At 41.4% G+C, this 126,454-nt stretch overlaps 11 protein-coding genes across 13 annotated transcripts; 7 read left to right on the forward strand and 4 right to left on the reverse strand.

The window, feature by feature from the left end:
* Window positions 1-707: 707 nt before the first annotated feature.
* On the forward strand, window positions 708-4,258 carry slc16a3a (solute carrier family 16 member 3a; the record flags this gene model as incomplete). The annotated part of the gene is made up of 5 exons (XM_083930736.1): window positions 708-930; window positions 1,114-1,257; window positions 2,585-3,201; window positions 3,312-3,492; window positions 3,855-4,258. 5 exons carry the CDS (start codon window positions 708-710, stop codon window positions 4,256-4,258), a joined length of 1,569 nt encoding a protein of 522 aa, XP_083786862.1.
* A 3,628-nt stretch (window positions 4,259-7,886) lies between these two features.
* On the forward strand, window positions 7,887-16,462 carry dus1l (dihydrouridine synthase 1-like). Its single transcript, XM_083932101.1, has 14 exons — window positions 7,887-7,932; window positions 9,031-9,320; window positions 9,465-9,573; window positions 10,177-10,227; window positions 10,364-10,476; window positions 10,582-10,664; window positions 11,298-11,401; window positions 11,504-11,651; window positions 12,234-12,330; window positions 13,336-13,424; window positions 13,631-13,800; window positions 13,882-13,919; window positions 14,171-14,246; window positions 14,471-16,462. The coding sequence occupies exons 2-14, from the start codon at window positions 9,084-9,086 to the stop codon at window positions 14,683-14,685; spliced, it is 1,530 nt and encodes a 509-aa protein (XP_083788227.1). The 5' UTR covers window positions 7,887-7,932; window positions 9,031-9,083; the 3' UTR covers window positions 14,686-16,462.
* Window positions 16,463-17,036: 574 nt separating this feature from the next.
* On the reverse strand, window positions 17,037-19,830 carry LOC310959272 (tryptase-2-like). The gene is made up of 5 exons (XM_083930563.1): window positions 19,715-19,830; window positions 18,554-18,725; window positions 18,110-18,387; window positions 17,704-17,843; window positions 17,037-17,324 (listed from the first exon to the last, which is right to left on the reverse strand). The coding sequence occupies exons 1-5, from the start codon at window positions 19,764-19,766 to the stop codon at window positions 17,136-17,138; spliced, it is 831 nt and encodes a 276-aa protein (XP_083786689.1). The 5' UTR covers window positions 19,767-19,830; the 3' UTR covers window positions 17,037-17,135.
* A 1,776-nt stretch (window positions 19,831-21,606) lies between these two features.
* Window positions 21,607-37,179, forward strand: cln3 (CLN3 lysosomal/endosomal transmembrane protein, battenin). Its single transcript, XM_083931373.1, has 15 exons — window positions 21,607-21,805; window positions 21,951-21,987; window positions 24,033-24,132; window positions 24,258-24,341; window positions 25,713-25,792; window positions 26,418-26,503; window positions 27,996-28,068; window positions 29,486-29,629; window positions 30,121-30,260; window positions 31,853-31,917; window positions 32,980-33,048; window positions 33,208-33,263; window positions 33,384-33,477; window positions 33,709-33,849; window positions 34,366-37,179. The coding sequence occupies exons 1-15, from the start codon at window positions 21,757-21,759 to the stop codon at window positions 34,480-34,482; spliced, it is 1,335 nt and encodes a 444-aa protein (XP_083787499.1). The 5' UTR covers window positions 21,607-21,756; the 3' UTR covers window positions 34,483-37,179.
* Window positions 37,180-38,432: 1,253 nt separating this feature from the next.
* Window positions 38,433-44,572, forward strand: LOC310959876 (serine/threonine-protein phosphatase 4 catalytic subunit B). The gene is made up of 9 exons (XM_083931374.1): window positions 38,433-38,567; window positions 39,166-39,443; window positions 40,168-40,219; window positions 40,308-40,358; window positions 41,098-41,199; window positions 41,358-41,531; window positions 41,723-41,849; window positions 41,963-42,152; window positions 43,805-44,572. The coding sequence occupies exons 2-9, from the start codon at window positions 39,334-39,336 to the stop codon at window positions 43,932-43,934; spliced, it is 936 nt and encodes a 311-aa protein (XP_083787500.1). The 5' UTR covers window positions 38,433-38,567; window positions 39,166-39,333; the 3' UTR covers window positions 43,935-44,572.
* A 3,767-nt stretch (window positions 44,573-48,339) lies between these two features.
* aldh3b1 (aldehyde dehydrogenase 3 family, member B1) lies at window positions 48,340-57,785 on the forward strand. 2 transcript variants are annotated; one of them, XM_083931371.1, is made up of 10 exons: window positions 48,340-48,387; window positions 49,357-49,526; window positions 49,823-49,933; window positions 51,070-51,190; window positions 51,794-51,879; window positions 53,235-53,316; window positions 53,914-54,306; window positions 55,362-55,528; window positions 55,606-55,705; window positions 57,144-57,785. In XM_083931371.1, exons 2-10 carry the CDS (start codon window positions 49,362-49,364, stop codon window positions 57,329-57,331), a joined length of 1,413 nt encoding a protein of 470 aa, XP_083787497.1. In that variant the 5' UTR covers window positions 48,340-48,387; window positions 49,357-49,361; the 3' UTR covers window positions 57,332-57,785. The 2 variants fall into 2 exon arrangements, with proteins under 2 accessions (XP_083787497.1, XP_083787498.1); XM_083931372.1 differs by lacking the exon at window positions 48,340-48,387 and adding an exon at window positions 48,893-48,933.
* Window positions 57,786-58,658: 873 nt separating this feature from the next.
* Window positions 58,659-66,160, reverse strand: clpp (caseinolytic mitochondrial matrix peptidase proteolytic subunit). Its single transcript, XM_083931375.1, has 7 exons — window positions 66,081-66,160; window positions 63,610-63,711; window positions 62,011-62,082; window positions 61,831-61,927; window positions 61,379-61,566; window positions 61,196-61,301; window positions 58,659-59,324 (listed from the first exon to the last, which is right to left on the reverse strand). The coding sequence occupies exons 1-7, from the start codon at window positions 66,090-66,092 to the stop codon at window positions 59,098-59,100; spliced, it is 804 nt and encodes a 267-aa protein (XP_083787501.1). The 5' UTR covers window positions 66,093-66,160; the 3' UTR covers window positions 58,659-59,097.
* A 9,068-nt stretch (window positions 66,161-75,228) lies between these two features.
* Window positions 75,229-93,283, forward strand: carm1 (coactivator-associated arginine methyltransferase 1; the record flags this gene model as incomplete). Of its 2 annotated transcripts, none has more annotated exons than XM_083931370.1 (16): window positions 75,229-75,373; window positions 81,013-81,138; window positions 82,637-82,743; window positions 83,164-83,268; window positions 83,647-83,757; window positions 83,868-84,045; window positions 84,746-84,836; window positions 86,090-86,171; window positions 86,266-86,351; window positions 86,438-86,527; window positions 86,612-86,749; window positions 87,570-87,659; window positions 87,775-87,887; window positions 89,144-89,221; window positions 90,576-90,644; window positions 90,748-93,283. In XM_083931370.1, 16 exons carry the CDS (start codon window positions 75,232-75,234, stop codon window positions 90,885-90,887), a joined length of 1,746 nt encoding a protein of 581 aa, XP_083787496.1. In that variant the 3' UTR covers window positions 90,888-93,283. The 2 variants fall into 2 exon arrangements, with proteins under 2 accessions (XP_083787496.1, XP_083787495.1); XM_083931369.1 differs by having other exon boundaries at window positions 75,232-75,373; window positions 89,144-89,260.
* A 1,552-nt stretch (window positions 93,284-94,835) lies between these two features.
* LOC310959750 (NACHT, LRR and PYD domains-containing protein 3-like) lies at window positions 94,836-105,377 on the reverse strand (the record flags this gene model as incomplete). Its single annotated transcript, XM_083931209.1, has 8 exons — window positions 94,836-95,440; window positions 96,243-96,289; window positions 96,522-96,695; window positions 98,241-98,414; window positions 99,996-100,157; window positions 101,520-101,693; window positions 101,957-103,826; window positions 105,140-105,377. 8 exons carry the CDS (start codon window positions 105,375-105,377, stop codon window positions 94,836-94,838), a joined length of 3,444 nt encoding a protein of 1,147 aa, XP_083787335.1.
* A 5,720-nt stretch (window positions 105,378-111,097) lies between these two features.
* Window positions 111,098-117,435, reverse strand: yipf2 (Yip1 domain family, member 2). The gene is made up of 9 exons (XM_083930651.1): window positions 117,247-117,435; window positions 117,036-117,101; window positions 116,493-116,677; window positions 116,312-116,392; window positions 116,106-116,193; window positions 114,421-114,537; window positions 114,162-114,328; window positions 113,050-113,232; window positions 111,098-112,940 (listed from the first exon to the last, which is right to left on the reverse strand). The coding sequence occupies exons 2-9, from the start codon at window positions 117,064-117,066 to the stop codon at window positions 112,851-112,853; spliced, it is 942 nt and encodes a 313-aa protein (XP_083786777.1). The 5' UTR covers window positions 117,067-117,101; window positions 117,247-117,435; the 3' UTR covers window positions 111,098-112,850.
* Window positions 117,436-117,812: 377 nt separating this feature from the next.
* timm29 (translocase of inner mitochondrial membrane 29) lies at window positions 117,813-120,847 on the forward strand. The gene is made up of 2 exons (XM_083932002.1): window positions 117,813-117,985; window positions 119,935-120,847. The coding sequence occupies exons 1-2, from the start codon at window positions 117,880-117,882 to the stop codon at window positions 120,591-120,593; spliced, it is 765 nt and encodes a 254-aa protein (XP_083788128.1). The 5' UTR covers window positions 117,813-117,879; the 3' UTR covers window positions 120,594-120,847.
* Window positions 120,848-126,454: the final 5,607 nt, after the last annotated feature.

The following is a 126,454-nucleotide window of genomic DNA, read 5'->3' on the forward strand; positions in this document are numbered from 1 at the left end:
GACAAAGCATGACTTGTTTGCTTCGACCTGGGACATGAGCTGAGGGTAGCCGTGCCTTCAGGTCTGCTGGATATCTGCCACCCCTATCACTGTACGCCGTTTATGTCCTGCGAGAATGTAAAGCTTTACAGCCATAACAACGGTTGTAACCATAGCAACAGCAAGTGAGGGGGGGCAGCACTGAAACCATTTATATACGAGACACGTTTTTCTGGTGTTGAGAAGACAGAAATGCAAATGTTCACACATGTTTGGTTCTTTGTTTCAGTTCCTGTTGGGTGTTGGTCCGACCTGAAACTCTTCCTCCCCTGCACAGCCCATCAGCGCTGGTCATGTGTGCCCGTGAAGATTTCTGAACCTGTGTGAGCCACTGCTGTTAGCAATCACTTCTCTGCGCCTACACACACATAAACTGCACCTACGCCGGGATCATGTTTCCAGGAACATCTGGAGCTTTGAGGGCACAAAAAAACAAGTGGAGCTGAAGCTTTCAGAGTTTCTGCCAAGTCCAGTTAATGATAATCGTATCACAGTTCATGTAAATAGTCACTTTAAATGCTACACACATCCAATTTGGCTGGATCTGTTCAGTCTGGGAGCAGTATTCATGTGATTATGCACCTAAAGAGATACTCTATACAACTGCTTGTTGTCATTTTTCTTCTAGCTTTTCTGTCTGCTCCAATAAAACACAGCCCTAGAGCACCATGGGAGGCGTGGCGGTGGACGAGGGTACAGCGGGGGTGAAGGCTCCAGATGGTGGTTGGGGCTGGGCGGTGCTGTCCGGCTGTTTTGTCATCACGGGTTTCTCTTACGCTTTCCCTAAAGCGGTCAGTGTCTTTTTCAAAGAGCTGATCAGGGAGTTTGGGGTGGGATACAGCGACACTGCCTGGATCTCCTCCATACTGCTGGCCATGCTCTACGGCACAGGTGGGCTGCAGCTAGTACAGTACATACAGCACAATACACATACAGCAGATGGACACAACCAGCACTTAGAGTGAAATGAAAATATCCACGAAATGCCCTATTAGCATGCAGTATCTCACACTAATAGAAGAACAAGGCCACCAGATACACACAGCCTGACTGAGCGCTTTACACTTTATCCAGGTCCTCTGTGCAGTATATTGGTGAACCGCTTCGGCTGTCGTCCGGTGATGATGGTGGGCGGCCTCTTTGCCTCTCTGGGAATGATCCTGGCCTCATTCTCCACCAGCATCATCCACATCTACCTCACTACTGGGGTCATTACAGGTCTGACTTCCCCTAACCAAGATGAATGAACACACCTACACCTGTAGGCTCACATCATTAGAGGGGTGGGCAAGGGGGTTATCAGGGGAGATAAAAGTAGTAAACGATGCATAGATGCCGCATAGAAGTGGTATACATCATCTGAAAACTGGGAACCTGAAGATTCATTTGAGATGCAGCTCATCTCACTGTATGCCAAGTTTTTCTAGTCATAAATCTGACTGTATAAGTGCTTAGAACATTATAATGGAAGTATGATGGCCACTCTTATGCTCTATTATGCCTCAATCGTTGTTGTTGCAGCAATTTTTGGATTTACATTTTTTTTTATCACTTGAGAATTTTTTTTTTTTTAAACAGTCGAAATTTCCCTCCAAAATACCACGTTAAGACAACAAGACCTTGAAGAACACCATAGAAAAATGCTGCTGTAACTTGATATAAAAACATTTGGCATTTGGATATTTCTGTAAGAATGGCAATTTTTCAGTCATTGGATTGCGAGCATTGCCCAGAAACCCCCTTGTTGTCAATATTCCGATAAAACCCATACGTCCTGTGATTGCCTTAGGTCTCTTGTTTGTGGCCTTAAAGTGTAATTTCGGCACAAACTCATCCAATGGTCTTTTTTCGGCACTTACATACATCAAATAAGCCATCAAGACAGTTTTTTTCGTGTATGAACTGTTAACGGAGAAATGTGGGAGAGTTGCTAACAACCGGACGTGGCTAACAGTGATTACCTCGGGCAGTACAGTGAAGGCATTAAAACAGTTTTTTTAACCACTAATACTGCTCATGCTACTGCTCTACAGTAGCATGAGTCCCTACACATAAAACAAAGCACCAACAACGTAATTAGGGAACCCAGAGTTTATTAAAAGAGTCTTTTAAAGACTTACCTACTGACCCCGGTACCAGCTCCTCTCATAGTAAAGTCCAAGTAGATTACCAAATGCAATCCAAAAGGAAGGAGCCCTTACAGAAAAAACACTGTCTCGACGGCTAATTTGATGCATATAAATGCTGGAAAAGACCATGGGATGATTTTGCGCCGGAATTACACTTTTAAAATGTACCTGTAAAATTGGGCCTGCTACAGCCTCTACCGTTGGGCCACGGTATTGTTACAAGAAGAATTTGAGGGTCTAGTTGCCCTTTAAGTACAGCAGTCAACCCATATCACACTGGTGTATATCAACCCATTAGAGGCAGACTGAAGTCCTGAAGTTACAAATCCCTGTTTGCTGCAAAACAACGGATCTGGTTGTGCTGGATAGTTAAATGTATGTTTGACGAAAGAAAGGCTTCTTTCCCTTTGCTGCAGGTTTGGGGTTAGCCCTGAATTTCCAACCATCTCTCATTATGCTCAACCGGTACTTCGATAAGAAGCGCCCTCTGGCCAATGGGCTATCAGCAGCAGGGAGCCCCGTGGCCCTGTGCTGCCTCTCGCCACTGGGCCAGGTCCTCCAGTACCATTACGGATGGAGGGGGGGCTTCCTCATCTTGGGGGGTCTTCTACTAAACTGTTGTGTGTGCGGGGCCCTGATGAAGCCTCTGGTGATGCTCAAGGCTAATGACCTGGAACAGGACAACGAAGAGGGAACAGAGGAGGAGGAGAAGAAGAAGAAGAAGAAGCCCAAAGCCAAACTGCTGGACTTCTCTGTGTTCAAAGACTGTGGGTTTCTCATCTACACTGTGGCGGCGTCCATCATGGTGCTGGGGCTGTTCGTGCCTCCGGTGTTTGTTGTGAGCTATGCTAAGGAACTGGGGAATGAGGACACCAAATCGGCCCTGCTGCTCACTATCCTGGGCTTCATTGACATTTTTGCACGGCCCACATGTGGTGTGATTGCCGGACTGAATTGGGTGCGGCCTCGTTGCGTCTACCTCTTCAGCTTTGCTATGCTTTTCAATGGAATCACTGACCTGATCGGATCACAAGTAGGTGAACAATTGCTTGTTAAGAACTGGAAAGAAAATCTTAGTCAGTTGGTGTCAAACCTAAACATGTCTTGCACTTCCTTCCCAATACACTTCTTATTTGTTCCCAGGCCAAGGATTATCCATCGCTGGTGGTCTTCTGCATCTTCTTCGGCATCTCCTACGGCATGGTGGGGGCCCTGCAATTTGAGGTTCTCATGACAATAGTTGGTACCCAGAAGTTCTCCAGTGCCATTGGCCTGGTCCTGCTCATGGAGGCCATTGCTGTGCTGGTGGGGCCACCTGTTGCAGGTAAATCAGCACAAAGACTAAAGTAATCTTATTTATTTTAAAGATCTTTGCTGAAATTCACTGACCCCATATCAATCAGAATACAAGGCGTCGTTAACTGTGCACTGACTGTTCACAGATCGCTGTGGTTACCGTTCATTTAGGTTATTATGGTTATAGCCATATGTTCCTCTCTCCTGTTATTCAAATAATTGTTAGACACAGTTCGGACACATACTTGTTGTTATGTGCCAAATCTTCTGTAAGTACTCTAGGCTGTGTTATGTTTTGGACAGAAGGAGCTTCTAAATGTGTATGTAAACTAGCATAATCTCCATATCTCCTATTTTATCCTCTCATCTGTTTCCCTGTTTCTCTGTCAGGCCGGCTTCTCGACGCCACCAAGAACTACATGTGGGTCTTCCTGCTGGCAGGAAGTGAGGTGGTCCTCGCAGCTGTGGTTCTGGCTACTTGTAACTTCCTGTTTATGAGAAACAAGTCCTCAGCGTCCACAGACGCGCTCGAGAACATCACAGTGACGGACGATGACAAGACGGAGACGTACGGCAAACCTGCAGAGATGACTGACGAAGAGGAGAAAGGAGCAAGTGAGGAGCAAGAGAAGCAGATGATGTTGGAGTTAAAGGAGGTGGAGGAGACAGACAGAGAGAAAGCAGAGGAGGTCAGGCCACCGAGTGTGACAGTGGACTCACAGGAAGTGGAAAAGTTCTTGAAAGAGCCGCCACAAAATGGTGACAGGTCCACCAGTCCTGAAACATGCCTGTGAGCAGGGCTGGAGGAAGTTGTATGAGGTTTTACTTATATTTACTTACTGCTCATTCCTTCTTTTTCTTTTTTTTAAATTACCTAACTCTAAAGTCTTCTAATGTGCACGCTATTGGATAGTTGTGCTTTCCTCAAGTTCAGTGTTTATTCCAGGTGATTGTGGCCGATTTGTGTCACTGCCACATGAAATAGTTATGTCAGCAATATTTCATCACTAGATTATTTTAAATGTGGTGGTGAATAGTATATCATAAAATAACTCAGTTATAGCACTGCCCTGTTATACAGTTTATATTGAACGTTTTCTTTTGATGTAGCCACCAGCAAATTAAGTTAAGGGGAGATTCTGATATTCTATGTTCATAGTGTCAACAAATCCCATGAAAGGACCATAACTACACTTACAAATGAGCTTTTAACACCATGGTCATATACATACTGTACTACTACATCGTGCATCGTCCCTGTTACATTAATTAATTTATAGAACCAACAAGCCTTTGTGAGAAATCTTTATGTTTATGAAGAGTGAACTTAAACATTGGCACTTGGTTATAACAGTTTATACTCAGCAGAGTAATTATTACATCTACAATAGGAACCAATGGGCTTGGAGCTGAGAGCCACAGACAGAAAGTATGGAGCACTGGACAAACACATAGTTGGTTTCTGTGTTTTCATTGAATTTGTTGACAATAAAAAAAAGTCATAGAATCACGTCAGGCTGCTTTTCTTAGAAAGTGTTGTGAAGAGAAAGCTCAGTTGTCTAAGCAGGAACACATTTCTGTTAATGCTTCAAGCGGTTCGTGTTTGCTGTGAAAACGCTTGAAAGGCTAGTGCTCCCCTCACTAAAGTGTCTTCCTACGTGGTCCGTGCTTCACAGTTAAAGCAGACTTGATGTTTAAGTGACAACCGTTTCTTGTCGTATCAGTGCTAAATGGTTGCTAATGGTTACTTCGTGCATTGCAGTGTTGCAGTTGTTTGAAAAGTGTTGTTGGTAGCTTTGTGATTCCTCCTCGGATTGTAAGCAGGGCGCAAATATTCTCAACATCTTTGTTATGTTTTCCATCATCGTATCCCAGGAGACACAGCCACTTTCATTCAACAGACTTTGCCTCAGAAAAACTGTATGTGGGACTGTGGCGAGCTCACATTTTGGTCAAAGAGATGCACAATAGAAAAGAGAGAACAGCTCTCAGACGGATGCATCATTAAACAGAATATCAGATCAGCTTTTCCTCGATCTCCTGTGCCCACACGCATGCATAATCTGCACTGTTTGTGTGTGTTCCAGTGAAACAGAATAACACAGAGCCCTCACAGTGAAGTTAACATGAAAAGAGTCCCCTCATTCAACAGGCAGCCATTCAGTTATCTAGTTTACTCACCGTTACTGGTGGCACTTTAACACAACAGCTGCGTGAGTGATGCATCTATCAGTTACCATGGTGATGGAGGATTTAATGTGAAGTGTCACTCAGATGAGGAAAGGGCTGCAATGTCTCCATGTTATCCTCCTGCAACAGCTGCTAGAAAAAAAGATCCATTTAAGTCTTTAATGTTTCTATATGATCATTAAATGTTGTAATTATTTCAGACGTTATAGATTATTTTATTAGCTGAATATCATCCTGTCTTTTGAAAATGTGACTCACTGTGATCTGAATGTACAGTACGTGCGTCTGTGTGATGAAGCTGACGTCAAAGAGACCTGTTCCTGGTTTATATATATATATACAGTACGCAATACGCAAGACATGCAGCTGCTTTAACAATGAATTCCATGGGGCCACACCCCTGTTAATGAATGTCACTGATATCAGTCCAAACAGACAGAAGTGTTCTTGCATTTAAGCCTTTCTTTCTTTTTCTGTTACAAAGTTCTGTATCTGTCTCTGTGTGAATAAAACTGTATGTCTCTTTGTGTATGACCTGGCTGTGTTCATTTGGCTCTTATAAATATGCAATATGAGCCCTGTATTCCTGATCTAATGTGCTTATTCAGTTCATTCGGTGATGAGAGAAAGCTACTTTTCATTCATTTGTATACTCGTATCATTATACAGAATTAAAAAGGCATTTACGGGACTGTGAATCACGCAGCTGTCAAGCAGACGATGGTTAAAGACACATATATATATATATGTATAAAACACAAAATTAAGATTTTACAGAAAAAATGTTCATTCATTTAGATTAAATTGTGATTAAATTGCTTGGAGCAAAAGGACCAATTGTATCAAGGGGTGGACTGTAATATATATAATATAATATTACAAGTAAAAGCCTCGCACTGAAGTGAAGTAAATGTATTTATGTATAATCCGGAAATTAAAGTATTAAAAGTAAAAACTATTCAACAAAATGATTAATCAGCTAATTGTTTAAACTGTAGGCTACCCTGTATAGTGTGGTGAGAAGAAATAAACTAAATAAAGATCCGTATTTAAGGGTTATTTTTTTAAAAAGGTTTTGAGAACAAATACAGAGTAACACTTTAGTATGAATCAGATTCAGACTGAACCCCGAACGGATAAAAAATGAAGTATTCATAAGGCAACGCTTTCATTGATTAGACCTCTCACATGATTCGTCTAGACACAGCAAAAGATACTTGTAAAAACAGGAAATGTACCAGTTGAAAGGTTCAACTGAGCTGGTTGGGGCCATGTCAGTGTTTTCACATAATGAACCATAGTCTGGTTGAAAGTACCTAAAAGGATCAACACATAAAATATGCATAAATGGTTATAAATGATCTTATACATTAGCTTTGCAAAATATGAGTACAAATTGTATTTTTCCATGACATATATACTGTTGGGTAGTTTAATGTATGTCAAAACATATTTTATAACCTCTTTGTTTTGTAGGCAAATATCGTAAAATCAAACTAGCTTCGGCTGTCAGGCAATATTTCCCTGGACAATCAGTGTAGAAAGTGATAATACAGTGAAAATAAAAGACTTGTAAAGTAAAGTAAAGTGCAAGTAGATTACCTCTAGCCTTCAGTACTTTAGTAAGAGTGTTTCTACATTTGACACTTGAAGCACATTTTGATCATAATACTGATATTTAGATACTGTGTGTGTGTATCACATGCCTTTCTTGAGGGTCTTTTCCACCACTGCTTACATCTCTGTTGTTGGGCGGCAGTAGCTCAGTCCATAGCTGACTTGGCTGGGAACCGGAGGGTTGCTAGTTCAAGTCCCTGTATGGACCATGTATGGAGTGTGGACTGGTGGCTGGAGAGGTGCCAGTTCATCTCCTGGGCACTGCCGATGTGCTGTTGAGCAAGGCACCGAACCCCCAACTGCTCGGGGCACCGGTCACTGGCAGCCTCCTCGCTCTAACATCTCTCCATAATTGCATGTATATAGGTCCTGTTTGTGCACGTGTGTGTATTTCGGGCCTGTGTGTGTGTGTAAAAAATGAAAAAATAATAATAGAGTGAAAATTGCAAATAAAGGAATTCTTCTTCTTCTTCTTCTTCTAAAAACCACGCCATCAGGGGGCGACACCACACCACATCAGATGGATACCAACTCTTATTGTCAAGGAGATAAAGAAGGCCGGAAACGTAGGGAAGGTTTCCCACCGGCGCTATTTCGCTGTTGCACACACATTTGTAAAGTGCTGCGCCAGGAACCCTCTACAGACCTCACAGTATCACAGGTGAAACGACTACCTAGCACACATATAGATATATATATATATTGATACGTGCAGCTAGGTGAGCCGAGCATGGTGCTGCCAGAGAAACACAACTGTGATAAATGTTATAACGTTATGTATAGTTGTGTCAAACTGCACTGGAGCAGCATGTGCTACATGACCACTGACTGCAGTTAGCTTTGAGCTAGCTCAGCTCAGGCAGAGGCTACAGTATAAACGTGGCTAATTAAGCTAACATCACACTCTTAAGTCTGTCGCTAGCTACACATGGGAACTCTGTTTTAAGTCCACAACACTTTTTAGTTTGAACAAACAAGTATGTAAACATGCTCAATGAAAGGTATGCTTCAGTGACTGTGAATACCTGGAGGAAGTCCTTGTGTTCGCTGCTGGTTCAAACTAACTTAAAGGTCCCATATCAGGCTCATTTTCAGGTTCATACTTGTATTTTGGGTTTCTGCTGGAACATATTTACATGTGTTAATGTTCAAAAACACTTTCTCATACTGCCTGTCTGAAGATGCCTGTATTCACCCTCTGTCTGAAACGCTCCCTTTTAGTTCCTGTCTCTTTAAGCAGCCTCCCAAAAAAGCACAGTCTGCTCTGATTGGTCAGTGTTTCCGGGTCTTGTGCATCTGTGCTTTCTGCGTCTCTGCACGGTCACTGAAGCTGGGAATGACTGAAACACACTGTGGCAGCACCTTCTGCCTATATATTGTATAGTTGTGACATCACAACCGTACAGACGTCCTGACGGCTCGTTTAAAGAAACAGTTTCTACGCACTTCTTTGTGGATTGAGCGTTTTACCTGCACAGTGTTTATCTGGCACCTACACCTGCTTTATAAAGAAAAAGAGACATGGATATCTCACTTTTTACAATACGGGACAATTAAATACTCTGACCGGGGTATAGCAAAATAAAGAGGCAATGCTTGAAGAGACGTGAGACTTGACAGAGTAAAAAGTTTCAAAACTTTTGACAGCAACCAAGAAGGAGATGTAGTGGAGTTACTGGGTTCTACAACAAAATCCTTCACATTTTATTTCACGAGTACCTTTTCTCAGTCTACCCGTTTGTTTACCATTGTTTTGTAGGGTCTAATCTTTAATGCATCTTTGTCAGTCCTGGTCTGGTGAAGTCAACTGTCATGGCCAAGCTCAAGGGCTTTGAGTTCTGGAGGAAGACCCTGAAAGAAGCACGCTTTGTGGTGGCACCCATGGTGGACCAGAGCGAGCTGGCCTGGCGCCTGCTGAGCCGCCGGCACGGTGCTCAGCTGTGCTACACCCCTATGCTGCATGCTCAGGTGTTTGTCCGTGACGCCAACTACAGGAGAGAAAACCTGTACAACGAACTGTGTGAAGAAGACAGACCTCTCATCACTCAGGTGAGGGTCGACACGCAGGTTGTTAGGGACTGAAACATGTTTGTTATCTGGTGCAGTCGTCACAGGCTTGACACAAGTCATGGTATTTCTTACATTAACGTTGTTCCTCATCTAAGTCACAGTTTTTCATTCCCTGTGTGTCAGTTTTGTGCCAATGATCCAGAGGTGTTCATTCAGGCGGCAATGTTGGCCCAGAACTACTGCGACGCCATCGATCTGAACCTGGGCTGTCCGCAGATGATCGCTAAGAGAGGTAAGAGCACCTTATGCCAAATTACTCCCTGAATTCGGACTGTGGTGACTCTTAGAAGTTGTATCAGAAAAGACTAAGTTTACATGCAAGAAATGTTAATATAAATTTAATATAATAATAGTTTTTTGCAGTTATCCCAAAAGAAGAAACAATATTCCTCCTAAGCTGTTAACATGGCTAATGAAAATTTATATTCCAGTTTACTTGCAGCCGTCAAAATAGTTTTCAAAGTGTTTCACCCGTGGCAGACTTGTTATCTATCACCTTCTCGAAAAGGACTGCGTTTTGATGTTTGCACATATCCAAAAACTCGTTAATATCCAATTCTTGTATCGCGTTTAAAAGTAGGTGTGTTTCTCCTTCTTTTCTTTCGGGCATGCATCGCCACCCCAGCCGGCAAAAACTGTTGACTAGTTGGTTTGTGTACAATGCACAGGGCTGACGGCAGAACTCCAGATTGAGATGCGTATTCTGAATGTGCTGCATACATGTCCAAAGAATGCTCCCAGTGTAAAACCTGAATAGTATTGGCATGATATCGGCATATCCCACATGCATCAGAATGCTACAAAGGAAAACTAAGCTGTCGTGATTGTTTTTAAGGGCACTATGGAGTTTTCCTCCAAGACGAGTGGGAGCTGTTAGAGAGAATGGGTAAGTGTGCTTTAACTTACTGTTGAACTCATGGACATTTTAAACAAAATCCTATTTATTCTACCAATGTACTGTAGACTTGAGCGCAGTTATTATTTTGTGTTTACTGTCACCGAACATTGCTCTTATTTTACAGTCAGGTTAGCCAATGAAAAGCTCTCGGTGCCCATCACATGTAAGATCCGCGTGTTCGAGGACATGGAGAAGACGGTCCACTATGCCCAGATGCTGGAGAGAGCTGGCTGTCAGGTGTGTTTAACTTAACGGTACTTTAAAAATGTTTACTAGTATGTATCTGTTTCATTTTGGGGAAGCATTAGAAAAGTGTTTTTTTAAAAATAAATATGTTCCCAGCTGCTGACAGTGCACGGCAGAACCAAAGATCAGAAAGGAGCCATGACGGGAGTCGCTAACTGGGAGCACATCAGGGCAGTGCGGTGAGTTTTAATCCTTCTCCTGGACTGTATGTAGTGACAAGCTTTTACAGTACGTTGAAACTAATATTCTGTGAAACTCCAACCCAGAAAGAGGGAGTATAGAAGCAGTGTGATCAGAGATGACCACAAAATTGATCTCAGCATAGTTTCTCTCTCTCTCTTATCACAAATGCAAATACAGACTAGACTGAATAATTATTTAAAGAGCTACTTGTTGGAAGTTTAGTACATGTTTAGGTCAAATAATGTCAAAAATGCATTTGAAAAACATTCCTGATGCTAAAGCGGGGCACCAGGCCTGTAATACACTGGGGGAAACAACTGTTTTAAGCTATTCTATAGTGCTTTATCCCCAAAGTAATTTCAGTCAAATGCATCTGACCAGGCTGGGACTGGCCCAACTATCTGGTGTGGAGATCCCAGTATTGAACTTCTCACAAGGCCGGTGATGTCACTGGGACCCTTTGTGCTCCAAGTGCTACTTGCTTTTGACTGAAATTTCTTTGGGGATAACGATGACCTGGACAAATGAGAACATTCACAGGCCCACAGTGCTTAATGTTCTGACTCACAGCGCTTAATTCACCACCATATTTTCAATACTATGTTTTGTGTTTTGTTTTTTTGCTGCAGGAAGGCAGTAAATATCCCAGTGTTTGCAAATGGAAATATTCAGTACCTGAGTGACGTGGAGCGCTGCATTCAGGAGACAGGAGTTCATGGAGTCATGAGCGCAGGTTAACGTCTACAATGGCTCATTACACACTGTTTTTACTAATTCAGTGGTGTTAGTAGATGTTATATAATATGATTTGAAACTAATTTCATATTGTTTATAGAGGGGAACCTCCACAACCCAGCCCTGTTTGAAGGGCGCAGTCCTCCAGTGTGGGAGATGGCTGAGGAATATCTGGAGGTAGTGAAGCAGCATCCCCCCTGCACTCTGTCCTTTGTACGGGCCCACCTCTTCAAGCTCTGGCACCACACGTAAGTCTCTCTCTTTGTCTGAGTGAAGTTTATAAAGAAAGAATAACACAGACGTTACCGTCAGTGTCCGATGACGTCATTGATGTGCCGGTGGATAAGATAGATCGGTACTTAGCATATAGTTTTGACTTAAGATAAGCTATTAAGTTACGAGTATGCACATTTAACCAAGTTTAGCTAACAACTATAAGAGTGAGGAGCTCAATGAGAACCTGCAGATCTGCAGGTACGCAGGCGGAGTGTCTCATACCTTCTCAAATGACCTTTTACGCCTGTTGAACAGGTGTATTGATAGAGAATTGGCACCAAGGGTAGTTGGAACAGCTCATTACTAACACAGACAGAGGAGTTGCTGCAGCCTGTTATTTAATTGCACCAAAGTGTTAAAAAGTAGCGATAAAATAACTCTAAGCATCTAAGTTTTATCAATACTACGGCCTTTAATAATTTAGCCCCTACTGTTAGCCATGTAGGGTTTGTACTGTAGTGCTGTTCTGTCTTGTCTAAACTGTTAAACTGTCTGTCTGTCTGTCTATCTGTCTCTGTCTGTGTGTCTGTTTGTCTGTGTGTGTCTGTGCACAGGCTACAAATCCACCAGGACCTGAGAGAAGAGTTGGCCAAGGTGAAGAACCTCGAGGGTTTGGCCGGTGTGAGCAAACAGCTGAGGCTGCGCTGCCAGGTAACAGCAGAGTTTAAGATGGAAACGGAGAACGGTCTGTGGTGGTCAGACAGCAATCATATTAGGGTAAAGAAGAGGAGAAAACACTCCAACAAAACAATGTAAGACAGGAAACTGGATTATTTCCATAAGCTCTTGTGCTTTCTGTAAAATAAAGAGCTTTTTGGAGTGGATGCTCCAGATGAAAAAGAAAGTACATTAAAACTATTGAAGCCTGTGAATGTTCTCATTTGTCCAGGTCATCGTTATCCCCAACGCAATTTGCAAGCAATTACCGGGATAAGGCAGGTCTATCTTGTCGAAACGCCCCTAATGTGCATGTGAGTTGCCCGAAACTCAAACCCCTGAGAGGCGCCCGGTTGCCGATTGGATGTAGCTCTCAGCGGGATGTGACGCGTGGTAGTACAGACGCCACATCAATAGGGCGAAGTAGCGTAGACACTTTTATCCCAGTTGTGTAGTAGAGCACGGTGCAGAAAATGATCTGTGCACGCGCATCTTTGCTCGGACTTGCGACCTGTGTTCCTTTGCTGCATGTTCCCTCTCTCTCTCTCTCTCGCTCTCTCCCATTTTCACACACACACACACACACACACACACACACACACACACGCACACACACATCGTACTGCAAGCAGGGAGCAAGCCTGTCTGTCAACAAACACTTTTACAGCGCCCAGTGTTTTCTGTTTGGTTTTTGTAATGGAAACACGGTAAGTGAGCGGCCATTTGAGAGGGCGTGCCCTGCAACTTTCCCAGCAGCCACATTTTACTCTTATGGAAACACGCCTATAGTCATTAAGCACATGGACGATGTTTGTGTAATCACTCTCACTGCCAGAGTGGGGAGACAGTTCCCACTGCAGCAGCACTAACTCGTGCAGAAAAGAGGGTTACTGGGATAACCAATCATGGATGTGTTGATGGACAAAATATACTGGAACACCTTCAGGATGGAGGAGGGTTTGTGTACTCAGTAGCTGTACTGTTTGTGTGTCCGTACAGGAGGAGATAGCCAAAGGAAAGGATGCAGAGAAGAAGGAGGGCGGTCTGCCATTCCCCCACTGGATCTGCCAGCCATACGTCAGACCAACGTGAGCAACCACCCTCTGTCTTTATTTTTCAGATACTGTATCAGAGTGCCTTGATACAGTTACCATGCATCCGTAGACTCCACTACAGAAGTCATCTAGGTGGTATATGAAATAACACTAACTATCCAAAAGCTACGGTTTGATTGACAGCAGTTTGATTGACAGCAGTTCTCTAACACCGTTATCTGACTGACTGTTCCTTAAAGGCCAAAGGAGCCAGTTGCCAACGATAACAACCGGGGTTCAGAGGTGAAGAAAACCGTGTGTCAGAAGAGGGCGCTGGAGGACACAGATGGAACAGCTGACACACTGTCCAAAAACAAGCAGAAGAAGAGATCCCGAAACCCCAACAAGAACTTCTGTCTCGAGCAGAAACGTAAGTCTGACCTCAACCTTCTCAGTTCCTCTGTGAAACAAGAAAGATGATTCTGAAGTCTTCTTTTCTCTCCTCCCACAGCCAAATACATCAAGTGTGAGCAGTGTGGGAACCCAAAGGTGGGTGTGTGTGTGTATATATATATGCATCAGTCAGGTGTCAGAACCCCACTAGCTCCAGGGAACATCTGTGTGTAATGTCAGTGACGAGTTGTACTGATGAACTGTGTTTAAAGAATAACTTAGTTGTAGATATCTCAAAAGCATTTTCACTGAGTTAGGTGCATGACATTTTGTACTTGTTCAACTTGTGAATGAATCAGGAAGTCATTTCCAGCCGCAGCAGCTGACATGATTATTCTGCTCTACAGGGAAATAAATGTGTATTCAGCCTGTGTCGAGCCTGCTGTAAGAAGAAGGCCTTCAAGGAGGTGGCAGACTGTCCAAGTCAGTACATACACACACACACACACACACAACACACAACACACACTAACAATTCCCAACATGTTAAGTATAAATTCTCAAAGGCACTACAAGCCGATGAGTTCTTAAATGATGAGTTGATTAGGAACAAATGTAGATGTTTTGAGCTGCTGATGTGTTTATTGAGGGCACACATTTTAGCTCTGGTGCTGTTCAATTACAAAAATCTAACTTTTGATTGACAGGCCACGGGCTGAGGTTCAAGACCAAAGCAGAGAAACGGAAAGCTGAGGAGGACGAGAAGAAGGACGAGAACAGGGAAGAGAGGAAGGACGATGAGAAGGACGAGAGGAAGGATGATGAGAAGGACGAGAGGAAGGACGGCTCGCTGACAGAGAGAAGCAGCAGCTCTCCTCTGCTGCTCCCAGATCCAAGAACAGAGCAGCAGCTGCCACTATGAGCAGGACAATCTCTACATGCACAGACCATAGTCTGTTAATACAGCTCTTAGTTAAGGTCGTTTCATCATCTGATGATCAGACAAGTTAAAGGAATACTGGTATGTCTCCCTCAAAATGAACCTTTGTACATCAATTACCCACCGAGTGTTGCTTTGAATTCATGAAGAAAAGTTTGTTTCTGTCTCATGCCTCCGCGGTGAACGGAGAAATAAAAAAAGAGGAAAGTCTTAATGCATTGAAGAAATGGGGGTCCACGTTTCACAACAGCAAAACATCCGTTTACACACACTTCCACAACTTGTGCAGTATAATCCAAGTCGGGTTTATCCAGTCTCATACAGTGGTCCGGGTTGAATACTTTATTCTGATTGGCTACATTTTCAATAAAACGTGATATAGGACCACTACTAAGTGGTAGAAACTGTTCTAAATGAATAAAGACAGATCTGAAACACTGCCCCACAAAAACCTTATGGGTTGGGAATGGTTGTTCCAGGTATTAGTCAGACCCTCAGGTGTGAAGTACTGAGCATAGGTGTGGATGACACTGCACAAGCTCAGTGAGAGTTCGTAAGTCGATGTTTTAACAGAGCTTTACTGTTAAAGTGGACCCCCTCTTCTTCATTGCATCAAGACTTTTCTCTGTTTTTGATTCTGTCATCGTTGACGCATGAGACAATAACAAGGTATTCTTCAGAGTTCAAGGAAACACTCGGTGGGTTATTGAGAGAAAAATGGTCCTTTCGAGGGTGATGTATTCCTTTAATATATCGAAACATTTTGATGACCAAATTTAACTATGGGCACAACTTTTCATCTATATCCTGCTGGTGATCAAGACAAACTGAGTGTGTGCATGTAGAGGTAGCCAATGGTTAGTCAGGGCGTACAGTAAACACAGCTGCTAAACTTCCACCAGGAGACTGAAGTGTGGATGGACACTGATCAGCAGACCAAAACCAGAAAGTAACAAAAAATATTTTTTTATTTGATGTGGATTTTGTCTTTTTTTATTTTTCCATAGTGGTGGGACAGTTTGGATGAGGTTCTGCCATCTTTTATTTTGCAGACAAAGATTTTATTACATTGTTTATTACAACGGGTTACTGAGCCACCAAAGTGAAAATGTTTTGTCCTCCTTTGATTTATGAACGTGTTTGCCTTAGTTAACCTATTTATTTTTGGGTGATTGTTTGCCTGCAGTGCATTTACTTGTATGTGCCTTTCGATGAGAAGCACCTCTGCCTATCAGACATGAGCCTGAAAACAGAGTGTGGTGCTCCGTCTGCTGAGACATCATGCTCAGTCACTACACAGTCTGTTTAAAGGTGCTACCTGCAGGGTCAACAGAAACACTGAGATACACTAAGAACCTGCGTGTCAAAGTCATGTCTCTAAGTGTTTAGCTTAGCACAAAGATGAGAAGCTAGCACTCTTAAAAGGGTCAAAAGAAACAGACATTGTTTGACTCTTTGGTTTCTTTCCTTTTGATGGGGGCGAGCCGTTTCCTGTGATTCTAGTCTTTGTGCTAAGCTAACCTAGCCTTGTTACTGAATGCTGTTTATTGATGTGACTTAAAGCCCCAGAAAACTAAATTTCTCTGTGACAGAAAATTTATAAAATCAGCTGATGGGCTTCATCCGGGCAGTGTGGGTTTTATTTGATGTTGATCCTATCGGTGCACGTTGTAGGCGACATCACAGTTTTTCAGTTAAACCAATGAGATGAGCACATTTAAGGTAACTCATCAAATGTCCTTATCAATAAATAGTTGTCTTTTAATGGCTCTTCTCGTTACCTTCTCTGATTCTATTTATGACTCTGAATTTGTCATTAGTCCTTCAACAGGTCCTTCAGATTAATCTTGCATCAACAGCTGGATCATTAACAGTGATCAACATTTTTTAAATTTATCCTCAAATAGCAGATGTGCTAATGTCCTGTATTTAATGTGTGTGGCTGATAAGGCTGACATTTAGCTATATTGATGAGATTCAATGAGATTGCGTGGCTTATCTTTATAAAGAAAAGAAATATTTACACTTCTCTTAAATTGTATTTGGTTTTTCTCTTCATATTGGATGTATTTGTCTTGTACGTTTTGTAGCATCTGTCGTCTATTTTCAATGAGGTGCAGCTTTCTAAAAGACCTTTTCCTGCTTAAGATTAAGTTCTGGAAGGAAACCTGGTGGTATTCGGGGTGGACCCTCTGTCTTGATTCAAAACAACTGTTTATAAGGTTATTTCTTCCTGTGAAGCTGAACTAATTACAATGTGTCATTGTGAAGACCAGAGGAAGTGTGTGTTAGTGTGTGTTTCATCAAGAATGATCCATCATGACACTAAAATCGATGCTTTAAAGCTTTAATGCAAAGAAGTTGAACAGACCAGAGTGCATAAGGAACTCAGGGACTGACAGAAGCTGTAAAGAGAAAGGCGGGTTGGAGGTTTACACCTCAGCGGAGGCTTCCTCGTTGCGGTGGACGTAGTCGGTGATGAATTTCAGATGCTTTGACACACTGGTGTAGACGCCAGGGCGATCTGGGAGACCACAACCGTCAGGACTCCCGTAACTCATGATGCCCACCTGCACAAAGCCATCTGCTTTACGACACACCAGCGGGCCGCCATAATCCCCCTTTAAAAACACACATATTGATTGTGTAAATGTTTGCACTATGCATTGTTCCTTTATTTGAACTTGTTAAGTAGACGCACAGCAGATCAACGTGGTCAGTAGCTGGGATATTATTAGACTTTTAAGAGTCAATGTACAAATGCTCCACTACAAGTCCTGCATTCAAAATCTTCCCTCAGTAAAAGTACAGGTATTACCAGAGAAATGTACTTTAAAGTATCAAAAGTCAAAGTGATCATTCTAAAGGAAATCAGCCCCTGTATATATTGTTTTACAGTATATTACGTTGTTAATTGCTAGTTGAGGTTAGTTTTATAAATAGTATCATGGGTCATGCCCCCTGAATCAGAGTTGAATGGATATTTATTATAAAGCTCACAGTGCAGGCGTCCTTCCCTCCAGCCAGGTCCCCGGCACACAGCATGTCTGAGGTCAGCTCAGGATACTTCTCCTTACACACACTTTGAGGGATGATTGAGATTTTCACTTGCTGAAGGGTTTCTGGATCCTTCAGTGGCTCTGCACACACACACACACACACACACACACACACACACACACACACTGGTTAGGCCTGTGTTTACAGCTGTATGTTTTTGTGTTAAATGAAATGCACTCAGAGCAGTATTACTGCCATTTCTGACCCCAGAGAGACCCCTTGGCCAAGCTGAATATATTTTTCTGTTTTTATAAAAAACTTTTTATATCTTATGGAGTACTATGGCTTTTCTTATATAAAAAAAAACACAACAGTACTCATTTGTCTCACAGGCTGCAAAACTTACCATTAGTCTTGACGTTCCCCCAGCCCATGATCCAACACTCAGAGGACGTGTCGAAGTGGTCGTCAACGCTGGGTAGACTCACCATTTTGACCTCCTTTGACCATTGAAGCTTCTTCTTCAGCTTCACCAAAATTACGTCGTGCACAAAGCCCCTGCTCAGGCGACCGTATTTAGGTTCCTGCATTAAGTTTATTATGGCCATGTAACGTTTTGACTTCTTCTGCAGTTCGTGAGTACCCACCCAAACTGATGATCGAAGTGGATTAGCTCCAGGGAATCTGGCAACACAGACACACACACATGCACGTATTTCTGCATTCATCAATCAGACTGGACAATAAAAACATGCATATATATATATATATATATATATATATATATATACAGTATATATATGGGGTTTATATAATAATCAGTGCTGTCACTATGGAAGTGTCCACTTACTTATTCCAGCAGCTGGCAGCACTCATCACCCAATCATTGCTAAGGATGGTGCCACCGCAGCGCCACTCTTTGACACCATCCGAGATGTTTAGGAAGGCCATCCATGGCCAGCCGTTCCTTGGAGCATCCTGCCCCCCGACGATGGAGCTCCTGACCTCAGCGCCGAGCAAACCTAAAACAGCAATAATTGGAACTTTCTAAAAGTTGTTAAAGGACTCCTGTGGAGTTCCTGATCTCCAGGAGTGCTGTGGAGCCTTTTTCTATAAGTGGGTCCCCTTTAGTTTGTAGGACACACAAGGACGCATGTACACTTGCAGATGTGAGACGCAGTCCAGCTAATGGCTTCACACTATTAAGAAGTTAGATGTGATGATCGATATCAGCCTCATGTCTTTACAGTAAATATAAATCTACAGCCTTAGCATGAAGATTGCAAACAGGTGGAAACAGCTAGCCTTGCTCTGTTCACCCACTAGCGCCTTTAAATCTCACCACAGGGGGTCATGTAACAGTTACTGCAGGGGCTCCGCCAAAATGTTTGATAATTTACAAAACATTTTTTTCTTTCAAAATATGTCTGAAAATATACATTTATATGAATGCAACGTATAATTAGCAAAGATACATTTATGAAAAGATAAATAAATACAAATTACATAACCGTGATGATAGGCTCACTGGCTTATAGGCACTTCAGGTAGCCATGCACAGATACAATTTAGGATACAATATGCCTTCCAAATGTATGTTTAACATTAACATAATGATGTATAAATATGTTAATAATGATCACTGTAATATTTTAGTATTGTATGCATCATAAAACGCTGTGTGTATAGGCTTTAAACCCTAGCTGTTAGGCCCAATTTAATATGCAACTCAATTTAATAGCTAAGGGGTCCTGGCCTAAAAGACATTGAAGACCCCTGCTCTAATCTCTTGGCAAGTAGGCAAATAAGCTTATTTCCCCAAACTGCTTCTGTAAAATCTACAGCAGAAACACATTAACCCTAAAAAAGAATTCATAATTTGACAGGTTTTGCCATAAAATACTCTGATTTTGATACATTGCATGCATTCATGTCAATCTATCAAGGTAGCAAATTAGCGTTGCTCAACTAAGTGAATGCAGATGCATCAGCTCAGAAAGATGTTTCTCACCTGCTATGCTGTGGATCAAAACCAGCGCAGTGACAAGTCTGCAGAAGGCCATGATTGGTGGTGGAGTGAAGTGCTGCTCTGAAGGCTGCAGTTTTATACCCACACGTTATCTGTTTCATCTCAAACCACACATTCACTCAAGTGTGAAGATACTGATATTTTGCGTGAGTATTTCTACTTTGTAAGGCTGTATATCTTTGCCCCACAACATGTCAGAGAGAGACGTCGTACTTCAATGCCGGTCAGAGTCTTATTTAATGCACAAGGTTATAAATCCAGAGGGTAGAACGGTGGTGTTAACGTTTAAACAATAGTCTTGTCTTGGAAACAGCAGAGTTCTCTTTTTTACAACTCTAAACGTCAGCCCTTGAGAGCATAAAGTGAGCAGTTTGCTTTTATGCACTCTGCATTAATGCTAAGTGTAATGCAAAGTATTTTAATTTAAAGTATAAAGTATGGACTCTAAGAACAGCCCTGACAACGTATTAACCTCTCCCACCTGTTCTGACCCCAATGAAAAGAAATTATTATTATTGTTGTTGTTGTTGTTGTTGTTGTTGTTGTTGCATTATTATTTTCGGGGTATTTTTTAATATTTTCCTTGTTTTGTAAAATTGTAACGTTTATGAGCAATATAGAAACTCAATGTATTGTTTATGATGCACTAGAAATTAAAAGATAAGGACATTATAAAGCTCTACTTATTTTTGTTGGATACATTTTAACTATAAACGTTAACAACTCAGACCATGAAACACCTGTGATGATGTATAAATAGTTATTGTAACTTTATAACACAGTGTATAAGTACACACATCCTGAGTTTGTTATGAATCATTCATTCACTCATGAAGACATGTCATCATTATATTTAATAACAACTATGTTAAATGATGTTATCAAAGGTTTATTATCAGTCACTGATTGTCCAAACTCTTTAAAATCTAACCAAATTACAATGTTTACAACTAAAATTCAGTTGCACCTATTAGTTGCAGTAAAATATCAGATGTATCTGTCACATAAGCAGAGTTAAGTTTATACGTTTCATAGAAAGATAGTTATCAGCCTTTTAATGTAATGTAATGTCTAATCTGATAGATGTTGTTAGTGTTTATTAACTCGCACTGGCCTCCTGTCATTTTGCAAAGTTGATCCTGAGGCAAAGCAAATTGAGCAGCCTGTCCCGGTCTATACACTAGTATGGATGCTTCATAAGAGGAACGGATATTTATTTAATATACACTTGTAAATGCCCTTGTCTTTGCTCACAACTACATTCTCGTTAAGATATTCAATTTATGTATATGTTACTTATAAATCTAAAATAAAGGCATAATAGATCCATGACATCCAGCTGCAGATGCTGGAAGAAGCAGAGACAGTGTAGGACCACAAAAACGCAAATAACTGACAACTAAAAACTTATTGATGTACATAATAATAATAATAATATTAGTAATAATAATAATAATGATGATGATGATGATGATGATGATGATGATGATGATGGTGATGATGATGATGATGGTGATGATGATGATGATGATGATGATGATGATGATGATAATAATAATAATAATAATGATGATGATGATGATGATGATGATGATGATGATGATGATGATGATGATGATGATGATGATGATGATGATGATGATGATAATAATAATAATAATAATAATAATAATAATGATGATGATGATGATGATGATATTAATAATAATAATAATAATAATAATAATAATAATAATTTGCAAAACCACCTACAGCTAAGTGTGTATCCTATTATCACCCCACAGGAACGTTCAGGGTCGGTTTTGTTTCCATGGGGATGCATTTGTCTGAGACGCCGCAGTTCTTGTGACGTCGTCAAAGTTTACAAACAGAACTATTGGCTCGAGCTACGAAATACAAATACAACGTTATAGCGCGTTCTTAACCGGGTTAATCCGTCGTTAGCTTGAACTGTTAGCCCTGGTTAGCACGGTTAATTGACGTTAGCCCGGTTAATTGACGTTTGCCCGGTAACATCTGTCACCATGGAGCAAACAGCCAGCGTCAACGCAGATCCTGTCCACGGCTCTGACGGTAACGGTGGGTTAGGGTTAGGGTTAGGTCTGTTGGTTGACTGGACTGGACAATGTTAATGTTTATATGTATTGTATATATATAAATGCTGTATAATATGTTGTTAATGTAGTTAAATGAGTCGCTAAACGTCTGTTATTTACAGGTCGTTACACACAGTGGCGTAACTGGGCTGGCTTCTGGTGAGTGTCCGTGTTTTTAACCTCTTCCACTCTTTCCCAAAGACAGTGTTTGTGTTTTTTAGGGGACGATGTTCATGGCAAGTAAAAAAAGCATACAGAAAAGTAAAACACATATAGAAGTTTGTAAACATGTTCTGAAAGCTAGAAACCTGAGTATTAGTTTGAGACGCAGCTCAGCATTGTGTGTACAAGGATCAGAACAGTGTGATAGGAGTTCTTGATGTCCACCCCCGTGTTCCTTTATGTCTCATAAGTTGTTGCATTGCATTGCTGATATGGTGTTAAATGTAAAAAATGGTCAAAAATCCTTCCAGGATGTCAAGGTAAGATACCCAGACCTTGGGGAAGATAATAAAATAAATCTATGCTGTGATTTTGTTTCCAAAACTTTTCACATTTGGATATTGCTGCAAGAATTATATTCTTCAGCCTTTTGATGGCCAGCGCTTCTGTTCAGACATCTGTCCTGGGACGACCATGCCTCCTCTGAATGCTCTCGGTCTCTCGTTTGTAGTTGTGAAGTTTCACAAGGCTGCGATATCTTAGAGGTCACAACAGCACACACAAGAATGGACACAAGAGTCTCAGTTTTCCATCTCATCATTTCAATTTCAGCCTCTTATCCGGGGTCGGGTCGCGGGGGCAGCAGCTTTAGCAGGGGACCCCAAACTTCCCTTTTGCCGGACCACATTAACCAGCTCTAACTGGGGGATCCCGAGGCGTTCTCAGGGCAGTGTGGAGATATGATTTCTCCACCTAGTCCTGGGTCTTCCCCGAGGCCTCCTCCCAGCTGGACGTGCCTGGAACACCTCCCTAGGGAGGCGCCCAGGATTCATCCTTACTAGATGCCCGAACCACCTCAACTGGCTCCTTTCAACGCAAAGGAGCAGCGGTTCTACTCCGAGTTCCTCACGGATGGCTGAACTTCTCCCCCTCTCTCTAAGGGAGACTCCAGCCACCCTCCTGAGAAAACCCATTTCGGCCGCTGAGTTTTCCAGTCATACTCAATTTATGCAATTCCGAGACTGTTTAGGGACCCCAGTTTTTAGAAATATTACATTATTGTAGAATGGTCCAACACAATGCATTTGTAATGCATGTGAACTGCATAGGGTTGTCATAAAGTGGACAAATCTGTGGAGTGGCCAGAGAACGCATTTCCATTTAGATATCTTAAGGTCAGAGGTCAGGGGAACCTCTTGAAAATGGCCTCTGTATGTTTTTTCTGTAAGTAAGCAAGACATGGTCATCTAGTTTAATATGATGCTAAATCACAATAGCTCTGTTACTGAGCCAGCTACTGCCTCTCAAAGACCAAAAGCTCTTCCACTCCTTGAGGACGCCGGCGAGTGGAAGAGCTTTGAATGAGCTGAAAGAGAGTGTTAAAAAAACTTAAGTTTTCAGAACAACTGCCCTGACACATTATACAATTATTAAACTACATTGAAGTGTTGTATAAAATGAGGTGATAAGTGTAAGTGTGTATTAAAACACAATGTATTATTATAGAGTTTACTACCCAGCAGTAAATAAAGTAACTCAAAGGAGGTCCACCTTTACCAGCTGCAACATTAAAGTGACAAACACATAAATACTTATATATTATTTTGTGTCGTGAGTACTTTTACTTTTGGTACTTGAAGTATATTTAATTGTAAATATTCTTATAGTTTTACAATGTTTACAATGTGGCGTTATTACTTTTACTAAAGAAGAGAAAAACATCTGAAAACGTCCCCAAATAACTGTAATCTGGTGAAAGTGCTAACTATGGCTACATGTCGAGAAGGTAACAACAGGATTCACGTTAAATTAAGTTATTAGTGTCTGTTTCTAAATGAATATGAGAGGCAGTGACTTTTGAGCACCAGCTGAAGTAGATCAATAAAACTGTCAATTATCCAACGCTGACACTGAATTCTTCTCCCGTATATTTTGACAATTTGAGTTTTATCGAGGAAATCGTTGGTGTTATCTCACAGTTATTGGTAATCTGCTTACCCAGCCTGTTTTTTTATCTCCCTCTTCTTCTGATAACCTCCCAGGCTCCTCGGATTGTGCAACAACTTTGCTTATGTGGTCATGCTGAGCGCCGCCCACGACATCCTCAAAACTCAAGAGTTAAAAAACACCACATCGGCATCTGTGAGAATGCACATCAGTATTCATATGTATTGCAGCGACCCTTGTTGTTGCTAATGGCTTGAAGCTATAATGTCTGTATAGACATAAATTATTCACATTTGACCTTTTTCCTTCTTTTTATCCAGACTTTAGACACATCTGCTGTGGATTTCCAAGCTGGGAACAGTAGCAACAGTAGCCGCTATGACTGCAATCCTGTCTCTACTGCGGTAAATTATTCACTACACAACAGGACGTAACCTGAACCCGGCTGCATGTTCACAGAACATTAAGGCTTTCCTCAGCAGTCAAGAAGGTTTTCTTAAAGAGAGAAGACTAAACGGGTCCTGATACTAATATGACAAGCTAGAAATGAAAGTACCAGAATAAAATCTCCCCACAGTGAAATAAGGGATTGTTACAAACTTGTATCGCATGTATTTTGCCACAACAATGGCGTTAGGAGCCACTGCTTTGGGTAGCCGTAAGAAATCTTCCACAGAAATGTAATAATGTGAGTTCCCTCAGCATTTCTTTTTTACCCTTTTAGGAACTTTTTAAATACTCTGCCAATTTGCCCACGTAAAAAAGTTTAAAAAAAAAACTTGTTAAATCGTTCTGGAAGCACATCCCTCATCAAGAAATTTGGAATCGGCCTCTTCCTGCCCACCACCGTACATCCATACATCCCAATAATCCATCAATTTGTGAATGTGACATCTCAGGAAGCCTGGAAGGATTTCCTTGAAATTTAGTTCAAATGTCCACCTGGATTCAAGGATGAACTGATTTAGATGTTGGGGGTCAAAGGTCACTGTGACCTCACAAAATGTATTTTTTTGTCAGAAGTCAAGGATTCCTACATTAATTATGACATTTTAAACAGATGTCTGATAAAAAGATGAAGTGATGACATTTTATAGGCAAAAGGTCAAAAGTCAACTTCACGGCGACGTCATAATGTTTCTGTCCATTATTCTACATCAAACCTCAGCAACAGAAGGGGAGACAATTGGTCAGATACTGACTTGGTGACACGCAGCTGTTGTTATTCTGTAGATATTCTGTGCTGCCAGGTTGAAGATGTGTGTGAAGCATTAACGTCTCGCCCAAAAATCAACATAAAACTTTTATATAAATGTAATTCTTTCAAAGTTTTCACTGCATACATCATGAAAGTCTGGGCAGTTTGGAAGTAAACTGCAACTTGACTGGTGGATGGAGGCATGTAACTGTGAGGTGGAAAATCTGGTTTGACAAGGCAGCATACATCGTCAGAACCTCGTTGCCATCGTTCATTTGTTTATGCTGCTTGTTGGCTCAAGCTGGCATTGGCTGACACAGATACGGCGCTACAGTGTATTTTCACTCTTTTTACCAACTGTCTGCTCTGCGCTGGAGGTTTCAGGTTTGTTTTACGGCTTTTGATTGTTTCTTGCATTAGTGATTTCCCTAATCTATCAGGTCAGTATAGTCAAGGTCGGGCATTTCTAGGGGACATAAACAGGAGAAAACCACACTTTTGAGTGGAGGGGGACTTTAATTGACAGGTCATGTTTGACATATTAACTCTAACGATGGTCTGATGCTTTTGTCCTCAGGCTGTGCTGTTAGCTGACATCCTCCCAACACTGATCATCAAGTTGTCTGCTCCCTTTGTGATCCACAAACTGCCTTATGGGTAAGACAATAATTATCCCCTGTGTACCTGAACAATAAAAATCAAGGCCATTCCATATTTAGATATACAACAGGCATCCCATTATTTCATGTTATACAAAAGCCTTTTAGTGCCTCACATAACGTTTTGTCACATCACGGTTTCAATTAGTGTCCAGGCCTTCATGTGGAACCTATTTCCTGTTTCCTGGTTAGTGTAAACTCGGCACATCTTCCATGGTGACCTGTTGTCTTGATACATTTAGCGTGACGTACATTTAATTCACCAAATCTCTGTTGTTTGTGGCGATTCTAAACTCAACACTTCCCTGGTAACACAGATGTCCTGGCTCACTGGCCACAATGCTTCCTTTCCTGGTGGTCTTTTATTTTGAAAAAGTGTACACTTTCATTGATGGTAGCTTATTAAAGTGGAGCCATTACAGTGCACATAGTTATTTACAATATACATAGACTGGTTGAGCTTATGTGGCCTGTAGACAGTGCAGTCTGATGGTAATTGGACAATTAATGCTGCAAAAATAACATTGTACAGTCACATAAAAAGTGTGATCCTTTAATGTATGTGCATTACATGACTACTGTACTGTGTTGTAAATCTACTGCCCGATTCCTGTTTTTTCTAGTTTCCGTGTGTTGTTCTGCGCCGTCATGGCAGCAACAAGTTTCCTCCTGGTGTCCTTCTCCTCGGCTGTGTGGATGAGCATTCTTGGTAAAGCTCTAATTATTTTGAGTAAATGCATTTATCGTTATTGGTGGTGGAACTGTGAAGACGCCTGATGACGATTAGATATAGCTTCACATATTTTCAGTTTCATTTCCTTCCATCTTATCTGAATGGTCGCAGCGGCTGTTTTTCCACAGAAATATGATACCACTTATCATGAAATATTTATCACCATGCTAACACTGATCAGTGACTTGACCTTCTAAAGTGGGTAGCAAAGCAGTTTCAGAGGAGGAGGTAAGGTAATCAGACTAAGCGGTCAGTCACACAAAGGAGCGTAATGTTAGGAGGCAGTGTGATATCAGGGTCCTTATCCTCCTCCTCCTCGCAGTCCAGTAAAGCTAAAAGCACAAGATCTCATTGCTCTGTGTGATCTGTAAGACATCTCTGCAGTCAGCAGAAACAGGGTCACTGAGGACACAGACCCTACAGGGCTCCCCCCAGGCCCTTGGCCAGACGGGGCCAGATTGACCCTCTCTGTTTACAGCCCTGTTGGTCATACTCTCTGTGCACAGTGTACACAAACATTTACACTGTCAGTGATGCGGCAAAATGACAATGATTGTGAAGTGGCAGAAATCTCATTTAACGGCTTACTACAGAGTAAGCTTTTCCACTAGCAAGTGGAACAAATAAATTGCAATTTTATTAAAATCACAATATATGGACTAATATATAGTCTTCAGCGTCATCTAGGCCAGCACCCCTTAGCTGAGAGAGAGACAGAGCACCCCCCCTACTATATAGTATTGTATAAAACTGAGTGGCACAATAAAAGTGTTTACGGTCCAAAACGGTACCTTTTTTGGCGCATATAATACTAAATACTAGAATCACATTTGTCCTCATGTGGAAGGCACAGTGATGTGTTTTCACAAAAAAGCCAATTAATCTTTGCTAATGAACGTTGGATTCATGTTAATTTATGTGTTAATTAAAAAAATTGGCACTAACACTAAATATATGATTACTATAGGTAGAAGTGAAACAGCCGAGTCAGTTGAGTAAATGCAAGTGTTTCAGGGAAAAAAGCATTAGTCATTTGTTCCCCATTTTGGATATTATAAGTTATTGTTGATGTGGAAAAAGCGAAGATGAAACTATTAATCTTAATATCCCTGTCAGCTAACATACACAACACTTGATCCCAGGAACCGACACACCTCAATGGACTGCAGCCATAATTAATGTTCTTTGTTACTGAAAATGGTCGATGCTATCACAGTATTTGAGAGAGAGTCATTGCATAATGCTTGCAGGTACGGCAAACCTGACCCGAGTGGATCTTGGGAAGTAATTAGAAAGGCATATTAAAAACACTGAGTTGATTACATTCGTATTAAAATAATAGAACACAACTTTATTGTCCATGAAAGTCTAAAATGGTCCGTGGCTCATCCAGCAGTCCAGGTGCAGTTTAGTGCAGTTCGTCAGTAAGTCAGTTGGTGACATGTTAAAGGCCTCTCTGTGTTTGTAGGAGTGGTGTTTGCCAGTGTGAGTGCTGGACTGGGAGAGCTGTCCTTCCTCTCTCTCACCGTCTACTTCAGCAGGTAAACACTGACTCTACGTCGCACAACTTTCTCTAATCAATACGAGCTGAGACGACATTACTTGTTGCTGTTCCTGAAGTTTTGATAGAAAATGGCTCATTATACATTACTGCATATTGTTGCATCGATAATGAATTACTAGCTGTTTGAAAAAAAAAAAACGTATTAAAAATGAGAACATGTTAAAAGACAGACATTACTTTTTTGACTTTACAACGCTGCACAACAACGCTGAGCGACGCTCAGGGAATAAACTCACACTACTCAAAGTGATCACTGACATGCACCTTATCTCACTTGCACATTAAAATACACATAGCACATTGTAATATAGTGTTTTTATCTGCGATACTGTACTTTTATTTTATTCTATTTTATTGTTGTTCATATTTTGTGTTTTATATTTGATCTTATTTTTAGTACTTCTGATTGCTCTGTACCGCTGCTACGATGACCTAATTTCCCCTCGGGGATAAATAAAGTTATCTATCTTTCTATCTATCTATCTATCTATATATACGTATATATATATATCTTTTAAATGTACTAATAACCATTGCAAAGTTTGTTTTTTTGCCTTGTTGTTTGTGCTTTGGGATGCAGTTGTATGGAAGACTGTTTCTGCTGGGGAAGAAATAAAAAAAGGAAAATGCTCGTAACGACAAATATACAGATGTTTACCTTCAGTCAAAAAAACAGGTGATACTAAGATTATGGAAAAGATGAATTACTAAATTGGCATCATCTACCTCAAGCATCCCGTCTGGGCCTTGCCGCTATTACAAAATATATGAAATGTAAAGAAAAGAAGAAGTCTCTCTCTTGCCCCAAGTGCCATTTTGGATTCCCCCTTTTGTGTGGGAATATGTCCGATCAGGCAGGCCTCATTGAAATGTCAAATGTTGACAAGGCTGAGTTCCAAACTGACCACAAAAGTCACCTTGAAAAGACAAATGAAACCAACGCCATAGATTCCTATAATTAACTTAGCATGGGTGTTTTCTTTTATATAATTCCCCTAGTGGACATGGGCTTTACTTTCAGTTGTGAACAGAAACAATTTTCTTTTTGTAAACCTTGAGGACACCTGACATCTTTGATTTCAGAATTGTGTTGGTGAATGGGTGTTTTTTGGCACTTGACTCCTTCAGTTTCCTCATATGAAGCTTAAAAGCAGAGGTTTCAAAACAGTTCCTCTTTGTAACCACAATGGCAACAAACTGAAACTTTCTCAAAGATCATTTTAATAGCTCCCTAAACCAGTGGGACAATTGTCAGCAATTATGGTCTAAGAAACGTTGTGTGTATCTCTCATGTTGTGCTTTTGTAATATAAGGGCCATTATAAACTCTGTTGTGTCTCATAAAGATATATACTGTAGATTGGATTGTAAACACTGGTTTCCCACCTGCTACAGGGATGTACTGGGATGTTGGGGCTCAGGTACTGGTGGTGCTGGCGTTGCTGGAGCCCTCCTCTACTCAGGCCTCACACAAGTGGGCCTGTCGCCCCAGATTACGCTTCTCACTATGCTGGTGATCCCATTTGCTATGGTGATCAGGTGAGTGTGGAAGTACAGAAAGAGAGTGTGTGTGTGTGTGTGTGTGTGTGTGTGTGTGTGTGTGTGTGTGTGTGTGTGTGTGTGTGTGTGTGTGTGTGTGTGTGTGTGTGTGTGTGTGTGTGTGTGTGTGTGTGTGTGTGTGTGTGTGTGTGTGTGTGTGTGTGTGTGTGTGTGTGTGTGTGTGTGTGTGTGTGTGTCTGTGTGTGTCTGTGTGTGTCTGTGCGTGCGTGCGTGCGTGCAAAAACCACAGTGGTATTCAGATTGATTCAAGTAAGTTTTATCACAGTAAATATGAAATAATGGCTACTTTTTATAAACTCTACTATTGTTTACTATATTTCTTTGTTGACTATAATTCTGGATTCCACAATCAATTCATCCTGACTGCTTTGAGTCCTCACATTAGTGTGTCTGTCCATTCCTCCTCTTGTTTTAGTCCCAGCTCAAATTAAATCATTCTTATTTTTTGCTCATTCCAACGTCATGTCCAGCTATTTCTTCCTGCTGGTTCCTCCTCCTTCGTTACCTCAGTGGAAAAGCAGCCAGGCAGAATATGCAGCCGTGGGCTCAGAGGACAGGCAGCAGCTGATTGATGGATCAGAAGAAGAGGAGCAGGACAAATCAACCCCAGGTACAAGTCACACACTCAGTCTTACTTGCACTTCACATGATATAAACGTAATTAATTCATGCAGCGATATATGGTTTAATTGCTTGGTGAGTTAAACATTAGCTGCAGTTGTGCAATACGTTCATTTGGAGGGTCCAGCTGCAGTGCATTGCTGTAATCTAATCAGATAATAATGAAAGCCCTTGTCAGAGTTGAGATCTTAATTTTGCTTATAAAGTGATAAGATTCAGTTCGATATTATATATGCACTGAGTCATTTCATTAGACAGCAGGACTTGTATAAACATGGTAAGACGTGAGGTCAGATAAGTTAGGATGAGTCTGTAGTTTTATCTTGTGTGGTTAAGGGTTGTTATGTGTCATTCAGATCTGTATGCCTGCATTAGAAGAGATAAATAAGTGTGTATGTGTATGCTGGATGTTATCCCTTCTGTGTAGCAGTGAAATCTACACTTTGTACTCAATGTGCAAATGAGAAGCTTTGGGGTTATTCAAAGTGGATTTCTTCTTCTTTTGATACTGTTTCCCTGTTTCCATTGTATATGTTGAGCTTGAGGCTGTGAACACAATGTAATCACCTTTAAGTGGACATGGCAAACGTGTTAGCAAGTAGTTTCTTATTTATACATTTAGCAGACACAGCGCAACATGATCATTTGTTAGGAGTCTTCGCAATTGTGTCACCTGATGAATCAGTCCAATAGTCTCTCTCTTAAAGCTGTTTTCTGGTCTCCACCAGCTCCTGAGATAAATATCTTTAGCTGCTAAATGCTCCAATGTGTTCACCAGCTAGTCTCTAGCTGTGTGTACAGTTTACGGTGGGTTGCCCAAATTTATTTGATGAAAAAACCCTTTTAGAGCAGTGATAGTGAATGAAAACAGTAAAGTTCTGAGTGGGAAAACTAAAACTTTGACCAAAAAGCTGCTTAAACACTGTGTAGAGCTGAGGAGTGCAGAGCTCTGTAGGTTTGTCACTACGAGCAACGCTTTTAACATTCACTACTCATGGGATCCATTGTTGATACAAAATACTTTTAAATACTACTCCGAATCCTCCTTACAAGACCAGTGTTCCCCTCTGCTCTGCCCTCTCTCAGTGACAGGATAAAGTACAACACTTGTGACGTCAGAAGAACCATAATTCACAAAGCAGATTGGTGTATACCAGCCGCTTGGCTCTCTGATGCTTATTGGAAAAAGTTACAAGAAAGTCAAATGATGCAATGAGTCCAGTGCTGGATCCCTTCTCTTGAGCAGAACTTTTGAGTTTTATTTCAACTATACAGGGTATATAGACGGTGATTGATAGAGTGAACCTGTGGTGTCTGCTTCACTGTGAATATGCGGTTTCTCCACTCATTTATGTGGTGGACAGAACACAATAGAAAAAGAGGAAACACAATATTCCAAATGTTGTATTTTCTCTGCTGCTTTGTGAAATGTTAATATTTTCTCCCTTTTACTGTCCCTTCAGGGCCACCATACATTTGTAATTTGATACACAGGCAGATTTAAAAGAGGCTGTTGATGTCCACATTCTTTGATGTGAATGAATTGTAAGTTCTGCTGTATGTTATTGAAACACTCCACAGGCCACGTACCAGAGGACAGGAGCCGCGGGCCTCTCACCTTCACAGAGAAACTTCACATCATCAGGGTAAGTGCCCTCTTCTTCGCTTTACTTAAAGATGTACTCCCTAAAATGTTCATCTATTTAATTGTCTTTTAAGTTAAAAAGAGTGAGTTAAAACGATGGTGACTGATCATATGACCCATTCATGAAATTGCTTCTACTTGCCTTTTTGTATTCCAATCGGTGTGTCTGTGGCGACATTCCCTCTCTAGATGTAAATATGCTGCCTTGTTAGTGATGCTGCTGACAGCGGTTGGTCTGTCAGATCATCACTAACGGTTATGCTGCATTCCCATGTAATCAGAAATAAGGAACTTCCAACTTCTGAGTCAGGCTTGTAGTAAGGACAGAAGTGCAACAGGAACGAGTAGCAGTTTGGGCACAAGCCGACCAGGCAGCCAACACGTTGGGGGTGGCACAAGCACTTAAAAAAATCATCTCTGCCACGCAAAGTATGTCTGTCATATCACTGTGTGGTGAATTGGCAAATTGGCGCCCCCTGCAGCTGTAGGCGCTCCTGCTTGCTATCTTTTCTGTGGCCTGTGACGTCAACTACCAAGGAGCAACAACACAGTTGCTTAGTTAGCAGTTATTCTGTGCGCAAGTTTGAAATTAACTAATGTGACTCACTGAAGGAGATATGTAACGAAAGCAATCTCAAACTACATTCTTTCAGTGTTTTCGTAAGCATGCATCTGAAGTTGCTGTCGCCTCAGATGACACTGCAGCTGCAACTCGGAGGGGGTCTCGCATGGGGAGTAATTCCATGCAGAACTGCCACTGATAGGAACGTGTGTGTGTGTGTGTATGGATTTAAGAGGGTAACATATTGGGGACGGACTGGAAGTAGAAAGGTGAATGTGTGTTAATAAAGTTTACAAAAAAACAAAAAGGAAAAAAGTAAAGGCACATAGTGTCGGTGAACAAGATGGAGGGCTCTGAAAGAAAAGGGCTCGCTTGCAATTACATCTTACTGCCAAAGAGGCCGCTAGAAACAAGGTATCTCAATTCTTATGGAGTACCACTTTAAGACTGGAGTATTTGTTTTAGTATTATTACACTGATTAACTTGATTCGTGTAAGCAGGGCCTGCTGAAGTTTGTCTTTCCCCTGGGACTGGTCTATTTCGCTGAGTACTTCATCAACCAGGGCTTGGTAAGTCCTCTGCTGCCCTGGTGCTCCACATTCATCTTACTGCATGTTGTTAAGACAAACCAACCTCCTTGTGGTGTAAGCTGTATGAAGCTTTGAGATGTAACACACAGTATATAAACCCAGCACATTTTGTGATCATATTGATTTCTCCTTTGCCAGATGGAGCTCCTGTATTTCCCCACATTTTTCCTGTCTCATGCAGAGCAGTACCGCTGGTCAGTTAACCTCACTGGAATATGTTTCTGAAGGAATTACTTTGATTTAAATGGTCTATTCATTAATGGTGTGTGTGTGTGTGTGTGTGTGCGTGTGTGCGTGTGTGCGTGCATGCTCAGGTACCAGGCGCTGTACCAGGTCGGTGTGATGATATCTCGGTCCTCCCTGTGCTGTGTGAAGATCAGGAAACTGTGGGCTCTCTCTTGGCTACAGGTGACAAATCCATACAAGTAGTATAAATCAGCACAAACAGGACAAGCTGGCATGGAGCTTTTCTTCAAATGAGTCTTACATTTGATACTAAACATATTTGCAAAATGTAGTTTGATATTTCATTAATTTCACAACACTTGAACATATGTCACACGATAAGAACATGTGACTGCCGACCCATGTTTTGTATCACAGCGTTGATGAGCAGGCTCTCCTCTCTGCCCTACACAGGTGGTGAACGCAGTGCTGCTCCTGTTGGTAGTACGTTACCAGTTCCTGCCAAGTGCCTGGCTGGTATTTGTTATCGTCCTCTATGAGGGCCTGCTGGGTGGAGCTGCGTATGTCAACACCTTCTACTTCATCAGAGAGGAGGTCAGATCAACTTCCTGTCAGTCGGGTTGTTATTCAGGGTCATAGACATAAAACATATTATGTCTATGTTCAGGGAATCCATGTGTCACTTAAAGCAGATGCAAACTGAACACTTCCTCAAAGGTAACCTGTTAGCATGATAAAGTCAGTATAATGTACATTTCTATCAGTACGACGGTCAAAGTCACACCCACCATTCGGCTGCTCTCAGTTTCTCCTTCTCCTTAAGCTAATGTCATTAAAATTCAATACTTCCTACAGATGTTGCTTCCACAAGGCTTTTAATGTGAAACATCAGCAGGAAGTGTTTAATCATTGATGTGAGTTCAAAAACAGTATTGTTGGTTTTAGATTTTAGAAAGGCCAGTGAGTTTGTGTGAGTGTGTGTGCATATAACGACGGATAAGAAAGCACTTGCATGGTGATACACTGCCATATGTTTACAGCTGAGTTAATTCTTCATTACATAGGTAGCATGTGTTCGTCCTGACATGTTTCTTTCTGTCTCTCCTGCAGACTGAGGACAGACAGAGGGAGTTTGCCATGGCTGCTGCCAGCGTAGGAGACAGCCTGGGCATAGCTGTGGCTGGACTCGCTGCTTTCCCCATCCACAGATACTTCTGTTCCCTATAACCCAGCCCACACACTGACCAGCAGCATGAAGAAGCAACACTTAGGTGCTTCTATTTGAGGGATCTTTTTTTAAACCTGACATGAGTGAGAGACCACGGGACAAAAGAAGACTTTCCTCCTACATGAGGCCATCGAGAGAGGTGGACTCACTTACTAAACGGTCCTTTTCACCAACTTCCACTGATGCACTCAAGAAATATGATCAGACTTTGTTATACCACGGCAGGAAGTCAAGGTAAAAGCTCAGTTAGATTAATAATGTGTCAAAAACTGCACTATGAGCCTGTTGCCTGCTGAGAAAAACGTGTTTATTCTGTCATAAAAGTGCAGAAAATATCCAAAGCTTGATGTGCAGACCTACTTGTTGTGCACTAACCTTAGTGACAAATGAGAATGCTCTTCCTGCAACTGCATCACAAGGAAATCCCCCCTGTGGTTCAATAGAAGAGCATTTAATATGAAGCAGGAAAAGTCTACAGCAATCAGCTTTGCTGGGCCAAATACAGAAATGCAGTATCACATATTATTTTATGACTTATACGGTTTATTTTAACTGTGTTTCTGAATGATGGGACAGCATGAAGTAACATCGACTGTATCATTGTCTTGTCTGTAGTTAGTGGACAGTGAGTGTTGAGTCTGAACTGACCAAACAACAGATGACACCTGAGTTGATTTTAAGATATCAACACTTCTTTTACTGAACTCGCTTTTGATCATTTATAGTAACTTCACTGCTTGCCTTATATAAAATGACCTAGTGCACCTTTAAAACTAGTAATGCTACAATGAAACCATTACTCTGGGTATGGTACTAAATGCCTTACAACATGTGGGATTTTAATTTAGACATTTTAGATTTTTTTTAATTGATATTTACTGCTTATTTAATCTCTGCTGTTATGACATTCTTATATTTTCAATACTGGCACACGACCAAAGAGCCCGACCACTGAGTCTTGACTGTTGCAGCACCATGACAACTTATACACAAAGTGAAGTGATGGTATCAAAGGAGATGCAATAGTTGTATAGTGCCTTCTGTATTATTAGAACCAGGTTAACTTAATGACATGTTGTTGCTTTTGTTTTGCTTCTCAGTCACTGGTACTGTCACATCAGGTCTTGTACCTTTTACAGATGACAACTGCTTTATATTTGGATTAGCATTTTATATTTAAATACTGTTACAATGCTTTTAAATACTAATTATTTTAAATGTATATGAAGTCAGTAGAGAGGCGTCATGGCAAAAGACAATCCAAACGTTTTGGGGGTATGCCTGTCAACATGTTAACATTACCTTTTTGCACATATTTTGCTCAAGTTCTGCTTTTTTTGCTCCAAATGTCTCACTTTTCTTTTTTTGTAAACTATAGTAGTAAATAGAGCTGGGTGATATATTGCCAATATATTTTATCCCAATGCAGGTAATTTCATACCCGGATAATATAGCACATTTTCTGGTCATTAAAAAACTAAATAGTCTATATGAAATAACTACAAAGTACACCCAACTGTACTCTTGTGTGAAGTAAACACTTAGATGATAGAACTTGAGTGCAAAATGAACATAATGTGCAGTTCAGCCGCTGGCTTTTCAACATTGTGATAGAAACTAAATAGAAAAATATATACAATAGACTCTTTTATATCTTTTTTGACTATATATATCATGCTATCACCCAGCCCTAGTAGTAGTTTTTTATAGTTGGGTACTTTATCCTTGTTTTCTCTTAAACAGGTGTTGAACACACGGTTGTGCAAATTCCTACTGACAGTTTAACTGCCAATATTTTCTGCTGCTACTTTTGAATTAACCTGTGCTATTTTGTGCTCAGGTGTGCAAAGTTTTGAAATGGTTTAGTATGATGTAAACTAAAAAAGTGGTCTTCATTATAAAGGGAGCCAATAAGGTTCTGTGGTTGTACTGGGATTATCATTTTAAATGACAGCATGTTTTGTTTTTTTTGCCCATGAGTCACAGTGCTGTTTATAATGTTAGTGTTTCACTCAAACACACAATATTATTTCAGGGGGTTTATTCAACGGATTGCTGTCGTCCTTTGGACTGTAACTGACTATTTTCACTAATAACTGTTATTTTCTTGCATCAACTTATCATTAGGTTCAAATGTCTGAAAATAGAGAAAAATACAATTTTGTAAATTCAAATGTGACTTGTTCTTCATAGAGTGTGGTCTTTATCTACTCTGGAAAGTGTCCTGAGATAACTTTTGTTGTGATTTGGCAGGTTTGCATCCCGGCCTGGGCCTTTCTGTGTGGAGTTTGCATGTTCTCCCCGTGTCTGCGTGGGTTTTCTCCGGGTTCTCCGGTTTCCTCCCACAATCCAAAGACATGCACGTGTTAGGTTCATTGATGACTCTGAAAATTGCCCTTAGGTGTGAATGATTGTCTGTCTCTGTTCGTCTCTATGTGCCCTGCGATAGACTGGCGTCCTGTCCAGGGTGTACCCCGCCTCACGCCCGATTTCAGCTGGGATCGGCTCCAGCATCCCCGCGACCCCGACCCCGGGATAAGCGGTTAAAGATGAATGAATGAATGAATGAAAAATTGTTTTGTTCAACCAACAGCCCAAAACCCGTTTTCTGTTGACTCATTTCTTCAGCGCACATTTACATCTATTAAACTCACAGGTGAGCTACATTATACTGTATGAATTATGTGGTTGTGCAACAACAAATAACATTTAAAGTCGTGTTTACATATAAAACTAATTTGAATTGTAAAGTGTCTGATGTATTCTTTTTGACAACAAAACGTCAATTTCCTTGAAATAAAATTCTTCAAATGACAAAACCAAAGGATACGCAAAAGTCTTAATTTTTAAAGTTTAACAGCTGGATTCAAGATGTCTCCTTCACTGAAAAGTCCTTTCTCTCATGTTTTAAGGTGCATGTATTATTGCAATTACCTGGTTAAATAAAGGTCGAATCAGAAATACTTTAATAATCCCAGGGGGAAATAGTTTATAATTAAATCATTTAATAATAATAATAACAATAATATTGGACCATTGTGGGTTTTCCTGCTGGTTATGACTTGCATAATAATATATATATTTAAATATGTGATGATCTGCTACATCATTCACACTTTGACTGGAGGAGGACTACTTTAATTTAACATTTCCTTTTTTGTTTATTATCAAGCTTTCAAATGTTTTAATTAATTCACATTTAATGAACTTGTCAGTGTTTTGTTTTTTAACTAGGCTAAATCAAACAACATTTCTATGATACAAATAAAGAGTAATACCTTAATTCAAACAGATAGATAAGATGCTATATAGAGAGAAATTGAGAGGATAAACATTAATCTAAAATTAATAAATTAATAATAATAAAATAAAAACACGCCAGGGGGGTCCACTTAAATAGAAAAAAACGTTTTTTTTTATTAAATAGTGAGCAAAGTCTCGCTGTTGATAAAGTTACTGTTTTAATATAGTGCTCCATTTCCTGTTTTCACACTCTTCTAATTTACACATACAAATGTAAAATATATATATATATGTATTTATACTATTATACAACTATTATTTATTTATATATATATATATATATATATATATATATATATATATATATATATAATACAATTATTTTATTTTTTATTTTATACGATAAAGTAAAAAATATATATATATAATATTATATATATATATTTTATTTTATTATTGTCAACAAAATGTAATTGTTTTTGTATCATCCAGCATGTTTTATTTGAGTTGATTTGAGTGGTATCCATCCATCAGGAAGAATATATATATATATATATATATAAAATTATATAATTATATTATTATTATTATTATTTATTTTTGTACTTATGTAAAATTGTCCACACAGTGAACCTCGCCTGTAACGTCACTGAGCAGTGCGCGTTCCCGACACCGGAAGCCACAGGCAAATCGTTCGTGTTTACGAGCACGGCGGCAGCAGGAGTGAACCGGCGGAGACGGTACCGGGGGAAGAAGCCGGTGACGGCGAGAGACCACTCAATCCACGGAATGAAACATATAGATGTGTGTTTTTCACAGTTTTGCTCCCGCTCGCTTCACGGTAATTACTCTTTTCTCATGTTCCGTCGAGTTAGCGCCGTTTCATGAGTCGCTTTGACGTGAGTTTGTAGCGGTTGCTAATGGTAGCTTTGCTCACGACATTAGCCGAGCAGCACCAGTGTTGACGCCGCCGAGTTAGCAGCTAACGTACAGCACTCCGTTTGTTAAGCTAAATACGTGTATTGCGTTCATTAGCACACCGAGTAACGCTATGTGTAATTGTTTGGTAACTAGATGTTAGTGTTCATCTTTGGGACAGTTTCCCAGACAAAATGGTTGTCCAACGTATCAAAGAATCAGTTGTTAGCTGACGTTGCTAACAGTGATGTAAGCTAGCATGCTAAGGGTTAGCTCACTATTAGCTACGCCCATTAGGCCTCACGCATTCCTGGACGACTAACGTCAGTGTTCTCCGGTCATTGTTCATCTGTATTCTGTATAAATAAGTAATAGTTTATCTGTGTCACTGAATATATTCATCTCATTGTTTATTTACGTAAGGAAATCATATATAAGTTGACAACCACGCAGCGAACATGAAACATGGTTCTCCGGATACCTGAATGATGTAGCTTTGTTTTGATTTTTTTTCATTACAGTTCTCTTTTCTGAACATCCTCACAACAAGAGGCTGACGAAGTGTTGAAGAGTCGAGGAGGCATTGTATTGTGACCAAAGGAGCCTGAAACCCAGTGTTTCACTGCAGGACCAGAAGTGGGGTGTCTGTCCGTGTGTGTGTGTGACTGTGGTGTGCTGCAGCTCTCCCTATGTGTGTCACGATGGGGGACATCAGTGACCTGGACCGACAGATAGAGCAGCTCAGACGCTGTGAGCTCATTAAAGAAAATGAAGTCAAGGCACTGTGTGCCAAAGCCAGGTAACAGCCTGTAATACACACACCGAAAACAACAACGAAATATGAGTTTAATCATAGTTGTTGACTCTTGCTAGGTGCATCCATTCATCACATAAAGCAAGTAATTAATCTGTGTCCTAACGACGTACTACATATTGATTTTATACATATTACATTACATATTATATATATTTACCACATACTAAGTATGAGGGGAGATCCAGATATATAAAGCCAGTGAATCAAACTGTCTGGAAGGATCCATGATGTGCCAATTCAATTTCACAATAAATAGCAAAACATTTTCCCAAAGATGAAAAACTTTTTTTCTTTATGCATAAGATAAAAAAAGAATAAATAAGTAAGGGATAGTGTAGGCGATTCATGTGTAGTTTCATTTGCAATGTCTCACTGTCTCACTCTTATGCCATTTATTATTTTGCTACCTAGAAAGAAATCAATAATTTACCATATTGATTTGAGTTGAAAGATAACTTTTTTCTGCCGCAGCTGGCATTAAATTTACAGGACTTCTTTGTGCAGATGTGATTGTGCAGATGAGGACTGCGTCCATAGCAGCAGTCTGCTATTCAGAAATATCAGACTGTAGAATACCGTAATTGTAGTATGGCATCTGTAAACAACTGTAACTCTTTTTCTGCAGGCTTGCTAGTTTGATAAAATCACTGTTTCTGGAATTTTTGCAAACAGAGAGTTGACACATGTTCTTTATATGCATTTTCAGAGAGATTCTGGTTGAAGAAAGTAATGTCCAGAGAGTAGATTCTCCTGTCACAGTAAGTAACATTTCCTTTGGCTCTTGTTTGCTGAGAGATTGAACATAGAATAAATATGGAAACAATGATTCTCCTTTTTCCTCCACAGGTGTGCGGGGATATACATGGTCAGTTCTATGACTTGAAGGAGCTGTTTAGAGTAAGTTTCTGTTTCTTCTTACACACTGCAGATTTATTTGTCAGTGTGTTGTATTTTACATTTGGCTAGGGGTGCTGGACAGAGCTGCCAACAATATCCAAGTGCAATATGCTAAATATACAATGCTGAACACTAATCCTAAAGAATAATTAGTCCTTTGTTAACATAATTCTATCAAAATGATAACATTCTTGATAACATTCCTGATAACTGCGTTTTAAATCGTTTCCCTTACTTTACACATGGTATTATAATGAGTTGATATATTATATTCAGTGTACCACCAGCAACCTCCTAAATACGCACATACAGGTCCTAAAAGTGTTTTAAAAGGCCATTTTAATGCAAACACACTAAATGCGGTTCATTTTGATACTTCGCTCGGGATTTTTCACTCCCTGTACTAGATGGCTTCCTGCAGCATCCACATCGTTTTCTACTAAGTGGAAAGGTGTTTTTAGTTTGTACATTTTTCTAATGAGATTTGTCAGTGTCCACATCTGACAGGTGTAGATAACTCTTGTGACATTGTGGTGCTTGTGGGGCTTGCTGTAGTTGTTCACTGGAGGGGGTTGTTTGGCTTATTCGTCTGTATCAGTGAGAAGCACTTGGGTCGAGCTTGATACAGGTCCAGTCCCACTGAAAGTGGTGGTGGCATCAATGCAATGTTGATATATTTGCAAAAACTTCACAGTATCCATTTGTAAAACTACTTGTTTTTAACCTTTCCATGTGATAGGTTGGTGGCGATGTCCCAGAGACAAATTATCTCTTCATGGGCGATTTTGTGGACAGAGGCTTCTACAGTGTGGAGACTTTCCTTCTTCTGCTGGCTCTTAAGGTACACGGGATCAGATCCCTTCTACTGCAGTTGCTTCTTGGTTTCTTCTATATAACAGGAGAAGCAACCATATGTGTGTTGATTCTCAATTCTTTGAGGACATGTAGAAGGCTTATGGAAGCCCCTGGTTCTAATGTCTTTGCTTTTGCTTTCCTCAGGTGCGTTACCCAGACAGGATAACCTTGATTCGAGGTAACCACGAATCCCGACAGATCACCCAGGTCTACGGCTTCTATGACGAGTGCCTCCGCAAGTACGGCTCAGTCACAGTCTGGAGATACTGCACGGAAATATTCGACTACCTGTCCCTCTCTGCTATCATTGATGGCAAGGTGAGATACCTTGTGCAATATTTTACTTATGACGAATGAAAATGTACACACACTTAATGCAGAGAATGAATGTTTCCATGGGGGTGTTGCTACTCTAATAGCTGGTTGAGTAACTTCTCAGTTTCCAACATGCCATTATTTATAATATTATATATTACAAGGTTTGACCCACTTCACTCTTTGTCCTTCAGATCTTCTGTGTGCATGGCGGCTTGTCTCCGTCCATCCAGACACTGGACCAGATCCGGACCATTGACAGAAAACAGGAAGTTCCCCATGATGGGCCGATGTGTGACCTCCTGTGGTCAGATCCTGAAGGTAAACGGCCGTCCTGTCCACTGATGTTAGCCCACATGTTTACAACCATCTCTCCCTGACCCTGCTGTCATGTTAGAAGCACATTTTTACTTGATTGATGTTCTCTCCATCAGACACTACAGGGTGGGGGGTGAGTCCCAGGGGTGCTGGCTACTTATTTGGGAGCGACGTGGTGGCTCAGTTCAACGCTGCGAACGACATCCACATGATCTGTCGAGCACACCAGCTGGTCATGGAGGGCTACAAGTGGCACTTCAATGAGACGGTGCTTACTGTGTGGTCAGCACCCAACTACTGCTACAGGTTTGTAGATATAGGAAAACACAAGTAGGATATTATATCAACATATCCTTAGACAAGGATGTCACAGTTACAAACTCTGCTCCAAAGATAGATCATGGTAGGATCAAATCTTTAGTGAAGCAGTATTTTCTCTTCCTGAGGTCTGAGGGCATGTCCAGACCAACACTAGCCCTGTGTGAAAATCCAGGCCCAACTTTTGCTGCAATGTCACCCAGCAAGGGACAAAGTCCTGATAGATAACTTTGACAAGTGAAGACAGTATTTCTGTTGCTTTCCTCGTAATCACTGTGTTGAGAGATAAAATAGTTGCAGCTATACGCACATAACCACAACCTGAAGCATTTTCTTGTCTCAGTCATGTGATTGTATGTTGGGATTAGTCCTGTCGCAGTTATTACATAATCATCTAATCGCAATAGTCTGAGCTGATCCCAATGATTTTGCATTTCTAGATTCCATAATCAAAGGAATTTAAAGCCAATGTTACATAAGTGGCAAAAAAAACCCACAAAGTGAGTTAGGTGTGTTTTTATCTGATGGTTAAAGTGTCTACCTGAACAGAGGGTTCATGGAAACCAAGAAACATGATTGGGCAGGTTCTTCTGTTTCAGCTCACGTGAGAATTATTTGTTGCTCAAGAAGCAACATGATGACAGAGGTGCTGATTTATTTACAACGGGGAATCTTCCGAACAGCTACAGAATTGTTTTGACAGCTCTGCCACTTCCATCCAGCTTTTGCAATGAGATCATTCACATTAAAATGTTTGGTTGGAAACATGGTGTCAAAGAAATAGCGTGGTTTCTTTCAGAAATGGCGCAGAGCAAGTTTAGAAAGTGTGTGTGTTCTAGTGAGAGAGTGTGTGTGTGTGTGATGTGGCCGAGCTCAGTTCTATGGGGTGTACGTGACGTGTGAGAGCTGACTTTTTATGTGTTTCAGCTTTAGGCTTTCTTCAGCATTACTGAGACCGTTGTGGGTGTGACCCCCTTTTAAACTTTTAAAGTCAAATTCTGAGTTGGCATGACTGCAAAAATAATAAATAAAAGATACACAGGGAGAATATATGCCTGGACATGAATGCAGCTTTCCCACTGTCATTAAAGGTTTCTATAATGTTGACGCAATTATAAGGCAGACTGCCAGCAGCGATGACGCTCTTGTATCCAGTTCGGTTTCGTTTGCACCTCTCACTGTGGTTATTATGGTCTGAGGTCATGAGGCTTCTTACATGGTTACCTGCTAATTGTTAGCATGCTGCCGGACATGGAAGAGGCTGATAATTAGCTGTACATATACTTGACTAGTCAGTAGCCCATGTTGCTCTTTATTTCATGTTAAATCAGTGACACTTGGATTACTTTTTATTTTAAACTATTTATTTGAATATGACAACGTGCCTCCTGCCTTTTCTATCAAGAATTCATTGACAGGCACCCAAGACAGCCAAAGACCTAAGGCAGTCAATCCCAGTTTCATGACACCCACAGCAGCGGGGTCAACTCTGCCCTTTTTCTTAGTGTAAGACCTTGTTGGTCACTAAGTAGCTTGGTGAATAGGTTTTAAGAGTACACTCTTTTAGTGATATTTAGGAGTCCTGGTCTGAAATTATGTGAATGTCCTGACTAGTTCTCTCTCTCTTTCTGGATCATCAGATGTGGCAACGTGGCGGCCATCTTGGAGCTGGACGAGCATCTACAGCGGGAGTTTATCATCTTTGAGGCCGCACCACAGGAGACAAGAGGCATCCCCTCCAAGAAGCCAGTAGCCGACTACTTCCTGTGAAGTCTTTGAGCAGACCGGTACCATTTCACACACCCCTCCCCACCCCCATCCTGCTGCTGGACGTCCTGTCAGTCTGAACTCAGAGCAGTGGTACAGGAAACCGGCTCACGGTGGAGGAGCTGGGTTTGTGCCGTACTGCCCGAGGCTGACAGAGCCGCCACTGTGAAGGTGTTAGGCGAGGTGGACACTGTGCCCATGACTGTTTGTCACTTCTCCTCAGCATTTCTTTCATTTCTATCGTCTTTGTAGATACGACTCTTTCCTCCTTGACCTAACCTTCACTACTCTGTAGTATTTTTCTATGACGAACATTGTCATCTAGTTTTAGAAGTATCTGGAAGGACGTAGATCTTTTTCTTTTTTTTTTTTTTTAAATATGCAGATGTAGGAAATTTAACATTCTTATCATTTAAGGAATTCCTTCAATGCATACGTTCTGTTTGTTTTTGATCTTTGTATAATTGTGCTGCCAGGATTAAATGCAAGATGACGTATTGTTTTTGCTCTTATGTTTCTTTTGAACTGTCCTCCGTCATGTGTGTCACTATTTAACATCCCCAGTGCTGCTGCTGCTCAGCACCACCACAGATCAACAGGAGTCACTATATCCACATTGTTTTCTCTCTTAATTCCTTTAAATCTACAAATCTCTGTAGGTCTGTCAATTTTGATATTGTGAGAATAAAGTTTTTGTATCAACGCTGATTTCTTTTCAGGTGTGCTTTAATGACACACAGCTACTAACCATGGCTTACATACCTACTGTGCCTATAGAAATAGTCACTTTTTTTGTTTTACAGCCTGAAATAATAATACATAAAAAAAAATATATATATTCCAGCTGTGATTTGCACATTTTGCCTTATTACATTTAAGTGTAATTTCTTTCCTCCAAAAAAGTGATGAGTCCCCAGATTTAATACTTTGTGGACGACCCTTTTGCTCTAATCACAGCCATCAGTCAGGTGGTCAGGGCTCTGACTAGGCCACTCTAGGACATTCACCTTCCTGTCCTTTAGCCACTGTTGTTTTTATGGAGGTGTGTTATGGGTCGTTGTGAACAGCCTGCCCATTTTCAAGTGTCCAACAGAGGGCTGCATGTTTTCCTGAATAATTTGGGTGGACTTGGCAGCATCCATTTCCCTTCAACCCTGACCAACTGCCCAGTCCCTGCTGAAGGAGACAAGACCACAACGTAATGCTGCCACCACCAGGCTTCACTGTAGGGGTGGTGTGCTGTGTTTGATTTCTGCCAAACATAGTGTTTGCCAACCTCTGCCATAAAGACATGTAACTCATTTAAGGTCACCATGGGCCTCTTGGTAGCTTCCCTGATCAATCTTTTCCTGGCTTGGTCATCCTGTTTGGAGGGGAGGCTCGATCTAGGCGAGGTCTGGATGGAGCCATATACTTAGTTAAAGCCTTTGAAATATTTTTATATCCTTCTCCTAACTTGTGCCTATTCACAACTTTTTTTAAAGAAAGCCTCTTTCCAACCATGGTGATTTCTTTGTTACCAGGCGCCACGAGGACTGGAATCCTCAAGGAACAGCTGATTTTATTCTCAAGTAAAATCAAAACCACCACAGTTGATGTCAGGTGGAGGCCACTTAACTTGGTGTGTGATCTGGAAGGTGATTGGTTATACCTGAGAATGAATATCATGTTTATTCTAAAGGGCCTCATCATTTTTCCAACACTTCTATTCTGGTTTTTCATGTTTTATCCATTTAATTTCACTTGAATGTTGTAAGGCAAAATGTGTAAATCACGCTGGAAATATATAATTATTTTTTATGTCTTATCAGTTCAGGCTGTAAAACAAAAAAGTGACTATTTCTATAGGCTCTGAACGCTCCTTCCCATCAGTAACGAAGGAGCTCAGTTCAGCATAAATCAGGTTTTCATGCATTGGTGAATGAAAACCTGTGCACATTGCTGTAAGACGTCTTCCTCGTAAGACCAACAACAGGATCCATGTTTGTGTAAAGAGCTCCTCCAGGACTCCCTCTCACTGAACTGGACTCGTGGTTGCTGTTGAAAGAGTATACAGTATATGTGATTAAAAGTCCAATCTGTTGGCAATCTTTCAGATGCAGATATGGACAGAGGACAAATACTGTAGCAGCATGTCCTCTGTGGTACATTGCGTCTTTAGTAAAATGATGTGTGGATTTATTCAAATATTACCAGGAGGGTGGAGAAACAAGCTCATGACAAAGAGCTTTCTGGTTTGATTGCTGGAGTTGCTATAAAAAAAAAAGTGGGGAAAGTGAAAAAGCATAAATTTCCTCTCTGTCATTATCACTGCTGATGCGCCTTTGAGCAAGGAAGCGGAGCTGCTCTGTGGCCAGCAGGTTAAACTGGTTGAGTTGGGTAGCTTGTGTAAGTAAAGGTTTGATGCAAAAGAGCACAATGCTCTCAGTCCACCTGCTCTGATTGTTTGAAGTTTTTTTTTTTTTAACCACTTAGTCAAAATGAAACGCTGTACTCAAAACCTTGTTTCCACCAAAACTATACACAGCTTTCATATGAGTATCTCTTTATCAACACTTCCATCACAGTACTATTCAGACATGGTTTGGCTTCATGAGGCCATTCATCTTCAACCGCTTATCCCGGGGTCGGGGTCGCGGGGGGTGCTGGAGCCGGTCCCAGCTGACATCGGGCGTGAGGCGGGGTCCACCCTGGACAGGACGGCAGTCTATCGCAGGGCACATAGAGACGAACAGAGACAGACAATCATTCACACCTACGGGTGATTTTATAATCTTCAATGAACCGAACACGTGCATGTCTTTGGATTGTGGGAGGAAACCGGAGAACCCGGAGAAAACCCACGCAGACACAGGGAGAACATGCAAACTCCACACAGAAAGGCCCAGGCCGGGATGCGAACCTGGAACCTTCTAGCTGTGAGGCGACAGTGCTAACCACTACATGCAAATGTGTGATAACGTAGGTTGTCTAGGGTTTTTGTTTTTTCCCCAAAATAGGTTGTAATGATTGCATCAGCACAACACACGCTGCACATGAGTCTGTAGATGAGCTCCAGTTTGCTTCCAGAGACTGTAAACTCAGAGTTGATACATTAGACTTCTGAGAACACAGCTGTTTCTGACTGATCTCACACCGATTAGTCAAAATAGAAACAACACTGCTGCGGTGTGAACCACTGAACACTTCAATATGACCTGATTTACAGCAGTGGAGAGCAACTAAGTACATTTACTTAAATACTTAAGGTATTTTAAGGTATATGTACTTTACCTGGCCAATTCCGTTTCATACTCCTTGACACTTCTAGAGGAAATGTTGTACTTTTTACTCCACTACATTCATAGTTTTTGCTTCTAGTTACTTTGCATATTCTGCTCATTAAAGCAAAATATTAACAACAGAAAGAATATAGAAACGCAGAGGCTGTCTGCAAAAAGGGCCAAGGTGGACTCTTCTTCCTGAGGAGGCTGAGGTCCTTTGACATCTGCCGGACGATGCTGAGGATGTTTTGTGAGTCTGTTGTGACCAGTGCGATCTTCTTGGCTGTCACATGCTGGGGCAGTGGGCTGAATGTCGCGGACACCAACAGGCTGAACAAACTGATCAGGAGGGCCGGTGATGTCGTGGGGGAGGAGCTGGACCCCATGACGATCTGATTTACCTGAAATGAAGTTGTGGGCAACGGGCTGTGTTTTATTTTATTGATTCACTCCGTTGTTTCCCTTTAGTATCATTATCATCATCATCATCATCATTATTATTATTATTATTATTATTATTATTTAATTTGACCCATTTATCAATTTATTATATGTATTCATTTTATTTTATTATTTATTATACTTATTTATTCAGAATTATTTATTTTTTATTGATAAACTACCTGACTTTGGTGCAAGCTGAGTGTGTGTGTGTTTGTGTGTGTGTGTGTGTGTATTTGTGTGTATGAGTCGGGGTTTATGAATCATAGGTAATGTCCAGTTCAAAATGCGGTTGTTATTATTATTGTTTTTTATTTAATCTTGTGTACAAACATAAGGAAACGACAATAATAATCTAATGACATAATATTCTGAAATGGACCATTTTGCTAAACGAGTATTTACTTTTTGAACTTTAAGCACATTTTTGATGACTTTTGTTCTTTTACACTATAACATTTTATAAAATGTAAATATCAACGCAAGTGTGGTATAATTAGTACTTCCACTACTGCTGTTATGGGATCAGACTGGGTCTCACACACACACACACACACACACACACACACACACACACACACACACACACACACACACACACACACACACACACACACACACACACCAAGTCTGCAGGCGAGTTTTTCAAGATCAACCAAAACCTGCCTCTCGTTCCCGACACCTCCACCCGGAAATACTAAAGTCTTGCTCTCTCATCTTTCTCACAGAGGCTTCGGGGCACAAACTAACAGGTAACACTGACACCGCAGTCTTTCTTTTTTCACTTATATTATCACTAAACACTAATGTTAGATATTTAACTGCGAGTCCTCGCGGTGTTGGTAGAAAGTTCTCTAAACTCCAGAGAAAGGGAACTTCTTTATCCTCAGATTAATCCGCTTATTAACCAACTCACGTGCGGTGAGTTTGTTCTCTGTATTTCCGGACACACACACACACACACACGCATATTTACCGTAACCGTGCGGCTGTATTCTTCTTCTTAACATGGGTCAACCTTAAAACCGTATACAGAGTCTACGAGGTCAACGGCGCCGGTGTTTGCACGCGCTCTATGTTCACAGTCGTTTGTTTGGCGCGTGTCATTGTCCCAGTTTGACAGTGTGCGAGCCTCCATCAGGAAATATCACTGTTTATAGGTATTTGCTTCCCCGTAACCGTGCATCAGAGGAGACATAGACTTAAAGACAGCTGATGAAACAGGAAGAGCTTCTGGTCAATTCGGCTTACTGATATTCTGCACCCGGTTCCTCTCCGCTGAGAAATACGGACTTCAGGTGCGTCACTAAACCCCATCAGTGTGTGCTGGGTTGACTCTGCGTGGCGGTAATATTCACGGAGTCCCTTCATTTCTTGAGTAGCCTACATAGATGCATATAGACGTGCAGCCCATGCCTCCTGTGTTTTCTGTTTGTTAAAGTAATACGAATGAGCCGCTCACCACTCTGCAATGTCTGCAGCAGTTGATCCACCAATTCTCCTGGAAATCACCTTAATATATGCAACTATACATTTGTCTCTTCCACTAATTTAAACTGATGTCAGAAACACTTATTTCGTGCTTAGTTAGTAATTGAAGCAGTTCAACTCTGACCTGTGTGACAACATCTCTGCGATTTTTATCAAGTACAATATAAAGCATGTGCCAGTTTGTTTTGCTCATGGCACAGGTGAGAATCCTTTTTCTTTGTGTGTTCCAGGTGAAATGATGGACACCCAGAGCCAGGTCGTGGACAGGTTGCGCTCAACGTTTCGTTCAGGCGTCACGATACCAGAACAGTTCCGTCGGACTCAGCTGACCCAGCTGCTGTCCCTGATCACAGATAACGAGGAAGAGATTCTGAATGCTCTGCACAAAGACCTTGCCAAGGTACAGCGCTGTACTCATGTGCCATGACATGATACACAGACATGACACAATCCATGCGTTACGTTATTTTTACTCCTACTTCTAGAACTGTTCTCCTTATTCAATTGAGCCAATTTCATGTGATAGAAATGACTGATGGGAGTGAGAAATGGTGTTAAGTTCACACACAAATATGAAATTCTTTCTAATTGGTTATTGAATTAGTACGTTTGATGCACACATGATGCTCGGTGTCTGATCAAGCAGAGTGTATCATCACGTTTGTCAGCTGCACTAACCTCCCTCTCTTGTTGTAGCCAAAGTTCGAGGCCATCCTATCCGAGGTCGATATTGTGATCAATGAGCTGCACTACACCATCTCTAACTTCTCCAGCTGGATGAAGCCAGAGTACGTCAGCAAAAACCTGGTAGGTTCAACTGTTGAGCGAGCCTCCTTTAAATGTCAAAATGATAACAAGCTCTTTGTTTTCACCGTCTTTCTTGAACGACACACATTTTAATAACGGTCAGATCTTGAAGTGCTCATACAATTGTCTGAATGTCACTTAGATTATTAAAACTGCAACTATTCGGTTTTTCTCACTTGGAGAAAGAAGTGCAGCAACACCACTCCAGTGTATCAACGATTACACAACGATCGAAACCCACTCGAGTCCCTTTAATCCCTCTGGGGTCCTGTTTTGTAATGGAGACACGCCCAGTGAAAGGACATTTGAGAGGGCGTGCCCTGAAACTCACCCAGCGGTCACATTGTGCCTCAATGGAAACGCGCCTTATGATGTGTTAAAACATTTTTATACATACATTATAGGTGTTCAACAATTATTTGTATAATTGTTTACAATTAGTTATTATTTAGTGCAGACATATACATATGACTTGCATAAGTCTTTATGTTATCAAGTGTGTAAGTGTGACCAACATTATTTACAAAGAGTTACTAAACACTGATTTCACAGTGTACTGACACACCTCTGCATCACTGCAGTCAGCTGTGAAGTGACATCACTGGAGGGTTGTTGAACAGGTGCTGCACTTTCACAAAGGACAGATTACATTGTATTTCATTTAGCTGCCGTTTTTATCCAAAGCAACTTCCAATAAGTGCATTCACAAGGGTAAAACCTCAGAACAGCTAGAATAAGAGAGTTAGCTTCAAATAAGCCAAACTACTACAGAGCGCTACATATAAGTGGAGGATGTGAATAAGCTTGCGTTTTTAGCCTGCAGCAGAAGATGTATAGACTCTCTGCTGTCCGCAAGTCAATGGGGAGCTCGTTCCACCATTTGGGAGACAGGATAGCAAAGAGTAATGACTTGAGTGAGTGAGTGAGGGCAGCAGCAAGCCAAATGGCCGATGCAGAGCGGAGTGGGCGAGCTGGGTTGTGAGGTTTAATTATGTCCTGGATGAGAAAAAAAAGACTTGACTTTTAATATTTTTTACAGGATTAGCAGTCCTCCTTCACCTCATGTCTAAAAAGCTTTGAATGAGCGCAGGAAAACCTTTTCCGTGTAATATTTATACATCAAAATGTTTTTTCAGGCCACAAAGCTGGATGACTGTTTTGTCCGGAGGGAGCCGTTGGGAGTGGTGTTGATCATCGGGCCGTGGAACTACCCCCTGCAGCTCATCCTCCTACCTCTGGTTGCAGCCATCACTGCAGGTACCTTCCACACACGTCACCAGAACACACACAGCGTGGACTCAAAGGAGCAGTGTATAGGACTATGGAATATAATATTCAGAACTATGTTTTGATTCATGTATACTCACCTGAAACTGAGAGTTGTCTCAGTTTAAATGGGCCCTTAATGTGTACGTGGGGAGTGGGTCCTCTTCTGTGTTCCTCCACCATATTTCTACACTAGCCCAGACAAAACCAAACACTCCTTTTTAAAGCTGCACCACTCAATGTATTTTCAACAGGAGGTCCAGTTGGGTAAATTTCACTAGCTCGGTGCTCAAAGCAGAATTAAATGATTATCTGGGATGGAATGTGAAGCTGGTACAGGTTGACCTGCTTGTCATGGGTATCGGATGTCTCCATCTTGACAAGACTTCTTGAAGATTGGGTTCTCGTAAGGACATTACAACAAAACAACAGCATGCCTATCCTTGATGCCAGTGAGGGCTGGTGCATTCCTTTCCGAATCAAGCATGCTTTATTTAAGCGTGAGATTATGGGGCTGAGGAGCCTCTGAAACATGTGTGAAACCTTGATCACTGCTGTCATTACTGATCGGATGATGTGGATGTATCCAACCAGGAAACTGTGCGGTCATCAAGCCTTCAGAGGTCAGCGCCGCCACAGAACGTCTACTAGCAGAGCTCATCCCCAAATACATGTCTCAGGTAAACAACTTTGAGTTTTTTGTTTCTTGTTAAAGTCCCCTCTGAAGCAGAAGTCTGAATGCATTCGTCCTGTGACGTCTTTCCCCCAGTGAAATGGAATGTTTGAGCGGTGTTCAAGAGCAATTTAAATCAGATCCTTCACATTTGATTGGATCATAATAACAATAATAACTTGGGGTCACTCCATACTTGGTCCAGGACTTGAACTTGCCACCCTCCTGTTCCCACCTAGCGAGAGACCAGCGAGTCTCACTTGATTGGATAAAATTTTGTAAGTGCAGGATGAGCCATCAAACATTTGAACAGAAAACATAATAATACTCTTATTTAAATTATTCTTTTGACACATATCTGGCATATAAAGAGACGTTTCATTTCACTGACTCTTTAAATCCACAAGTTCAATCACAGTGTAAAGTTCTTGGTCGTATTTGTGAATGCTACTCTGGAAGTCCAGACGGTCCGCGTGCAAATTTCGTTTTGCTCTGCAGCTGCCTCTGGGCACGCACCGTCGGAGCTCATTAACTATGTCAGAAAATCTCAACTCACCAATCAAAATGTACAATCTGTTTATGGGCGGGCGTAACCAATGAGGACAGTGAGTAGCATCAAAGTCGTGATAATAAAAAACAAAGATGGCTGCGGATGATCGGTCGTAGTGCCATCCAATTGCATGTGGTGGTATGTTGAAATGTCTTCAATGGTGCAGCCCCTTGAATTGGGAAAGCAGATTGAGGGTCCGGATTTTCAGGCTAATGTATGTGAATGTGTTTTATACCTAGAAACTATCAAGGAGCGACTGGAGTCCACATCTCCTTCGTAATGTGTATGTAGTGTCGTTGGGGTTGGAACCAAGTGAGGCTAGACACAAAGATAAACAATCTCTTCATGAAACAACTAAATTCAATTCAAATGTATTTTTATAGCATCATATCATACAAAGGCAGTTCAGAGTGATTCCCAGGAAATTAAAACGGCTAAAATCATATCAATAGACATTCATGCATACAAACACACAACTACACAGCACATACATCCGCACAAACAAGCATAGAGTAATAGGGTGTGTTACAAACCTGCAGGCTACATGAAATTAGACTTAACGACTTCATAGAGCAGTGGGAGAAGTCTTTTTATTATGTAAAATGTTAATTACGTGTCATTCATTTACCTGACACCGGCTGGTCTTGGGGCCAATAATGCTGATATGTGAGAGCTGCTGTGTGTTTATAGCTATTGTGTCAAAGGAAGGAACAATATGTCTGTTATAACTGTACTCTGTAATGTATGGTGATACTGATCTATGTGATCAGCTGGAGCTTGGCACAGTGACTCCGACAGTCTTGTTGTTGCAGGACTGTTATGCAGTTGTTCGTGGTGGAGCGGAGGAGACCAAAGCACTTTTGCACAATCGCTTTGACCACATCTTCTACACAGGTAAAGCCTCCTCTTTTCTCCAATTGTGTCCTTTACACCAAAATGTGACCAACACATCAAAGACACACTCTTGCTGTGTTCTCAGTACGAGCTAGAAAAACAGCAAGTGTCAGACGTTACGTTTGTAGCTTCATGTCGCCGGCTTCCATTGTAAATGATGTGTAGCCTGTTGCACCGGTAAACAAGGCATGAGATCAAAACATCACGGTTAATAGATTTAGGTTATAGAGTTTTATATATATATATCAACTGTACATATTTAAGGTGATTACATTTCCTGATTTTAAAAACATTGTAATGTTAGTGGGATATGCTAAACGGTATTGTTTACTTGATGTAGAAAGGGCCAATATTTCATTACAAACATAAGCCATTATTAGCTACTGATACCAAGACAAGTAAGGCTGATGTGTAATAAAGTGTTTTACTTATTATGAATTCAACTTTTCATCTGTAACAGGAACTTAAAGATCCAGATGTTTGTCAGTGTGTCAACACTTTAGTCCATAGAAAGAAAAAAAGAATATCTGAGCATTAGCAGCCAGATATGATAAAATGTAGAAACAATCTTGTTGACTCTTTAGCTGTGTCTTTCAGGTTCTCAACATGTGGCTCGCACCATCCTGCAGGCAGCCGCGGTTCACTTGACCCCAGTGACCTTGGAACTGGGTGGCAAGTGTCCGTGCTTCATATACGGTCGGGTGGACATCACGGCCGCTGCTCGCCGCTTGGCATGGTCAAAGTTTTTTAATGCTGGCCAGAGCTGCGTAGCTCCGGACTATGTACTGTGCTCCCCGGCCACCCGGGACGCCCTGCTGCCTGCATTGCGCCAGATCCTGGAGGAATTTTACAGCAAGGAGCCTCAGAGATCTCCTGACATGACCCGCATCGTGTCGCCCCGACACTGGACTCGACTCATGGAGCTGCTCCGGAAGTCAAGTGGCAAGCTTGTTTTGGGAGGAGAAGGCGACCAGGAGGACAAGTACATTGGTGGGTTAAGAAGCAGGAGGGATATGAGGGGGGTGCCATCCTTATCTGACTGAGGTTTGTGACCGTTCTCAGCAGCCTGTGTGTATCGATAAATCCAAGAAGCTGTCCGTAGTGCTGAAGTAGCAGACACATTTGAAATTGCAACTTCCTGCCCTTATGTTGGTTTCATCTCAGAGCTATAATATTAAACTATAAAGCTGAATGAAAACATGGCCTGAGTGTAGTTAAAACACAGCAGTAGTAAGGGTAATATTAGTCGGGCTCAACAGATGAACAGTGCTGCGACACGTGTTGGATGTCAGGCTTTGTCCCTCCCCTTGTTCCCTTCCACTATCTGCATGTTATCGTTCTCAGAAATGCCTTCGCTATGGGTAACATCAATAACAACAACAGCTTCCGAGCTTTGGCCTAAATTTGGTTTGTGCAATAAGGCAGGCCTGCATGTGCGCCCATCGATTTAAGGATAAAGCTTAGTTTTCCAAGCATCACTCTGAGTTTGGACTAAAACAACTTGAGCACTCCTTGTTTTTGGTAATTTTCTTTTGTAGGGAATTAGCCATGTTAATGTCAGGGCTCGCCAGCCAGCATGAAAATTTTCCACCAAAACAAGTTAGTCAACGTCTCCTGTAGCGCAGCCCAAGACATTTGTGGCTGGTTTAAAGATATGTAAAGATAAACAACCAGAGTGTATGTGTGGAGCAACCACACCCTACACCCTACTGTGTAGGGTGTGGCAAAGCGAGACTGCTAATGTTAATTAGCCACACATCACATGAGCCCAAGTGACTTCAGAAACTGTAGAATACATTTTTATCCCCTTATTTTAGACATTTTTTGTATTATTTGTGACAGTGATAGTAGCACAAATAGAGAATAGCCATACAGTCTCATGTCTGATGAAGGGCTGGGGCCCGAAACGTTACATGGTGCAGTAAAAACTATCTGGAGCTGATTCTGGTGTGCAGATTCACCGTTTATTCTTGATTTTTTTTACAAGGCACAGCAGCATTTGTGATCATACAGAATGATAACACTCGATATTTTATTCTTGTCAGCTCCCACAGTGATGGTGAATGTGGATGAAGATGATGCTCTGATGAAGGAGGAGATCTTCGGTCCCATCCTGCCCATCCTCACAGTGGAGTCTCTGGAGGAAGGCATCGACCTTATCAACCGCCAAGAGAAGCCACTGGCCCTCTACGTCTTCTCTGACGAGACCTCTGTAAGAACACAAAGCTCTGCAGCCTCCCACATCACAGCTGTAGACACACTGTCTCATGTTGTCCTTTCTCTTTAAAGGTGGTAAACACAGTGCTGGAAAGGACCAGCAGTGGAGGGTTCTGCTCTAATGACGGGATCATCCACATGTGCCTGCCAAGCCTGCCCTTTGGTGGAGTAGGTAGGTATTACCCTGCTTTCCCCCCACCTTTGCTATCTACAGAATCAGGGTTATAAGTCCTCGGTATTCTGATGAACGGTGTTAAGCATGTCTCTGTGACAAAAGTCCCAGCAGACCAGAGCATCGGAGATCTGCCAAAATCAGCCGAATGGTGCTTAATACGTCATCATGCTCTGACGAAACTTTGGTTTATAGCCGATTATCTGTTCTGCGTCAACTTCTGCCACTGAGGCTGGCGTTAATCTAAACACAATGTCACCATTGCCAAGACACAGACCTGGATTAAAATGGAATAACGGGTTCCAGAGTTGCCGTATTAGACTAGAAGTGGACGGAAGACGCTTATGTGGAACTGACAGAAAGCATTTAACAGGGTTGTGTCTAGATGGTAACCCCCACTTCCTGACCCCCCTGTACAGTAACATTAACCATACAGGATTGATGCCTAGCCTCGTGGTTGCAAATCTTACCTTATAGACACAACCATTTAACAGTGTGGATCTAAGGAAAAAGCTCAAGGGGGCTTTAACAGGCTGGTTGATGTAAACTGGACATTATAAATGTGGAGTCCCACAGGGTAGTGTTTTGGATCCACTTTTCCTTTTGATTGTATATAAATCATTTGATTGCTGATGTTTCATATGCAGATGATTGTGCTTTATCAATGTCTCCAAAACACAAAGAAAGTATAGCGAGGATCTCTGTGAGGGTCTTCAGACTGAGTATTTGCAACCTGACAACAGATTATCGTCTCGTTTTCAAGTTAATGGTTCCACCTTAACTTTGTGTTTGGCCATGGTTTGCTTGATAGAAAGTTATTCCCTTTATAAACCCTATTTCAAGCTGAAGGGAAACTTAGGCCGACTTCCAAGTTTATGGTTAAAGCTGGGGAATTTTTAATTCTAAAAAATAATATTACTGCATATTTGAGTTGAGACTTTCCTCGATTGGTTTTGGTGCAGCTTTTATTGTTTCCAAGATGATCGTATGGATAACATGCCTAGCTATGAAAAGCACATTCTTACGGCCAAATATGTAACGATAAAGCAAGAATCTCTGTCCTTTGCACATCTAGAGAATAGTTCATGTGATCTACTTCACGCTTGGCACGCATTGCTGGGGACCCAAAGATGTGCTTCATGTCTAATTGAATGCAATTTTGCCCGATGGTGGTGCTATAATAATGAACTTTATGCTATATCCTGTCACTGCATTACAAAACATCTCCTGAACACTTTGTGGACATTTTAAAACGCCGTCCATACGCACGCTAAATTGTAAAATTTCAGGAAAAGGATGAGAAGAGGGTCTAGTTTATTTTTGCATGTTTTCATGTAATTATTTTGGAGAAGAAAATTCCTTTGCAGCCTGATTAAAATGTAGTAAGAGAAACCGTAACATGCATGTTTTTTTGACGGGTGTTGTCCACTCCTTCCAGGGGCCAGCGGTTGGGGCAGTTATCACGGCCGCTGGGGCTTTGAGACGTTCAGCCACCAGCGGGCCTGCATGCTGCGCGGCTGGGCTCTGGAAAGACTCAACGGGCTGCGGTACCCTCCGTACCAAGAAAACAAACTGAGCTGGCTGCGCTGGACCACCTCTGCCAAAAGCAGCTGCTCAATTATGTGATGACGATGTGCGTGAAAGTAGTTTTTAATCCTGTATGTATGAATGTGAATATGGAACTAATCATCTTTTAACGTTTTTTTTTAGGGAAGCTTGTGTTTTGTGTATATTACTGGATGCTTTGTGCAGACCTCTATAACACTGTAATCATCTGTCACTATTATAGTTTTGTCTGCAGTGCCTTTAGAATATACCCAAGCCTGTATTTTCTCACATATTGTTTTATGTATTCTGGTTTGTTATTTAAAAAACAACATGTAAACTGGCTCAGATATATTAGATGTCTGCTTATTAACTTTATCCTCTTGCACTGACATTTTTACGTGGTGTTAGCTTTATATTGTAAATGTTCTGGTTACTTGGTTTATATTCTATTTGTCTCTGCAGAGATTCAGATGTCTAGTCTGTATTTTTAATAGTTTTTTTGTGAAATACTGTAAATAAATTTGAAATTGTACTTTTCTTGTCTAACAATTTCTTTGAAAGTGGATATTCTTCAACAAAAGCATACAAACAAACCAGGACACACTGAGCATGTGCTGCTACTGGACAGTTACAATATGTAATGCTAATGAATTCAACTCTTTAGTAAGAAAGGAGGTGAAAAAAACTAAAAATACTTTAACATATGTGAGCAGGATCTCATTTGACGCAAGCTTCTAAACGTTAATGCACATGCAGGTCATCAGAAACATTTCCTCCCTCTGCTCTGACTCCTCCAAATGCCGTGACTGTGTGGGTCATATTTATCAACTACCCAATACCTGGCATGCAGGAGCACAAATGCATAAAGTATTATCAGGTGCAATGACATTACCCAGACTAAAGTTATGACAATATCTGAGCTAAGAAAACGGCATCCATTCGTTCGAACGTTGCCTGATTTAGATGCGTCCTGGATAAACCGGTGAATGGAACGAGCATGACTGTAAGCACATGAAGTGAAATTATAACAGCCACCATTCTGCTCAACAATGACCCCAGACTTAGATTTAAACCTTCATGTTTCAGGTTTAATCGTCAATTCAAACCTACCCCCGTCGCCTCAAAAAAACAGGAGCTTTTTTGGAGGGGCTGCAGTGTCAGATTTTCTAAATAAAAGCCCCCAGATGGTAACAGGACCCACAGAATCCAAAGCAATCTCATGGCTCTTTGTCATAAAGGTCGTCAGGGTCAGTCTGAAGGTGTACCTGCTGTTTTTTATTGTCACCTTTACGTACTGTGGACATCAGGGTGCAATGTTATAGTTGATGGGACAATCTTAAGATGAGTTTGATACAGTTATGGATCAATAACAAGCAGACGATGTTTGTGAATTGTGGTTAAAATTATTACATTTATTTATTACAAATATGAGTATTGAACTACAGGTCCTCTCCACTCTTCAGTGGACCTCTCTGCAGGAAGGAGGTAAAGAACAAGATGGCTCCGGTCTCAACAGGCTCCCCCTCCCTGAATATTATCAGTAGAGCATCTGATGGAGCTGTGCTTCCACTCTGTCACCCCTAACATCAGCCAATGCTACAGATCCCTTCAGAGTTAGTAACGAATGACCTTCTGGAGTCAAAAAGAAGACTGACGACTTTGCAGCCATCTTTTATTTCATTGGGAATCAATATTTCAAAAGTAATTAAAAAGGGTTTGGGATGAGTGTCCATTATGGCTTCAGAGTGTTGGTTAGGGGTGAAGGAAGAGGAGAAACACAGCATGGCGGCGCCGCCTTGTTCTTGAAGCTGTCCGGTATCAGATCCCCTGTGTTCTGTGGTGGTTCACGGCTCCGGTTTGTGTGAGGATGGGGGGTTTGTTCCAGGGAGGGCCTGCTCTAGGGCTGCAGACTCTGGCTGTGGAGGCGAACTGGCTGGTGTTGCTGGCTCTTTCTGCACCAGCTCAGGCTCGTCCTGGCCGGCCTGGGGAGGGTGTACCAGGACCCGGTCGATGAGACCGAAGTCTTGCGCCTCCATGGGGCTCATGTAGCGATCCCTCTCCATCACACCCTCTGGAAGATAAGACAAGAAAGATAAGATAATCTGTAACTGTCTGCTAGACGTTTTTCTGTTATTTTATTAGAATGTTGTATGTAAAAGGATAACTTTATTTTGAAATTCGGACCGTTTTGTGTAAACTGTAAATAATGCTAATTCAGGAGTTGACCAGTTTGGTCATGTTTTTGAATTATGGGATGAGAGACCCATCATGGCTACAGAGAAGGAACTTTAATTATTCTGCACGGTTCAAGAGAAGCACATGGTGATTTTAAGTTTATTGTAGATTCATTTGTTTCGATGTTTGTGTGAGATATTCCGTGTGCACTTGTACTGTATGTTTTGAAGATTTAAGATTGCCTTACTCACGTATATAGGCCTGTCTGATAATTGACAATTAAGAGACTTTAAAACAGCAGGACGTATGTTGAAATGTTATTTTTGTGTCTTTGTTTTATTTTATAGTTTTCACGGTGTCTGCTAAGGAGCATAGAGAAATAAAACTTAAAAAGACTCTGTATGAATCGTGGCATTTCTATCATTAGACAGACGGCTATATAATCCTTCATTAGTCCCACAGAGGAGAATTTTACATCACACAGCCAACGAGGATAGTGCAAATAACAAAGCATCAATAACAGATGCAACAAAACAAAATACAATGGCAGACTATGTACAAAGTTTTAAAAAAATGTAACAGTTTAAAACTGCCAAAAAACAAAAGGTAAAGTGACAGGAGAATCCAAGGTGGAGAGAAATGAGCATCTGTTTACCGGGTAACATTAAATCACATACGATATGTTTTTGCAGAATTATATTTAAAACAAGTTGAACAATGTGGCATTGTAATCTTGATGACTGTTTTACTCCTAAATGAGCTCAGCACTCTGAGGTGTTGTTAGACATCTGCTGAATAAATGACATGACGTGTAGAACGAACACTCAATCGTCCACTGAACAGCTGGATTTAAGTTCATGTTTTACAGAACAAAACTAAGAAAATTAGAGTAAATGGCAGCAAGTTGTGGTATTGTGTGGGAATTTAATAGTATTCAGACATATTTGCTTACAGGGAAACTTTTTGGATAGGTGCAGTACGCTTGCCGGCCACGGACCGTTTGGGAGAGATGGGCTTTTGTAAAGTACGTTTGCACATGTACGAGCAGGAGCAGGAGCACGAGGCCTACGGCGGTTCTGACGTCATTTTATGTGCGCCTGTTCGGACATAGAAATAAAAAGGACGGACCATGCGCTGACATTTAAAACAATGGCGACGAAAGGTTCGCGTTGGTGTGATGCGGAGGTGGAGTGTTTACTGCAGATTTGGTCGGATGAAAATATTCAAAAACATTTGGATAAGACGCACAAAAACTGTGAGGTCTATGGAAAGATTTGTAAACAAAGCGACGCATGGCGATGGCGTCATCAATGCGTGTGACGTGTTACGGCATGATGACGTATAGGCAGCAAGAAGCATTCGCCGAGGCCCAGGTAGTGTGAGTACAAACGGGCCTGGGCAGTGGGGGGAGAAGGAGGGGGGGGACAAGTACGGGGCTAGGTACGGATGGACAGTGTGAGTGCGCACTTAATGGTGTCCTTTGTCAAACAGGCTTTTTCTGTCTCCCCTCCTTTATATTCTTTAAACACCAGAACAGACACATTTTAAAGTTTGCATATGATTCTGTTATACTAACCCTCCTGGAAGGAGAGGAATAGGTCATGGGCCAATCGTTGACGACTTTGTGCCATGGTGCCAGTTCAGACTCCCAGCAGAGGGAGACTATCTGTGACTGGAGGTGAACCTTTCTGCGTGACCTCTTTAAAAGCTTCACCTTTCTCTGACAAACATCGTCCATCAGATTGAAGGTAAAGATCTAGAACCTACCGATGTTTTCCAGCAGCTGCCCCGTGTGTTTGGCGTAGATGATATTGATCTGTTTCTTCAGCTTCAGAATCTCCTCGGCCTGGATGGCAATGTCAGTGGCCTGACCCTGGTGGACGCATAGTGAAGTGACAATCAGCCCCATGCTTGATTTCAGTATTAAAGGACCTGGGGAGAGCAGCTTACCCTGGCACCTCCTGAAGGCTGGTGAACCATGATGCGGGCGTTGGGCAGCGAATGCCTCATTCCTGACGTTCCTGCTGCCAGCAGCAAGCTGCCCATACTGGCTGCCTGGCCGACACACCAGGTGGAAATGGGATTAAGGATGTACTGCATGGTGTCGTAGATGGCCAGGCCTGCTGTCACCACTCCGCCTGGGGACAGAAAGGAAAGAAATGGCCTTAAATTAAAAATGGAAAATGGAAAATAGAAAAGTTTAAAAGCTTAAGTGTAATGGAAAAGGAAAACAAAAACACATAAGACAACTAATGTTTAGATTTAAAAGTTATATTTTTGTTTTTGTCTTCTATAAAAACCATTGATGTCAATACGTAACACAAGTTTTTTTTTCACTGATTTTTCTATGATTTGTGACGTGCACGTTTGTGTCATGTTCCGGATGTTTCTGATGGTCTCACCAGGACTGTTGATGTACATGTGGATGGGTTTGTTGTTGCTCTCTGACTGTAGGAAGAGCAGCTGGGCGATGACCAGACTGGCTACAGAGTCATCGATCTGAGAACGAATAGGGACATAAATCACTCAGAAAAACACGTCAAAAACAAAGTTCACTGTCGATCACATCCAGAGACACTTACAGGACCCATTACACAGATGATCCTCTCTCTCAGGAGGCGAGAGTAGATGTCATACGCTCGTTCTCCTCTGCCCTGGAAACACAAATAAGAAAAAACGCAGAACGCTTTAACATTGTCAAAAAATGTTCAGTCTATTGATGGGACGAGTATGACTTTAAGTTTTAGATGGGTTTGTGTATATAAAAAGCTTTAAACATGTTTGGTTTAGCGTTTAAGTTATATATCATTATTATCTGATGCTCTGACATCTGAGGCCTTCCTACTGCAAACAGTTCCCACATTTTTGAGATGAAACATTATGAGAATTTCATATCACAATTACAGTAAACAAAATGATCAGTTATCATTATTGCAGTATTGCTAATGTGCTGGCAAAGTACTGATGCACACTAAGTTTTATATTGAAAACCACAAATGAAATGAACAGCATGTTTTGTTTGCATAAGCATTAAAATAATAGTTTTCTTTCTGCATGTTCTACAGACAGAGTGACCATCTTCGATCAAGTTTCCCACAGCACCAACTTCAGAGTTAGACTCTCTTAGAAGGCTGTCACTTCCTACTGCCATGTTTTCATTGATGCAAAAACAAACCCACGCTGTTGCGCCTGCTTCTGGGAGACTGTTGACTGTTTGTTTAGGCTGGACAGTATTTACCGTGGGTTTACTCAAAGTGCTTAAGTAATCAAACATGGGTACAATGATAATCCAAATTTTAAAGCTCCTTTATTCATCATTCAACTGTAACTGTCTCATCTCTTCTGGATTTTCCTCACGAAGGCAAATACATTTAAAAAAAAAGAAAGATAATTCTTTTGGCTTTGTGTGCCTTTATTGGGACAGGACAGCTGCAGGTTGAAAGGAAATGAGGGAGAGGAAGAGAGATAGAGATAGAGAGAGAGAGACATGCAGCAAGGGGAGGTAGGTCGGGATCAAACCAGCCTCTGTCTACGGGGCGCCTGCTCTAACCACTGATCCACAGGGCACCCCGAGGTGATGATTGACTACCAAACTGCATACAGATTAGTTACCAGCTGATTATTATAATTATTGTTGGGAAATTAACTGAAACTATTCTGCAAATCCATCTACACACTTTATATACTTTGTAAACATTCTTTAAATACGATATGTCCCTTACATAGATAATTGTATACTAATATAGTATACTGTGATATTTCAAATGGAAATGATACAATACAAAGGCATGCTGTTTGACATTGACCAAACATAATAGTTATTTAGTCTTTATGAAGCTCCTGGGACAATAGTGTTTATCAAAAATAAAGCAGTTTTTAATCTGCATACTGACAGTTTGAGTGTTTTTTTTTCCCCTCTCTGGTCTCTTCTCATGCTAAACGCACAGCCCTTCCTCCGTTTGTTCCAAGCAAACAACAACATGTAAACTCGTCTTTTCCTGACATGTTTCTACCTCTGATAGACCAGCACGATGCAAAAGCCTGAGCGTGTTTGTTTGAGTTGTGAGTGGGCTCTTCTTGTTGTACATTTATGGAACATAGCTCTACTGAGTGAGGATCTTTGTGTCTGTGAGGAGTGACGCGTAGTGCAGCATTAACAGCCTCGGACTCGGCTCACTCACTGTCTGCTCCACCACTATGGGTATTAGAGGACTCCTCCATACAGGGCTGTGGTGGACGGACCTGCTGTGTTTCAGCGTCAAGCCTCCGATCTGCAACACTCTCTGGAAGACACACATGCAGAAACACACAATGATTATAATGACACAATGATGACTGAACAACAACGTTTTATTTATCTATTATGGCATTTTTCCGGTGCAAGACAGAGAACGTAATAGTAAAAATATACTGTATAAGCATATGTATAACAATATACAAATGTAAAATAATACAAATACCTTAAATATAACATAAAAAGAGTGCATTCTTGTTTTTCAATATTTTCAGAGACTTCATAGATTTCCTATTTTAAATGTAATAAATGTAACATTCTCCTTTACTTGGATACACTACTTTAATATTAATTTAAGTTAATAATAAACACATTTTTGTACTGTTTAACATAATTGTGTACATCTGGATAAATTGGGTTTGATGCAAAACCGTGCATAAGTTAACAACTATCCTCTTATTTATTGACAGTGACTGAAACAAATACATTATTTGTGAGATAATAAGGGATGAGAAGTTGTAAAATAATATAAGCATTGCACACCAGAGCCTATATACATATTACTACAGGATACTTTTATAATGTTATAACTGACTTCTCAAGTCAAGTCAACTTTATCAATTTCTGCACTATGTGCCAGGCATACAGAGTATTCGAAAATACGTTTCTCTCCGACCCACAGTGCAATCAGCACAAAAGTAATATATATGATACATTAATTCTAAATAGAGCAAAAAATGATGCACACCATATGCAATATACTGGAAACTAGGGATCGACCAATATGGATTTTTTTAGGGACGATACCGATTTTTTAAATCAGCTTTAGCCGATGACCGATACTGACTGCCGATTTTCTTGAGCTGATATTTGGAGGTGATTCTACTTTTGCTCCCTCAATTTACATCATAAAAATTACACAATGATGATAACAAATGCTACTAGTCTCAATTTAAAAAAAGGAACATTTATTGAACTTAAAAAGCGTGTACAGCATTACAGAGCTGCCTGTGGACGCCTGTCTGTAAATAACTATATGCGATGGCAGCAGCCCGCATCGGCCGATACTGATAAACCTAAAAAAACGCAAATATCGACGATGTATCGGCCGGCCGATGTATCAGTTTATCACTACAGGAAACTAAATACATTGAAAAAGTACAATATAAAAGGATAAAGGGCAAGAAAATCGAATAAATGTATATAAATGTTAAAATGCACATTGTGTTTTTTCTTAATTCGTTTTCACGTATTTACTTTATAGCATCCATATGGAGGTTGCAATCCTAATCTTGTCGTGCTTATACAATGACAATAAAGATATTCTGACATTATTCTACTCTGAGATCATCTTTCATCTTTATTTGATCGATGTTGAAATGACAAACAAACCATTTTGTATTAAAAAACAGTACTCTCAGCCTGTCAGGATCATACTGTATATCAGGGTTTATATAACGTCACAGTCTATGCCAGTCTATGGTCAGGTTACAGTGGCTCTATGTAAACTACATTAACATTACACAAGCAGAAAAGGGAGAGACGCGGACTGACTTTGTTGTGTTTTGTATTTGGGTTAAAATCCCTCCTCTCTGTGAGTTTGTACCCATGATATGTGTCCTTAACCCTCCTGTTATCCTAAGGGTCAATTTGACCCCATTTAATGTTTAACATCTCTAAATAATGACATCTCTTTTTGTTTTTTGCTTTATATTTATGACTTTTCCTCATTTTATAGGGACGACTCATAAAAAAACTAAAATTGTCATGATTATATATTTTTTTTATTGTTCTTATCGTACATGTACTTGTCGCATCGGTGTTCCTTTGGGTCAGTTTGATCATCTGGATGATTTAATCATTATTATTTTTGTCTATTTTACAATTCAAATATTATATGAGGTCAAATTCATGCTGCTGTCCTTGATAACGGACGTTACTTTCATTCCAGATGTTACAAATAACACAAAATAGCACTTAAAATAACAGACTCACTTTAAAACACACAGACACACAAAGATCCCTCGATGCAATTTAACATCAGTAATATTTTTCATTTTGTTAAACAAAATACATAAAGTACCCGACTTAACTTGAGTCACACATTGATTATGATCATTTTTGAGATGTTTAAATTGCTGCGGTCAAATTGACCCCGAGGATAAATGGTGTTAGTCAAATTTAAGGGGCAACAGGAGGGTTAATGTGCCAGTGTGGAGCTGAGGGGCTGACAGGTTTAGAGGTGATGCCTGAAGCAACGTTACACAAGCTCACAGTTAGTTAACATTCAACACGACCCGCTGTACAACAACAGTAACAACAACGGTAACAACAACGGTGACAACAACAGTAAGTTAACCCCCACTTTGGTGTTAGTGTCCGGTCTTTATAACCCCGCTGACTGCAGGCTGTACTCACCCGTAACAGCATGTTTTCAGTAGTTTCGGATTTTCTCCCTCTGTGACTCGCAGACACACCGGAAACACTTCACACTTGACCTTTGAACCTCTTTCTTCTTCTTCTTCGCTTAATCAAAAACGTGTTTCATTAGCGCCCCTACTGGACGGGTTGACTCCCCCCGCTGATTACTACATTTGACCTTTTACACAGAAATAAGATGGAAGTTAGTTTGGAGGTTATGGACCTTGCTCAAGGGCACCTCGGTGGTAGTAATGAGGGAAGGGCAAGTGCTGCTTCTTCACTTCCCCACCCAGATTTAGCCTGCCGGTCCTGGGGATTGAACTGGCGATCCTCCGATCACAAGCTCGCCTCTTTAACCCTCTAGCCCAGGGATGTCAAACTCCAATTTACAGTGGGCCAAATTTAAAAACTGGGACAAGGTTTCGGGCCAAAGTCAATATTTACTAACAAAAAAAAAAAGACTGTAAATGTGCATGTGTTCCTTCTCTCCAGATGTGTAACGTTGAACCTTTCCAGCTTAGGTCCTTGTTCTCATCGTGGTGTTTCTTCTGTTTGATTCTTTGTTTACAGCCACGGTGGCACTGCAGACGAGACAAACAGCTCTTTACCTTCAGAAACACATCATCTGCCTCCCACCGCTGCTGAAAGCCCCTGTTCTCCATCTTTCTTTGGGTCATTTTTGGGGAGGGGTGGATTAAGTGTGTCTGCAGAGACTGGTAGCATGGATGCTCATGTTTGTTAACAGAAAAGTAGACGTGTATGTGCTTTATACTCGCAGGCCAGCTCTCACAGAACCTTCATATGACCTAGGGGGCCAAATATTATTACACCGCGGGCCAGATTTGGCCCACGGGCCTGAGTTTGACACCCCTGCTCTAGCCTCTAACCTGGCCCCACGTGTGTGTTTAATATCTATTTACCATATTTCCTGACTGACCTCTTGTATTTTTTTTTATGTTTTTTACTGATTTTTGTCATTTAAATGTACTCATTATTACAAACTATTCAGTTTTTTCTGTTATTGATATCACTTGTTTTCTATTGTATATAACTTGTATTATCTTGAATATGATGTATGCCTTTTTGATTGTGCAAGAATAACTTAAACAAATGAACATTAACAACAACTACATTCTACACAGAGTTGGCTCATTCAGTACATTACAATCTGAGCTCCTTCCAGCCTACATTACTTGAATATTTTGATTTTCTGCTACTTTACACTTCTACTCACCACATCTCAGAGGTAAACATTGTACTTTTTACTGCACCGCACTGCACTATTTGTATCCAACACAGGTTTACAAAATAAAGGGAAATGTAGAGAGATTTAAAAACTATATAAAATAATATAAGTAAGAAGAACCTGGATAGGGGGAGAAGTTCAGCATCCGTGAGGAACTCCGAGTAGAGCCGCTGCTCCTTTGCGTTGAAAGGAGCCAGTTGAGGTGGTTCAGGATCATCTGGTAAGGATGAACCCTGGGCGCCTCCCTAGGGAGGTGTTCCAGGCACGTCCAGCTGGGAGGAGGCCTCGGGGAAGACCCAGGACCAGGTGGAGAGATTAGATCTCCACACTGGCCTGGGAACGCCTCAGGATCCCCCAGTTAGAGCTGGTTAATGTGGCCCGGGAAAGGGAAGTTTGGGGTCCCCTGCTAAAGCTGCTGCCCCCGCGACCCGACCCCAGATAAGCGGATGAAGATGAGATGAGATGAGATGAGATGAGATGAGAAGAACCTGGAGCCTATTGTTATTTGATAACTTCTATAGATACTTTAACATTAATGCAGATTATTAATACAAACTGTACTCAACAAATAAGTGATTATGTATTATTATAGATACAGATAATGTTTTAATCATCCCTTGGGGAAATTCACAAGCTGCCCACCCAGAAGTATGTGTACCAAAACACAAGCCCCACCTTCATCCTTCATGCAACGTTAAACTGAACACGTACTGTACATCAATAATCAATCATTTCCGGTCAAGACAAGTCTGACGTTCCTGCCTGTTATAGGGAAGGTTTTCGTTGCCACCATACTCTACGGGGGAATTGTTGGGTCTATGTAAAACATAGAGTGTGGTCTTTACCTACTCTGTAAAGTGTCCTGAGATAACTTCTGTTATGAATTGGCACTATAAATAAAATTGAATTGAATTGAATTGAATAATACAGTAAAATCATGTATATTAGTCTTAAATGGACCATTCTGTATAATAAGTTACTTTTGATGTCTTTTTTATGCTAATACTTTTGTACCCTTACTTAAGTAAACATTGCATGCAGGATTTTTTACTTGTAACCAAGTATTTATACACCGTGATATTAGTACTTTTACTTCCACCACTGACTCTATTTAATCACGCTACCCTAGATATAAATACACAGCTTGTTACAGGGTGCTGTGCTGCTATAATCAACCTTAAATATTGTGTTACACAAGTCAAACATGGTGTGAGCCTCTTTCTTTATTTTCCTCTTTTATTGACGTTTTATATCCTTGCATTGCTATAAATGATTTAACTTATAAATGATTTAACAGTTTTATTTATTAATGTTTCCAATTATATTGTTTTAACCTTGGAGTTTTTTTTATGATTTTATAAGTTCCCTTTACTATTTACATCATAACAACAACAACAACAACAACAACAACAACAACAATAATAATAATAATAAAAATATGTTAAGTTAAGAATAAATAAATGTAAATTACATTAATAAAAAACAGCACAGACAAAACACAGTTAAAAAGATTAGAAAGTATTCTTTTGTATAAGTCGGACAGAAATGTATAATTATAATATCCTCAACTCCTACTACTGCATTTAAACACACCTGCGTGTGGACACGATTAAAAAATATATTTTTTGACTTTAAACACCAACATCCATTCATGACGCTGAATGTGTTGTTGTATTTTGTTTTGAACTGAGCGTGTTTCGTATCATGAGCTCAACTGAATATTTGTCTCAGGACTTCAAGGACAAACAGACGGTTGTGTATGTGTGTGTGTGTGTGTGTGTGTGTGTGTGTGTGTGTGTGTGTGTGTGTGTGTGTGTGTGTGTGTGTGTGTGTGTGTGTTTTCTGCCTAAAAGTTCTTGTGCAAATTCATGCCTGTATGCTCAAGGTCCCCTCTAACCTGTTATATTGACTCTTTTATTCTGACATTGACTGCTGACTCCTCACTCTAAACTAGTTGGCCCTAGCAGCTTTAGTTCACCTGGTAACGTGTGTGCCTCTTAAGCTGAGTCTTTACTGCACAGGTCTGAGTCCGTCACGTTGACCAAAACACAAATATCATAAAACTAATGGGGCAAACCTGAGTACTGGTGAACTCTCTTGTGCTGTGCCAGGGGTGTACGTTTGTGTGGTCAGAGTGTTTGGGTGCGGTCCTGCTCGGGGCTCTACCTGGAAGCACAATTGAGTCAGATCACACTCTACTGACTGCACTTTTGTAGTTGAGATTTATTAAGATTGTATGGCAAAATCAATTCAATGTGGTTACAAATTTCTGCAGACTTAAGCAAGCGCCTCAAGAGCTCAATGTATACCTCTTTCACACTAATGACCACGATCAGACCAGGGTTTTCTGACCCATGGTAAAAACTCCTTTTGTCAGTTCAAACCAAGCCAGTCAACATGGGTCGATCCCTGGTTGTGACAATTCAGATACGACCTGGGTTGCAAAGCAGAGTCTGTCCACTCCTGAACCCCTTCAAACAAAAGCAAACCCTGGTTCAACCCTGATTGAGCACTCAGTGTGTAGGAAGTATTCTTTTTTTTTTACAACAACAGTTAAAAATTAGCCCATAAGTCGCAACCAACTCATGTATCTGACCTTACAGATTATAATTTGACATAGAAAACATACAACGAATTTATAAAGTATGACGCACAGTTATTTACTACCCAACAGAATATGAAATAAATCAATTAGCTCCATCTCATCCAACTATAACTCATACATCAGTAATTCATCACTATTTAATCCAATGATATAATATCTAACATACATTTTTCTTTTCTGTATTATGGCCTACTTTTACTGTGTGTGACATAGTGTGTGTGTGTGTGTGTGTGTGTGTGTGTGTGTGTGTGTGAGTGTGTGTGTGTGTGCGTATGTGTGTGTGTGTGTGTGTGTGTGTGCGTGTGTGTGTGTGTGTGTGTGTGTGTGTGTGTGTGTGTGTGTGTGTGTGTGTGTGTGTGTGTGTGTGTGTGTGTGTGTGTGTGTGTGTGTGTGTGTGTGTGTGTGCGTGTGTGTGTGTGTGTGTGTGATGGGTGGGGCGAGTGAAGTGAGTGAATAGTCTTCTTATTCTGAAGGTTGTGACCGGAAGCTGTGTCTAAGTGGTGAAACATGACTGTAATAAGTGAGTGTGTTATTTGGACTCAGTCATCATGTCGAACAGCAGCGCCTCCAGCAGTAGTTTGGTCCTCGCTCAGAAGGCAGTGAAGCAGCTCCGTCTGGAGGCCAGTGTCCGGAGGATAAAGGTACGAACCTATACACACACAACTCGACTTTTCATGGAACTACACATCAAACCTCTCCTGTGCGACTGACATGAGCTTTAAAGTGCTGCAGCTTATTCAATCCCTGTCAGTAACACACAAACTCATTATAAACAGTTTGCTTACACAATGCTTTCTCTTATACAATACTTTGTGTTATCTAATAAAAAGTGTGCTCACATTCATTTTCACACACTTGGATTTTTTAGTTATTAAAATCATTGAGTTATTAATGTAATGTTAGTGGACTTATAGACTGTGGTAATAACATTTTAGCATGATGGAAAAACAACTGTAGAGTTTAGAAACACTAAGTTCCTGTTAAAAGTTGTATGTTGTGCAAAATGTGCCCTATTTAATTACTGACCACCTCATATGTAAGGAACACACTTTAGCATTTAGGTTCATGTATATATAAGTCATGTAAAGGCCGGGTGTAACTTCCTGCTGTACAGTGTAGAAACAGGGATATCTTTGTTGATTGTGCTGCAGTGTGACTGCTGTGATTGTACTTATTTTAGAACAGGAGTCAGACTGCTTTCTGTGTGTGTGTGTGTGTGTGTGTGTGTGTGTGTGTGTGTGTGTGTGCGTGTGCGTGTGCGTGTGTGTGTGTGTGTGTGTGTGTGTGTGTGTGTGCGTGTGTGTGTGTGTGTGTGTGTGTGTGTGTGTGTGTGTGTGTGTGTGTGTGTGTGTGTGTGTGTGTGTGTGTGTGTGTGTGTGTGTGTGTGTGTGTGTGTGTGTGTGTGTGTGTGAGCTGTCGGGGAGCTCCCAGAATAAATAACTCACAGAAGAAGTTCATCAACCACTGAGCTGAACTGTGATGTTTTCCAGATGGTAGAAACATAAAATGAAAGTTGAATTCATTAGGAGGAGGAGATATTTAAAGCAATCATTTGCAGCATTTCCACATTATGTCCGTGTGTCATATAACATGCGGTACTCTCTTTGATAATATTGACTCAACCTTACATTGTAGATGTTACTGAGATGAATAAATCAGTTCACTGAATGAACTTCATCTTCTCTGCTTGTGCTATTTATTTTACCATTTACTTTAACATCACATTAAAACAAATTAAAAACAACTGACTAAAAAGTTGAAAATGGAGAATGAGCAGGACACCGCCATCTAGTGTCTCAAGATCGTAGTCGCAACAACAAAAAATAATTCCACAAGTCGGGTTGCCATGTTGGTCAGGAGAACAGAGTCTGTTTAAGTCTGTTTGAACCCGTCCCCTCCGGAAAATCGCACCATAAAAACAAGTAGAGGAGTTTGACTGACAGTTAGCGTTAGCCGTTACGTTAGCCATTACCGTTAGCCGTTACAGCTAAGTAAACATGAAAGTTAGCTTACCGATCAGGTAGAAGGACAGAAAGTTCGTGCTATGGAGATGATACAGTACACTGTCTTTCACTTCGTCTCAATGGTGTGAACTGGCAGGTTTCAGAACGTTGCAGACGGTCTGAAACGGGCTTTAGAGTGCCACTTCTGTCCCCAACATTTCTGCCAACTAATTGGCTTAAATACTTAGTTACTAGGAGGACATATTGAGATTTGAGGCCACTGTGACCAAATCAGGCAGTGTGCTTTTTAAAATGATTTCATTGTACTGTTCCATTATTGCCATTATTGCATTAGAAGCCACTAAAATAAGTTTAGACTTCAATACAGAATTTATACTCACTTATGTATGGATAGATATTGATAGTATATCCATTCTTCTTATTGGTTGATAGGGGTTGATAGGGAGGGTCTCCGTCTATTCAGAGTTAACAGCCATGAGAAGTTATCGACAATAATTAACAACATGTTTGAGAAAGCTCAGGTCTCCTCTGTGTCATGGACAGTGGGCCTCATTTCGAAATACAAATGCAGGTGAAGACACAAACAGCAGCCTTCTGTAACAAACGCTGTGATATGTGGAACACAGGTTTCTCAGGCTGCTGCGGAGCTGAAGACCTTCTGTCTGCAGAATGCCCACAAAGACCCCCTCCTCACTGGGGTGCCCTCCAGTGATAACCCATTCAGGCCGCCCAAGTCATGTGTCCTCCTCTGACATGTGAGTGGAGCTGTTATTTTTGGATTCTTACATTTTGCTTTTTATTTTCTGCCTCTCTAATACTTTTGATATTGTTGCAGTTGCAGCTGCTGGACCAAGCGCTCCCAAGTTTTCCGTGCCAAGGGCCCCTAAAAAGCATTACTGATGGCCAGGGAGCACTTTTACAGGATGTATTTATAACATCCATTACAACTCTAATGTAAAAGTAATAAAACTCAACGTATTTCCTTACTTTTATTAATGTAACAATATTGGCATTTATATTTAAAGTCTTTAATCATGGCAAAAAGAAAAATCAGAAATACAGTTTATGTTATACACTAATATATAATTACATTCTATAATAATGAGAATAATAATAACTTAATGAATAGTAAATAAATAGATAAATAAAGTGGGGCTCCCACTCTGAAAATCACTGAGCTGAACAATGACCCTGCTGTCTTTCAGAGCACAAGACCCATCCCTTCAAGCTGAATGTGTTTGTCTTGTTTTTAGGGCTTTGAAGGAGCTCAACACACCGGAGACAGACTCCTGATCATTGCCATGTGCCCCGCTGCATCTGAAGATAAAGAATGCCATATTGTAGATTCTTATCTGATTTATTCCCATTTACGAATGTCACCCAAAGCACATATTTTGTTTTCTTTTATGAATGTTTTTCATTTATACCACCAGAGTAGAGTACTGGACTTTCCTTCATAACAGAAAGAACAGGGAGCACTCTATTGATTCTGGAGCCTCTAAATGTCTGTAATGAATAATGTTGTGCCTGCATGAAAACATGATTTATGAAGCAAAATAAACCTTTTGTATGGAAAAGAGGAAGTATGGACACGTTATGAGATGCTGCACACACTCAAGTTCATACAGTTCCATAATCTCATGTTATTCACTTATTCACGAAAGTGACCAGCTCCCCTTGATAAGTATCATGGGCATAGTCTTCATGTTTTTGGAACAGAGCATAAATAAATCTGAATTACGGTTGACATGCTACTGTGTTGTCTAACAATAAGCTGAAAAGTGAACAGCTATAAAAGCTATACAATATTCCTGTTATATTACATTGTTCTTAATGCAATAAACAGAATCCAGCAAATGTTTTACAATTAATATAATGTGTCATGTTATCATGTTGTCCCTGATACAGTATGTCACAATTACACATAGCTTTGCTTGCATCCAGATCACATTGCTACTATATGTACAGTATCTATATCTTTTAACACATTAAATTATTACCACAAGTTCCACAACCATTTTCTCCTGTTTTGGTTACCTCTTGATGTGCTCTTGGTGTTTTTCTTTTTTCAATATTGGGAAGTGATTAACAGAGCACCACTGAAGCACCACAGGGTTGTGTACTCCGTCCGTCTCATCTAAAATTGGAACATGGTTGCCTATAGAGACGAGGTGCACAGACTGTGGTGTGCCCACATCAACCTCTCTCTTAACACTAAAAAACCAAAGGAAATCATCACTGATTTCAGGCAACATAGAGGGGTAAGGAGGTGGAGAGGGTGCCTAGTTTTAAATATCTGGAAGTCAACATGATGATCTTAAATGGTCTGTGAACTCTGCTGTAGTTGTAAAAAAAGGCGCAGCAGAGATTTCCTTAGAGCAATGAGGAAGGCCCATCTGTCTGCAAAACTGCTGGAGTCTCTCGACTGCTGTGCCGTAGAAAGCCTACTGACATACTGCATATCTGTCTGGTTTGGGAACTGTTCAGCAGCTGATGGAGCAGCTCTCCAGAAGGTAAAAAACTGCCCTTGACCCCTCTGGAGGAGATGCAGCAGCAGGACCTGTAACATTGCGAAAGATATTACACACCCTGGTCACCACTTGTCTACTCTGCTAAATGTGCAAATTGTACTGACATTGTCAAGGGTTACTTAATTTTGGAATATGTCTAATGAAACTTTTCATATTCTAATAGCTAAATATGTTTTATCAAAGTAAGTTACTCCTCTAAGTTTGCCAGTTTTATGAATGGTGACTTAACTAATATTTTTTTTTAATCATGATTCATGGATAATCAAGTTTTTTCCTTTTTGTTCACAATCAAAATGGAATATGACAATTTTGAGTAGGTGATCCTTTTGTCCTCCGTGTAGAATATGGACAGTACACCTATAGAATACACACAGCACTGCAGTTTGTCAGTACCTTTGTATTTGATCAACTGTAAATATGAAACATATTTTGAGATGTTTAAAGAAAAATATAAATATATATTTGTGGAACTCACATTTGTGTGACCACATTCATCTTTTGGCAAAAGGTGCAATTTGTGGTGGGGATTTAAAAAATAATAATTTTATATATTTGTAGTGGGAAAATATTTTTTATTTTCTATATTTGTGGTGAGGCAAAGATTTTTTGAAGTCGATAAAGTCATCATGACGTACTGCCCAGTGTTTACACAGTACCCCCTCTAAGCCGCCAGATGTCGCTGTTGGAGCGGCTCCTCCCGCCGATGCCAGCCCGGCCCGGTGGCCTGCCTCCTGCCTCCAGCAGAGAGCAGTGCGTGGTTGGATGTGAGCGCCACCGACCTGTCTCTACTTCCAGATCGAAGATGGCGGTCTCGGTGTTCCCCGGCGTGCGGCTCCTGTCCATCGGAGACGCGAATGGAGACATCCAACGACACTCAGAGCAGCAGCCCCTGCGGCTGGAGGTGAAGAGCACACAGGATGCTGCCCTCATCAACCTCTCCAATGGTGAGTGACCTTTTCTGCTCTGCTCCACGGAGCTCCGGCCTGTCTAACTGCCAATGCTAATGCTAATGTGCCGTAGGTAGCGTTAGCTTTAGCCACACGAAGCTAAGTTAGCTTATGCTTCTTAGGGACCACGTCGCCTCCCCCTGCTCCTCACGAGGAAGCCTTAAAAACTCAAATGTCCGTCGGGTCTGGAGACTCTTAAACCCCCGGCTGTCCGCTCCACACACACTCACTGCTGTGGAGACCTCGACAACAATGTTACACACACACCGTAATGTTAGCTGAGTTAGTCCTGTTAGTAACCTAAGTAACGTTAAGTTGTGTCAGTTAAACAATGACGTTAGCCCGGGTTCACCACTGGTGCGCTAACAGTCCATCTAACGTCTTTCACGCCTTCATGTCTCGCTAATGTTTATTTGGTCACACATATAAAAAATTATAATTTAACATATTTCTGGTTGTCCCAAGGGAGTAATTTTATTTGGCCGTTTTAGCTTGTGATTAGCTCGTATGGACTGGAGTAGAGGGCATCACTCCCCCTGACCCGCCCCGCCGCTGGGCACCGCGGTCCGGCCGGGCGGCTGCCTCTCTCTGCTGCTACTGTAGCTGCCTCCAGCCGATAGCCCGGCCCGTAATACAGTAAACACATAAACTTATGAAGCTTTGACTTTTTTTTTTTGTTCAAAGCGGTCTTGGTGTTTTTGGCTGCCGTAGCGAACCCGGGCCCTCATTACTTATGCATTCATCTTTGTTCCCATTGGAACAATAGCCGGGTCCCGCCGCCTCCTGCCGCCTCCTGCCCTCCCTGTGGAGACCGCTTCAGATGCTCATCCCGCTGAAAAGAAGCAGCTGCGGGCCTCCTCTGCTGGGATGCTCCACTTTAAGAAGAGCTCACCCACATTCATTTTAGACCCTTTGAGTTTGCATGGGACTGAGAGCAGCCCACGTGGAAAAGATTAAGTTTAAGTTTATTTAAATGAAAGTAATGTGATTCAAAAGGAAAAAAAAGATGCATACAATACAGTGTAAAGTAGCCTCTGAGAGTTAGTTAGGAAGTGCATTACAACTGTGCTGAAATACCACATCACATAGTGTACGTTCAGGACAATGGTGGAACATCTTCTGGTGTGCCCCTGAAATAAGATGAGAACAACCTTTTATTGAAATTAAAAATTGCATTGATGAAGAACTCTCTGCCTTTCAGTCTGGTGAACAGTTTTCTCTTGTATTTCAGTTAAATATGTAATTGCTAAACTGTTTCTATTGACAACATTCAATATAAATAACATGTCAAAATCCTGTGTGCTAAATATAAGTTAACTGATATCCAGCTATTCAGTTTTTGTATTCTGTTGCCTCAGCTTTAGTAGAGAGTCTAACACACTACTTATTATTTCCATTAAAGGGAAACTCATTTTACCCATCAGAGTGTTTCCAGGTGTTGGACTAAGGTGCTAGTTTTACCCCCACCGGCAACAACAGCAGCTCAGCTAACTTTGAAGTGTATGGTCTAATGGTCTACGTCAGAGTTTTTAAGACCAAACACCTAAAAACAGCAGAGACAGCTCTTTTCTTGGGCGCAAGTTCTTCTGGTACGTTGACGGTCGTTATTTCATCATCACCATCGCTCTTTTCTCATATGCAGTAGTGACGGAGCCAATTGTGTTTAAAGTTAGTAAGAAGGGTGTGCAGTTAAAAGGGGTCCCCTCCTAATACACTCAGCTTGTAGCGCTCTTTGCAGGGAACAACATGATATATTTTGCTGCCTATGGAAGCGTTACAGGAGTTGTTAAAGCTACGCACCTCAATAGTGGTGCATAAAAAATTAAAACCAGTTCATCCGGTATGCCACATTGCTGCATTGGCTTAACAGTAAGAATCATGAATAAACAATTTAACAGCAAAGTGAAAATCCAAAACAGAGCAGACCTTAAAGGAGACTGGGGCCTCCTCAGCACCTCATGTCTCTGCTGGCCATCTCTGTGTGAGGTAGATGAGTTCGATTAATTAACCCACCCTGACAAGTGCGGTTTGTGATCCGTTCTCCCTTCAAACTAAAACTTCCCTCTGCAAAGTGAAGGACACCCTCTGATTCTGATTATATAACATGAAATCCCTGCATAAGACTTAATCTTTTTTCATGTTGCTGTCAGTTTATAGACCGAGCCTATCAGGCCTGCTGTGCCTGTAGGATGGGCCAATGGTGCCACAACATTTATTCATTTCTATTTTTAAATGTGCTTTGTACAATGTTCCATCCTTTACAAACAAGGATATGTTTTAACCTCACTTTGTTACATTTTAAAACGTTTCTAGATGGAAGACAGAAGAGATCGACTCTGAAATCACTGCACTAAACCCCCTTTTAATTATGTACTGCAGCTAAGCTCGGAGACATGACAGTCATTATGGTGACGTTACATTATTTCTAGCACTTAAGTTTTCCAGATCACAGCAGTCACAAATATTGACTATTGCGATTGACTCCTTTTAGCACTTTACTTTTAATAAATTGTTTAATTTAAGCATATTATTGATGACATATCACCACAGCCAAAAAATTACATTACTGTTCTTAATACTGCTGTTAATTCATATAGAATCCCTATTTTACATAAATGAAACTACCGTATTTTTCGGATAATAAGTCGCTCCGGAGCATAAGTTGCACCAGCCGAAAATGCAGAATAAAGAAGGAAAAGAACAGATATAAGTCGCATTTTTTGGGGAACTTTATTTGATCAAATCCAACGCTAAGAATAGACGTTTCATCTTGAAAGGCAATTTAAAATAAAAATAGAATAGAGAACAACAGGCTGAATGAGTGTACGTTATATGAGAACGTGCCTGGTGTGTTAACGTAACATATTACGGTAAGAGTCATTCACAGAACTATAACATATAGAACATGCTCTACGTTTACCAAACAACCTGTCACTGCTAATCACTAACTCCACTGAACTCTTCTTCCTCGCTGTCACTTCTGAACAACTCTGCCAACTCCAAGTAGCAGGTAGCATCTTTTTTTCACAACGCACTTCTGCCATGACCCGCCCCCGCCCAATTTTGATTGGTTGACGTGTGTGTGTGACGATTGCTGATATACGCCTAGTCTCTTACGTGACTGACATAAATAATAGCCCGGCCTATTATTTTATATTTTACGGTAATGTGTTAATAATTTCACACATAAGTCGCTCCAGAGTATAAGTCGCACACGCGGCCAAACTATGGAAAAAACTGCGACTTATAATCCGAAAAATACGGTAGTTATATATTACTGTATTCCAAATTTATTTATTTTTTTTATCAATATTGAGATCACAATTATATTCTTTTGATTTTAGAGATAAAATATTTCTTTTTGCACAGCGGCATGGCATCTGTAAGACATCTGGATTGCCCCCTGGTGGCTGGCTGTTAGTGTAGGAAGCGCTCGATTTGATGTGCAGCGGATTTCTATGCGCGGTGCATTTTAAACATCAATATCGCACTCGATCACGTTCATTTTATTGTGTGAAGCCAAAAGTGTGTTCAATCTTAAGGGCTACCCCTAACCCAGTTATCTAATGTCTTCTTCTGTGACTCTGTAGGAGCTTTGTCTAACCCCGATGATGTAATCAGGGTCATCTCTGATTGGGTTTGAATCTACAGATTTGTAAGAGAACGCCCGTGTTACACACTGGAGGTCTGGAGTTTTGAAAGACGTGGGCATTTCACGGGCAAGGAGGCACTAACTTAAATATATTAATGACTGCATTATGGGAAATACACACATATAATGGAAGTCAGGCCGTCTTGATTTACGCTGCTTTGATTTTAACATCCTTTTGTGAATCTCCTGACTCCAGTGGCTGGAGTAGCCCTGTTGTGCGTTGGGTTTCAGTCTTCTTATTCACACCATTATACAAACATACAGACTTTTTCAAGAAAACGTTTCAATAAACACACTTTTGAAGTCATGATGTTTTAATAGTCCAATTCATAGTTGAGCTATTTGGCATCACTCCTCTATTCTTAGCTCCTTTCCACGGCTTTATTGATGTCAGTTTTTGTTATTTAGATTTTCTTGCTTTAGGATTAGGTACAATGTTGTTTAGTTCATTTATCCTAAATCTACCCAAAATAAATCAGCTGCAGTAGTCCCGGGTCACATGTTTGTACTGGGATAGAGGTTTCCTCACAGCGTGTCTCAGGTGGCCCTTGGTAAACAGTGTAAGTGGATGATCTGTCGGGAGGAGAATTTAAGTGCGTGGCTGGTGCTCTTAATCTGAAGTGGCGCTCTTAATCCCTGCTGGATTATCTCAGGCAGCTTTGTGTGTGTATTGAACCGGCCGGGATGTTTTTCCAGCCCAGAGAAGTATTTTCATGATGGGGCAGTGCAGAAGGGATTCTCTGAGGCACTCATCGTGAAAATAATACGTTTTCTTTCAAATTTTATTTCTCAGCCTTTGTTGTTAAAATAGCATTTTTGAGGTAAGAATCAGAAATGTATTTGATGATGGGAAAAAATGCCTGCAGTAATAAAACAAGGCACCACTCACCTACATTTAAGAATTCTGATATTCTACAGTTTAATGTTATAGGCTTTAAATTACACTACCATTTTAATGCGTTGGTAAGCATTATGGCAATTTAAAATCAGTAAATACAACATTTACTCTTTAATTCACATCAATTATGGTCATTGAGAACCATGCCGTCCAATGATTAGTGATTCATTTCTTTTTTCAGGCACACGATCATTTGGCCTTGTACTGTAACTGGGTATTTCGGTTTCATGCACTCTGTCTTAGAAAGACATACAACTCATGCAACAGGTCTCCCCAATATCATCAGTATGTGGACTTTCATTCTTTCACAGCACATTTTACAAAATTATGTAAGAGTTGTATATCGATCTGCCAGTCCTGTTATTTTTAAAAGCTCCCGAGGACCAAATGTCGACTTATTGGTCTCCCTCCACAGCATGTGAGCAGCTAAAGAGGCAGAAGTGGCACTTTATTCAGCTCTCCCACACAGCAGCGGGTTCTGTTGAATCTGAAATTGAAATGTTAGAGCATGTAGCCCTGCAGCAAGAACACTGTCTCTTTGGCTGGCATGCAAAATACGGGAGAAATCAAGGCACATCTTCAAAACTGAAAATGCACATTTTCAAATCAGTTGTGTTGAAGTAAGTCAGACACTTCCAGCTCTCCGTCAGTGCTTTGTTGCCAAGTAGAGCCAGACAAATATATCGGTCTCTTATCGTATCTGAAATGTGCTGATGTCAAAACATCATAAATGTTTTTTCAGAACATTAAATGTAGAAAATGATCATTGAGGTGATTCAGGAATGGTGTTGTATATCGATTTAATTTATTTTTTATTGTAAGCAATTGACTGATACTGAACATGATGTTTATTTAGCTATTCATTTTATTCTTTATTTTCTCGGTGTTCATTTCTAGAATTGGTTGAAAATGTACAGGGCGTAAAGCTCTTAGGCACCATGTCTGATTTCATGAATAGAGCCATTTTAAATGCATTATACCATAGAAGTACTTCAGCCGCCACAATTGCCTTAATCAGTGAATTCTTTGGCTCTAAAATTGATATTCTTATCCTTATTATTATATTTCCTAACTGTTTCTTTCCAGGAGAGGAGGCGAGTGTGTTCAAGTGTTCGGTTTCCAGGGAGACAGAGTGCAGCCGCGTGGGGAAGCAGTCATTCATCATCACACTGGGCTGCAACAGCGTCCTGCTGCAGTTCTCCTCACCTGCAGGTACACACTCACTCACACACACACACACACGTACCAATACAAAAAGACTGACACACACCTGCAAGTACACACAAACACCCGGATACAATGAGACTGTTATATGCTGTACATAAGTAACACATACCCCTCACGCTTGAGCCAAAATTAGTCATTTCTGCTGGAAACATCATGGTTTCAGTTCAAAATGATGTAAATCATTTCCTGTGTAACCAATGATTTTGAGAAAGCTCTTTGTTTTGTGAGCAGTGAGCCTGTGCTTCCGCACACCTGGTACACTTGCACCCTGCACCTACATACACAAGCACCTTTATCCCAATGTTTGCTTACCCCTACCCTTAACAGCAATGGTCCAATAAAAAAATTAGCAGCTGTGACTACACCAGCTGTATATTCCTCCACATGTACATGATGGGGCTGTAGTAACAGAGAGACTCTGAGGGTGCGCTCACACTGTCCATCCGTACCGTGCCCTGTGCTTTAGGGTACTTGTCCCCCCCGCGGCCCAGGCCCGTTTGTACTCGCACTACCTGGGCCTCGGCGAATGCTTCTTACTGCCTATACGTCTTCACGCCGTAACACGTCACACATCACACATCACACATCACACATCACACGCATTGATTGATGTCATCGCGATGCGTCCCTTTGTTTACATAAGGGCACGGTCTTTTGGCCACATAATGGAAAGCAGCGCAGAAAACATGGTAACGTTTCCGGCTCTTTTTTTGTAGGCCTCGTGCACGTGCGTACGCTCGTGCTCGTACATTTGCAAACGTGCTTTACAAAAGCCCCTCCCAAACGGGCCGTGGCCGGCAAGCGCCTAGACACGGTATGGTTGTACTCACAATGGTCAAACGAACTAGACTTTAGCCGTGCAACGTGCTTGGGCACGGTTCGGATGGACAGTGTGAGTGCGCCCTAAAATAAAGAATATAGAAAGAGTTTGGATAGTGGTTTCTTTTTTCACACAGAGCAAATGTGTGTGAGGACATGATTAAACAATGTTTATCTGCTCCAACATTGATGGATGCAAATAAGTCTTATCTTACATTATACCTACAACACTAGGACTAATTGGCTCTACAGTGCGACAACAATGTTGTTTCACATATCTAGGACAAAGTTCCCTTTTCTAAAATAAGCTGTTAATGTCAGGCCTAGTGACATACCCACAAGTTCTAACCTAAACCTCTAACATTCAACATAACTGCCTTAATACCTTGTGACTGCAGTGTTTGTATTGGGTGAGTCACAATTTCAATTATGTATTATTATAATAATTATTATTATAATTATGTTATGTTACTTTATTTTTGAACAATGATCTGCTGATCTTTAGGAATCAAGACTCCCAAGTTTAACACTGGCATGCCGTCAGCGCAAGAGGAAACAGTGTTTAAATCAAATTGTGACACCCCTCTGTATGTATGCATGTATGTATTGTTGTGTAATGTAGAGTCTAGTGTAAAGTCTGACCTGTTGATTTTTGTGTGTTTAGACTTTCAGTCCTTTTATAACCTCCTGAAGAACAGTCGTGGACACGTCAACGAGCGCTCAGTCTTCAGCGACAGAACAGAGGACTCCTCTGCAGTACAGTACTTCCAGGTGAGACCATGCTTGTTTGAAGTACATCCAGGAGTCTTCAATGTTTTATTTGATCATTTTTATGGCAGTCATGGCAACACGAATAGAGCCTCAGACTTTCAGCACAGCAAACACTAGCTGTCTACCTAGTGTCTCCTTTTTCTCCACACACACACACGTTTCGTCCTCATGTCGACCCGCTGAGAAAAGGCTCCCAAACGACCCACCACAGCGAGAGCGCCCTAGCTTACATTATTTCACAGATAGCTAATAAGCTTGTTAGTTTTTGCACACAGCCTTCACTGCTGCTGTCACCACTGCCCCCTTCCTCCTTCCGCCACAGGAAGTGTTATATTTTACATATTGAAATGTGATGATATTTTTGTCTGTCAGCTTGTACGATATTGACGACATATAGATAATAAATGTTTTTCTTTGCAGTTTTATGGCTACCTCTCCCAGCAACAGAACATGATGCAGGACTACGTTCGGACAGGGACTTACCAGCGGGCTATTCTCCAGAACCACACCGACTTCAAGGATAAGGTAACTTATACTACTACGCATATATACACCGGAGATCAAAATTACGGAACCAATTATTAATACATGATTTATTCTGAAATATTGTCAGTCTTAGCTTAGTTGAGAAGCTGCCGCAGCTTTAAACGAGAAGCTGCTTCTGCCTGCCTCAGTCTGAACTAAGAAATGACTGAAAATATTGATGGTGAATTTGCCGCCATGATCATATGTACCATCTAAGAAAAGAAAGCTTGTCAGACGTAGCAACAGTAACTAAGTGGGTGCGGAGCTCAACGAACAAATCAGTTGTCAAAAGCCTCAGTTTCTGGTGTGTTTTATTGCTGTCTTTCATTAGTCACTGTTCTCAACACGCCGTATTGAACCCTGTCGTCTTGTCTCCAGGTGGTGCTGGATGTCGGCTGTGGTTCAGGGATCCTCTCTTTCTTCGCAGCCCAGGCTGGAGCCAGGAAGGTCTATGCTGTGGAGGCCAGCACCATGGCTCAGCACGCCGAGGTGTGATTAACAGTTCCCTGAGTCGTGACATGCTTTCAAAGTCCTTCTTGATGGGTCGCTGTATTCTGCAGGATTTCCAGTCCTAGTTAAAGGTGTGCTCGGCCTTACAGGTGCTGGTGAACAGTAACCGTCTGGGGGAGCGTGTGGTTGTCATCCCGGGGAAGGTGGAGGAGGTGACGCTGCCTGAACAGGTTGACATCATCATCTCAGAGCCCATGGGCTACATGTTGTTCAATGAGCGCATGCTGGAGAGCTACCTGCACGCCAAGAAGTTCCTCAAACCCAACGGTGAGCAGGTTAGGGGAACAAAATAATGGCATTATGGGAAAGTAGATGTGAAATGGTAGGATGGAGGGTGAGAGATTGCTGAAGTAAGGAATAGGGCTGCCCCCCCCTTAAAATTTTATTAGTCCATTGGTCGCAGGAAAAAACAAACATTTGGAGCAGTGTATTGTCAACATTAAGGGAAAATCTGTGACTGGCGGCTGGCCTAAAAGGCTGGAGGGCTCAGATACAGGAAGTCATGACACTCACTCAGTGTCAGTGTTTTTTTGTTTTAAGACGGCAGGTCCCTTCGACACCGTGGTTAGACAGTTTATAACTAATAGCCAATCATGTCGGGAAAGTCTGAAATATCGGATCACTCTGCATGTGACCTCCTTGGGGTCATCCTTGTTCTTTTCAGACTTTGCAGGAAAAACTTTGCCTATCACTCGTCCACGGCGAACATGACCTCCCACCTCAAACATGCCCATGTTCCGACAGTGACGATTTTTTCTGACACATTCAGAATTAGAATAATTTAGAATGAAATAATTTGCAATTGTAATTAACAGGCGGCAGACTTACAGCGAGCAGCTGTGTGCACTTGGAAAATAATGGTTATTAATTATGTTGAATTATTTTATTCAGTCGCTGAGGATATCCTGTGTCGGTTCAATGAGGAACACTCTTCTTGTTTCTGACTGGCCTCCTTTGTGTGTTTCAGGTAAAATGTTTCCAACCATTGGGGACGTCCACCTGGCCCCATTCACAGATGAGCAGCTCTACATGGAGCAGTTCACCAAGGCCAACTTCTGGTGAGGAGGGAAGGAAGGAGGGTGGGAATGGAGGGCACATTTAACTAAATGTCGTAGTTTCTTCTTTTTTTTTTTGATTATTTTTTGGGCAGTTTTTCAAGCCTTTATTACAAAGGATAGACAGGAAATGGGGTGAGAGCGAGAGGGGGAGACATGCAACAAAGGGCTGCAGGTCGGAGTCTAACCCGGTAACAACCTGTTACCCAGGGCTTTGTATAGACCTTTATAAAAGAATTCCAATGCTAGGCAACAGCCTTGGTTCTTGTTAACTTCCTGTCTGCTGATGTTGTTGACATTCACTGCAGCAGGAATCAAACTTGGACACATTTAAGATATTTATGTTTACAACTTTGAAAAGGTTTATACCATGAAGGAATGGCTCACAATAGCACTCTGTAACACTGCTGTACAATCATGTTTCTGTAGTTCAGACAGAGTGATACATCTTCTCTCTAGAGGATCGAAGCACATCCTCATTCATTTTTCATTCATATCAGAAATTGAGTGTATTAACGTAATAGTGTTGATTCAGGAAGTAGCTCATAAAAAAAAGAAGGTGTGTCAGATTACAGCTGTTATTGCTGTATTGAATTCATATTTAATCAACATTTGAGTCAATATCATTATGGGGACATGCCTAGCAGCCACTGTTAGTGACTTGTAATAAACGTTTAACTGTAACTGTGTCCATCACTATGTTCTTTGTGCATTTAAAAACATTCTGCCTTATTAACTGAATACCCCAAATAAGTCACAACATGATGAATACATGGTGTTTGTATTTATGTGAAGGTTTTAAAGTAGTAATTCAGGAGTCGGATCAATGCCGTGATGATACTGTAATGATATTTTGGACCACTATAATCATAGATGTGTCTGTAGTCATTTTTGTTTTTCTGTTGTGTAGCAAGGTTCAAAAAGTTTTGAATTTCCAAGATACATGGTTGGAGAATGGTTTTAATGTGTAATCCATCTTCTTTTTAAAGTATGATTTCTGTTCAGTTTCAATTTAGTTTTGATGTAGTTTCAGTTTACTAAAAATATTTTCACTGCCCATTTCCATTTTAGTTCACTATACTAACCCTGGTCACACACACAAACACACACACACACACACACACACATACACACCGCTTCTTGTATTCATCCAAAAACAGTACTTTGAGCTTGTGCTAAAAAATGATGGTTGTAGTTATATTTTTCAACATATTGATTGATTAAAAATTAAAAGTGACTTCTTGTTTGGCCCTCAGGTACCAGCCCTCTTTCCATGGCGTAGACCTATCTGCCCTCCGGGGAGCAGCAGTGGACGAGTATTTCCGCCAGCCAATTGTGGTACGTTATCCTACACACACACACACACACACACACACAGATGTTACACTGGCTGGGGACAGTGTTAGATTTGTTGTTGTGCTTTCTTCCACAGGACACATTTGACATCCGTATTCTGATGGCCAAGTCGGTCAAATACACAGTTAACTTCCTGGAGGCCAAAGAAGAGGATCTCTACAGGTGCGGTGTGTGTGTGAGTATGGGCTGTAAGTGGATATATTAAATGTTTTTTATGTAATTATTATGTGTCTTTCCCTGCATCCCAGGATAGAGATTCCCTTTAAGTTCCACATGATGCACTCAGGCCTTGTGCACGGCCTGGCCTTCTGGTTTGATGTGGCGTTTATTGGATCAGCGTAAGTCAGCCTGTCACCGATACACACACAATGCCTTTAGTTAGTGCCACGCAATGTTGTTGATCGTTCACACTCTCTCTGCAGGATGACAGTATGGCTGTCCACAGCACCCACAGAGCCTCTCACCCACTGGTACCAGGTGCGCTGTCTGCTGCAGTCTCCTCTCTTCACCAAGGCTGGGGACACGCTATCTGGCACGGCCATGCTAGTGGCCAACAAGAGGTATGATGCTTATTAACGTAGTTCTCTCTTGTGAATTTCATGAGTCTTTGGTCATTTAAAACATTGGCCCTGGAATCAAAAGCGATGATTAGCCTCTGTTTCAGAAGTCAAACTGAGTTCAATTGAAAATAAAATGGTAGAAAACTAAAAGCTGATGACTTTTGAGACTAAATAAATATAAAAGTGGAACTAAAGAACTCCTGGGCCCAAAGGAACCAAACTGTAGAACTTAAACAAAACAAAGCATGCACGATATAGGGATTCAGAGATCAGAACACACCAAGAAGGGAGGACGGGGGAGAGATAACAGGGACTTTTAAGCATCTCTGCGTCGGCACAGGCAGCACACGCAGACGTGCCCCGCCTCCAAGTTCCCTTATGCCGCCAGAAAGCTCCTCGCTCAGCCGCTGTAAAAAGTCTCCATGTACAGCTGAAAGCTTACATGAAATAGACCTCTGCCATGTTGCTTTGGAAATGAAAACATTGGTTACATACTGTAACCCCAGATTCTATGAAGTCCGGTGTTTTTGCCCACTGGTAGCTAAACACTCACCTCTAGCTAGTACAACCACCAGTCGACCCACAGATTTAAATGTAAAAATACTCTAATGTTGGTTATTTGACACATATTTTGACATACATAAAGAGACAAATCAACAATTGACACAGGGAATCCAGATTAAAACTAAGAAAAAGGTCACTGTCATGTATATCCTTGGCAACAACACATAGCAATAAACCACAATTGTAATGATATTTTAACATGATGTGATCTGTATTAATGTGTCCAGTAACCCAAAGCTGCCCTCCTACTCCACAGACAAAGCTACGACATCAGTATTGTTGCCCAGGTGGACCAGACAGGATCAAAGTCCAGCAACCTCCTGGACTTGAAGAACCCCTTTTTCAGGTGAGTTGTTCTCCTGACCGCAGAAAAACACCTGGATCTGATGGCACCGTTAACTTGTGAGATGGGGAGCGCTGTCCATCTCTCCGATGTTAAATGTGTGTGTATGTATTCGCAGGTACACAGGCACCACCCCCAACCCCCCTCCCGGCTCACACTACAGCTCCCCCTCTGAGAACATGTGGAACACGGGCTCGGCCTACAGTATGAGTCAGGGGATGCCTGTATCAGGTGAACACACAGAAACACTGGTAGATGTGTTTACAGCACAGGGCAGCCCAGCTTAGCTTTTCACTAATATGGAAATGGGAGAGACTCATTTAGATGGGATTATCATCTAAATTTTCCACTTGGCTCTCTTTACAGAGTGCAGAGTTATACATTTTCCAAACAGATACCTGTTACACTGATAAACAGCAACACCAGTACAACAGAAAGAAAGTGAATTTCCAGGTAAGAAATAAACAAACAGAGAACTCAGAGACGCAAAGAACCTCTCAGGTCTGAACTGAAGAAGGGTGGCTGCGTCATTTGGATGGACAGGGATTTATAAATTCATGATTGAATACCTTGGACTGGGACTCTGCTGTCTGTGCAAAGATAAACTTTAGTGGAGTAATGGCGTCCTAAGCAGAGAAGTGTGTGTGTGTTTTAAACCGGACAGAAGAGATGAAAGTTACAAATGTAACTACGGTTCTGTGAATCTTGGATGAGCTTAACAGTGCTTCTGGCGGTCAGGAAGGATGAACCAGAACTCACTTAACCCATCTTAGTTAGTCTTTACAGTGTTCCAACAAATCACCAACTCTGGTTTGGTCAAAATAAATTCCTAATTCACTGAGTAAGTTGTGAAAAGATGCCAGCTCTACATGCTGTCTTTCCCCTCTGTCTCTGCCGCTGTCTCACCTGTTCTTTGGAAGCCATTAAATTAGCAAAATAAAATATAAAGAAAGATGTATTCGATGTCCTAATGCTGGTGATGGCAGGATTCGTCAGGTGGCAGGTTTATGGAAAGACCCGATATTCACTTTTCCATCAATCACATTAACAGCTAACGAAATCAAAGTATGCACCAAATAACCATACAAGTGAAGAACATTTATGGTCTTTTGTGCTTCACCCTTCAGTTGCTCAGAGAGTGGTAAAAATTTCAGACGGTAGAAATCTGGAGAGACACCTCACAACTCATACAGGAGAAAATCCATTTAGCTGCTTTAGGCTGAATTTGGACAGACCATCACAAAATATTGAATTCAACCCCACAGTCATAGTTGTGATAAAAAAAGTGACAGACATCTGATATTGAATCTGTCTATTACCCAGCTGACAGCATATTGTGCTGCAGGAGTTCGCCCCCGGCTTCTCCCTCCTGGTCCTGTAGTTTCAGCAGGCCCTACGCTGAGAGGAGCTGTACATCACGAGGAACTGAATCTGATAACTTCTGTGTAGGAAATGTTGATTGGTTTGTTGTGTGTGTCTCCCCTCAGGGATGCCTGCAGCTTATGACCTCAGCACAGTCATTGGCAGCGGCCCGTCAGCGTCTCACAACAACCTCATCCCCCTGGGTACGAATCGCTCTCCTCCCGACTTCTCAACATCTCATGGTACTTAAAGTAGAGGGTGCAGATAAAGCAGCAGAGACAGTCTGCAGATGTGCATGAAAATAGCTGGTTTAAACAGCAGTGTTACTGGTTACTGTGTGACATGATGGGAGAGAAGCCATTAACGTATATAATCTGTTTTATATCTGTGGCATAAACAAGTGTTCTGTAGGAGCGTTATGAATGACAGCGATGTCTCGTGATAGACGAGCTCTTGATAAGTGATGTTTGAAGGACAGGAGATGAGCTATTATTCGATGTTTACAGTGTCACATCAGTCAATGTAAAATGTGTTTCACAATACCTTTGTGTAACTCAGTAGTTGATTCATAATTTGAGAATTAAATGTTTCCACAAATAACTGTGTTGCAGTATATGCTTCCTCCCTTTTAATGTTTATCTCTCACATCGTGTCCTAACAGCAAGCAAGCAACTATTGTGTTGCATTAGACGCTCTCTGTCCACACTGAATCTGTTAAGTATGCACAAAACGTGTGGAACAAACCGTTAGGTACGCTACTGAAATGCAGCTACATTGCAGCTGAATCCCAATGTGTTTAACAAACTTCACTTCACATACCGTCTCTTCAACGCTGCATGCACACACAAGTAGCCCTGATTACCTCTGGGACTCATCTGGTTGTACCTTATCTTACCCTGTTTAGATTCAACGACCCATTTATTTAGGCTTTCGTAATGAAATGAGGAGGCGCCGTATAGCTAACTCCTTAATATCATAAATCGACTGTTCCTCGCTCACTGTGGTGCTTTCGAAACAATGCGTTCAAGCGGATTTTGCCACTGTTTGTCTTCATTTGGGTCTCAACTGACATTTCAACTCCCGTTTTAAGGGTTTCATATGAAATCACACTTCAGATCCTCTCAGGTCAACAAAAACATGTGTTCAGCTCTTCTAACTGCCACATCTTTCACTGTTTTCACCCAACATACTCCTCACCGCTTTCACTTACACCGTCTTTCAGTCGATTCACTTGAACTGGAACTCTCCTTCAAGACTTCCCACTCAATGTATCACTGACACTTCATCTGACACTTCAACTCCTCTCGGGTTCACTTTCGGCCGATATTGATGATACCTCCCACAGCACCACAGCAGTGTTCCAGCTTGTTGAAAAGTGTCAGCACATGTGAGAGTGCCCTCTGATAGGTTGTCTGTGTGTTACTGAGTACTCCTCTTGTGTGTCCCTTGGCTGGCTGTGAGTGGTGTTTTGTACCACCAAACAGGAAGTAACAGGCTCCAATCTGTTATAGCACTGCACATATCATTAACTTTGCTCTCCTCTCTGATTGGTCGCAGTGAACACCGGAATTGTAAACCACACCCACTCCAGGATGGGCTCCATCATGAGCACAGGGATAGTCCAGGGTACGTCCATGTGTCGCTTTTATTAAAACAAACAGATGAGTGTGTTGCTTACACAAATGTGTGCGAGTGTGGTTGTTGAATGTGATGCTCTGTGTCCCTACAGGAGCCACCACAGGCCAGTCCGGTCCCAGCAGCAGCGGTACTTACTATCCAGTCACCAACCAGTTCACCATGGGGGGCGCTGCCATCTCCATGGCCTCACCTATGGTCATCCCCAGCAACACCATGCATTACGGCAGTTAAGACGAAGACCTCTTCGACCTCCCCGCCCCCTGCATGACAAGAGATCCCTGACCTCTCCCAGTGGAGCCCCTCAGTCCACCACCCCCTCCCCACCCCACCCTTCAACCCTGACTGACGCACCAACTGCAGCCAAAACCAATATACCAAAACCAGTGCTGTGCTGGCACTGCCTCCTCTTGTTCGTCCTCCTTCTCCTCTGTTCAGTCCATCACTATATGAACGGTCGAACGCTCTCGTATCCGTCCAGACTCTTGTCTTGCGAACAGATGAAACCTTCCCCCAATCTTGGATGCATTGGGACTTAAACACGTGCACAGCTGACATGCACAGCCCCCTTCCTGGTTTCCATCCTTCTCCCTCAACATGTATCTCAATCCCTCCACTTTCCTCCTTTCTCATTATTTGTTTTGTTTTTTTATGTCATAATGACCCCCAAAGTGTTTCTGCATCAACTCGCTGGCAGATACCAGCACCAGTCCGTTCCCACAGTTCTCCACACCTCTACACCAGATCTACACTGACGTTTTTTCGCTTTTATCATCATCAGTACTCATCGCTGGGCATTTTTCATGTCTGATCCAGCTCCTCTCAAGAAGACAAATCACAAGCCAACATATTTTCCCTGCTTCCCACTGGTCCGTCTACTTGTGCAGATAGTTTTAGGTTTTTAGGCAGATATATCAGAAAACATCAACATAGTAGTATGGGAAATATGCTTATTTTGTGACTTTACCCACTGTGTGCTTCTACCTAAAAGCAGTAATCGATGCAAATGTCAGGTTTTGGAGAAAGTCCCGCTGGTCACCTTCCATGCGGAGTCACTGTAATCATCTCGTAGCTTCCGGTCCTCTTTGCTAATACCTTAGCATACACTACACTGGCTGGATACTAGGCTGCATGCTAGCATTTTAGCGTACATCACATCAGATGAGAGTTGGCCTTATGGTAACACACGATCTGTATTTTTAAAGCAGAATAAATTCCTTTTTGATGCTAAAAAAACCCATAGACACCACTATGGGTTGATCGCTTTTCACATTACACAATCATTTGATCCATTGTTAAAATACAAATACTGATAAGTGCAGCTATTAAATATCCGTATATCTTACCCATACCTGTGATGTGGTAAGCCTAGATTAGCTCAAAGGCTACAAGCTACACTGTCTTCATTTAAAGTTTAAACACACACCTGTCTTATTTTAGCTTTGTGTAACATTGAAACTATAAAAAACAATTCAGACTTTTTCACCGCTCCTCAGTGGAGCTGCTGGTTTAAGCTCCAGGTGACACTTCTAAAAGGAGTTTTTGGAAGCTGCATTGTGCCTGATTTGACAAAGCTAGACTAACATTTTGTCTTAGCACAGATGTCTCTGCACCAGACCTACTGAAATTGAATTAATGGCTCTTTTCATCCAACTGTGGGTTCGATGGAGCTTATTTCCTAACATGCTGCACGGTTTAGAGCTGCTACAGTGAGGGATTCGAGGAAGGGTTAAGCCCCAGAATGCCTCAGCAGGTCGTATGTTGTACAGTCACATCTAATGGGAAAGGTGTTGGTGTATAGCTGTTGTGAAAGACCACACTTGTTAGTTAGAGCCTCCTTGTGGCTGCATCCCACTGTCAGCACCTTTGTCTCTGTAGCCCAACAATACTTTCAGCTTCTTTAAAACATCTTGTTTCAACACATGAAAAGTGACAGTCGGTAGTTAAAAAAAACATGAAAGATGACCAACGAGGCCGTCTGCCCAAACTTTTGTGTTAATTGAAGCTAGAACTGTAATTGTGCTGCTCCCCATCACCTGTTCTCTTCACCCAACACCAGCTGTTGTCTGACAGGACATATCAGCAGCCAGATTGCTCAAGCACAGTTGGAGGAGGAAGAATCTGAGAGCGAAGCAGAAACGATCAGTGACCCAGGTTGCAGCCAGCTGGCTGTCGGAAAATGAGCAAAGCCGTGCTGGATCGGCAGCATCCTAGTTTACATCCTCGCTTTCTTCCCCCTTTCTCCTGTGAGACTTCTATGTGGAGGCGCGGAGACAGGGCCAGTCCACCCGCCTCCCTCCCTCCCTCCCTCGTCCGTTCACTATGTATGACCTCCGACATATCAACGCCCTCGTCCCTATTGTCAGTCACGGAGAGAAGGACTGACACATGTATGCATTGCTTCCAGTGTCACAACTATTGGACTCTGTTCGTTTGGAATTTACCAGTTAGCAAGTTTTAAGAGAGCTGAGAAAAAAATGTCTCTTTGTAGGATTAACCTTTTTGTTATCTTTATTTTGTTTTTTCTTTCACAAAAAATAACAAACAATGAAAAAAAGAGAGCAAATTAAATGTTCCAAAACCATCCTGGAATCAGATGTTGTAGTACTTTGTTGAATAGACTGTTGATACACCAGATGTTTACCGTGTGGTAGCTTGCCTTTATCATCATGTCCTTTTGTATGTGTAGTCAAAAGTGTATGAGGAAGATTATCGTCTCTGTGTTAATAACTTTGTCACTGTCTGACATTGAATCTTCTGCTCCAAACCGTCTCCTCAGTACTGTGGTGAGCTCTCACTTCAAAGCCTCAGTCCAGATGTTGAGCATGAGGTGTCTCAGTGGAGTCAGCTGCTCTAACTCTTTAAATTATGGGCTTCATCCACTGTTATTATCTTCTTATTACCCGTTGCCGAGTCACCAATGTTTTCGTATTTGTGATCCTCTCTGAGATAAGGGAACATTTTACTAGTAGTTGAAAGCGCTCTTCCCAGAAAAGAAAAACACACTAGATTAAATTTTAACAATCCAAAGTGGTTTGTCCCTTTAAAAAGAAACAAGTTTCAAATTTGAGAAACATAAAAAACATGAATATCACATAACACGTCGAGTGTAGATGGATACATTCAGATTAGTTTTAGAGTAATTTTAACCCCAGGATGACATCTCTTCAAATTCAAAATTCGATTAGACGGTTTTAACTTTTGTTCAGCACTGATGGCTGTGCTGAGTGTGCATTCGTAAAGATCAACAGTTGGTTTGTTTTAATGCCCTTACAACTGGCATTTACGTCACTAAGATAAGATAAGATACCAAAGATAGATAGTACGAAGTGTAATAGAACCACCATATCTGAAATGTTTTATTTTATAATGTTCCACACTAAGGCCATAAGGTGAAATTTAAACTGATTTGAATCACTGATTGTGCTTTACATTTCAATCATTTAAATTGAAAGCTCCTTTGAATTGATTTGATGTTTTCGCTGTCCAGGCCTTATGCAGAGAACAAGTTTAGAGATCGTACCGATCTATTTGATAAGACAGAGGAAATGCTCTGAAGCCCCAATACGCCTGCAAATACCCCATTTTAACCGCCACAGGATCCTTTCAGGGAGAGAGGAGAAAGGTGAGGCATTCAGAGTCCGAGAGTGGGCAAATGAAAGCTATCATACCGTAAACTGCATCACTCCATTAATGTCCAAATGATATCGAATGCAAGCTGCCACTCTTGAGTGTCGTGGTCCGTTGGCCAGGGGAGCACACGAGATTAGCTCAGTAATGCTGAGGACGCTGGTGGAGATAAGGGGATGATTGGTGAGTGACTTTGTTATTATAGAAACCAATATTCAGTTTTTAAAAACTCAACTTGATAAATATTATAGTCTGAGGTTATGCACTCGCTCCATGGCTTGTGGCTCCAGTTGCAAACCCAGGAGCATTCCTGAAAACACATGTATTGCACACAGTTGAGTGCTGAAGGTGGAGGAGTCTTGGTTCTGCTGGTGGAAAGCTTTTTATACACCTAAGAGAAAGCCTGTCTCATCACAATGATCTGGTACGCAATGTGGCCATGAGACGAGTTGTGCCACTTCTAGATCAGATGCGCCCTGCGGAGAAAACGCCTGGCGACCCAGTGGACGCACCTTATGGAGATGACATCACTGTGCAGCAGTTAACTGACACTTAACCTGTAAATGTTTCCACGCAGTTGATTAAAGCAGTCAGAGCAGAAGACTGTCCATCATGCAGCTTACACAGAGACACTGAGGAGCAATACCCGCTTAAGAACCAGAGCCCAAAGCCAGGGTAGAGGGGTTCTGTGAAGGTGGCGCTGAAGGTGTGGAGGTGGATCAGTGAGTCAGAGGAGACTCTGTAAAAGGACAGAATGCCAGCCGGCCAGTCCAGATACACTGCGACTCTGTGAGAGAGAGCCGGGGGAAGAAGAATTTCTCTACTCTTGTTATTGTGGCAAACGTAGGAACAGTCCACTTCAGAGCACTCCAGACTCCAGGACTGCTCATTTTTTCCAAACTTGCAGTCACCGCCGTCTCCTCCCCTGCTGATCCCTTTGTAACTCACTGATATTACAGCGTCTCCATTCCAATCCACCTCCCAGTAACAGCGACCAGTCAGGCCAGTTTTGCACAACAGCTGATGGATGTGTTCGAATCTCTCTGCGTGGTCAGGGTACGGCTGCTCGTCGTCCACCCAGGTCACCTTCCTGTTGTTGTCCGACAGTGAGAGGTTTCTGTTCACCGTGCTTTTGTCCAGTGTGAGTTCACAGGCGTCTGGTGGGAAAAAAACTGTTTATTACAACACACCTTATACACTGGAAAATTAGAGAACAAATTATAAATACTGGATTTATTCTGAAAAACTGTTAAACTAAATTGGTTAAGCAGTTCCTTGAAGCTAAGAATACTGAAACAATGAAATGGCCAGACCAAAGTCCAGATCTAAACCCCATAGAGAATCTCTGGATGTCTAAGAAAACCCACTCCAGTTACTGAACTGTGGAAGAGACTGAAGAAGAATGGACCAAGATCAAACCAGAGCAGTGTGAGAAACTAGTGATGTCCTGTGGGCGCAGATGTGCTGAAGTCATTCAAAGCTGTGGCCTCTACACTTCCTGTTCATTTTTCAATCTTATAGTCTGAAGTAAACATGGTTTAAATCTTCTCTTCTGACACAATAGTTACTGTTCTATAATTCTGTTCAGTTTTTTTCACAAAATAAAGGTTTTGGTTATTTAAAAAAACACGCTAGCACAGTAGTGGTATAGCCACAGCGGATATTCTATTAAATTCTGAGCAATACAAAAAGGATTTCAGAATAAATCAAGTATTTATAATGTGTTCTCTAATTTCGATCTCCAGTTTATGTTTATTTAATCTTTGTTCTTGTCACAGAAGATGTAGAGTAGAGACAGCAACACACGCCGTGCCACCACCATACTAATCAAACCCAACTGTTATGAAAATGACATCTTATGCCATTATCAGGATCATTTAAACATTTAAGTAAGTAGTTTTAATGTGTAAGGTTTAATGTGATGCCTTGTTCTCCAGAATAAAAGAAAATAACACTTACACTTCCTGATACCAGGTTTCAACCTGTGCTCTCCACAATCATCCATCCTGCAGGAAGAAACAAATCAGTAATCATACACATTCAGTGTGAATGGGTATACTTACTGACTCTGAAAGCTGTGTAAAACAATAATGTAGACCCTTGTTTGATAGATCAAGGTTATAATCCTTAAGATTTCAGTCCTAGTTGATTTGCAGACAAACATAATGCACATTTAAACACTGTAAAAGATATTATGGGTAACCCTTTCTATGAAGACTTGTGGCTTGTTGTCCATACCTGAGGGTGTCCAGTCTCCAGCCTGGATTCTCCAGACCGGCAGACAACAGCTTGACTCCTGAGTCTCCTGGATGATTGTAGCTCAGGTCCAGCTCTCTCAGATGGGAAGGGTTGGAGCTCAGAGCTGAGGCCAGAGAAGCACAGCCTTTCTGTGTAACCCAACAGCCTGCCAGTCTACACACACACACACACACACACACGTTAGAGTTAATTGCACACAAGCAGGTTAACTGCGACACTACTGGACCACCAAGACTAATCTGGTTGGGAAAGATAAAAAGCAGAACTTGCCCCTCTCTCATTCGATTTATAGTTATTTAAATCTCTGCTCCTTTAATAACTGACTGTTATAATTAAATATTTATACTATTTATTCATCCCAAAAGTCTTGAAAGCAGCTTACGTATGTCATGCCTGCCTGATAAGTCAAATCAAAAGTGCCCTGCCTCGCAAAGATCCTCAAATCCTTAGTCATTAACCAGCTGAAATGTTAGTTAAGGTTATTATTTATTAATATTCTATTCTGAGTCTCTTATAATCTGGATTTAGACCAGAACACAACACAATATCTGCTGCTGTGCTTAAATGACAGTGTCCAGTCAACAAGATGCATTGTGCAGCTCTTTTTGTCGACCTCTCAAAGGCTTATGACGTGTTCTGATATGAACTACAGACAATGTTGGACGAATCGGGTCCAGCTACTATCTGGAGTTTCTCTTTCGCACATGTAGCCTCTGATGAGAAACGTCATCACCATGCCCTAATGCTCGCTGCAAATTCTCCACACAAGGAGCGTCTCTCCTTACACGTGAGCTCAATCAGACATTTTAGAGCTGTTGTACTGTGCACTGGAAGGGTAAAGTGTGTTTAATGTCCGGTCCAACCGATTCGGATAGTTGCGTTCTCACACACATCTATATAATTGTAGGTTTGCAGTGCACGTGTGAATGGCAATGTAATATCAGATATGTGCATGGACTGAGATGGTTTAGCAACTACCTCTCAGACAAACAGCAGTGTATAAAAGTTCCATCTTAGGTCTGGTATTATGTCCATTAATACATGGTATTTACATTATTATTATGCAGATGATACTATTTCATACTGTTCGGCAAGTTCTTTCCAGTAATCAATTAATAATACGCAACCGCCTTTAATACCCTACAGTATGCACTTCTTCATGTTAAACTGTTTATAAATGTGGAAAAAATAAACTATGTTTTCTGTAGAGCCAAGGAAATTGACAACCTCCGGATCTGCACTTTAAAATGGTACACTGATCAGTTCATTATAATGACTTAAGCATTAAGACTGATGACAGATTCACTTTTTAAAACCCATTAAACAACTTCAATCAAAAATTAAGGATGCATTTTTTCTCTTTTTATAGGGACAGGCCCATTTTACTGTAGGAAAAGGTTTGTCAAAGTGACCTCTCTCTCTGTATTGGATTATGGTTAGGATAGGTGGAAAGATATTTATAGACATGCTCATATCTCTAACCTGAAACCTCTAAAGTAGGTTGGAAAATACGTTGGAAAGACTGTATTGAAAACACTGAGCTAGCTTCTTCTTACAGGTAGCCGGTGGTGTGTGGAAAAAAAAGTACTGTCTTAGTTGGGGAATCGCTTTCTCTGAGATTCCCCAACTAAGACAGTACTTTTTTTGTAGAAAGTTGCAAATAAATGTTCATGTAGTGAACAAATTGTTAGTACTGACCGCAGAGTTTCAAGTCTACAGTTTGGACTCTTCAGTCCAGCAGAAAACAGCTTCACTCCGGAGTCCTGCAGGTCGTTGTTACTCAGGTCCAGCTCTGTCATACTGGAGGACCGCGAGCTGAGTACTGAAGCCAGAGCTTCGCAGCTTCTCCATGACACCTCGCATCCGGTCAGCCTGAGGAACAATTTCAGACAGCCAAATGATATCATAATATAAAAACTAACAGGCTCAGGTTCTGCTAGTGGCTGCACATGTGTTAGACCTCACAAATACAAAAGTGTTGGACTGATCAGAAAATATGCTGACAATACAATGTTCTTACCATTAGTGTGGTTAAAACTGATTTCCGTCTGTCGGCACTAGAGAAAAAGGCTCTGTCATTATCGATGTCCATAGCAAACTGCATCGAACTCAGACCGTTAGTATTTGAGAATCTTGACCAAAATGATTAAAAGGGGAAATTATGCCCTTATAATTGCACTACAAGAAAGATCAAGTAGGTACCAAAATTATTAAAAAGAACATCCTCTATGGGTCATGAATATCAATAGCAAATGTAGTTTGGTCAGAAGTTGTTGTTGTTGTCATGATTAAAGAATGGAACTTACTCTATATTACTTAACTTGTGTATCACTAGTGTCTTCAACCTTTTTATTTTAGAGACTGCATGTACAGCCGCTGACTGGTGGTTTTGATGTCTGTCCACTGGAGAAGCTTGTTTTGATTCCAGTACAGGAAGTGTAATTCACATGTCTTCCAGCCTCGAGTTAAGCTGGGCTCACCCCTGTTGCGGCACTAGGGGTCGCCTTGGAGCACATCAGAGGCAAGGTGCAGATTAAGCTGCTTCAAGGTGCATCTCTGCACAGCAGCACCATTTGCCTGGGGGTAATAAGGGCTAGTGGATGTGCACAAACCCATTCTCCTGACTAAGATTCGGCCACCGTTCTTAATCTAGGTTGCTAAGCTCCGGGAAGAGTAGTGTCATTGTTTCTCATCTTAGATGGTGCTTCTGTCATTGAGTCAAGCAGTCCCTCATCTTCTTGTATTTGATACATCATATATGTCTTTCGAGTTTGATCTTCTGGATTAGCTGATGATCCATAAGGGTCAAAAGTCTCTCTATGTAAAATAAACAACTTTGGACACAATATAAAATTGCAGATAGGTAAACGTTTTAAAGAAATGTTGGCTCACCAAAACAATGGTACTTTGTTCAACAAAACTAAAGTCTGATTCAGAAGTAGCGATGGAGTGGAAGTGAACAGGGAGAGTGATTGATATACTACACATCAGCTTCAGGCTTTCCAAAGAAGGTAGCAAAATCCCCAAGGAGGAGAGTGGACGAGAGAAAAATATCTAGTGTTCTTTTATACGATTTGAGACAGAGGTATATAATGTGGAAGTGGTAGAAGTAGTTGTGTCGGGTGGGAGTAAAGAGAAGGACTGCTATGAGAGAGCAGAATAGAAACACAGGTGGCCCCAGTGTGGGTGTTAGTAGATTGTGAGTGGGATAGGAGGATGGTGTAGGACACAAAGGGATCTGGGGGATAGAGAAACTCAAAATTCTCTGTTGGTTTACTGAATCCTCAGAGAGGACTGTGTTTTTGACACTCTCTTACATTGTTAGCCTTAACCCTGTCATTATGAAACATTTGGAAATACAGTAAACCGTAAGTCTACCATATACATTTTTTCTGTATCACTCAGCGTGAAGCATATTTATATATGAATAATTGCAGACGGATTCATTCTGACCTGAGAGTCTTGAGTAAACAGTGTGAACTATCCAGTCCAGCAAAGAGCACTCCTAGATCCTGCAGGCTGTTCTGACTCAGGTCCAGCTCTCTCAGAGAAGATGGCTGGGAGCTGCAAACTGAGACCAGAGCTCCACAGCTTCTCAGGTTACAGTCACTCATTCTGAGGGAAAGTCACAGATAAAGACAAGTAAGTAAATATGTAAGTAAGTAAGTAATCAAGTAAATAAGTATGTGAGTAAGTAATCAAGTAAATAAGTATGTAAGTGAGTAAGTAAGTATGTAAGTAAGTATGTCAGTAAGTGTGTAAGAAAGTATGTAAGTGAGTAAGTAAATATGTAAGTGAGTAAGTAATCAAGTAAATAAGTATGTAAGTAAGTATGTAAGTAAGTGTGTGAGAAAGTATGTAAGTGAGTAAGTAAGTAAGTATGTAAGTAAGTATGTAAATGAGTAAGTAAGTAAGTATGTAAGGACGTATGTCAGTAAGTAAGTAAGTAAGTATGTAAGTAAGTATGTAAGTGAGTAAGTAAGTAAGTGTGTAAGAAAGTATGTCAGTAAGTAATCAAGTAAACAAGTAAGTATGTAAGTGAGTAAGTAAATATGTCAGTAAGTAAGTAAGAAAGTATGTCAATAAGTAAGTAAGTATGTAAGTAAGTAAGTAAATATGTCAGTAAGTAAGTAAGAAAGTATGTCAATAAGTAAGAAAGTATGTCAATAAGTCTGTCAGTAAGTGTGTAAGAAAGTATGTAAGTAAGTAATCAAGTAAACAAGTATGTAAGTTTGTAAGTGAGTAAGAAAGTATGTCAGTAAGTAATCAAGTAAACAAGTAAGTAAGTTTGTAAGTGAGTAAGAAAGTATGTCAGTAAGTAATCAAGTAAACAAGTAAGTAAGTTTGTAAGTGAGTAAGAAAGTATGTCAGTAAGTAAGTAAGAAATAACCTAAGTAAGTATGTCAGTAAGCATGTAAGTAAGTGTGTAAGAAATCAGAATCAGAAAACCTTTAATGTCCCGCAGACGGGGAAATTCTTTTGTCAAAGTAGGTAAGAAAGTAAGTATGTAAGTAAGTAAGTAAGTATATAGGTAAGAAAGTAAGTATGTAAGTAAGTAAGTATATAGGTAAGAAAGTAAGTATGTAAGTAAGTAAGTAAGTATATAGGTAAGAAAGTAAGTATGTAAGTAAGTAAGTAAGTATATAGGTAAGAAAGTAAGTATGTAAGTAAGTAAGTATATAGGTAAGAAAGTAAGTATGTAAGTAAGTAAGTATATAGGTAAGAAAGTAAGTATGTAAGTAAGTAAGTAAGTATATAGGTAAGAAAGTAAGTATGTAAGTAAGTAAGTATATAGGTAAGAAAGTAAGTATGTAAGTAAGTAAGTATATAGGTAAGAAAGTAAGTATGTAAGTAAGTAAGTAAGTATATAGGTAAGAAAGTAAGTAAGTATGTGGGTTAGTTAGTTAGTTAGTTAGTTAGTAAGAAAGAAAGAAGGAAGAAGTGAGCCTTTATAAGTACAAAAACATTCATTCTGACCTGAGACTCTCCAGTCTACAGTGTGGACTCTCCAGTCCAACAGAAAGCAGATTCACTCCTGAATCCTGCAGGTCGTTGTTACTCAGGTCCAGCTCTCTCAGACTGGAAGACTGAGAGCTGAGAACTGAAGCCAGAGCTTTGCAGCTTCTCCTTGACAGAAAACAGCCATGTAGCCTGGAGGAGAATTGGTGATATAGACAAAAAATCTACAGTTTCTGTTGTCTACAGTGTAAAAGCAGAAACAACAACAGCACGTACTGCATTAAAAATAGACCACAAACAAAACTTCCTCTGTATGACATTCACAGCTGTTTTGCTTGTTTGGATGACACTTCATAGGAACTAATTAGTTTGAAGCATACTGAGCTCTTGAGAATCTCTTTAAGGATGACTGCATATTTGAAATGGTGTGAATATGCAGTTATCTGTGCACTTACAGGGCTTTTTTGGAGGTTCTGATGACTGGCAGCAGCCTCAGAAGAGCCTCCTCTGAAGCAGAGTATTTCTTCAGGTCAAACACATCCAGATCTTTTTCTGATGACAGTAAGATGAAGACCAGAGCTGACCACTGAGCAGGAGAGAGTTTGTCTGTGGCGAGACTTCCTGAACTCAGACACTGTTGGATCTCCTTCACTAGAGAATGGTCATTGAGCTCATTGAGGCAGTGGAACAGGTTGATGATTCTCTCTGGAGACGGGTTCTCACCGATCTTCTTCTTGATGTACTCGACGGTTTCCTTGTTGGTCTCGGAGCTGCTTCTTTTCTTTTTCAGCAGGCCTCGTAGGAAAGTGTCCTTTGTCTGCCGTGGAAGACCCAGGAGGAAGCGGAGGAACAGGTCAAGGTGTCCATTTGGACTGTTCAAGGCCTTGTCAATGGCAAACCTATGGACCTCTGCTGTAGATGTTCGGGTGAAATATACCCACAGTCTCTTGAAGGTTCCCTCTGTCTCGGGCATTACATTTTTGTTGTCATTGATCAGTGACATCTCCACATAAAGAGCAGCCAGAAACTCCTGAACACTCAGATGGACAAAGCTAAACATCTGGTCCTCATTCCTCCTCCGTCCATGCTCTTCTTTAAAGATCTCTGTGAACACCCCTGAGTACAAGGAAGCTCCACCGACATCACAGCCACTCTCTTTTAGGTCTTTCTCATAAAAGATCAGGTTGCCTTTGTCCAGTTGATGAAAAGCTAATTTTGCTAATGACTGAATGTACTCAATGCACTTTTCTTGGCCACACTTCTTTTTTGTCTGATCAATCTGAAACACCAAGAATTCCTTGTACATCTCAGTCAGGGTCTTGGGCAGCTCTCCTCCCTCTTTGGTTTTCAGCATCTTCTTCAGAACTGTAGCAGTGATCCAGCAGAAGACTGGGATGTGACACATGATGTGGAGGCTTCGTGATTTCTTGATGTGAGAGATGATTCTGTTGGCCTGCTCCTCCTGCTCTCTGAATCTCTTCCTGAAGTACTCCTCTTTCTGGGGATTAGTGAACCCCCTGACCTCTGTCACCATGTCGACAAAGTCAGAATGGATCTGATTGGCCGCTGCAGGTCGAGTGGTTATCCAGAGGCGAGCAGAGGGAAGCAGATTCTTCCTGATGAGGTTTGACAACAGCACATCCACTGAGTTTGACATTGTCACATCAAAGTCACTTGCTGGCTTTTCATTGGTGGAGCAGTCCAGTTGAAGACGGCTCTCATCCAGTCCATCCAAAACAAACAGAAGTTTGAATTCACTCTTGTCATAGTTTGTGTTTCCGGAAGCCTGTAGTTTTGTGAAGATATCATTAAGAGCTTTGTCCTTGATGTCTTTGGTTTCCCTGATGCATTTGTGAATGAGCTCTGCCAAGCAAAACTCTTTTCCCTTCAGTAAATTTAGCTGGCGGAAGGTAAAGAGGAATATAAGATGCACATCTTGATTGGCTCTTCCTTCAGCCCAGTCCAATACAAACTTGCGCACTAGGAATGTTTTGCCGATTCCTGCGGTTCCATTGGTCAGCACTGTTCTTATGGGTCTGTATTTCCCAGAGGGAGGTTTGAATATGTCACTGGCTTTAATTGGTTTCTCTGTTCCTGCTTGCTTCCCTGTCATCTCAATCTGCAGGACCTCGTGCTGTTTGTTGATGTGTACCTCACCCCCGACCGTAACGTACAACTCTGTGTAGATATCATCCAGATGTCGCTCATCCTTCTTCTGTGCCCACCCTTCTTGTGCACACATAAACTTGTCTTGGAGATTTGATTGGAGTTTTTGTTGGTAATATGCGATCGCTCGTGAAGGCTCTGATACTGGAAATGTCACATCTGTGTAGAACAAAGTAACATGAAAAAATCGAATCAGTGTCCAATGATGAAGCCATTTTCTTACTTTGTGACTGTTTTAGCCGAAAGAATAATGAACACGATGCCATTTATAGGAATAAGACACAATTTCAGGCCACACAGGTATTTCTGAAACCGAACTTTTATTGCCCGCGGTTAAAAAAGAATTCCCATCCACCTGAAACTGCGAAATCTGCCTCAAACAATGCCTCGCACATTCAAAAGCAGTAGGTGGCCCTAGCTCTCCTAACAGGAAGGCTATTTTAGCCAATGACAAGGCTGGAAAAAAATCCTATCGGAAAACAACAATGGTGAACCGAGGCCGGGCAGATTCCTTCGTGTGGACTGACAGTGAAGTTGACTTACTTCTCACTGTCACGTCAAACAATGTCGGCAGAAAATTGCGGTTTTCCTTGGTTTTTGACGTGTTGGGTGTGAGCGGGTGTGTTGGTCCACACACTACACTGCTGAAATCGGACTTTTCAAAAACGTTCACCCAGGACTCCGGTTACAAAGAACTCTGGTTTCAGGAGCCCACAACTGTGGTTACGTGTGGATGAAAGGCCAAACCGCGCAGAGAAACACACGGTGTCAAAAATGCCCGTATTCGTGTGGACGGCCCCTCAGATTGAAAGAAAGTCATGGCGAGTATCTGCAAAGATTACTGTATCTGAATGACCGTGGAGATGGAAATGTCATCGGTGTTGCGTGTAGAAAGAAGGACTTGTAAAGTTACTCAGAATCCTTATTGAGATGACCTTAAAGTGACAAAATGTTTGGTATTGCAATATGAAAGCATTAGGTTTAGAAATTAACATCATATCACGCCAGTGATCACAACCGCTATTATGTAAATAAGGTTTAACATGAAATGATTTGATTGGCTTCAAACAAAAAAGTCTCCGTCTACATAAATAGAATCAATAGCACATTTACAATATTAAAGTCCAGTTGCCCTTAGCTGCATTTTTGGAGATTTGGTTAGACTTCAACCAGGCACGAAAAAGGTTATACAGAGAACAGCTTTACCTTCGGTCCTGCGACTGTCAGAGGGAAGTGGAAGTTGATGAGCAGCCTGTGGTTGAATAAAGGCAGATGCTCTGTTCACTGAAGTCCCGTCACTGACAACTCCAGAGAGAAAGAGAGAGACAGACATGACACAGAGGCCAGAAGAAATGATAGCCTGCAGCTTTTTACATATCCGCTGACTGAGGGCCCTGTCTCTCACATGAATATGTGACATATTATTGTCAACTGCTTTAACTAATTTCATTCACTTAAAGTGCTATTCTTACCTTTCCTTGGTAATTTCTGTGCCAGATCTCTCATGTTGAGCTCGTCTAAAACCATGTGGGCCTCTTCCAGAGCTCCAGAAAGACCATAGTAACGCAGCATCACGTCCACCGTTTCCACCCTTTTTGCTTTCTCCAGATGAGACACCTTGATGCCATTCTGACACAGGAGCCACTTGAAATTCTCAAAAGCGTCTTCTCTCAAATCCTCCAGCATGTTAAAGAGGTCCTTTGCTGTCATTGTTCACCAAAGTGACTTCTGGGGATGTAAATGCACTATTCAGACCTCTTCACTTTCATTGTGTTAGAGAATCATTTTACAACGGATTGTAATTTTACCTTTACCTTGGCAATTAGTTCTACACGCAAAAAAGTGCCACGGGATCTGTTCACCGCTCTAAACGAATCGCCTCAATTTACAAATGGACCTCGTTCACAAGCTAGCGTCAAAAACACACTAAGTAGCAGTGAACTGCAGCCATAGGTGACTTGGCTGGGAACCGTAGGGTCGCTGGTTCAAGTCCCTGTGTGGACCATGTATGGAGCGTGGACTGGTGGCTGGAGAAGTGCCAGTTCATCTCCTGGGCACTGCCGAGGTGCTGTTGAGCAAGGCACCGAACCCCCAACTGCTCGGGGCGCCGGTCACTGGCAGCCCCCTCGCTCTGACATCTCTCCTTAATTGCATGTATAGGTCCTGTCTGGGCCTGTGTGTGTAACATGATTAATAATAAGAGTGAAAAAATTAAATTTCCCCGTAGTGGGATAAATAAAGTAATTCTTCTTCTAAAAGTTGGGGATAGTAAAACTTTGAGCGACAACATGCGGCCAGAGGATACCGCAGCCGACTCCTGTGATATGTTGACCTATGTTTACAGAGAATTTCTTCCTGTCTTAAACACGTCTTCTGGCTGCAGAAAATGTGATTCAGTGTAGTGCCTCACCCTCTGAACACCACAAGACAGAGATACTAACAAACAAGCTGCAAGGAGTAAGTTGCACTTCCCACTCTGTATCACAGCTATCATCTCACATCTCGCTAGGCTACTTCGGGCTGCAGTCGACAGTAACCATACACATTGATTAACATTCTTCATGAAAATCTTATTTAGGGACAGTGACAACTGTATAGCTAGCTTGTCTTGTTGTTAAAAATACTGTAAAACTATATTTATTGTTTGTTATTTGCCTTGAATCTTGCTAGCATTACATTAGCGTTAGCTTTCTGGCTCGTAGCTGGGGTTCTATGAGCTGAGGGACTAAAAATACCTCTGGTTGCCAAGTCGTGTCTAAGGTTCGCTGTATTAACTGCAGCAATGAAGAACGTTTCTATTGTTTAAGAACTAGGGCTGGCAATTCATTAGGATATTTAATCTGTTTGTCTCTATGTGTCCTGTGATAGACTGGCGTCCTGTCCAGGGTGTACCCCGCCTCACGCCCGATGTCAGCTGAGATCGGCTCCAGCCCTCCCGAGACCCCGACCCCGGGATAAGCGGTTGAAGATGAATGAATGAATGAATGAATAATCACATGAATGTCCATAGTTAAATCTTGATAAACTGCAAATTAGCCAGACATTTTTTATCTGTTTCTAAATGTACCTTAAGGGGATATTTTTCAAGTTTGTAATACTCTTATCAACATGTGGCTGGACAAATACTCTTGCTTCATGCAAATTGGTGCTTATTATTATCGCAACAGTCCAAAACAATTACAAATACTGTCCAGAATAGTCTCTAAAGTAATCTCAAAAGGTACTGCATGCTCAAAATATATGCTGAAAGAATTACTTAGTAGGGCTGGACCCGAATATTGGACTATTCGGGTTAATCGTTCGTTGCGTTGGAATTCAGATTTCAATCAGTTGTGTTTCTGATGCATTCAATAAAACCAAAAAACACTGCATTTCAGCTCAGTGTGGGAGTCTTAACTGGGTTTTGTTGTCATTTAAGACCAACCCATCCTGTCCAATCTTATGGGATGGCAATGCTTGCTCTAGGTATTAATCAAACCCTTAGGTGTTACATGAGAAATAGAGTTACTGTTTAACTTCCTTAAATTGCTCCATACAAATCCTGATAATTGACACATTGTCGGGCATTATCCCTTATATGCCATAGGGGCCAGTTTAGCTTCCTCAGCTGAGCTCTTAACTCTCGGATGAAGCATCAATTACTTGGGAAAAAAGTCAATTTTGTTATTTCATTTGTTGAATTGAAAGTACACCGTTTAACAGACACATCAAAAAATATCTACATGAGCTGAAGCATTTACGGTAAAAACACAAGACTCTTACCTGTTTCTGAAGGTGTGGAGAGAAGTGAGGTCAAGTGCGTTTTAAGACAAAGGATGTGAATGTGCTGACACAACCTGTCTGTGGCTCTTGGGTTTTAACTTGTATGTAAAGTTGAAACTTTTGCAAATAACGCAATTTCCTTTCTGAACATCATGTGACGGACAGAAAGCCTTACCAACAAACAGAGAGCAATTTCATAATGAACCTTTTAATCTAACCCACACTACGAATTTTGACCGATTAACACTATCAGTTAAAATGTATATATCTATATCTTTATATATATATATTTTTCAAACAAAGTAACTGCAACCAACAGTTGTGACAAGTGCCTTGTATTGGAGGAGAGCTTGCACAGGCACTAGTAATAGGTTGTAGCGTGTCCGTGTGTCCGTGTGTCCGCCTGGCGCATCTTTTATCACGCATCAGCCATTGTGTATTAAATGCGACAATTTAGATACTGCCAGTCACTTTATGTTTCTTACTGTGTTTGGTCCATCAGACAAAGTCCAGTAGCTGTTCAGAAAGCCGTGTCATCACCATGACCCGTATTGACGTGTTCACGTTTGAGGAGGAAGCGGTTGAAAACGAAAGCAGAAATAAACCTGTGAGAAAAAACTACAGCTTTGCTAGGATGCTCTCCAAACAATTAAGTTCTTAGTACGGTGGCCCTTAAGTGCAAATCAAAACGTCAAATAGAAGAACACAACAGCACTCATTCACCAATAGCTTGAGAAAGTTTTTTTCTTGAATTTGTTCTTAAACTGCTGAATTGTTCTTATGCTGCCTTCACGTGCTTTGGAAAAGATGGTCCTTTCACCTCAACTGGAAATTACCTGTGCGTTGTGTTCAAGTACGCTTGTTACTTGGGGAAAACCATATTAGACTTCCCAATTTATCTGCTACGGCAAGAAGAGGAAAAGGTCAAAGGTTATCTCATCTCAGCAACTCGTGAATCAAACTATTCTCCGAGCTCCCCAGTGGAAATAACCACGCGAGGGGGTACTTATGTGCAATTTACCACATTTCCCATAGGGCGTGAAGGCTCCAGCAGGCTACCTCACCTTTTCCCCTAAATTCAAAGTGCATGCTAGATGATCATAAGCACAGGTAAACGCCCTGCCAATCTCCATAAAAGGGCATGAGATAACAGGGACGTGTACAAACAGCCACGCACACAAATGGAAAAGAAGAGTCGAGAAAATCAAGTCAAGAAGGCCTCAAAGAAAAACCTACAAAGCCGAGCACCGGACTCCAAATGTTAAAAAACACAATCCAACTTAAACAGTTTGGAAATGGAGGAAGTACTGCAGGGAATGAACAAAAAATAGCTGTAATTTTTAGCAGAGATAAAAGTAGATATTAACAAATACATTAAAATGTGAGCTCCAGGATGTAGGCGACTCTTACTGCTGCGTCTGGGGTTTGAGTCCAGCTCGTTGCTGCATTAGTTGTTCTATTCAACAAAGGCAAAAAAAAAAAGTCCCAAAATACTCTTTTTTAAAAAACAAAACAAAAACAGGTCTATGTCACGTAGTGTTTATGGAATTAAAAATACCACATTGCTCTGTAAAATAATGGAATTCATTATAGAAAAATATAAATCATGTATTTTATCCAACTGTATATTTGAAGAAAATGCAAAAACAATCTGCTTTGCACAAACATGTCAGCACTCACGTGTGCATAAGACTGCTCTGGGCGGCTGTGGATCAGTGGGAGAGTGGGTCGTCCTCCATTCAAGAGATTGACGGTTCAATCCCCAGCTCCAGTCCACATGTCGAAGTGTCCTTGGGCAAGACACTGAACCCTATATTGCTCCCCGTGCTGCGCATGGGTGTGTGAATGTGGTGTGAATGGTTAGATTAGATGGTCTGCAGATGTCCACTGTCATCTGTGTGAATGGGTGAATGTGACAGGTAGTGTGAAAGCGTCTTGAGTCGTCAGAAGACTAGAAAGGCGCTGTATAGTACAAGTCCATTTACCATTACTCTTGAGTGTGCGTAGATTTTGTTCTTACCTCAGGACGAATACCAAATAAGAAAGCACTGGTGAATGTCTTGTGAAAGCTCCCTATGTGAGAGTGAAGAAGAAATTTCTTCTTAAAAACGCTTGATACTGCAAGACAAACAGACATGTTGCTGGTGATTTTGATCCATGACATGAAGGTTCATGAATGACAGCTGCACACTACGCTCATTTGAAATTCAAGCCGTTTAATTCACCCAATCCTCTTGTCGGTCCTAGAAGTCTTAAATCTCCCTTTTGCTTGTAAGTGCTCATCTGGATGAAATATAAAGTCTATTGTCATCGGAAAAATATGAGTATTTATTTCAGTCTAGCAATAACTGATGTTTACTTCCGCCAAGGACTGTGTCCCAAAACAGATCTGAGAATCCCTAGTCTGCTGTGTATGGTCCCAAGTCATGTCTTAAATCATCATAAGCAAATAGCAAATCAGTCAAGTCTTTCAGGTTTTCAACTGGACACGGCATTGTGTTTGTACATAGCTGAGCCTCTGTCTTTCTTTTATTGTGTATTTATTATTGTTCCATGATGTCACGCTCGAGACTTGTTTATTGCTGTTTTCCAATCTTGAGTCCGGCCTTTAGATAGTCCCAAGACCTCATCTTGAAGTCTCATGTCCACAAAACGTGTTGCTGAATCAGCCATCAACCATTGCCCTCAGTCATGTCTCATATTTGAACCTTTCTCTTAAATCGGACTCAGAGGTGGTAGGAGTTAGGGTGATGTCCACCAGGCTGATAGGGTCAGAGCAAGCCTCTTCGTGTTTAGTTGTTGAGGATGACAAAGATGAACAGTGGTGTTCAGCTTAGATCTTCATACATCCTTCAGTGTCTCCATCACTGCTGCGGTGGCGGGTGTGCCGAAATAGCTCAGTTGGGAAAGCGTTAGACTGAAGATCTAAAGGTCCCTGGTTCTTCTTGGGGCGGCAGTAGCTCAGTCCATAGGTGACTTGGCTGGGAACCGGAGGGTCTCTGAGTGGACCATGAATGTAGCGTGGACTGGTGGCTGGAGAGGTGCCAGTTCATCTCCTGGGCACTGCCGAGGTGCTGTTGAGCAAGGCACCGAACCCCCAACTGCTCGGGGCGCCGGTCACTGGCAGCCCCCTCGCTCTAACATCTCTCCATTAATTGCATGTATATAGGTTGTGTGTGTGCATGTGTGTGTATTTCGGGCCTGTGTGTGTGTAAAAAATGAAAAAATAATAATAGAGTGAAAATTTAATTTCCCCATTGCGGAACAAATAAAGGAATTCTTCTTCTTCTTCTTCTTCTTCTTCTTCTCCTGATGGGAGATGGGAGGAGACACTTTGCTTTTGTATATTCCCAATACGTTGTCTCAGTCCCACTGCTTCAAAGTGGCACAGATTAGAGTCATAAAATGATTTATTTTGAGGTAATATGATCACAAATGATGATCTGAAAAATGGCTTCTGAAACATTCAGATGTATTCTCCTGCAGCTGAACTTTGTCTTATTTATTTGTCTGGAGGTTATCTACGTAATTAAAGTGCCTGACATCATAAATACCACGGAGCAGTGGCACGCCATGTTATCGAAAACTCACTGTAGTTATTCAGTCATTCACAAAACACTGAATGAAGCACACTAAGTTTATTAACAAAAAATCCCTAAACAGCCTCACAGTAGGGAATAAATAGTTCTGCGGACGTGTTTCTCAATTTACAATCACTCCTAAATGCATTCAAAGCAGCTGGAGTCATTTAGAAAGTGACGGTTCAGAGGCTGAGAGAAGTGGTGTGGTGCATCAGCAGGAGTCCATTTTTCAGTCTTAGTTCACTGAAACACATTCATAACCCTGCACTACTGTCTGAAATGGCTTCCCTCAAGTAATTGAGACGGAAAATATGAATCTACATGTCATTTATCAAACAACCACTTAAAGAGTCTACAGCCACGTAAGCAGCTCTGTGTGGCTGTAGCTAACATCTGAGCTACTGTTAACATCAGCATACAAAAATGGAAACTAAGAATGCTACCATGCTCATGTTTAGCATGTCAGAAAACAAAGTATTTGAACTTGATCAGTTCTTACACATTCTGCAACACATTTCATGGCAATTGATCTTTTTCATAGAATACATCACCAGATGAATTTCGTTCAGCCTTTGCTAGAACACGGATGAAATAGCAGCATCCATGTTGACGTCTGCTTTCTCGATGCGAGCCGCCACAGCCGTTTCTCTGCTACGTCACATCTATAAAACCCTGCCCGGCGGTCCTGATTGGCCTGACCATTTTTTGCGGCCCCTGAAATCACTTTCCTATGGAGTGAATCCAGATGGTCGAGTGGAGCTAGGTGTAGTCAAGACGGAAGCAAGGCGGAACGAAAGTCATCCGGCGAAAGTCAGGTTAACATACTGATACACCATAGGAGGAAATTTCTGCACTCGTGCAATGTTGGCACAATGGAGGAGCAAAAAAAAAAAACCTTAGCGTTCATGCATTACTACGAGCCTTGTAGTTACGTAACTTAAATGGCCTAAATTAGCTGCTTTTTCTACATTTAGAGAGGTTCAATCAAACTATGCAAAGTTGTGTTTAAATCAGGTGAATTGAGGAGTTGTAACTGAAAGTGATGGTCCTTTTGCAGCCATTCAGTTAAGTCTGTTGACACTTGTGTTTTTTCTCCTCACTACGTAGATATATCAGCACTGCCAGAAACTCCTGAATCACATTCAGAATTGCAACACTTGGCTGTAAATCCGGTTTTAAAGCTGAAAGATAAGGTGATCCTTTATTAGTCCTGACTGATGAACGCCTGAGCTTTTCCTGTTACGACAAGTCAAAAATTCGGTCCGTCTCACGTATTTGAAAAACCTCCTTCCTCTGTCTTCCTCTGAAAACTCTAAACTAAACAGCTGATCGAAAAAAAACAATGGTCAGCTTTATCAAATGAAAATAATAATTTCTGTCCTCACAAATGTCAGTTTCATCAGATTTAGAGAAGGGATCGTGATGCCATAGCACTGTGTTACTAATTTCTCTACGTTTTGCTGTCCATCTGATATCTGGTCAGAAGAAACGTTTAGTAGCAGCAGGGTTTTATGATTCTATTTGGTTTGTTCCTTTAAGTGTGTTTGAATCTTGGAGGGGATCAGTGTTAAGGAGGCCTGACCCGACTGATAAGATGCACCACACCCTGAAACATCACAGTAGAAATATAAGGTTATTGCAGAGAACACCTCCGTCACAGTAGAACCACCTCAGGATAAATTAGACGAACAACACACACACCCACACACACACCCACACACCCATCCTGGTGCCCCCATCACACAATTAACCCGTCTGTCTATGCAATTTTTTTTATATCTGCATGGGATTCATCCTTCATGTCCCCTCTCCCTGCTGCACTCCTCCTCCTTCCTATTGGTCAGTGTGGTTTGGTGACTAGTGTTGTGTGATTTGGGGCGATTGTTGTGGCCGGTGATGGTGTAAAGACTGCAGTCTGGAAGAAATACATCTGAAAGAAAAAGGAGGAAACATGCATTATTGTTCTACTATCTACTTTACCGTCAAGGTGAAATGTGTACATCTGATATGAGACCCCCCCGTCCGAAGAGCTCACTAACCTTACAGCCGACAGCCAGCAGCGTGTGCAAAACCACTATGGTCGCAACCGTAGCCACAGCCATCACCTTGGTGTCGTCACGGACAACAGGCCAGAAGGTGAGTACCAGGACCGAGCCAGAGATCCCCATGGCAACCAGGATCAGCGTCCAGCGCAGCCACTCAAATGGAATGATCCACAACACCTGGAGGTGACGGGTTACATGATGGTCACTAATGATGTCACATGTTTGAGCCAATCAGCTCCATTTGGTGTGTTGAGGCTGAAAGCTGCCAATCAAACTCTGCTGCAGGCTAAAGAACTGGACCAGGAGGAGTCATCTCAGACATATTTCTGTACTATTCAATTACTGTTAGGACTGTGACCTCCCAGTCTAGATGACTGATGTATAGCCAAAAGTAAAGGCTATGTAAGATCCCTTGGTTACCATGGTTACATGGCGGCCGGGATTTTCCATGGATGCATTATAAGAGCTGAATACTGGAGTGAAAGATGGAGCCTGGCCACTGGAATGAAAACGCAGGATAACATCACCAGAACGGTCCAATGAGTGAGTTATCCGTCAGTCCACATGACGATGATTATGAATGCTGATAGAGGGACGAGATATTAAACATGCCACCAAATATTGGATATCAGCTGGCCTGTACAACTGTTCAAATTTCACTTCATCATCTTCCATTTGCAGAATACGTTAACGTGAAATTTGCGACTGCATTTGTTCTTTCTTTACTGTTCTGATCATAGTTTCTACCAGGTGGAGAGAGGGCAATGTGTTGGGAAGTTTAAAGCTGAAGTCGGTAACTTTCTCTGATAAAAATGTGTTTTGTTAATATTCTCACTACATCCTGACAGCACAACGAGACAGGCGACCTCCCCCTGGTGCTCTCTGGCTGTTCTGTAAGATGTGTAAAATGAGAAAGTTTGTGACCAAGTCGAGCAAAAACCTAGCACCAATCCTACCGAAATAGGTAACACAGTAACAGACTCTCAATTTATATTTGATCGGCGCTGCCTAGTTTCACAGTTTCATCGGAGTTGCTTCAGAGACTGCTCAACTTCAACTTAAAGCTAGCTCCATTAGTAAAACTCAGGAGAGAGTGACAGACTCACCGACGTGGGGATATAGATGAAGAGGGAGTAGCCGTAGACACACACAGTCTCCAGGAAGGAATAGCCCCCAATCTGCCTCTCAGTCCCTTGTCGCCAGGTTAGAAAAGCCCATAAACCAATCGGCACTAGCCAGGCATACAAGAAGATCACCACTGCGGCTGTCGTCACTGTTGTCGGCATAAAGCAGGAGAAGGAAAGCTCAGCATGACTCAGTAAAACTACAACAAAGTATTAATCAAAGAGCCTGTGAAGCACTGACCTCTGTGGAACTGAGGTCTGTAGTGGTACGAAGGGTTCCCCATCTCACTGAGGAAGGTCGACAGGTTCCCGCTGATTGCTACTGAGAACACCAGAGTCACACAGATCCAGAAGGGACCTATGCACACACGCGCACACACACACACACACACACACACACACACACACACACACACACACACACACACACACACACACACACACACACACACACACACACACACACACACACACACACACACACACACACACACACACACACACACACACACACACACACACACACACACACACACACACACACACACACACACACACACACACACACACACACACACACACACACACACACACACACACACACACACACACACACACACACAGAGATTAATACAATTAAATATTTGAATATTGTGTGTATGCCCGATGTATTAAAACTGCTGAGAAGATACACTGCAGAGTTTACATGTTTCGTGTGGTTAGAATTGTACGTTTTCATCCCAACTAAAAGTGTTTTTAAAGAGGAATTATTGTTTTTTCTAAAAATATTGATAAAACATCAGAAAATCGGACTCAACACCATATTATGATCAATTGTGTTTAAAGTCTGAATGGAACCGAAGATGGAGTCATTAGGTTTTGAGCTGTTTGCTTGTGACTGTTTATTAAAAATCTTTTTAGTGTCTTTGTGTTGTATACTGATATTTGATGGCACTTCTTTTTTGAATGTATGCATGGTTGTATGCAATTATACGGTTGTTTTTGTAATTGTTTACGTAGGAGTATAAATGGATGTATTGCCGTAGATTCCCACAGTGTAGCTTTTGATGTTCAGCCTGTTGATATCACAGACGCAACAGTGGACGGGTATATTGTACGTGACCTGGTTGTGCGGTGTTCACATTCTTCAATTGACCTTGTGTTACTGTGACAGATAACGGCTGTGTGGCTTGTGGTGCGCAGGAGATTTGCAGTGTCTTCTTCAACATCCTTTATGGTGTCTTTACTCTCACCAATCTCCACTGGCAGCCCAAGCTGACCTATCGCACTTGTCTGCACGTGGTATCTGCGTATCCGCTACAGACCCGACCAGTACATCAATTTCTAAGCCTCTGACTTAGATGTATACTCCACAACTACAAATCCCATAAAACACCAAGACATAAGGTCTTTAAATCCAGAGAACTAGAATAATAATGAAAGAGAATGTATAATATACTATAGACCCTCTTGCGATGGGATCACACCAGCAGCAACACCAAATTGGGCCAGGGCCATGATGTGGTGGGTCAATGGGCCTCTTCCCCACTTCCTACAAACCTGTAAAGTTTTTTGACTGCATTTGACACGGTTGTCGGGCCAGGGGCGCAAAGTGTGAGGGCCAAGCCCCCACTTCCGGCACCCTTGCTAAGATCATCCCCATTTTTTAACTTGGCCTTCATTTTGATCTCAACTACACAACGTTTCGTGACTGTATCTTGTGTGGTTGGGACGATATCGCTGCAACAAAATCCGTCCACAGACAGACAGAAATTTAACAAACATATTCAAAACTGCCTCTTTGTTAGTTCCCACTACAGTAGGCGCCTCCACGACCACATTTTGCCATGATGAATAACATAGAGACTCACAAGGTGAAGACAATAACAGCGTTACTATTGTGTGTAATGACTATAACTGACTTACCATATAGATCTGGGTTACTCCTAAGGTGGTGTTTGATAAAGTTTCTTCCAGGTAATGGCATCACTGACCCCTTCACTCTGTCCAGTACCTGCATCACATAATGGAGTGTCAAGCTAAAGAACATGATAAAACATGTACATTAATTTCATTAAAATATCACTTGTATGTATTGCTCAGCTGTATAAAGAGTGTATTTGGGCTCACACCTGCACTGTGTCCACATTGAAGAAGGACTGATAGTACTCAAAGGTCCAGAAGCCACCTGTTGGTTTCTGTCCTCCTAACAGCTGGAGACACAAACGTCTTTCAGCTGCTGTCCACTCAAAACATAAAGACTCTGTGAACCTGTGTCGTGGTGACATGCATCAACACAGATACTTCACGCACCTCTGAACTCTCCTCCTGACCTTCATCATCCTCTGAGAGGTCTAGTTTCACATCCTCCCCTCCTCCCCCTCCTCCTCCCCCTCCTCCTCCTCCTCCTCCTCCTCCTGCTGTGGTGTTTGATGAAGACATACTGAGGGTGGAGGCCCCTGGGTCTGCAGACAACAGCTCTGCAGCTTCCTCAAACTCTACAGATTTTAATTAAGAAACAAAGGCAGTTAGAAATAGTAGTGGTGCTACAACAGGCCAGGCTTCTACTGCAGGGACCTGGTCCACCAAAGCACTTCAGCTTAGTCTGGCTCATGCGTGGAGCAGAGCCAACATGTGTGTCCATGTGGTGAGTCTCTGCTGTCTGTGTGCAACTCCTGAGTGACAGAAGTTTAAACCAAAATAGTTTACTATACTATAGATAGATGTTTTGTGATTCTTTGTGTGAGATGAGCGAGTGGCGATCATCCATGCGAACGTCACGTTCACCTTCACGCATCCATCAGTCTGAACAACAGACCACTGCAGAAAAGGTTCATTTATATTCGCAGTCTTTACCTTGGAACTGTAGATCATTAGGACTGGCCATCGCTTCAGAGATCCAACTGCAACCTCATGAAAGACCTGGAGAGGATCACACTAAGGTCAGATATATTCACACACTAACAGAGTTTACTGCCAGTCATCTCTCTACACATCAGACAGAAGCTTATGTCAGCGCGTCAAATGTTCAGGAATCTTAAAAGTCCTCAAGAGAAGTTAAAGCTACCTAAAAGATTAAACCCAGCTGTCCGCAGCAGGATGTCCCCGATGAGGATGATGAAGACGGCGTGACAGTGACCACCAAGCTGACAGCTGATAGTAGCTAAGCTGACGTTAGGCTAAATGTTTTCCATCTGTTTGAAGGACTGAAAATATCTGACGTTAATCTAAGACCCCACGGTCCGTGTAGTTTAATAACCCGACAGAAAATAATACAATAATAATATACACTGTATAACGCTGTCTGTACTAACCTGCTGTCAGTGTCAGGCTCTGTAAGCAGGACTTCCGGTACACGTCACCACGTAAACAAAGCCGTCACGTGACTCAAGATCGCAATATAGTTGTAAAAATGTATATATATATATAAGATTAAGCTGTGTGATTTATACGGTGTAATTTCAGTTATTACTCAATTATTTCCAGTTCACAAAATATATTTATAGTTGTATTTATGTTGCCGTGACAGCAGGCGGAACGTTTGTGAGGGAACGTTAGAGCTTTCTGTCGGAAGATTAAAAACGGTTCACCTTCAGGGCGCCATTTTGGCTCCATGTGAGCTCAGCTGTCTTCTTGACATCCCAGCATGAGTGCGTGAAGGTGACGGACCGTACTGGTAAATAAAAAAAAATCAGCTATAATGGCTTCGCTGCGTGTCGTGAGGAGGATGATGTGCTCTGCGGCAGAGACAGCAGCACCTCCGGTCACCGGCAGCAGGTGGGAGCGGCTGAAGAACAGCAAAGCGGGTGAGACACCGAGTCAGCTCACGGTGGCCTTCACTTTAACGGTTGTTTAGTGTAAGGTTACACGGTCACGTTAGCTAGCTTATAACATACATAAACATCCAAATGTTTCTTACTTCCAAATGAACTGTAATAGGATAGAAGGAAACATCATTACTGTAGCTAACATGAACCATGAACCAACCGCTGTTATCTGCAAATATTAGCAAACATCAGCAGACGCTTAATAAAATGTGTTTCCTTGGTGTTGACATAACTGTGTATAGGTGGACTAACATTGACACAGTGTCATGGCCGTTTTCACAGCTCTTACCAGCCCCAAGAGTTGATTCTTGTCTGTCAGAAGACTCTTACACACAATAATTAACCTCGGGATACATAAAGCATCTTGAATCTTGTCTTATCTGAACCAACATTTTGGAAACCCAGCCTTATCATGGGTGTCCCTTTTTTTATTTCCGGAACATTGTGTTCACTTCCGGTCACGTACCTCCTCCATCTGAGGAGAACGAAACCTGAGGATGGATGTATGGATGAATGAATGAATGCAGGTCCAGAAAGTATTCAACAGGAAACTGAAAAGCATTATAATCATAATAGGATAAAATCATGGTGTTTTCACTTGGTTGAAACTGCATGTTGAAGCATATCCTTCAGATCAAAAATCTGTCCTGTTATTAACACTTAAGTAGCCTTTATCTCCACAAATAAAAACTAGGACTTGTATTCCTTTTTTTAGATGAATTGTTAAAAGGATAACATTTATGAAATGACCAACAAGCGTGAGAAAAGTGTTCAGTTTACTAACCCTTCCCCAGTGGTGACATCCTGAGGTGCAGCAGAGGTCGGGGTTTTATTCCAGCAGCTCGGTGCTCTGATCAGTAGGGCTGAACAACAAATCTTCTCTTTTTTTTTTGTAAATCATAATCATGATATCAACTTGCACAATGAACATGTTGCGAATGACATTTAGGGATTATTTTTTAGATAGAAAATGTATCTACTGTATCATGCTTTTTTATTGCCGCCTTTTGTGTTCAGTTCAGTTTGTTCATTAAAATAATGTTGGAGATAATTTTATTTTGTAGCACTAATTGTTGACTCTAAAAATTGCCCTTAGGTGTGAATGGTTGTCTGTCTCTGTGCGTCTCTATGTGCCCTGCGATAGACTGGCGTCCTGTCCAGGGTGGACCCCGCCTCACGCCCGATGTCAGCTGGGATCGGCTCCAGCCCCCCGTGACCCTGACAGGGACAAGCGGTTGAATATGAATGAATGAATGAATGTACTCGATTTAAAATAAATTCTCTTCTTGCACTCAAATAATCTGCTCCGCTAATCGATCAGTTGATTTTATGGACAGATCTGTATAAGTGAGTTTCTCCACAAAGAATCACTCAAACGCACCACTTCAATCTTATGTTTCCAGAGATGTGCTCATAAGTTTCTTGGAAATATGTCATTCAACATTTAAAAAAAAAAAAGCAAAAACAAGACTAATTGGCTAAAGAAATCTATTTGACTAAATATGACTGGTTAGTCAACTAAGAGAGGGCCCTAGTGTCTTGCCTGTAGCCTTTGTGTTGTTGAACACGTTTAACAGAAACCCTTTGAATGCCTCGAGTTGAAAAAACATCAGGGTGGAAAAGGGCCTGACGGCTTTTACCTTCACAGCAAAATAACAGTTAGGCTTTGAACCGGTGATTTGGTTGTTGGCAAGAACACTCTCATCTTAAACAACCTGCAAAATGCACTTTGTCTGGTCTTTGATGATGACATTAAGTAGCCAAGACGTGTCTTAAGGTTTAATGGTGCAACCCAGTTCAGTTAATCACTAGTTTAAAACTTGCTGTTTTTTTACTAACAGCTTGAGAACAATACATTTACAAACAGCTGGTGTGTGTGTTTAGGATGCAGAACAGGACTAAGTGACCATCCTTCCTCCTGTTTGCAGGTGTGTGGTGTCGCGGCCTGGTCTCTGACTATAAAGAGGCGTGTCGGGAGGTGTTTGTTGGTTCGTGGGAGCGACCGGTCAAAGCCTCTGTATACGCGTCTCTGCTGGCAGGGACCTGGGCCTGTTTCTACACAAAACCTGACCAGTCGTCCTTTGATGCTGCCCTGCTGGAGCGCTCCAACCAGCTGGGCCTGCTGTCACCGTGGATCCGCAACGGCATGTCTGACGGCCACGTACAGAGTCTTGTGAAGCTTCGTAATGAGGGCCGCCTCCATCACACCAGCCTGGGTTTTCTCACTCTGGTTTACCGCGCTGACTACGACCCAGACACCACACTGTACGAAGCTCAGTGCTCCAATCTGTCTGTACCCTGGAGAGAGCTCCCTCAGCGGGTGCTAGATGTGGGCTTTGTGGGCCGCTGGTGGGTGCTGGACTCAAAGATGAAGGACTTTGATGTGAACGAGGACGAGTTTAAGCACCTGCCAGCGCACATGCAGGTGACGTCGCCACCCAGTGTTCAGGAGGTGGAAAGGAGCGAGAGGTTGCACAAAGAGTCCTGGTTAGCACTGAAAGTGGAGGAAGAGGAGAAAGAAAGCGATGTAGTGGAAAGAAAGGAGGAGGGTGTCAGTGAAGAGAAAGACGAACAGACTCCAGCCTGAGTGCTGTGTTGACATTTCACACATGCTGTATACAGAACTGTACGAGGTACTTATTCTCATTTTTTCAACAGACCACCTTTCACCTTCCATGTTTTCCTGCCAAGGAAAGAGGAAACATCCATATTTTGCCACGTCAAAGTAAAACTCAAAATACATAGCTGTGTTTTTATTTATTCCAACCTGTTTTTTGTATAATGCAAATCACTTTACCGTGAACCATGTGTCAATAAATCTTTTACTTCCCTCCAGATCTGTTACCATTGTTTTATCCCACTTGTCTGACAGCTCCAACAACAGTTAACAGTTATACAGACCATCAGCCTTTTACTTTATGGGATTTTTAGATGCAAAGAGAATTTAGATATCAATGTTTGATGCCTCTTTTAGTGTACACACTTCCCTTCAAACGTCCTCTTTGTCTTCTACTTAATGTAGTATTTTCCACATTTCCCTTTACTCCATTTCCTCTGTTTTCTGTAGCTGTGTGAGTAACTCCTGTTAAATGTCTGCCTCTCTACTCTTTCATTCCGACATTTACCTCTGTGTTTTAAATAACTGTAAAACTTTACGCTGTTACAGTCAACTCCTTTTGTAGCTGCAGCAACATTAACATGGCCCATTGAGTGTGTTTCTATGAGCATTAGTACTGTATTTTGGTTATGATCGAGTATCACAGTTATGTGTTTGGGCATGTAAACATCATATCCTGCTGTCATAACTCTGGATAGATGAGACCATATAAGAACTGCAGTACTCCTATAAAAACCTAATATTGTGGCATGTAAACATCTTCCTCAGCAGTTGACAGTGAGATGAATTGGTGGTTCTACATGTTACTGTCACTCCAGTGAAGTGGTAAATTTACTAAGCTGCTCAGGTAACTCACCTGGTACAAACATGGCTCATATCTACACAATGTACTGCACAGTGGAAAAGTGCACCACTACAATTAACTTGAATGATACAAAAACACTTTCGGGGACCTGGACATATTTAGATCCATCTATAGGGATGCTTTTGTTTCTATAATCACATGATCAAAAGCAGAAGTGGAATTCTACTTCAGTAAAATTAAGGGAAGTTAAAGAATTTGTTCTGCAGTAAAATATCCCCAGGCGGCTCATATATTATGTATGTCATTATTGTACCATTAAATACAGCTGAGAGGGGAAATGTCTCTTGGATGAAGCTGCTAACAACTAAGTGACATCTGAAACGTGGCGAGGGGCTCAAACTACACACTGTTCCTTTTTTTGTGAGGTGTCACAAAGGCTCATCGTCGGTTGTTAATCTGAAAGTGCCATGCAAAGTAGCACAAAATGGAACACTGAAGTACTGGAGTAAATGTACTGAATTACTTTACGTGCAGTTGTGACATAGTATTCACATTTACATGTTTGGTTAAAATGCCTTCTCTGTCAGAGGGTTGCATGATAACTGCAGGTACAGTACGTCACTTTGCACCTCTCAGTTTGTTCCACAAACTCTGACCGGACTGATAACCCAACCACGGGGAGAGGGACATTAATCCATAATGGGGTCATAGGTGACTTATGAGGCCACTAATCTAACTCATGTCTCCTGGAGGAAGTCGTTTGTCAGGGGCCAGCCTATAGTTAACCCAGTTAACTGATCTTCAAGGACTGCTGCTGTTTTAACATCGTGGCACCAGAGGGCGCTTTAGTGCACAATCATATATGTGCAGCCCCAGCATGGTTCATTGTGCTGGATGTCACCCACAATATCACATCCCATGAGACTCTAATATGGGATACATATGTGCATACATATGAACAAACAGCAATAAGCCAGCATATGATGGTTAGCACGGTATCCTTACATGAGGGTTCTGGGTACTGTCTTGGACTCTTCTGTGTGAAAGTGTTCCTTGGGTAAGCGTGGGTTTTCTCCAGATTCCTCCCACAGTCTCAACACATGCAGGTTAGGCTGATTGTTTTATAAAATACTTGTAGGTGTGAATTATCAACCCTGAGAGTCTGGTGACCTGTCCAAGTGTTCCCTGTTTCTTTTCCAATGTCAGCTGGGTTCAGCTCCAGTCCCCCCGGCGACCCTCTTAAACTACAGCTTAGACACAACCTATTTAAATCGACTCACTTTGAAGACATGTTAATCTATGGCTTGGCACAGCACATGCAGATGGGTAATAGTTTGTATCAGTTTGGGAGCAGTCTGAGATGTGAATTAAGCACAGCCGTGCTTTGAACTAAAGGCTGATGTTAGCAGGTATACTACACTGAACTAAAATATAAAGGCAATACTTTTCCAAGAGCTGAAACCAAAGATCTTAGACTTTTTCTATGTTTTGTACACAAAAGGCCTATTTCTCTCAACTTCTGTTCAGAATTTGTTTAATATGTCAACCTGGTGGCGGCACTGGAGAAGAAGTCTGAATCACCAGAAGTCAGCAAGATTCCTCCTCTGGGCTCCAGTAACGCTTGACTTGAATTTTGCGGGAATTAAATATTATTGCGATATTTCCGTTGGGATCAAAGTCGTGGATTAAATCAGTAATTCCCAACCAGGAGTACTTGTACTGGAGTTGCTCAACTAGTTTGAAAAATAGAAATTATGATTGGATTACAATAGTATATCAGCTGTAATACCTGGACGTTACATTGCAGGTTGCTAAAAGTACTAAATAATTGATTGAAATAGGCTATTTAGCTAAAAGTGATGAAAAACAGTTGCAACAGTTAGTTAAAAGTAACGAATAAACTGTTAAAATAGGCTTGTTAGATAAAAGTAATGTACTTGTATAAAGAGCTGAAACAGTTAGCTAAGTAATGAATAAATGGTTAGAATTGGCTTCACCTCATCTCATCTCATCTTCAACCTCTTATCCGGGGTCGGGTCGTGGGGGCAGCAGCTTTAGCAGGGGACCCCAAACTTCCCTTTCCCGGGCCACATTAACCAGCTCTAACTGGGGGATCCTGAGGCGTTCCCAGGCCAGTGTGGAGATATAATCTCTCCACCTGGTCCTGGGTCTTCCCCGAGGCCTCCTCCCAGCTGGACGTGCCTGGAACACCTAATGGCTAAAGAGATGAAACAGTTAGATAAAAGTAATTAAATGGTTAGAATAGGTAAGTTAGCTAAAAGTAATAGATAAGTGATTCTGCTCACTCCAAGTAGTAGTAGTAGTAGAAGACCAAAACCATATTGACAGTTGTTTGAAAAACACAACAAAATACAGGGTTACATTTGTAATATATTATTATATAATTTCTCCTGACACATGCTCTATTTTATGCACTTTTTACATTATATACTTTTTATATTTACTGTAGATATTTTTGCATGCTTTTCTTTCTGTTCTAATATGGCATCTCAGGTTTGACCCAAACTAAGTTTAGTTATAATTACGTGCAGTAACAAATGAATTATAATAATATAATATATAATAAATCTATTGAATAGTGTTGTGCATTTGGAAAATACATTGGGAACTGATAAAGGAACAGGTCCACATGAGTTCTGGGCTGTGGGGGTAAAAAAAGATTGGGAACCACTGGATTATTCGACTGACTTTAATTTTTCTCTAATTATGTTATTGTTTCTTCATTGGGATCATCAGCTTCACTTCTTATTTGAGCTTATGTTTTAGTTACCACGACAATTTGAGGAGTTAGTAAGTAAAAAGTAAGTGAAGTAAAATTTTAATCCATGCGGTTTCTGCTTTGTCTCTGTCGCCTCCTTCTTGTGTTGCATCCTTTCAAGCTTCCTCTGTGTGTTTCTCCCTTAGTCTTTGCCTCATGACCTCTATCGACCCCTGCGCTCCCATCCATCCTGCCCCCTCCTCCACTCAGACAGCAAGGCTGTCGGCCGCAGGGGTCAGCGAGGGCGGTCACTGTCAGGTGGTGTTTGAAAAACCTGAGACAAGATCAGAGAGGATCACCTGATCGTCGTCAGAGAAAGATCTACAACATTTCTCATGTATGAACGCCTGTTTTTGATAATTATACTGATCTTTAAAGGTGTTCCTTCAACTTAATGTTTGGAATCTCAACCCTTAACACTCTTGACTTTCCTGTGTATGAGTGTGTGGTTCATCTGGGATAAAATCAGGGACCGCTTCCTTCTGTATAACCATCTCAAACACATCAAATGTGATGTGATGCTGTGGTTCACATTGTCACCAGTGCATTCATTTTCTGTCGGCTGCAATCAACCGACTCTTAGGTGAGCTCATGAAGAATGCTGATGTTGTCGTTCAACGCTTCCTTTACCTCGACTACACTCGCTGACCCTGAGAAGGAGGTGATGGAGGAGGCAGGGAAAAAAACAACAAAAACGAAGGGGGTGGGGAAGTCTGTCTGGCCACCATGTTGACCTCATTGACCACAGGAGGACCAGGCTTGTATGCACACACGCACACGCACACACATACATACACACGCGCACACACACACACACACACACACACACAGACACACACACACACACACACACACACACACACACACACACACACACACACACACACACACACACACACACACACACACACTGAGCGACCTAATCAATATGTAACTAAGGAAGGAGGGAGTGGGGGATAAGTTGCAGCAGAAGATGGAGGAGGGTAAGGGAACAGTGTATATGAAAATACAAGTAATGAGGACAGTGTTTGGCTGGTGTTGATTGTACAAACAAAAAAAAGCTTTCATAACTATGAATGAATTGAATAAGTCACTGATAACAGAGAATAGCTTCACACAGCATTATGTGCCATGGATTGAAGAAAATCAAACTGCCTTATGTGAAACAAAATAAACACTACAAGTGAAAGTGTTTAAAGAAATATAAGAATCAGAAGCAAAATGTTGCTAAAATGATCTCCACAAACATTTAGCATCATCTAAAAGTGCACAAACACATTTCATGTGATAAATTCACATGTGAGCAGGTGTAATCTGTGAGATGTCATATGAAAACATACATTTCAGATGTTATAATTTCACCTACACGAAACTGACATACCCAACATCTTGATAGATAATATTTTAAAATCGCGCGGGGAAAATTAACATGTGCACACACGCGTATCAGTGTCGAGACATGTCAGCAGTCAGGAGTCTGGTGCATTGCTCAAGGGAACCGCGGCAATGCCCAGTTTCCCAAGCCAAGTCCAAACGGACCAAGCTATTTAATTTTCCGATGTTTGGTGATTTGTAGAACACACCTAAATATATTGAACGTGATAAATACACAAATACTTCAGATATAAAATGAAAGACATCACAAGTGAAAACATGAATTTTATTTTTATCTCACATGAAAGTCTTCACATATATTCACATAATACATACTTCACACGTGGTTTGATGTCAAACACTATTTTGCACCTGATAAAGTCCCATGATGTAAGTACTTGGTTTTGGTGAAATGTGAACATCACGTCACATAAAACTGCATTCCACTAAATATACTTGCATGATATAAACACGTTGGATCTAATATTTGGCATGTGACATTGACATCACCTGCAAATATATACATGTAGCATCACATGGGAATATTATTTGTAGAGCCTCCAAGTGTACAATTCAAATGCACATATAATATCCCATGTGATACATTCACTGTTAGCACATGCAGCGTATCAAATCTGAAACACAATTTCACATATAACTTAATATTTCGCATGTAATAAATACACCACATGTAGATTTTCAGATATGACACATGTAAAATGTAAGACATCACGAATGATGATGAAAACATCAAGTCCACACGTTAGAACACTTGGGTTTTGGACATTTCACATGAAATCTTTCACAGATGAAAATATGAATTAACATGATGAATTTTAGTAGTTTATACACTTTTGAACGCTCAACAATTAC

Source organism: Echiichthys vipera, assembly GCF_963691815.1.
Source record: "Echiichthys vipera genome assembly, chromosome: 17".
NCBI classification, from domain to species: Eukaryota; Metazoa; Chordata; class Actinopteri; order Perciformes; family Trachinidae; genus Echiichthys; species Echiichthys vipera.

What these genes read in the sequence shown, in the direction of transcription:
- dus1l (XM_083932101.1), top strand. Translation starts at nt 9,084, where the DNA reads ATGGCCAAGCTCAAGGGCTTTGAGTTCTGGAGGAAGACCCTGAAAGAA. An exon ending in ACAGACCTCTCATCACTCAG is followed by an intron (nt 9,321 to 9,464) that starts GTGAGGGTCGAC and finishes CCTGTGTGTCAG; the next exon opens with TTTTGTGCCAATGATCCAGA. An exon ending in GGAGGTGGCAGACTGTCCAA is followed by an intron (nt 14,247 to 14,470) that starts GTCAGTACATAC and finishes TTTGATTGACAG; the next exon opens with GCCACGGGCTGAGGTTCAAG.
- LOC310959272 (XM_083930563.1), bottom strand. Translation starts at nt 19,766, where the DNA reads ATGGCCTTCTGCAGACTTGTCACTGCGCTGGTTTTGATCCACAGCATA. An exon ending in TTTGATCCACAGCATAGCAG is followed by an intron (nt 18,726 to 19,714) that starts GTGAGAAACATC and finishes TTGCTGTTTTAG; the next exon opens with GTTTGCTCGGCGCTGAGGTC. An exon ending in GCTGCCAGCTGCTGGAATAA is followed by an intron (nt 18,388 to 18,553) that starts GTAAGTGGACAC and finishes CTGTGTTGCCAG; the next exon opens with ATTCCCTGGAGCTAATCCAC.
- cln3 (XM_083931373.1), top strand. Translation starts at nt 21,757, where the DNA reads ATGGAGCAAACAGCCAGCGTCAACGCAGATCCTGTCCACGGCTCTGAC. An exon ending in AAAACACCACATCGGCATCT is followed by an intron (nt 24,133 to 24,257) that starts GTGAGAATGCAC and finishes CTTTTTATCCAG; the next exon opens with ACTTTAGACACATCTGCTGT. An exon ending in GCAATCCTGTCTCTACTGCG is followed by an intron (nt 24,342 to 25,712) that starts GTAAATTATTCA and finishes TTTTGTCCTCAG; the next exon opens with GCTGTGCTGTTAGCTGACAT.
- LOC310959876 (XM_083931374.1), top strand. Translation starts at nt 39,334, where the DNA reads ATGTGTGTCACGATGGGGGACATCAGTGACCTGGACCGACAGATAGAG. An exon ending in GCACTGTGTGCCAAAGCCAG is followed by an intron (nt 39,444 to 40,167) that starts GTAACAGCCTGT and finishes ATGCATTTTCAG; the next exon opens with AGAGATTCTGGTTGAAGAAA. An exon ending in CCTGTGGTCAGATCCTGAAG is followed by an intron (nt 41,850 to 41,962) that starts GTAAACGGCCGT and finishes TCTCTCCATCAG; the next exon opens with ACACTACAGGGTGGGGGGTG.
- aldh3b1 (XM_083931371.1), top strand. Translation starts at nt 49,362, where the DNA reads ATGATGGACACCCAGAGCCAGGTCGTGGACAGGTTGCGCTCAACGTTT. An exon ending in TGCACAAAGACCTTGCCAAG is followed by an intron (nt 49,527 to 49,822) that starts GTACAGCGCTGT and finishes CTCTTGTTGTAG; the next exon opens with CCAAAGTTCGAGGCCATCCT. An exon ending in CCTGCCCTTTGGTGGAGTAG is followed by an intron (nt 55,706 to 57,143) that starts GTAGGTATTACC and finishes CACTCCTTCCAG; the next exon opens with GGGCCAGCGGTTGGGGCAGT.
- clpp (XM_083931375.1), bottom strand. An exon ending in AGCCTTCAGGAGGTGCCAGG is followed by an intron (nt 61,302 to 61,378) that starts GTAAGCTGCTCT and finishes TGCGTCCACCAG; the next exon opens with GGTCAGGCCACTGACATTGC. An exon ending in GCAGCTGCTGGAAAACATCG is followed by an intron (nt 59,325 to 61,195) that starts GTAGGTTCTAGA and finishes CTTATCTTCCAG; the next exon opens with AGGGTGTGATGGAGAGGGAT.
- yipf2 (XM_083930651.1), bottom strand. Translation starts at nt 117,066, where the DNA reads ATGGCCAGTCCTAATGATCTACAGTTCCAAG. An exon ending in GTCAGGAGGAGAGTTCAGAG is followed by an intron (nt 116,393 to 116,492) that starts GTGCGTGAAGTA and finishes TTGTGTCTCCAG; the next exon opens with CTGTTAGGAGGACAGAAACC. An exon ending in TCAATGTGGACACAGTGCAG is followed by an intron (nt 116,194 to 116,311) that starts GTGTGAGCCCAA and finishes TATGTGATGCAG; the next exon opens with GTACTGGACAGAGTGAAGGG.
- timm29 (XM_083932002.1), top strand. Translation starts at nt 117,880, where the DNA reads ATGGCTTCGCTGCGTGTCGTGAGGAGGATGATGTGCTCTGCGGCAGAG. An exon ending in GCTGAAGAACAGCAAAGCGG is followed by an intron (nt 117,986 to 119,934) that starts GTGAGACACCGA and finishes TCCTGTTTGCAG; the next exon opens with GTGTGTGGTGTCGCGGCCTG.